Source organism: Telopea speciosissima, chromosome 8, assembly GCF_018873765.1.
Source record: "Telopea speciosissima isolate NSW1024214 ecotype Mountain lineage chromosome 8, Tspe_v1, whole genome shotgun sequence".
NCBI classification, from domain to species: domain Eukaryota; kingdom Viridiplantae; phylum Streptophyta; class Magnoliopsida; order Proteales; family Proteaceae; genus Telopea; species Telopea speciosissima.
In genome coordinates this window covers 53,865,768-54,009,946 of record NC_057923.1, presented here as the reverse complement: position 1 = coordinate 54,009,946, position 144,179 = coordinate 53,865,768, and the positions used below count along the sequence as shown (strand labels likewise).

The 144,179-nt window shown below is 39.1% G+C and overlaps 10 protein-coding genes and 1 pseudogene across 12 annotated transcripts in view; 6 read left to right on the top strand and 5 right to left on the bottom strand.

Moving 5' to 3' along the window:
• LOC122671984 (DEAD-box ATP-dependent RNA helicase 20-like) overlaps positions 1-17,550 on the top strand; it is a 40,403-nt gene extending 22,853 nt beyond the window's left edge. Inside the window, exons 7-15 of one of the 3 annotated variants that reach the window (XR_006334425.1) lie at positions 2,578-2,658; positions 6,838-6,936; positions 15,541-15,636; positions 15,712-15,843; positions 15,939-16,013; positions 16,333-16,422; positions 16,536-16,610; positions 16,852-17,115; positions 17,331-17,550. Coding sequence is in view for 1 of the 3 variants with exons in the window: in XM_043869487.1 (XP_043725422.1) it covers positions 2,578-2,658; positions 6,838-6,936; positions 15,541-15,636; positions 15,712-15,843; positions 15,939-16,013; positions 16,333-16,422; positions 16,536-16,610; positions 16,852-17,028 (825 nt within the window). In the remaining 2 variants the exon portion in view is untranslated. Of the gene's footprint in view, positions 1-2,577; positions 2,659-6,837; positions 6,937-15,540; positions 15,637-15,711; positions 15,844-15,938; positions 16,014-16,332; positions 16,423-16,535; positions 16,611-16,851 lie in introns of all 3 variants that reach the window. The other 2 variants (XR_006334426.1, XM_043869487.1) reach the window with 2 other exon arrangements.
• Positions 17,551-22,584: 5,034 nt separating this feature from the next.
• LOC122672452 (WRKY transcription factor 55) lies at positions 22,585-26,325 on the top strand. Its single transcript, XM_043869923.1, has 3 exons — positions 22,585-23,039; positions 23,724-23,855; positions 25,824-26,325. The coding sequence occupies exons 1-3, from the start codon at positions 22,585-22,587 to the stop codon at positions 26,323-26,325; spliced, it is 1,089 nt and encodes a 362-aa protein (XP_043725858.1).
• A 13,495-nt stretch (positions 26,326-39,820) lies between these two features.
• Positions 39,821-42,306, bottom strand: LOC122672451 (probable WRKY transcription factor 70). Its single transcript, XM_043869922.1, has 4 exons — positions 42,296-42,306; positions 41,151-41,500; positions 40,829-40,933; positions 39,821-40,391 (listed from the first exon to the last, which is right to left on the bottom strand). The coding sequence occupies exons 2-4, from the start codon at positions 41,489-41,491 to the stop codon at positions 39,821-39,823; spliced, it is 1,017 nt and encodes a 338-aa protein (XP_043725857.1). The 5' UTR covers positions 41,492-41,500; positions 42,296-42,306.
• A 16,903-nt stretch (positions 42,307-59,209) lies between these two features.
• Positions 59,210-61,133, bottom strand: LOC122672450 (WRKY DNA-binding transcription factor 70-like). The gene is made up of 3 exons (XM_043869921.1): positions 60,853-61,133; positions 60,480-60,584; positions 59,210-59,714 (listed from the first exon to the last, which is right to left on the bottom strand). Exons 1-3 carry the CDS (start codon positions 61,131-61,133, stop codon positions 59,210-59,212), a joined length of 891 nt encoding a protein of 296 aa, XP_043725856.1.
• A 10,357-nt stretch (positions 61,134-71,490) lies between these two features.
• On the bottom strand, positions 71,491-73,069 carry LOC122672449 (WRKY DNA-binding transcription factor 70-like; the record flags this gene model as incomplete). The annotated part of the gene is made up of 3 exons (XM_043869920.1): positions 71,491-72,019; positions 72,651-72,755; positions 72,999-73,069. Coding segments are annotated over 3 exons (705 nt in total), but the record flags the coding sequence as incomplete, so codon positions are not given.
• Positions 73,070-79,569: 6,500 nt separating this feature from the next.
• On the top strand, positions 79,570-88,402 carry LOC122672448. Its single transcript, XM_043869919.1, has 2 exons — positions 79,570-79,602; positions 87,365-88,402. Exons 1-2 carry the CDS (start codon positions 79,570-79,572, stop codon positions 88,400-88,402), a joined length of 1,071 nt encoding a protein of 356 aa, XP_043725854.1.
• Positions 88,403-100,251: 11,849 nt separating this feature from the next.
• LOC122670636 lies at positions 100,252-101,962 on the top strand. Its single transcript, XM_043867583.1, has 2 exons — positions 100,252-100,811; positions 101,862-101,962. Exon 1 carries the CDS (start codon positions 100,322-100,324, stop codon positions 100,799-100,801), a length of 480 nt encoding a protein of 159 aa, XP_043723518.1. The 5' UTR covers positions 100,252-100,321; the 3' UTR covers positions 100,802-100,811; positions 101,862-101,962.
• Positions 101,963-106,117: 4,155 nt separating this feature from the next.
• Positions 106,118-114,429, top strand: LOC122670326. Its single transcript, XM_043867159.1, has 2 exons — positions 106,118-107,348; positions 114,265-114,429. The coding sequence occupies exons 1-2, from the start codon at positions 106,214-106,216 to the stop codon at positions 114,402-114,404; spliced, it is 1,275 nt and encodes a 424-aa protein (XP_043723094.1). The 5' UTR covers positions 106,118-106,213; the 3' UTR covers positions 114,405-114,429.
• A 6,805-nt stretch (positions 114,430-121,234) lies between these two features.
• LOC122671931 (chalcone synthase 2-like) lies at positions 121,235-122,468 on the bottom strand. The gene has a single exon (XM_043869420.1). It carries the CDS (start codon positions 122,405-122,407, stop codon positions 121,376-121,378), a length of 1,032 nt encoding a protein of 343 aa, XP_043725355.1. The 5' UTR covers positions 122,408-122,468; the 3' UTR covers positions 121,235-121,375.
• A 484-nt stretch (positions 122,469-122,952) lies between these two features.
• LOC122672447 lies at positions 122,953-125,337 on the bottom strand (annotated as a pseudogene).
• Positions 125,338-126,296: 959 nt separating this feature from the next.
• LOC122671933 (chalcone synthase 2-like) lies at positions 126,297-127,490 on the top strand. The gene has a single exon (XM_043869422.1). The coding sequence runs from the start codon at positions 126,312-126,314 to the stop codon at positions 127,488-127,490; it is 1,179 nt and encodes a 392-aa protein (XP_043725357.1). The 5' UTR covers positions 126,297-126,311.
• The last annotated feature ends 16,689 nt before the right edge of the window (positions 127,491-144,179 follow it).

Genomic DNA, 144,179 nt, shown 5'->3' with positions numbered 1-144,179 from the left:
TATTACTTTTGAAGTTTGTGGACATCTGTTATAAAGTTCGGTATCAGTTGCTTTGGAAATGTTGTTTTGTGTTCTTACTTGTTGGTGGCTGTCCGGTTGCTACTATGTTTTCTTCTGAATCTCTGATAGCCTAACACATGAATTATGGGAGAAAATAATGCACATGCCATCTTTGGACAAGGTTTCTTTGAAGCTTATGGGTGAGATCGTTGGTAGCTTGCTCCTCATTTAATTGAACTTAAGGAGAGGAGATGTGAGTGTGTCCTTGTTAGGGGTTGTTGACTCACCCGAAGGCCTAGATTGTTATGCTTCATAGTCAGGGTGTGGTTTTTGGAGTGATTCCTGAGGTAGAATAGAAATGCCTTCTGTCTTTGTGCTTTGAAGCATTGACATGTTGGGACTTGGGTTTGTTTGAGAGAAGCGTTTCGATATCGTGATGGTTGATGTAGAATATTGATTTTATTATATATTAGATGAAGGTGTGTTGGGAGGGTCCTCTGCATTTACAAGACAAGGTTATTGAGAAAAGCCAGTAGAAGCACATAGAGTTGGTATGGTTTGATGGTCATGAAAGATCCTTCTATTTCATTTTTTCATAAACTACAGCAACTGGAAAAGAGGTATATTCTACACCATCTATTCTGACCCAAACCACCTAATTCTAGTCTGAAATTTGCATGAGTTTGTACAAATATTTAGCTTAGGCTTAACGCAATGCAATGTTTGAAATTTTAATTGAAATGGTTGAACTTGGGCGAAATATTTTGGTTTCATGGGACCTTGAAATGAGATCCATGGGAAATACAAAAAAAAAATATAATATTTTGGCGAAGTTGGAGAAACGAAATCTCGAAATTTTGGTTGCAATGATCGAAATGTTACATTCTTAATATAAATGCTAAATTTTGAGTCGAAATGGTTGAAGTTGGAGAAATGAGTTGAAATTAGGGAAATTAGTTTAAATTGCAAGAACCATAGTTATCAAGGCATTGCCAAGGCGTCCTGGTTCCTTAGTCGCCTTGATTTTAGACTCTCTCCAACACTATGGTCACCTTGCCACCTTGATAACTATGGCTAGAACGTTTCAAATTTGTTTAAGAACTTACTAATCTTTGGAAATTCAAACATTTCAATCTCATCGAAGCTCCCATGAAGAAACTTCGAGAAGATGGTTAGTTCCTGAAACTTATTTTCTTTGGTTCAATTTTTTTGCTAGATTCGAGCAATGTTTTAATGTTTACTTTATATTCATATAATACTATGAAAGTTTGTTGGAGTTTTGCAAGATTGAATCATATTTCTACAATCTTATAATTCTGACATTCTTGAAAACCATTTTCCCCCAAAAATTAGGATGAATTGGCTTTGTTAGGCCTGTATAATTAAATGTTAACCACATTAGGCTATGTTTGCTCATGAAAATGCATGGACATTAGTAATTTCAATATTTTAATTGTGTGTACAATAACTTGTATAGGTGAAGGACACAATACTTATGGTATACACTAGCAAAATAGATTGTGAAACCAAACCACCACTCAGAGTGTTCTTTCTTTCTTTTAATCTAATCATTCATAAATGTGTATGTATGCTTAAATAAGCATTCTCGAAAGTTTCATTGCAAAACTCTTAGGCTCAGTTTGGTTGCAAGGGGAATCAAAGGGAAGGGAAGGGAAAATTTTCAAACCTAAAAAAGAAACTTTTGTAATCATTACCCCATGTGATTGTATAAACTACTTAAATTTCTTACCATATTTAGTAATGATACATATTACATGTAATATTTAGTTTACATTTTAAACCAACGGGAATTGGATGCAAAGTAAAGTGGAATTTAATAACCAAATATGGAATGATTTGGAGTAAGTGATATTGTCACATGGGGTAATGATTACAAAAGTTTCTTTTTTAAGTATGAAAATTTCACTTCCCTTCCTTTAATTCCCCTTGCAATCAAATGGAACCTTAGTGTTTCCCCTATTTCCCCTCATTTTCCTTACTTTCCCGAAACTTTACCAAATTTTGATTATTTTGATGAGATTTTGATTGTTTTGACGAAATATATCAATTTAGACAGGGGTTGAAGTGACCCATCCTGTTGAAATCCCAAATCCTGGTGCCTTAGCTTGGATAAACTCAAACATGAATTATCCCAGCATAACCAACCTCCCCAATTGTACCTTAATAATTATTGTTGCTGCAGATCTTTGGATTATTAAACACTCAAGTTTTTTAGGTTACTTTTGGCATGAATGTAATTTGTTTCTGTTCTTGTAAAATGTCGCTGTAGAGACTGTCTGCAGAAGTTAAATATCTTCTCACATTTCTTTTAAAAATAGTATCTATATGATTATACTTGTGACATGAAACTATCATTTTTGTTTTTCTATATGTTTTCCCCTAAATGGAGCTAAACCCCCTGAGTGCTGAATATGTTTTTGTGTCAAGGAAGATAATTCCTTCCCTTTAGTCTTTTAGTGTCTTTCTCTGTTTTCTCTTCCTCCCACCTGATGGTCTTTTTTTTTTTTTTTGGGTATCTAGAACTCGTTACATACTTATTAATTGATTTTGCATTAGGTGATGTGTAACCTTCCAAAAGCGCATCAAACTTTGTTGTTTAGTGCAACCATGCCTGTGGAGATTGAAGCACTTGCACAGGTAATGCTACATCCTAGTCTTCATTTTTCTTATTTGAGGCAATTTTTAGTACACAGTTGTTGAAAGATGGAGAGGATACGAGTTGGGAAGAGAAACAATATTAAGGAAAGTCTATAGTGGGCGAGCTTTGGGGCAACGGTTAAGTTGCATTATTGCAACCTATTGATTGCGTGTTGAAAACTTGGAAACCACCTCTCCTGCGAAACAGGGGATAAGGCTGCGTACATTTTCCCCTCACAGACCCTGCAGTAGAGGGAGCATCGTGCACTGGGACGCTCTCCTTTTTTAGATGGAGAAATTATATGTACCATGCTCTTACCCCCATGAACTGGCTTTTGTTAATATCGTAGGAGCTGGTGCTGTCAGATTACGAAGACCCCTTTACTTTTAGTGTCCTCACAATTTTAATGGACCTTGTAATAAATCCCAAATTAACACTTGCCAGTGTCACCAAATTAACACATATTTTCTTTGGTATCTGCCAAATTAAAGCTTACTAGAGACCGAATTATGATCATTTTTTTTTTTTTGGGTGAATAAATTTTGATCTTATGTCTCAATAAGTTGATTTGTCTCTTTGTTTTATCTTTATTGTATATCATTTTAGTTATAATTCTAAAATAATTGTGGGCTTAACAAGGTTATGGAAGAGGTTCTATTGCGCTCAAGCTTGTGGACATGTTATGACAATTTCAATCTGTTAGGCTTTCCTTCTCAGGCATTTCAAATTTTTAGGATTGCTTTGATGTATTACCTGTGCTCCAAGCATTTTTTTTCATTTATGAAGCTGTGTTGGATGTGGTACAACTATGCATTCCAAAATCCTAATTTTGGCCGCCATAGGCCCACTAGAAGTGATAAATACTCCAATAGAGTGAGCGGGGGCAATTTCATATCAGAACAGTTCAGGACCCTTTTGGTAGAGCCGTAGAGGTAAACAGAAACTGGGACCAAACGGTAACTAAATTTTAAAGGGAAGGACCTCTTTGGATTTTAAAAGTAGAATGGGGATAAAACAGAAGCAAACTTAGAAAGTAAGGGCTTTTGTGTAATTTATAAAGAAACAGTCCTTGTAAGCTCTCGACAGAACAGAAATCTGCGGTAAACCAATTTGATTGCAAGAGAGAAATCTCACCCATATGGAATCCAGTCAAGCTGAGAATTCAGAATGAGGTTCCCAACTCCTAGATGCCTTACGAATGACAAACAACAGGCCTAAAGATCATGTGATTAAATAATATTATTTTCTGGGAACTGGTTCTGGTGGTAGAACAGAACCAGATCTGTACTTGACCAGGGAGCTCTTTACCAGCAGGCTTCCGAACGGAAACTTTGCAGGAAGGGTTGCCTTAAGGTAGTGATTCAAACCCTGGAGTTTGAGGCTGAAAGAGGAGGTTTGGTGAGAGATTGAGTTCTCTTTTGCTGAACTCAAATCGACGCCAGAACACAGATCTGGTTCAAACCGTTCAATAACTATTGAAAATTCAAATTGAAAGAAGAAAGGAAAGAAGATGGAAGAAGAAACAGGAATGAACACACCTGGGAAAGGCATTTCAAACTGAATGAAGTTAGTAGAGTGAGAGAGAGGAGATGGAAAGCAATCGGCCAGCAGAACATGCACAATAACAGTAGCACTTAACAGCATATGAACTTAGAAGTTTCATTCAATCAACTCAACTCAACTCAACTCTATCATGGGCTACACATACATGCATATATAGACTTGTGAAATGGAGGGGGGTGGGATCCTCCTATTTAGACTCTGTGACTGAACAGAGTTTGATTTGCAGGGGTACCAACAAATATGCTATCAGTTTTGTTGTTTTCTTCCCTTCCCTTTTGAGGTAAATTCCCTAGCGACCTCCACTGAAAGTCTGAAACTGAAGTCAAGTTTAGGCCCGGCTCTCTTGGGTCTGGGTTTAAAATTGGGTCATGTTGGTCCAACCAGGTTATTGTTACTGCATCAGGATGCTGTCAATTTTCTAACACAAGTCACTGAAACACATTCATCTCCTTGTTATGTGGAAATGGAGCATAGATGCCTTGGAACGAGTGGCGAGAACATAAAAAGGAAAAATCACAAAATGAGAGGTTCACTGCTCAAGCCACTATCACAACACTTGAAATGAATACACTGGTCCTGAGCTAAGCATTCATACGGAAAACAAATGAACCTTTGGCAAGATTTTCAACCCCAAACAAAATGCCTACCTTTTTCATAACATCTTTGTCATTTAGAAGGTAAGTAGAGAAATTCTGGTCACAGAAGTAGTGGTAGCATGGTTTCTCTAGGTTGGCACCTGATGCATTCTACTAACCTGTTAGGACAGATTTAGGAAACTAGCCCATAGGACAGAATTGTAGTGACCCAGATTTAGAGAATAATAGGGCAGAAATAGAGGATCAATAACTAAAGGACCAGACAACTGATGAGGCTGAAAAGCTGGTGTAAGGCTTGCATATACCTGCTATATTCGTGGCTAAAATATGGTAGAAAATCAATGGTTGGATTGAGAGTAATAAGGTGGACAGAAAATAGAAACTTTTCAAAACAAGAACAATTTCCAAGTTTGAGTTTTCACTTTTCACCCACACAAACACTATGTAAGCTGCTGAAACCAAGGTAAAGATGAAGAGAAGAAAGACGGAAGAAGGGATATGACCTGGCTTCACCACCAAGGCCTACGGGAGGCTACACCACCACCCAACCTAGGATTTACCACCTCTGGCTTGCTGCTGAATCACCACAATAGCATGCACCTCACAAATGAGAACTCAATAGAGAAATAGCCAAAACCGTGGAGCTTGTACTCCCTTGCTTGTATTTATAATATGTCATTGCTTGCTACAAAAATTAGTAACTCTCCATGTGTAGAAGAGTGCTTGGCTCCCAAGTAAATTAAAAAATGGTAACCCTTCTAGAAGGGAGATCTGACGACTATTATACAAAAAGGAAAGAACCAAAATAGCATCTACTAGTGGCTATTGACTACCAACTAATTAGCTTGCAAAACAGAAGCTAATCTCCAAAATAGAAACTAAAGAAGTAAATTGCCTATAGAGTATTCCAGCAACTTGTCTTCACACCAGGGTCCACATATGACTTCTAGAACAAGAACCAAAACTGTGGACCACTTTATGGCCCGGTCCTCAAGTCGTGGGCTCACTGTTGGGCCTGAACTGCATCAGCACCCCTTGAGAGGAGGCTCTGAAGAGGTATTTTTTGAGTTCCTTTATCTGCTACTTGGAAGCTCAGCTGGTGTGGAAACTTTGGGTACTTGCATCTTTCTCTCATGCGGTAAGTTTTATTTCAAAGCATTACAGCATGTGGCACAACCCACAGGTTAGTTTTGGTTAAGAATTAGATGGATGATTGAGAATAGGGGAATAAAAGATGGAGTTCCAATATGAAATTTGATGCATGGTCAATTGACTGGATCCTTTATCTATCCAATGGCTTGAGTAGCAGTATTAGACCTTTGCTGGTTTGGTGGCCGAAAATAAAAGGGGGAAGGATTCACTAATGGTGGGCCATATGGTTGTGACACATTATGAAATTTTACATATAGATAATCCTAGGGGTGCGAGGAGTGTATTTATCCCTGATGGTCAGCTTGGTCAAATCAGCCCTTCATGTGGCAGAAATAACCGCCATTAGCTGCTTATATGGGAGATGCCTTTCTAGGGTGCCTGTGTAAAAATCTTTTGGCTCCTTCAAAATAAGCTTCTCCATGCATCATTCTTAAAAGTACAATTCTATAACTGGACGAACCCATTACTGTCTCTCCCTTTCAACTTCAACCCAAAAGCGAAAACCCATAATAGTATTTAAATCTATGATTGTCTCACAGATGGGTCCTGGCCAAAGACGATTGGGTCAAAGATGCCTTTCTCCTCTGACCTGTGTCCTTGCCTTTCAACATGGGTATAACTCCTTTTTAGGCTCTCAACTCTGTTAACTTCTAACTTGTTATTAGTATGTGACTCTAAGTTTTTTGATGTTTCGGTCTAATTTCGTAGTATTTGAAGTTGAATCTAATATTTGCACACTTGATTTTGGATTTAGCTCCCTCCTCGACAAACATCTAAACATTTTTCTTGCCAATTGAACCTGTTGTGAGTAATTTTTTGCCCAATTTCTTTCTATTGACAACCCGTTGTTTTTTGGTGTAATTTTAGGAGTATCTAACTAACCCTGTCCAAGTAAAAGTGGGCAAAGTAAGTAGTCCTACAGCAAATGTATCTCAAATATTGGAGAAAGTCTCTGAAAGTGAAAAGGTTAGCTCATCTCAACAACTCTAAAAGTATTACAAATTTAAAGTTTTCTGCACTTTTTTTTAAGCATTTAATCTATTTTGTTGTCATTTATTTTTTCTATCTACCATCTAATGCCCCTCGGTATGTTGCAAGAATATTTGTGATTGATAATTAAATAATTTATTGTAATTTTCATTCTCAAATCCGTTTATTGCCAACGTTTATCCTTCAGGAATTGTCATTGAGTTTTCTTAAATCTTTAATGGAAACAAAATATTTTCTTTTTCTGTGGATCTCTTGCCTCCTGGTTATAATCATCTTTTGTGATATGTGAATTCCTGTTTATATACTAAAAAAAAAAAGATTTCAAGGCTCTTGTCCTGTCTCCTGTGTTCTGTATGAGTGATGTAGTATTCTGACCCATGGAAATGTAATTTATTATAATTTCTATTTTGGTGTTGGAGATATTGTATGGAGCAGGTACTAAGTTACTTGGCTTGTGAACAAGTGCCTAGCGCACTTGGTAGCTTGAGGTGCGTAAAAGCCCATTGCTACCAGGAGGTCTTGGGTTCAAGCCACCTGGTTCACATCTTCCCTCCCCCTTTACCTATTACAAAAAAATAAAAAAAAATAAAAAGTTACTTGGCTTATTTTCTGACTGTTTGAAGGATTGGTAAAATCTTTCATTGACTTCTTGTCTTTATATCAGTTTCCTTTTGTTTTTCTGCTTTTGTTGATATCAGATGAGATAGTTAAAATCTAGTTTCCCCGAACCAAAAATCAGATGAATCAATCATGCTGGTGGTTCATAAAAACAAGTATTTAATCCTTTTGCCTCACAATATTTGCATGTGTTGGTTGAACCATGTTGTCTACAGTGTTAACACGAGCAAATTATTATACTGGAACCGAAGCCTTGTTCCCTTTTTAGAGAAGCTGGTGTTGGGACATTATTGTGAACTTAAATCACGGCGGATGCTTTAGATGGCAGGAAATTTGAAGAGAAAGTAGGCAGTAGTTGGCTCAAAATGCTTGTTGGTTTGAAGTGTTACAAAGTAAACTGGATTCAGTTGGGCTTTTTAGGAGCTTTATGGATAATGATTTGGCCCAGAAGTATCTTTATCATATTTTGTATATTATTGCTGAAATTCATTAGAGGGCGGGCCTTGACGCAACGGTAAGGTTGCTCCATTGTGACCATGACCAAGTGGTCACTGGTTCGAGTCTGGAAACAGCTTCTTTGCAAAAGCAGGGGTAAGGCTGCGTACATTATGACCCTTCCCAGATCCCAGTGTCGGGAACCTCGTGCACTGGGTACGCCTTTTTTTTATTGATGAAATTCATTGATCATCATCTGTAGGAATGAAAGATTATCTGGATTCGAAATACAACACATTGAATGATATATTAATAAGCATCAAGGTAGTGTTCTTTAGACTTTATGTAGACCGCTGGACTGCTCATTAAATGATATAGGAATTATAATCTAGTTGAAAGTTAATATTTTTAACCTGAATGTTCTAGCTTTTTTTTTAAGGAAAAAAAAGACTACACATCACCAACTTGTGAACTTTGTCATTGTCACAAGGTTCTGCTCTCTTGCTATGTGGTAGACATGGCTGGACGGTGGTGGGTCCATGTAATGTAGGACCTCACACCCATCTTGTTGATCAAATTTCATCAAAAAACTAGTGCCGGAAGTAGCTAAAACAGAGTTTAAATTTCCATAAAATTACAGGAATATCACACATGATTATGGAATCTAGTGCCATTCTTGTTATTTTATGTCAAATTTGGATTCACTTTTAAGCTTACTCAAATTGATTTGTGCTGAAACTTGACCACTAAGATGGGTGTGGGGTCCTTTATTGTATGGACCAACCCTTGTTTGCCACTTTGCAAGTTGTGACAGACAGTTCACAAGCCCTTGTGATTTTAGACATCTTTCCTTTTTGATCTATGAATGAAAAACATTGTAGTTTCTGTTGAATAATGTAAACCAGAATACCGTGGGGGGTATTCTGGTCTTTTGGGTGTTTTATTTTATGTTTTAAGTTGTTTTGAGCACTGCCTAGCTATGTCGGCTATGGCAGGGCTATTTTGGTCATGTAATTTCATCATTAAGAGTTATAAATAAAGAGCTCGACTGATCACAATCGATCATTCAAGCATTCTCCAATTTCTGGTTTTGATAACATGGTATCAGAGCTATCTTCTCTGATCTAGGGTTTTCAAGACCTATCCCCTCCATCGACTTCTTCTCTTTCATCCCCTTCATCGACTTCTTTCCTCTCTCTTCTTTCTCTTCCTTTGGTTCTCTCAATTCTTCAAGGGCAGCACTAATGAGGTGATCCTGTTATGGTTCGAGTGCTGCCCTCCATTCCACCTCAGTTTTAATGCCACAAGTACAAGATCGATAGCTGCTGTTTTTGCCTCTGCGATTTTTTGCTGCTCCTATTTTTTGGAAGATTGACCCTATCGACATGGAAGGTTAATTGTTCACTTTTGGAGCACCATCGGCAGACCTTTGGACATCATACATCACATCTGAATTCTCCCAATTTGAGGCCCTCAAGTTCCAGCCCTTCTCTCCTATTATCGATCTCAATTGTTAGGGTTATTTCAAAACCCTAACACCTTATCGATTTGGGTTTTTTGGGCTACTATTTGGGAAGATTTTTTTTAGGGATAATTCCCTGATTATTCTGCTGCAATCGACCTTGGTTTTCAACCCCACTTGCTGCAGTTTGTTGAAGATCAGATTTTTTTCATAATTCAAGAATCGATATTTGCCTGGCTGAATTATGGGTGACTCAGAGATAACCTCTGCTGCTTCTGGAGGAGATCAGACCAGGAATGATTTCCTTCCCTATGCTGCTGCCATCAAGCTTGATGGTACCAACTATCTTATTTGGGCCAGATCATTATCCCTGACTGTGGCTGGTAGGGGACTCACTGGCCACCTTACTGGTACCACCAAACAGCCCATTGAAGAAGGTGCTGCTCGTACTAAATGGGCAGCCACTGATGCAATGGTGATGTTCTTTGTTCTGAACTCCATGACCACTGACCTCTCTAGTCAGTATCTTCTCCTTGACACTGCTACTCAGATATGGACTGCTGTAAAGGTTACTTATGGTCGTTCAGGGAGTGGTGCTCAAGTTTATGAGATAAGGAAAACTCTTCAAAACACTACTCAGAAGGAGATGACAGTCACTAAGTACTATGCTGCCCTCAAATGTTAATGGCAGCAATTGGATCACTATGCTCGATTTCAGCCTACCACTGCTGCTGATATCACTGGAGAAGGTTGCATGGCGACCTACGCCATGGCGTCCCTCTTTGATTTCTTCTTCCTGTCTCTCTTTCCCTCTTCGATTTCTTCTTCCCTCTTCAATTTCTTCTTTCCCTCTTCGATTTCTTCTTTCCCTCTTCGATTTCTTCTTCGATTTCTTCTTTCGCTGTTCGATTTCTTCTTTCCCTCTTCGATTTCTTCTTCGATTTCTGAATTTTCTTCTTAAAACTTGAGAAATAATAGAGAAAAAATAAAACATGGCTTGAGTATACATCTATTAAAACATTAAAAATAGAGAAAATAAAAAATAAAACATGGTCGGGTTGCCATGGCGGGCGACATGTCGATATATCGACGTGACACCCCTCCACCGACTTGGATCGCCGTGACGTCGTGACAACTATGATCTGCTGCCCCTACTACATCTGTTGCCAATTTAGGTTCCTTCTTTGCCCGTACAGGTATTTCCTTTGCTGGTCGTTGTGCATCAGTAGTTTCCACTCCTTGGATCATAGACTCCGGAGCTACTGATCACATGACAGGTTCCTCCAGTCTTTTTAACACCTACTTTCCTGCTTCTGGTAAGGACAAAGTTAAAATTGTCGATGGGTCCCTCTCCGCCATATCTGGGAAAGGATCTGTTGGCTGTTCCCCCTCTTTAACATTATCTTCTGTGTTGCATATTCCCAAGTTTACCACTAACCTTCTTTCCATTAGCAGTATTACCAAATCTTTAAACTGTAAAGTGACCTTCTTTCCTACTCATTGTGTTTTTCAGGAATTGGACTCGGGGAAGACGATTGGATCGGGTAAAGTGCATGGCGGATTGTACCTGCTTGATGGAGATCCTGCATCTACTTAGGCTTTACCTTTTAGGCTTTGTTCCCCAGCATCATTTTCCTCTGAATTACACATATAGCACTCTAGACTAGGACACCCCCCTTTAGGTACTTTATCTACTTTATTTCCAGCATTAAGTAATACTTGTAATAAAGAAGATTTCTTTTGTGTGTCTTGTGTCTTGGCCAAACAGACACGTTCCAACTATCCAACTTCTAATAAAAGATCATCTTCTTTATTTCATGTTGTTCATTCTGATGTGTGGGGTCCTAGTAGAAAAGTTTCTCTTTCGGGTCATCGGTGGTATGTCACCTTTATTGATTGCCATTCTAGGTTCACTTGGGTCTATGCACACTAAAAGTGAAGTTTTTTCATGTTTTCAGCACTTTCACCAACTGGTTAAAACTCTATTTAATGCCACTCTTCAGATTTTAAGGAGTGATAATGGGAGAGAGTATATGGAAGGTCAGTTCCAACAATACTTGGCTGCCCATGGCATCCTTCATCAGACTAGCTGTGTTGATACTCTAGCCCAAAATGGTGTGGCTGAGAGGAAGAATCGCCACATCTTGGAGGTAGTTCGTGCCCTTCGGTTTGCCCGTAATGTCCCTTCCATTTATTGGGGGGATGCTGTCCTTACTGCAGCCTATTTAATTAATAGGCTGCCTAGTCGGGTCCTTCACTCTAGACCCCTTATTGAGCTCTTACTTGGCTCATCCTCCTTTGTTGTTCCCCCTAAGGTTTTTGGTTGCGTTTGCTATGCCAGGGATATAAGGTCCCCGGGCAAACTTGACCCACGTAGTCTTCGGTGCATTTTCTTAGGGTACTCTGCTACACAAAAGGGGTACAAGTGCTATCACCCTCCCTCCCGCCGGACCTTTGTCAGCATGGATGTTGTGTTTCATGAGAGTATCTCCTACTATGTGTCCTCACCTCTTCAGGGGGAGAGTGGTAGTGAAGATGTGTTGACTATAGACTCTCCACCTCCACTCCAGTCTGTTTATAATGAGTCTGAATCTGTTCCTGTTCAGCCTACTTCTGGTCCTACTTCTAGTCCTCCACCCGAGTCAGGGGGAGAGGTTCCTGTACAGAGGGAGATAACCTCCATTCAGGGGGAGCAAACCACTCCAGCTCAGACTCCTGTCTAGAGGACCATTAGTGAATTTCAGAGGATGATTGATGCTAGCAATATGAAGACCTATGCAAGGAAACATAAGCAGGTTCAATCAACTGTTGCTCCCGTACCCATTCCATTGCCAAACCTGGATCCAAAACCTGCCTCTCCACCTGGTAATGCTCCTTCTCCTGAGTTACCTATTGCCCTTCGCAAAGGTGTCAGGTCTTGCACTCAGCATCCCATATCTCATGTTGTTTCATATGATTTCCTTTCCCCATCATTTCGTGCTTTTATTTCTTCTCTTTCTTCTGTTCGTGTTCCTAACAATTGGCAGGAAGCTCTATCAGATGGAAAGTGGAAGGCGGCCATGATGGAAGAAATGGAGGCTTTGAAGAAAAATAACACATGGGAGCTTGTGGTTCTTCCACCTGGGAAGAAAACCGTTGGATGTAAATAGGTGTTTGTGGTGAAACAGAAGGTGGATGGCACTGTGGATAGGTATAAGGCACGACTCGTGGCCAAGGGTTTTACTCAGACATATGGCATTGATTACCAGGAGACCTTTGCACCGGTTGCAAAGTTGAATACAGTTCGTGTGTTGTTATCATGTGCAGTTAACCTTGGTTGGGATTTGCAGCAGTTAGATGTTAAAAATGCCTTGCTGAATGGAGCATTGGAGGAGGAGGTATATATGGACATCCCACCAGGGTTCTCCTGTGACAGATAAAGGGAAAGTGTGCTGACTAAAGCGTGCACTATATGGGCTGAAACAGTCACCCAGAGCTTGGTTTGGTCGATTCCACAAGGTCATGATTTCTGTGGGCTATAAGCAGAGTAATGTTGATCACACACTCTTTATTAAGAGGGTTGGTGAAAAACTCACTGTTCTTATAGTCTACGTTGATGACATAGTGGTTACCGGCAATGATGGTGATGAGATCAGACAGTTGAAAACCTTCCTTGACCAAGAATTCGAGATCAAGGATCTAGGGAAATTGAGATACTTTCTTGGGATTGAAGTGGCCAGATCTTCAAAAGGCATATTTCTCTCCCAAAGAAAGTATGTCCTAGACTTGTTGGCTGAAACAGGTTTGCTAGGCTGCCATTCTTCGGATACTCCTATGGATCCTACTGTTCGGCTTAAGGAAAATGAGGGTGAGCCTGTTGATAAAGGCCGGTACCAAAGGCTTGTAGGGAAGCTGATTTACCTTTCACACACTCGTCCAGACATTGCTGTTGCTGTAAGTGTTGTGAGTCAGTTTATGCATAATCCTACACTTCTCATATGGAAGCTGTTTTTCGTATTCTACACTATTTGAAGTTAGCTCCTGGGAAAGGCATTGTTTTGTCTTCACATGGTCACCTACGGATAGAAGCATACACCAATGCTGATTGGGCAGGTTCTGCAGATCGGAAGTCTATTTCTGGGTATTGCTCCTTTGTAGGTGGAAATCTGGTCACCTGGCGTAGCAAGAAGCAAAATGTAGTTGCCCGTTCTAGTGCCGAAGCTGAATTTTGAGCTATGGCACAAGGCATTTGTGAGTTATTCTGGCTTAAAGGTTCGCTACAAGATCTGGGTATTCCTATTCGTCTTCCTATGATGTTGTACTGTGACAACAAGGCTGCAATCAGTATAGCACACAACCCGGTACAGCATGACCGTACCAAGCATGTTGAAGTGGATAGACATTTCATCAAGGAGAAATTAGAAGATGGGCAGATTTGTATTCCCTTTGTGACTTCTTCTGATCAGCTTGCTGATGTCTTCACCAAGGGACTGCCTGGAAAGTTATTTCATCCTAATCTAGTCAAGTTGGGCATGGTCGACATCTTTGCTCCAACTTGAGGGGGAGTGTTGAATAATGTAAACCAGAATACCGTGGGGGGGGGTATTCTGGTCTTTTGGGTGTTTTATTTTATGTTTTAAGTTGTTTTGAGCACTGCCTAGCTATGTCGGCTATGGTAGGGTTATTTTGGTCATGTAATTTCATCATTAAGAGTTATAAATAAAGGGCTTGACTGATCACAATCGATCATTCAAGCATTCTCCAGTTTCTGGTTTTGATAACAGTTTCGATATTGAAAGAGACATCCATTTGGTGCAGGCTGATTAGATCAGTCTGTGGGTAATGGGCCGAGAAGAAAATAGGGATGGAAAAGGGAAGGTCCTAATCTACGGCTGCAATTTTGTTGAGAAAGATGGACAAATAGACCTGTCAGATTATGTTGGACAGATCTGATGGTCAGATGAGGATAAAAAAAAATCTCGAATCGAACAGTCTGATTTTAAATAAACAACTACCATAATTTAGCATATTACTTTCCAGAATAAACTAAGGAACAAAAATAGCGTTAACTGTTGAAAACTTTAAATCGATGAGGAGGTTGTTGGGTTGAGGGAAGTTACCAACCAGAAAATTAGGCTAGCTCAATAGGAGAGAGAAACAGAGCTCGCAAGCAACAAACTTACCAAAATATTCAATGGTGTCCTTTGAACTCAAATCCATCAGACGGGGGTGGTTACGTATTTATAGATTTAAAATTCCTGACTCTCATACAGACTCCTAATCACTCTTTTTACTCTAAATAAAAAATAATCAAACTCAGATTATAACTCTCATTAACCTGATATGTAACATTAGAACTCTTGGACAACTAAGACTAATTTTCTAAACTTGGAATCTTGACATACGACCCACAACTATAACTAATAACTTAATAAAATACTAGTTTTCGTGTACCTCCTCTAGACCTATGCTTTGGGCTTATTATTTCAGTCCATTGCAATTAGAAATTTCAAAAACTAAATCTGGGCCCTTTTTTTTGAATCAGAACCTCATTAGACCGTTAGCAACTTTTTATTAAAGTGTAGTAGCTTAAAATTGAGTCCAAAGGAAGCCATTTATTCTGTGCCTGTATTTTGCATCTAGAATGATTTCGAAAGAAAGCCTGTCTTTTGTTAGCAAACATTAAGTCAAACAAACAAACGCCAAAAATAAAATAAAATAAAATAGAATAATTAAAAAAAAAAAGAAAAGAAGAAGAAAGAAAGTGTAATAGCTATGATGCAAGCAGGCCTGTCTTTTGTTCCTTGCTTGAGTTGCTATGTGTTGCTTAAACAGTTTTTTTTACTTGTCCATTATTGATGAAATTTTTAGTTATCTCCTACTCTATTTAATTGTTTTGTGTTTATGGGGCACTCCTTGTTGATTGATCTGCATCTTATCAAACAACCCAGTTTATCTACCCAATATTTAAATTGAATTAAATCTATTTATGCTTTAGAAGTATCTAGAAAGACTTCCTTGTTGATCATGAGGATGGTTTACTTGCTTTAGTGGGCTGAGCTATAAAAGTTTGTTATTTTGTGCAGATTGATCGGCTTCTAGCTTTGCTTGTAGATGAGGCTTCTCAGGCAGAAAGATCTGGCCATCCACAACCCCTGACCATTGTTTTTGTTGAGAGAAAGGTATTGCGGCTAAATATTCCACTTTCATTATTTAATAATATAAATCCAAGATTATGATTGTATTTACCCTTTCAGACTAGGTGTGATGAAGTCACAGAAGCTTTGGTAGCCCAAGGTTTGCATGCTGTTGCTCTTCATGGTGGCCGTAGCCAGAGTGAAAGGGAGGCAGCTCTTCGTGATTTTAGATCTGGTGCTACCAATGTTTTGGTATGTTCCATTGTGCAGCAGAGATTCGGTCAAGAACTCTTAATTTAGTGACTAATTGCATCCTTATTATAGCTTATGTTGTGCGCTTTGTGCAGGTTGCTACTGATGTTGCTTCTCGTGGTTTGGATGTAACAGGAGTTGCTCATGTTGTTAATCTAGATCTTCCAAAGGTATGTTTACTGCAAGCAAAAATCTTTCGTTGTTGCTGATATGAATCTAAATTCCAACTGGTAGGACTCTGCAAGGTTACTAGAGAAACATTCGAAGTTCTTCTCAATCTTGGATTCTCCTTCCTGGAACCTGTGCTTTCATTTGCATAGTAGAAAGATATTTTTTTCATACTCTTGTCAATTCATCTCCTTGTGTAGAAATATTTAATGTAGTATTTCTCCCACTTTAGACAACCATCTAAGCATTGTCTTCCACTGTATTGAGTTCTATATTTTTCCTGTGGAATATTGCCTCGAACATGCAATGTGGTTATGATAGGCAATGGAGGATTATGTTCATCGAATTGGAAGGACGGGTCGTGCTGGATCTACAGGACAAGCTACATCATTTTATACTGATCGTGACATGGTGTGTTCTTTGTCTTTTGATTTTATTTTTCCATTCCGTGATTCCTTTTTTTCATGCACTTGGGAATATTGACATCCTTTTAATACCAGTTTTGTGGTGTTCGAATCTTGTAGTTCCTTGTGGCACATATAAGGAAAGCAATTGCAGATGTGGAATCTGGAAATGCTGTGGCATTTGCAACAGGGAAGGTATGTCCTTTCTCTACTATGCTTTCTTTCTTCTTCTTTCCCTGTACTACGTTTCTTCTGCACTTGACCATCTCCTTTTGCTTTCCTGCAGTAGTGCATTTTTTTGTTTACATTTTCATTCCTTTTGTTTACTTTCCTATTTGTTCTGCAGCTCTCATCCTGAAAGAATAAAATTACTTTTATCTGCATACTTATATTCCTTATCAATGGTTTTGTAAAACTCTGACTGGTATTATTTTAGGTTGCAAGAAGGAAAGAGAGAGAAGCTGCTGCTGCACAAAGAGAAGCAAAGCTTTCACTATCGAAGCTCTCTGTGCTGGGTCCAGCATCAATAAACATTGAGGACAAGTACAGGTATATGTTAACCCCAACGATCATGAAGAAGGAGGGCGCTGCTGATGATGCTTGGGACGACTGAGATAAAATTCTGTCTACCACGTCGTGCTTCAAAGATGTTTCATGTACTTCATGCTTGAGGCTCCAACCATCATTAACAATAGTTAAGGTTCGTCTCTCCCCTCCTGTCTTTTGTGTTTCTGTTATTTTTATATGGTTTTGGGGTTTCTCCTTTCTGTGACCAACTTATTAGTCATGGATGCAATGAGCTTCATGAAAGCCATCTTTCTATCATAGCTCTGACCTGTTTAGCGTGTACTCTGCATGTCTCTGGCTGTGTATTATAAACCGTCTGGTTGGTGAGAAGAAATTGTGTTTTCACAGGTGTATGACTTGTGGCTTGGGGGACTTGCAAAATATTTTGATTAGAAAGCAAATGTAATGTAAGTCCATTTACGTTTATATTTTCGTCTGAATTTTTTAACCAATTTTTGTTAGCATGTATCAAGGATTAATCTTTTGATATTATCTAGGTGTTAGTAATAGTGGCTTATATTCAGAGCATGTTGTGGTTGGATCTTAGTAAAGAAACTTGTCAGTTTGGAAGAAATGTCTCACTGATGAATAAACTAAATGTTTACGAGGGAGACGTGGATTTCACAGGGTATGGATTATTGACATCAAATTTAAGATTCAATCAAATATCATCCTATATACTGGCATGCATCCCTATATTAGCTTGCATTCTATTGAATGTTCCTTTAACTTAAAAGCTTTATTTTGCTTTGGTGTGATATGTGTTTGAGTTGAAATTTGACATGAGTAAGGGACCTTGGTGTTTTAACTGCCTTACAAAATTTGGGTCCGAGCCAAGATGACATGTGTGTCGAATATTTGGGCTGTGCAGGAAGCCCTTCTTGGGTGGCTTGTGCAGCAAACGAATGCTCAAATATTTAAATAGGAATGTTTTTTTGGGATGGCCTGTCCACAGTGGAAACGATGGATGGGTGCTTAATGTTGGCGAGTTAGATGAAACTGTGCGCATATATAGACCTCAAGGCCCCTTCACATGTCAAGTTTTAGCTTAAATGGAGATGGCGAAGTGTCAAAGTATTGGGGAATCAAAAGCTGTCAAAAGGTGGAAGCCAATGCTTGGATTTATTACAGGTTTGCATGCCAAGTCATGGGAGGTTATATTATTGAATTGATTATGAAAATATAAAGTACGATACTTGGTGCATGAGGCTCCTGCCACTGTGGGTCTGGGAAAGGTCATAATGGAGCAACCTTATCGTTGCGCGGAGGCCGTCCTCTTGAGTACAAAAATATAAGTGCCCAAAAAAAAAATGGCCTATAGGGGTGCATTTCCTAAAGGCGAAAGTGTTCCTTCACTTGAAGGAAGAATAATCCCTACACCATTAGTGATGTCACCATGTGGGGAAAAAGAGTTGTCATAAACTCCCACTAATTGCTTGATATAGATCCGCTACTTCCGAGCTGTCTTTACTGTCATTTGCCCAGATACGGCAAGGTGGTGAAGACTGTTTTACGCCGGTTCAAGCAAGGCACTTGGGCAGGGGTAGGGTGATCTTTTTGTCGTCTTACTGTGTCTGGGGCGCATGGAGCAGTACAGGTAGCTCAGCAGTAGAGGGATCGGATCCAATAATGAGGTTGTCTTTTCAAATGGGGAGGAGACAGAGACTCATGGGGGGCATAAGTCACACTCCTGAGAACTTTCTCCCCAAATTTTAAGTCTAATTAAACACATAATGGTTATAAGTTCATACAATTGCCTTTGGGGTGAGGGGGAGTCTGCATCCGCTACAATCATTGAAAAGGACCGGTGGCACAAAGCGATGGGGTTGTGGAGCGTGGGACCTGCAGGAGGGCTTTGGTTCGTTGGTTTTTTTGTTTTTTGGTCGCTAGAGATGAGCCGCGTCTAGGGGAATAGCCACTCATTCAAGATGTTCCCTAATGAAAAAATAAGATTAAAAAATTGAAAAGAAAAAGGTTCTTCGAGCAGACTGTGGAGGGTATACTAGCCCCCATTCATTTTCTCTCATCATGACATGACCTCTCTGCCTCCTATGTCTAAAGCCATTTCGTGGCTTTTCTCTATTCCATTTGCTCGATGAGCCCTCTCTCACATTGTAATTATTGGTCTTTTAGGAAATTTTTTTACCAAAAAAAGTCTTTTAGGAAATATTTTAAAACAAATGAAACCTTAGAGAATTATTCTTAAAGTAAATTTAGTTGGATGCAAACGTAATTTTAATGACTTTATAAAATTGGGGGGAATGATGAAAGGTGATAATGACCGCCGTGTGCATAGTGGTGACGCTCCCCACAAAGAACTCTTGCTTATAAAAATTGGAATTGAGTTCCCTGTCTGGATGCATAGTGTACTTTAGCGTCACCTGTGTCTATCTCTTTCTCACACAATAAATGATAGATATATAATTTCATAGGAGGGAGGAGAGATATAGACATACAGAGGCGCTAATGTACACTACACAGCCTGATAGCATTCAGATTTTATAGGAAAAAAGTTCTCTATGGTGGAATGTGGCCCTTGTGCTTGCGCGGGGCTAATGGGAGAGCGTGCGAAAGCATCTATAGGATGGCCATTTCCATGTTTTATGGGGGTGGGGTGGTTGTTTTGCTCCCTCTGTGTGGGCTACACACATGGGCCAATGGGAGAGTGTGGAAGCATCAACAGGGCGGGTATTTCAAAGTGTCACGGTAGTGGGGCGGTCATTTAACTCCCCTGTTTGGGCGTAGGAGCCATGCACAAGGGCCAATGGGAGAGCATGTGAAAGCATCAATAGGGCGGGTATTTCAAAGTTTCAAGGTAGTGGGGCGGTCTTTTAACCCCCCTGTTTGGGCGTAGGAGCCATGCACAAGGGCCAATGGGAGAGGGTGCAAAAGCATCAACAGGGTGGACAGTTCTACTTTTCATGGAGACGTCACAGTCATTTTGCCCTCCTTCTCTTGACGTAGGGGCACGGTCCCCCACATAAATGATTCTTCCAATTTTATATATATATATATATTTTTTTTTTTGGAAAGGGAGCTTATATTACTTTTATTTTAACTGTGAAATATTTTTCCATCATTCTATGGGGACATTTGGATCCAGTTCTAACTTTCATTTCTTCCATTTTAGACAATTAAATTTTCCCACATTTGCTTCTGTTTCTTATGACGAGAATGCTTCCGTAATTCTCACCTCTTCAAAATTGCTCGTACCTTATAATTGGAGAATTGAGCTAACAACCAATTCTTAATTCAAATCTCAGAATTGGAGACCAATTTTAATTCTTGGTCAGAATTCATGGTTAGAATTGAAACTTGCAGTACGTCTGGATTATTTTAAGGTTTGAAAATTGGTCGTCGACTCAACTGTGGTAAAACTCCTAAAATGGCAGCCTTTTATAGTAGAGATGGGATTGACATTTTGACACGTGATTAATTCAATAGGAAACCTTCTCATCCAATTACCAATTTGACCAAAAAGGAGTATTCTAGTTTTAAAAGGCTCAACATAGGACACCTGCTAGCGCATCTGGTTTGAGACTAGTGTAGTAGAACCTAGCCTCCATTTAGATGCCCCATCACCAAGATTTTAAAACTTGGAATCGAACCGAATTGGTTAGAGAGCATTCCAATTTAAATTGGGAATCTAAGCTATTTTATTGTGAAAATTGAATCGATTCAGAAATTGAGAATCAGCCCATGACTTGGTCCGATTCAAGTTGGATTATAAAAAAAATGACAAGGAATTAGCCGATTCAGATCCTATTCTGATTTAGAAAGCAACGATTAGGAACAGTGAAAATTGGGATCGGTTTTAGTCGATTTCAATCCAAATCAGTTGATTCACCGATCCGATTCCCAATTTTTAAAATCATGCTCATCACCACCCCACTAATAAAATAAAATAAAGGGAGAAAGTTCTCTGTCCGGGAGTGTGGCTTATGCCAGTACCCCCATGAGTCTATCTCTCTCTTTTCCATTGGAAAAGACACCTCTGCCCCCTTGTTTTAAGGAGGAGAGAGATTGATTCATGAGAGTGTTGGCGTAGGACTTAACTCCTCTCAGGTTCCCTACCCGGTCAGGTTCATAGGTTCCTCTCATAGGGGACCGGAAATGACGACCTCACCCCCTGCCCGAACACACTACCCGGGTGGGGTGAGGTCGTCATTTCCGCCCTCCCTATGAGAGTAACCTACGAACCTGATCGGGCAGGGAACCTGAGAGGAGAAAAATTCGTTGACGTAGGCCACACTCCCAGACAAAAAACTATTTCCCTAAAATAAAATAAACAAAAGGTTCAACTATGTTGAGAAGTCTCTCTACAATGAACATGCAGAAAATTTTTCCACTTGCATTAATAAATAAATTTGGATATTATCATATTCATATTCCAATATAGATACTAGAATGTTCTATTAAAAATATATATATATATATATATATATATATATATGGTGACCATAATTTTTGGCTAATTTAATTACTCAAATGAATTTTTTATTAGACATCAAATTGAATTCTTATGGTTTTACCCAAAAAAAAAATTTTTTTGGAATTCTTATGGCAACTAGCAAGTTTGGATGGAGAAGTAGCAAGTGAGAACAAGTTCAGTGGGAACAAGTTTAGAAGGAGATCACATAAACCTATATAGTTTAATTAATGGTGAATCTTATATTAAAAAAAAAAGAAAATACTGAAAGAATCATGGGTAGGCCCCAGGAATCCAAAATTTTCTAAGCTGACAATAATTGCATGAATATATATATAGTGTTTTGATTGGTCTTGAGTCAAGACTCAAGGGGGTCAAGGCTTCGACCGTACCCTTTAAGTTTTCTTTTTATGTAAATGTAAGAGAAACCCTTTCACCAAAAATAAAATTTTTTTTTTAAGGAAAAACCCTTAATGTGAATCCAAGCTTAAACACGTGAAATCTATTTAAAAAACTAAGGTAAACGTGAACCTATTAAGAAACCAAAATTAGTCGTCATTGATTAGTTAGGACTTGATGTGCAAGAAAATGTCTCTTTCTTATATTCAAAACCTTCCCAAGAAATCTTCACCTACTTCAAAATCCTCTATGTTTTTTGTTTCAAGTTTCAAATTGTGTGGAGCCAAAGATTTTCTCATGGACTGTAGAATTAAAAAAAGAAAAAAACAGAACGCTAATCAATGTTGTGTCTCGGTGTGTACACGTAGACCCCTGAACCTTTCTACTTTTTCAGAGGATGCATCAGTCTTTTCACACGCCGCGCCCAATGACAGGTTTAGCATTTCTTTTCCCTGAAAAAAATAAAAAAAAACCCACATAAGAAGTAGTAATAGTAAAAGTAAGAGGAATTGAAAGAAATACCCTGGTAAGTGCCTGAAGTGTGACCAGGTGACCATGACCAAGTCCTTATAATCTCTTTAGCTTCTTCTAAGTAATCTTTCTTCTTCTTCTTCTTCACGCCGTGTCAAAAGAACACAATTACTTTGAATCAATGTCATCTCGTAGTGAACCCAACATTAATATAAGACCAAAATTCTCTTTTTCCCGTTTAAGGTTTTAAGACAAGTTTTTAGCTTATTCTTAGCTACCTCAACCAATATCTCTACCAAAACCATGGAGGAAATTTTATCTTTGATCTTCCATGGTTGCAATTTAACTAGAGATTTGGAATCAAAACTTCCAACCTTGTCAAACAATCCCAATTCACTTGCTAGTTCTTGCGAAGAAATCGTGAGGGTTTTTAGTAGAGTTTCTGATTTATTGAAAGCTCAACAAGTAGTGCCTTCACCTCCACCACCATCACAACCACAGATTGAAGCTGGAGGAGTTCAGGAATGGTTGGCTTCTAATCAAGCACAGGCCATGGCCATGGCTATGTTGGCCTTGGAACCTTTTCAGGCTCAACTCTTCTCAGATAAGAACCCATTTGATGTCAGGGTATTGACCACAAGAGATGCAGAGGGTTCTTCTTCTTCTGCAAAGTTGAGAGCTGGAGGAGATTTGCTGCAAGCAGGGGAGGGGTCTGATGCAGGGAAGAGCCATGTGACAACACAACGGTCACGAAAGAGGTAGGGTATTATAATACCGTGTAGAGAGGGTATAACTATAACTTCACCTTTAATAATAATAGGGTGCTGTTCTCTGCTCGGGAGCGGATCTGGGCGCAAGCTACGCCCAAACACATGGGGTGGGATAGGGGCGGAATTACCGTCATTCATGGGGGCAGATCAGTCCTTTCACCCACCTTTCATGTGTCTGGGCACATCCTACGCCCCCAGTGCAGAGAAGTTTCGGCTATTCACATCTGATGTAGAATTATTATTTGTGCCTTCCACATACAACCCCAATAATGTGTTGTTAGATTTTGATACCTTAGGAGAGATAGTGTAGATGGAAGGAACTAAAAGAGTCCGAGGCAGACCTAAAATGATCTTAGGAGAAGTGGTGAGGAACGACATACATAACTTAGGATTTGTTTCAAATATGACATCGAATAAAATTGATTGGAGGACAAAGATCCATAGAACTGACCCCATTTAGTTGGGATGATTTAAGAATCCAAGATAGGGACTATGGTATGTGGGGCCTACTTTAGTTAATGGTACACCTGGGAACTATAACATTGAAGAACTGAAGTGGGTTAATATGAAGGGTTTGGCCCCGATACTATAGGTTTTTTTTTTTTTGGTGGGTAAAGTGATGAGAACCAATACAAATGTAAGTAATTGGATTTTTTGATGATACTGTTTCAGGAAGGATGGTGAAGAGAAGCATACGATCAAGGCAGCAGCTCCTCGTACAGGGAATACAGAGATTCCACCGGACGATGGGTTTACTTGGAGAAAGTATGGTCAGAAAGAGATCCTCGGGTCAAGGTTCCCTAGGTATTGTTTCTAACTTCTCAATGTATTGTAGGGCAATGCTTTGGCCATTGAAAAAACCCAAAAAAAAATTGTTGGGTAGATAGAATTTATAGTGAGTTCATAAGGATCGAGTTTTCTTCCACCCACGGTGAGGAGAGGGAGAAGGCGGGAATGGATACTAGGAGGGTATTTTGGAAAATATCAAAACCCTAGGATGGCATGTGAACCGTCTTGTATGGGTGAAGAAAAACTTTGTCCAATTCATAAAGTGTCAAAAAATTTAGCCAATTTTTACAGTGTAGATAAAATCCGATCGATTTCCACATTTCCAGTAGAATCAGTATCAAAATCAAAATCAAAATCTAAGAATCTTGATCCTATAGGAATTTTATTAGGAATCCTAAGTATTCTTATTGAGAATTTGCAAGTAAGTTGCCATGTGACCTATTTGTTCATAAAATTTAGGTCTATCTGACTTTCCATGGCCATGCAATGATATTAGGGCAATCTAAGATAACCTCACTTTAAAAAATAAATGAATAAAGGTTGGAGAGTTGTGTTGTACCCCAAATGTTGGGGAACTGACCTTTGTACACAAATCATATCTTTTTTGGAGTGCTGAGATCCTTGGGACACTTTCCATTTTTTACATAGATAGCTTGTGTTGGAGTACTTAGACTCTTGGGCCACTGTTCCTTTTCAGACAGACACTTGTCTTGGAGTGTTTTCTTAGTCAAAAGTCAACAAAAAATCAATGCACTCCAATATTTGTCAAAAGTCTATGATCGTCTATGGTGGGCATGACTTGGTCCATCATCTACCCAGTTTTTTGACTTAGTCAACATTCAAGCCAATTGGCACAACCCAATAGTCACTAAGGCCCGTTTGGTTGCACTGCTCAAGAACGTTTTTAGTGTTCTTGTATTTTGCAAAAAACAATTTGGGAACAGAAATGCATTTGGGGATTCATTCCAGCGACCAATCCTGATCCCAATTCTAATTTATTCCTACAACATTCATGATTCTTTTTTGGAAAGAGGGTTCCCCGAAAAGTAGTGTGGCCTCTATCCCAATGCAGGGCCAATGGGAACGTGCAAAAAACATCAATAGGGATAGGATTTCGATCTTTCATGATGGGTGGGGTGGTCGTTTTGCACTCCTCAAGTCTGGACATAGGGGTCACGCCATGGTTTGAGGAATTAGTTTCTGATCAGCTGTATTGGTTGATTCATATCTGTATCAGTGGAGAGTGATACTGATATCGATTCTTGACCAATTCTGTATCAATGGATCGGTATGGATATATAAGGGTAAAATGTTCCAAAAAAAAAAATCAACTTTCCAAGGAAAAACAAGGGTAAATCTGTCTAATCTGAATCGATACAGATAGATTCAAATTGGTATCAACCGACATCAATACGGATAACGATTACTAAAACCCTGGGCCACGCTACCTTAGGGTTCTTTTTCCCATCTTTTTTTTTTTATCAGTAAAACAACCAAAAAAAATCAATAAAACATACTTCTTATAGCAAAATCTCAAACTTAATTAAATTAAAAACTCCAAAAAATCTCAGGTTGTGAATTATGAAAGATCTTTGTTCCATTCATTCTTTCTGATTTCAATTTTTAGGGTTTTAGCAGATTCCTTTCGGATCAGAATCACTGAATCAGTGGAGTTAGATCCCGTATTTAATTATTCCAGATTCTTAAATCTTGATTGCCCTCCAATCTCTTCTCCATCACTCCATAAAAAAAATGAATCCTTTTTCTCTCTCAAATATTATAATAACATAAAAGGGTGTTGTTCTCTGTGTCGCAGCACAGTTTGTGCCCAGGCACATGGGGGTGGGCGCAATGACCACCCTACCCCCTTCACAGGTTGCCCATATGTCTGAATGGATGCAGACTGCGCTGAACATTCTCCCTAACATAAATGCTTCAACTCCTCTTAGACTTTTTATTGACCTCCCCCACCATTCTCTACAGGAGCTACTACAGATGCACCCACAAGAGCTTCTACGGTTGCAATGCAAGGAAGCAAGTCCAGAGACTTGACGATGATCCAAACACCTTTGAAGTCACTTACTGTGGCCACCACACCTGTCTCATGTCCTCATCATCTATGCCGCCGCCGCCGCCGCCGGCTGCTACTACCACCACCACTGGGCCGGAGCCACCGGAATTGGAAGCAACACAACACCCACTTCCCTCTTCCTTTCCTCTAAGAAGATGGCGTTCGATGGAAATAGAAACAGACACCCCAACTGACCTGGGTTTGGGAATTTCCAGCGGCAGCTTCAACGTGGCCGCCGGCGGTGCAAGCCTCAGTACTACTGCAGCTGCCAGTCAAGCTCCGGGCCCTTCACAGTCACAGTCACAAGCACATGATGGTAAAGAAGTTGAGTGGCCAGTGGCAGAATTGGCTGATGCCATGTTTAATTCTGGGAGTAGTAGCAGTGAAATGGATCTCTTCTTTGGTCCCATGTGAGAAGATAGCAGGAAAGATGAAGCATTTAATTAGGTTCATATAGATATGGTTCATTCTTTAAGAGAGAGAGAGAGAGAGAGAGAGAGGTTCTTTAGTTATCTTCTAATTTAGTTTTGATTGGTTTAAGGAATTATTAATTGAGTTGCTTATTAATTTTTCCAACAATAGAGGAGAGGTTCTTAATTACTTTTTGCAATTATTTCTTTCTAATTAGGTTAAGTAGTTGCAGCACTTGAAGTGCTTGGAAATTTTGAGAAAATTAGTTTTGTATTTTTTTTTTTCTTCTTTAATTTTGAAAAGATCTAATTAGAGCTTGGAAAGCACTTGTTTTGGCCTCATTCTAAGTCACTTTATTTATCAGTTTGAATCAGCAACTCAATGTCCATAAAGTAAGGAAGGTACTGAGATTGTTATTGATAAAGTCAAAACTGGCCAACTGAAACCAAACCAAAAAAAAAAATCTCATTACTGCTTCAAGATTTAGTTTTTCTCCATCGATGAAGAAGAGAGAATCTCTTCACCTATGATGGGACTATGGGGGAGAGTGAATGTCATAATTAACTCTCACCCGTTGCTTTGAAAATCCTTCTGTAGTCTAATTAGGGGGTCAGATACTGTGGATGAAGAGATTCTCTCATCACCATGGCTTAAGAGAAACCGGATCCCTTTACTTTATATCCTATGCTGTTGTCCCTTGAGTTCTCTTTTTAAAACCTCGGAACCCTTCCTTCTACATTAAGGAAGCATCGACGGGTTTGAAGTGCTGAACTGCTATGATAAAAGAATACGATGCTCTTGTCTATAATAATACTTGGAAATTGATGCCTCAGTCACCTAATAATAAAAAAGGAAAAAGATCTCTATTTGGTGGTGTTTTCTATGCCCCCTCACAAGGCATCGTGAAATGATACCTCTACCCCCTGGGTAGATACCCAGGCGTTCTACCCCATTGGCCTAGACGTTTGTGTAGAGACCACGCAATGACCAAGTAGAGATCTCTTGCTCTAATAAAAATATTGATGGAGTTGTCAGGTCTATCAAGTCAAGTGTCTTTCAAACGATTCTATCTAGTGCTAGAGGGAAGGCTCGTTGCTAAAGGTTACAATCAAGAATATGAAATTTCGCATATAATAATGTATCGTGTAGCTGTTCTCTTCTACATTGATTGTTCGAAATGGTACGGTATTCTCTTGATGGTTTGGTTTATGATATGCCTGTTCACTTTGATATGAAGAACTTCGATTGAATATCTCAGTTTGTTTTTTTCCATTGAAGTGCATCATTCATGTATAAGTTTAAATAATTTTAAAATTAATGATTCAAAATATTATTTTATATTTTAAAAGCATGTGTTTGAGAGGTCTTTCTTCCAAATAAACATGCAAAATGGCCAATTCGAAAACATGTGTGAATGATCAATAGATGTCTTATGAAAAAGACATGACAGTCATGTCTTCTAGAGACAACTTTTGGTGGTGTCTCTTTTTCTTCTATAAACGGAGAGGATGATCAAACGATTTCACTATCTGTTAAAAAAAAATATCTATTTTTTTCATCTCTTAGTTTTCTTTGACTTTTCCTATTGAACATAATTTTGAAGTACTCAAAGGAAAACAGTAGACGAGTGCACGATTGTTGACAGATGCCATCGGTTTGTTTTTATCTTAGAGTCAGATTAGCAATATTCCCAATTACACCATAAGGAGTGTTTACATTCTTAAGGATAGATAGTGTCAAGTGAGTGTGTATCGGCTAGGGGTTTTATACTTTTATCCTGTATAAATATAAGACATCCATGCTTGTAAACATGGTTTTAGCGCACTTGGTTCAAAACCGGTACGGATTGGCCCATATTAGACAAGTTTGCCCCTGGTTTTCCTTAAAAAAAAAAAAGATTTTTTGACTGTTCTACCCTTGGTCTGTACCATTTCACAGATATTATCGGGATTGGAGGCTAGAGATACCAATATTGATCACCCGATACGATACCGATACCTCAAACCTTGCTAGTACATACTTAGAATCAACAATTTTCATATGTAGTTGCCATCTCCATAATTAAGCTGCTTCAAAAGTTTGCTTTCCCTTGTTGTTCATGTTTCTCACAACTTATTTGTTGCAGGTTTTAGTGGGAACTACACCAACTCCAGTTCCTAATCGATTCGAGACTCTTGAAGGCCAGGGCCAGAACTAACCAATTAACTAATCAGTCCTATATATGGAAACCAGGACCAATTAGTAATAAGTCCGGCCGGCCAATTTCGGTTTTTAACTGGTCCAAATGCTGACAAACCGGTCAATTAATCCTGAGGAGATTGATTTCTGAGCCCAGATATTGGGCCTGTACGTTCTCAATTTATGATAAACTGTACAACAATCTATTAAAATAGAAAGTCATGAGAGTCCATGGCCCATTATAAGATGGGTATGAGATTGAATAGTGAAGTGAAAAATCTTAAACCCCATATATATAGAATTTTTTTCTTGTCCGGTTCCCTACCCGGTACGGTTGTCCAGTTCCTCTCATAGGGAGGCTGAAATGATGACTTAACCTCACTCGGGCAGTGTGTTCGGACAGAGGGTTAGGTCGTTATTTTTCGGCCCCCTATGAGAGGAACCAGACAATTGTACCGAACAAGGAACCGGAGACGATAATGATCCATATATATATTAGAAAAAAAACGCCTAGAAATGGGGATTTTGTAGAAGAAAACGGAAGTAAAGAGAAAAACAACCACAACACCAAGGAATTTACATGATTCACACCCAAGTAGGTAGGCTACATCAACGGCCGACGATAGAAAATGGTCTCACTACTTTTGAAGCAAAAGTTACAAACCCTCATATCTCTCTCACACCCTCTCACAAAGATATAAGAACACTTTATAAGAGAATCTTAATCCAGAAAAGTACAGAAATGCCCCTAAAAGCCCAGAAGACCCACCCAGTTTGGTTCAGACTAGAACTCAACATATGTCGATATACATATCATTTTGAAGGTCTTGACGAGCTCTTACTGTGCATTTCGAAGGCGAAAAGACCACTGTAGGGTCTAGGGAGGATCTTAATGTACACAACATTATGAGCTTATCCCTCGCAAAGAGACTATTCCAGACTCGAACAACTTTACCGTTGCGCTAAGGCCCGTCCTCTAAAAATTAGTACCTTTTCAAGTTACCCTTGTGGGGTAAAGAAAGTTATTCTTTTTTTTTTTTCTCTTTCACTTTGACTAGCATGGATGTATCCAATAAAATGGTATCTACTTCTTGTTTTGTTTGCTTAAGAAGAAACAATCATGCTCACATAGCATCTTAGCCTCAAACCCCATTCACAAACTCACCTTAAAGGGGGAGTATTGATTAAGATCCTAATTATAGTGAATCCACTTGAGACTTGAGATTCCACGTTGTTGTATATATATATATAAATAGTGTGTGTGTGTGTGTGTGAACCATTCTCAGCTCAAACCGTGGGAACCCTACAATATGGTTGGCGATCCATTGTTTACTTTGTGTTCGACGAAATGTCAAAAAGAAAACAGTGGCCGAGTAGAAGAAGATGCGGAAGCCACCCTCGTGTTGGTTGCTCATGTTTCTCACGCACTCATTCATTATTACTCCATTGTTGCGTGTTTAGGTGGCATTACCCCCAGAATGCTACTATTGTTTCCAACATAATTATACTTTTATAGTTTCCCTTTCTGGGTGAGAAAGTTATTCTATTTTTGATGACCACAGGTGAGAGTCATATGCTGACGATTTTTGGTAATCATTTGTTTGGTAAAGGCGAAATTTTCCAAGCAGCCCACTTGCCATTTTAAGTATTGCAAGTTGCAATCCCTGTTCACATACCCATTTGAGAAATTTCAAATATTCTCAAAATAATCAAACAGGTAGGAGGGAGGAGGGTAGTTTCCTGGTTGAGATTTCCAATGATTTCATTAGATCTTCAGACTCAAAAACTTTTTTTTAATGGGAAAATGTTCTCTGGGGTGCAGGCTATGCCCAGACACATGGGGGTGAGCAAAATGACCACCCTACCCCCTGAATGACAGACCCATGTGTGTGGGCACAGGGTGCACCCCCGGCACAGAGAACATCAACCCTTTTTTATTTTTGAAGATTTGGGGGACGATTTTTCTCAATGTTTTTTTTTTTTTCGGTGAGAAGCAAACTAAAATTAATTGATAAGATATAGATTAGGGTTCATAGTACAAAACGATTGCTTTCCAAGGAGAGTATAAAAAGCTAAGTGCTGCATAATTAGGACCAACGGGGATTTTTCTCAATGTTGAATTCCAATAAATTAACCTGTTAATAGAGAGGGGTAGATATGTACCCGCCTTAATCCCCGTTTTGTAGAGAGACTTTTATAAATTTAAATTAACCACAGTAGGGTCGTAATGGAGCAAGCTTACCATTGCACCGAGACCCGCCCTCTCTCAATAATCCACATGAAAATATATAAGAGAGAGAGAGAGAGAGAGAGAGAGAGAATATTCGACATAAATTATTAGGAAAGTATACAAATAATTTTAAGGGAAAAAGAATGGTTATCAGACGTTGGCCCCTAGACACAGGAACACACTAAAAGACCGTTTAACTCCCAATGAAATTCAAAATCTCATCCAAATCGATACCTCCGTGCACACTATTATTGGCCCCCATGCTGATATAAGGTCTACACAACCACCATAGACATGCACTCTATTGACAAACCACCAACCAATGGAACAAGCAACTTTTCACGTTAAAATTAGTTGATACTACAATACAAAAAATATGCTAACAAGAAATTTTACTTTACTTTCCCATTACTATCTAAAATGTAGTTATTTTCGGTTATACCATTGCTTTTCATTTATTATAATATTTTACACTACTTTTCATCATTTTACATCCATTTATTGCATCAAGGCTGTAAGTTTTCTTTCAATCAACCTTTCTAGAATGTTTAGTTTGTGTTCCCAAGCTAGATAGGTAACTTTATAACAACAAAAAAATAAGGGGAGTCAGATGATAGTTAGCAAAAAAGAAAACAAAATAGGGAACGTAAAAAAATCGGAGTATTACAGTACAAGATTTAAACGGTAGAAATTTACAAATGAACAGTCAAATAAAATGGACAAAAAATAGAGAATGGTAAAAAACAGAAAACAGACGGTATGAATTTTAAACGTTTATATTTAAAAAAAAAGAAATAAAAAAAATGGCACTATTCTCATAAAAATAGAGGAATTTATATTTGAAATACATACTTCTAATTTCGGTATTCATGTATTGATCTTGAGTTGAAAGTGATATCATGAAAAATATAGCCCTTTGAATCATCTTTACGTTGGTGAAAGAATCAAGCCGATCAGAGTTTGGGAGAGAGAGATATGGTTACTTAAGTCCAAGGTCTTAAAAAACGTAAAAAAAACACGAAAATATGTTTTAAACGGGAATGCTTGCCATTTGCCTTTTTTTTTTTTCTTCGTATGTTTGGAAAGCATATGGCAAAACGTGTTTAAAACGGTAAAAATCAAGAACGCGTTTTTGCTAACAAAGAGCCAGATATCAATTGCCACTAATTGGATTGGGCTATTCTACGACGCAGGGGTACGCCACACATCTTGTGGCGCGGCACCATAGTTCGTCATGTGAACGAGCTCCCCTTTAGACAACTTTGATTGAGTTGGAAATCCATATTTCAAAATCCAAAATCCTCCTTTACATCGCAAGTTCAGCTTTCCTAGCTTGATCCAAGCCATCCAAAGGGAAGATCGTCTACATGGCAAGATGTGTTGCCTTGCCATAAGATGTGCGACGCACCCCTATGCCGTAGAGGAGCCCGATCCCCACTCATTGAGTACCAATTAGAAAGATAATAGTAAAACTGAATTTATTTATACCATCAATTAAGGGAGGAAAAAATCTCATCTAAAGTTCTAAACAAGATTATGAAGGCAAAATACCATACAATAATGTTAAGAATGAGAATAAAAATGGAATATCTTATGTTGTTCTTCACGAGTTTCATGCTCCTCCACTCATGTCGAGAAAAGAAAAGCCATTCAATTACTCAGATTCTTGTTTAAAAGATAAGGACACGTCATTTAGATTCAACGTGAGACCAGAGGTTTCAGAAATTAGAAAAGGAGAGAATCAACGGTAGATCAAAAGTGTTTTCCTCCTTTTTCCTTCTCTTTTCCTTAAAATAGAAAATTTTCCTTATCTTTTTAATCTAAATTATGATCAAAGGCAATTTCCAGGAAATCATTTGGATATTTCCTACTCGTCCTCTCTAATTCAATGATGTAGTACTTGTGTCCTTTTTCTTTTCTGGGTTACCAATCAATGTATATCTGAGGCCGTTTTCCCATGTGTTCTCATCTTTAAAGATAAGAACATGTTTTCCCACTAATAATCAAAGATTCCTTCATTTTAATTGTTTTATGCTTTCATACTTTAATGAAAGATAGAAAATATAGATAAGAGGTTCACATCAACATGTCATCTACTCAGCTAACTGGGGAAGGTTCTTAGAAACAAACAATAAATAATAGGGTCCATTAAATTGTTTAGAATTTATTGAGAATAATTTTATGTCATCTAGTTGGCTCTGGGATCTTGGATGACTTCATATACCAATTGGGTCTATTCACTTAATAGTGTTTTATTTATGACGCAGAAGCCCCACGGAGAGGGAGACGATTTAATCTTCCTCAATGGGAGAAAAAATTTGGTTACGATAGACACGAGAGACCCGGGATATGTTTTCTCTCACCAACCATACTTAAGAAAACAAACAGCCCATTAAGCAATATTATGAGCATACAAATTACGCTTTCTTGGAATAAATAAAAAATAAAAAAAATCACAATTGTGGAAGCCTTGTTTGACAGTCAATCAGAGCGAATAATATCCTAAATTAATAACCAGTAGTTTGAGAACAATGCGATCTTATGATAACCCTTTGACTTAGTCAATTCAAAACTAAGTCTCAAGGCAAGGGCCTCACCCACCAAAACATGAGCGGGTGCATTCACTTAATAGTTTAAGCTTTTAGATTAGATATCAAATAATAATTGCGCTTCTTAATTTCTATTTTTGATGGTGTTTTCTTGGAAGAAAACTAACTCATTATTTTGGTTGATGAATGTTTGTGTTCTAACCTTCTTCTTTTAATGAATTAAATATCTTTTCTAATTTGGCCTATTTATGAGAATCTATATATGGATTTGATTCATATTTTCTTGGAACATGAAATTATAAGTTTCTATTTTAGCAATGAGGCGATAGAAAATGCTATCATTCCTATGGGGCCCACATGATTAGAATATGATAAAGAAATGTCAACGTGGCCCTTACGTTTTATTATGTTAGGAGTGTATAAAGGAATCTGTACAAGGACAGTGAACCAATTAACTCTTTTGTATAAGATGGATTTTATTAAAAAGGAAAAACCCTCTTGACCCATGGACATAGCCTATGTATACGGGATGTGAAGAGATATTCTCTTCTTATTTTATCACTTATTACTATTTATACTTTTTTTTTTTTATATCATGTGGTAGCTTCTATGTTATGTTTTTTTTGTACTTGATTTCTTCCTTAAAGACATCCTTAATTATTTTTTTTAGTATTAGTTAAAAGAAAATTAATTTATGCTCAAACTTAAACTATTTCCTGACAATATTTTAGTATATTATTAAGTCATATGGATCATAAACTAGGTCAAACATAAATTCTCTGTCATCATGTCTAAAGATTAAAAAATATATATACATACATTAGTCATATATCATCACATGGATTTAGATTCAACCATTTAAGTTAGGGTGCAACTTCCTGTCATCAAAGTAGCGAATTAAGAAATTGTAATTTTTTTATGTTGTGCCTCGGCATGTACTTGTGCCAAGACACAACCCAGCGCATCCCTGGTCCTTTCGGCCTTTCCAAGGGTGCACTGATCTTTTCACGATGTGTTGTGTTTGGGCACAAGTGCATAGCGTGTCAAACGAATGATTAGTGTTCCTTTTCCCAATTTTTTTTTTTAAAATTTAAAAAATTATTTAATGCAATATTTATATGAAACAACATGATTTATCTTTATTGAAAAAAAAAATGTTATCTTACAAGAAAATTTAATTGTGTAAAAGAATCTTTGAATTGTATAAAGAACCTTTTGCCTTTCCTTTCTTAATCGAAATGAAAAGGAAAGGCAACCACATCAAGAAGCAAAATTCAAATTTAAAAAAAAAAAATTGAAATAGAAAAAAAATAAACTTGAAGCCAGTACCAGACTTTTAATTCTTTAATTCACTAAACTTATTTAATTGCACTTTGGAAACGTCCTCCACCACTTCCAATGCATCAGAAAACACCTTCACTCTAAATAATATTGCAAAGATATCCATTCTCAGATCGCCGGGCATATTGGAAGGATTTGGGTCTTCTGTAGTGCACCATCCGACGGTCTGTAGCGCATGGGCATGCAGCCCAACACATAGGTGGGTTGTTGGGCTGTGAGCCTATGCGCTGTAAACCGTTGGATGTGCGCTACACACTGTGTTGCATTATAGAGGAAATTTTTATCCGCTACTGTGCCATCGTGCAGTGCAGCAGCGGACATGTGTGCACAACAGGCCTCACTGTGCACACATGGCCCTTGCTACACCTTACAATGAGCACAGCAGCACCTCCAGAGCAAATAAAGGTCCCTACAAAGGAGCCTACGGATATTGGAATGCATGCTACCCGTTGTCTCTTTGAACCAATTCCCCACCTCTCCTCCCTGTACGGATAGTTTTAATTAGAATCCAACATATAGTCTCACCTAAAGATTTAAATCTTAGGAGATGAATGGTCCAGAAATAGGGGAAAACTTTGGCCAATGGAAATCTTATTGAAAAAGTGAAAAATCATGTCAAAGGACAGTCTTGTAGGTCAAGAAATGAACCTAGATAGATTTTAGACTCCTAAAGATTGCCTTTTAACTCGTCTGATGGCTGAATCTGCAAAAAATAGAGTCCAAAATTTTGGAAAATTTTTAGAATTCAATGTCTGAATGGGCTCTGTTCGACACCAAAAACATGAATCTCGACATTGAAAGTGTGTCGAAGGTAAAACACTCAAATTCGACTCATGATCATTTGATGTCAAATACGGTCCAATGCATGTCGATACCTGACCCTGTTACACTCGATATAGGATGAGTTTTGTTCAACAGAATGGTGATTTGTAGAAGAAAAACGAAAATAGAGAGAACACATACAACGCACAACACAGAGATTTACGTGGTTTACCTTCAAAATGGAAGCTACATCCACGGTCGAGCAGTAGAACAGGTTTCACTATTTTCTCTGAAAATGTTACAAACCCTCATAACCCTATCTCAAAGAGATAAGAACATTATATAGGGAAACCCTAACCCCAGAAAGTACACAAATGCCCCTAGTCCAAAAATTGCCAAAAAACCTGAGTCGGACCAAAATATAACACATGGCTCAAAAGTACTCATTTCGAAGATCTCGATTAGCCTAACAGAACTCCAGTCTTAGGCTTGGAGTCCCTCCATTTTTCGACATTCTGAGGTCGTTTCGAGGCCAAAACGACCCTCCAAAGGTTTCAACCGCACTTTCTGGACCAAATCAAACTTCACCAACAATACTATGCACTTATGCAGGGCCTAACCCCACCTAAGTTTATCCAAAACTTCAAACATTGTATCTTGGGCTTTGATTGTCCAAATTGGATGATTCAAAAGACATTTTTTCAAATATTCTTCATACTTTTATTTGGTATTAAAATCAAGGACTGTTTTTGTGAACAAGAACTGTCTCTAGTATAAGTCTCACTCAATTGAAATGGAATATTCACTCGATTAAGTGGTAAAACCCATTTTCATACCAAACTTTAGCGATGAAACAGTATATTATTTGGACATTTGGGCTGACTCAAAAGTCAAACAACCACATTTACCATGGTCTACCCTCTAGAGGAATTGTAATCATTTTACATAAATGATCTCTAACGGCTTTAAGATGGCTTGGAAGACACCTGAGCCTAAAAATAGAACAGTCTTTAAGCCTTGAGAAAGGTACTCATTATCAGCAGGACACCCTCAGGGGTGACATTATCAGACTTTACTAAATTTTTTTTTTGAAATTGTAGCACACCAATCCCAAAAGGTTAACCAACTTTTAGGACCGTGGAATGATGGATATACACAATACACACCACACTCACATACCCGATGTGGCACTAAACACACACACCTTTTTTTTGTTGAAAGTGTAATCACACAAATTACACACCAATCCCAAAAGGTTAACCGACTTTTAGGATTGTGGAATGGCGGATATACACAAATTACCATCTCAAATTCAAGATCACATTAGTTTAGGTAGTCAAAATGCCATCTCAAATCCAAGATCATATCAATTTGTTAGAAACATAATTTTCTTTACATGAATGGCTTTGAGTATCCGTAGTTTTGTTTGTTTGTTTGTTTTTTTTTTTTTTTTTTTTTTTGGGGGGGGGGGGTGGAGGAGGTACCTTAGTGTTGTATTTTAAATGGTTCTTAAAATTAAAGATTCAAAATTTTATTTTGTTTTATAAATGGTGTGTTAGAAGTTTGAGTCATTTCCTAATGGACACCTAAATAGCCAATGGGTGTGTCTATTCGAAGACTTGTTTGAATGATTAACAAATAAGCCTTGTGGGAAAAGACATGGTTTGAGACATATCTTTTGGATAGTGTCTCTTTCTCTCCTATATAAAGAGAGGAGATCTTGCCCATTTCTCTAACATTATTTTAAAAATAATCTTAAATAATATTTTTTTCTCTAAAGTAATCTGTCAGTGTCTATGAGTTAGTGATTATAGCTTTTGGATTCCCTACGTAATCACGTTTGGAACTGTAACTTATGTGATTTTGAGAGTTGTTTTATCTTGAAGGTATAGAACTATAAATGCATGATCAACCCGGATTACATAATTAAGGCATTTAAAAACCTTAAGGAGAGCATTGTTTGATGCGACTAAACTCTATAGTTTATTGTTCGAATATCACAAGATGACGTGGATTGTTAACATTTCGGTGTCATATTATTTATCATACTAATTAATCAGATAAGTTTTGTATTTGCTGTTCGTATATTATATTTCTAGTCTTATATTGTCTATTTCCTGCCCATTTTAATATTCCAATACTTAGTTCCTCATCCATATAGTCAATCATTATAGTTAAGAACTTTTTTTGAAAAAAAAATATTAAAGGAAGATCAGAAGCAAAGATTAAAAAAACACCTATGGAAAAGGATTCCATTAAAAAAAACCAGTTAAAAAGAAGCTAACAGAAATAGAAAAGACAAGACAAGCCCTTGAGACAACAAAAGCTAGTCTCCTGGGAGAACCCCATTGAAAAGATTTTAAGTTAGGATTAGACACACTATAAACAGTTTTTCTCATTCAAACTCTAGAGAGAATCCAAATTTTAACCCAAACACATATGTTGTTACCATTTCCCACTCAACAACTTAGGAACTTTCCAGTAATATCTAAAGCTTTCACGAAACTATTCCAAATCCAAGATGAATTCGCACAATCTTTACCCATTGCTAAGGTAATCAAAAACATAATTTGGTTTGGTGGCTTCAAAGTTTTTTTTTCTCGTCTCTAATAAATGGGAAAAAGAACTATGTTCGGAAGTGCGGGTGTAGATTTCTCTCCTCCAAATATGAAAAGACACTTAATGATACCATGTTTTAAGGAGGAGAGAAAACTGCTTCCCTATATTTGTGGATCATGTTTCTTTGAACCAATGGTGAAAAGAGAATATCTTCATCCACCCTATTTGACCCTCTTTGATTGGAACTTGAGAGGGTATTTCTGACGTTTAATGATAGGAGATGAGAATTAATGATGACATCTACTCTTCTTAGAGTCCAATCATATTATCAAATCATTATCGGTAAAATAAAACTAGAACTTATATTTCTTTCCATCTTATTCTTTTGCGGAAAAAAAATTAGTGAAATACATGATAGATTGAATTAGGCTCTTACATTCAAAATGTCACAGGTGCATACGGTTTCATAAATTGGAATCAGAATAGCTGAAAGGGCCGATTTGGATTTGCATAGGCCGGAGCCAATTGTGACCATGGTTTGAGGAATTGGTATTGGATTGGCCGATTCATATCGGTATTGGTAGAGACCGATACTGATTCCTAACCGGTCCCATATCAATGGATTAGTATAGATCATGGGTGGTAAACATATTAAAAAAATCATTTCTTTTTAAGAAAACAGAGATAAATATTTCTAATCCAAACCGATACAGACCAATCTAGATCAATATTGGATCAGTATCAGGAGATAGATTCCAATCCTGATATCGATTACTAAATCCTTGATCGTGACTCAGACCGAGCTGGAACAGCCAATACACATCTAAAAATAGAATTAGGACAGAATCTGACAGATTCCAACTGATCCGGACCCACATTCAAAGTTTTGCATCCTTGCTCATGCATGATATGTTCTTTGTCTCTCCCCACACAATTGACAAGCCACTTGCCAAAAAACAAATCGAAGTAGGACATGGATTCCCCAGATTATCAAAATAGATCTTCTACGGCGTGCTGCCCTGTCCCATTCGAACAGGGGTAAGACGATCAATACCTGCCACTTTGTGTTTGCACAGCACGACAGGACGGGCAACCCACGCCGTAGAAGATCTGAATCCCCATATTATACATTGAATTGGGCCTTTCCCTTCCTTTCCCTTTCAATAAAATTTCCTTCCTCTTTCCTCATTCTAATGCCTCCCCCTTTGATGATAGCCACAAGTATGCTCAAGCCACATCCAAACCCTTATGTACGGAACGTTACACACCTACCTCTCCTTTGTACAATGGAGACAGACACATACAGTCCATATTAATCCATTTACGGATTCAGTAATAAGTGTTGGATCTCAAACCCACCTGAGGATCTCATTCACCCAAACACATGAGAGTGTCTACTCCTTTTTTGGACTTTTTCATGACTTTTCAAAGTGCGTTTATGACTCCATCAAAAGATGGTGGATCCCAACATAGTACTATAACCCCTTTGATGGGGTAGAAAAGGACTAAAGGATAACCATTAACCAACCCCACACATGTATCAGAGCAAAACAAGATAAGGAAAAATAATGTACTCTGTCCTTCTCACATGGACCCATTTTTTTATTATTCCTTCTCACATGGACCCATTTTTTTATTATTGTGTACTATCTCATTGTATAGTATTGTATGGCACCACCATTTTACTCTTGATAAAACTACTTTCAAATCATTTCCATTAAAAATGAAATCAGAAACAATACAAGTTGAAGGATTAATGTAATTTTTACAAGGAAATCTCTTCTCTAAAAGGGATACTCATGGGTTTGAACTTTCCCATGATTTCCTAAGTAACCAAACATTAAGAACATAAGCTAAAAGGGTTTAAAAAAAAAAAAGGCTAAACCTCAAGCAAAACTCCATCATTATCAAAGTTGAATACATCATCAAAATCAACACAACCCAAAATAGAGTTGATATCCATGTCAAAACTACTGTGAGAACTGGTGGTACAAGAATAAACACCAGAAACATCTCCATAATCAGATCCAGGAGTAGAAGGCAAGATTGATGAATCCAATGGCTTTAGATCAGGCAATAGGAAATACTCATCAGATGAGGATTGATTGTCATGAGCCGTTGGATAATGATGATCAATAGTAGTAGTAGTAGTAGCAGTGAGAGGGGTTGTTGCTTCCTCTGGATTGTATTCAGCTTTGATGGAAGGGAGAGGTGAGAAACCATGAGTAAGGTCTTGTTTGGTTGTAGTTATGTTTGAAGAATCAAAGCTGAATAGAAAAGCGTCTCTGGGAATACCATCCATGACAAATTGAGGAGCCTTGAGCACATCTCTACATGTGTGTTGGCCTATATAAGTGGTGCGATACATGGGTGTCTCTTCTTCTGTTTTTTGAACTTGTTTTGTTGCTAGACATCCTTGATCATGCCTGTGTGTGCACCTGAAGTAGCTCCTGTTTACATCAAGAACATAAAAAAAATAATTCTTTAGCTTCTTCTTCTTCTTCTTCTTGGACATAAAATCAAACACTTCTAACCAAAATTCTAAGACAATGTGGAAATCAAAATCTCTCTCTCTCTCTCTCTCTCTCTCTTTTGCCCATTATTGTGACCTTTTAAGGCTCTGGGCTCTCACCCATTTCTTCCTCTTTTCTCAGACCCCAGATTGAACGTTCAATTCTCTGTTCTGTTCTGTTTAAGGCTATGGATTTAAAATTTGAATTAGAACTGATAATGATAAGAATAGACCCAAAACAACAGATTTAAGAGAGACCAAAAAAGGGGATTTTTTCAAATTTGGAAAACATTTAAGGTAACCCAAGATAAAAACTCAGTTTTTCTTTTTGATAGATTTTGATTTTGGTATGAATGAGAAAACTTAGATACAAACCTTGGATATTTGGCATTGAGGATCTCTTTCTGACCATACTTTCTCCAGGAATAACCATCTTCTATGGGTGTGGAAGTAGTTCTGATCGATGTCTCTAACATCTTTCTGCAAATACCAAGAAAATTTATTAATCTTCAATTACAACAATACCCATTAAATTAAACTACATTAACAAGTCAAATAAACATAACCAAAACCCCCAAATCTCCTTTCAAATCACTTCTTTCTACTGAGCAGAGAAGTCCAAACTCTCTCTATCACTCAAATTATTGACTAAGAATCTAATTAAAATTAAAAATTTGTTTGAATTCTCAATTCTCACCTTCTCTTATATCCTCCTCTCCGATGATCAATGGAAGCCGGTTTTTTCCTTTTCTCGCCGGAATCTTCACTCCTCTGTCTATCATAACAAGGCAAATCAGATTCCAAAGTTGCCGGATCTCCAGAAACCTCACCTAACTCGCCGGAACTCAGTGCCGCAATAGCCTGGTTGAACGATTTCATGATTCTTGGAACCAAATCCTCTGCAGTAACCGACCCATGATCTCCGGTAGAGTCACGGAGGAGAAATTGAAGTTGAGCTGCCAATTCACGGCCTTGAACAAGTTCATCGAATACCTTTTTCTGACCACCTGAGAAATTTTCCGGTCCCGGAGACTCCATTTCCACTCTCTTTCTCTTTTCCCTCTCTTTACTTATCGATCTATGGATGAGTTTTTGCGTTTGGGTTTGGAGAGTTTGAGTGAGCAACTGAGGTGAAGAGAAAGACAACAAAGAGAGGCCTTTTTATTAAGTGGGAAGAGAGAGAGAGAAAGAGATTAAAGGAAGGTGGAGACGAAGATCCATCCGTTCATAATGGTCAGATGATGTCAGCATCATGACGAAATTTTTATACGTCACCATCGTTGTTTGCCCTCCTCTCACGCTTAAGGGTAGGATCCACAAATAGTTTATTTTTATTTTTATTTTTTATTTATAAAATTAATATTTTGGGTACCCTTTAATAAATAGTTTTCCAGAAGATGATGGATTGATGGATGAACTTATCGCTTAAAAGGACAAAATTTGAGAGGAATTGGTTATAGCATAGAAGATTCCTAGTTTTTAACGACCGTGAAATTCTCCGTTTTCTTGCTTTTCTACGAACCACCTATAATCATAAATATGGACAAACAGCAATTTCTTGTTTCTATCCTTCCCAAGAAAGCCATTTCTATCACAAAACATAGTTGAAATTTATGAAGGTATATTATTTAGGATAAAGTTTTCCTCTACCTACAGAGGACGGTTAATCCATCATTCTAAGGTTCATAAATCCCAATAGGGTTTTAGTCAAGATTTGAGGTATTAGTATTGTATTGCTCGTATTAGGGGATATGTACCAGTTTTGCTAGTCATCGATATCGATACCATGCTGATACTATATCGGTATTACAATACGGAGAAAGAGTAAAAGTGTTTAAAAACTCATTTTTAAAGAAGAATCAGAGGCAAAAGTTGTTCGATACAACTGATCCAAGCCAATACTGTATCAGTATCGTATCGATTTTGTTGGTTACCGATACCCATTTTCGATACTGTGCACTAAAACCATGGTTTTAGTATTTTTCCCAAAAAGCCCTCGTGATGCTTTCTCCCACCCTCTCCTTCTCCACGGTGAAAAGGATCCCATTCACCGTGGGTGGAGAGAAATTCAGTCCAATTATTCGTACTTGGATATTTAACATTTGGAGAAACTACATCTGGAGTAGTTCACATTGGCTATATTGTTTTGGGACCATAAAATTGTTTTAATAGTGTCAAATTTACCAATTTTCCGAAGAAATGGACATAATCCTTCAATTGGAGAGAGTCAAATGCAATTACCGCTATCGTAAATTTTGAGGAGTGGAGCATCATCGGATTGGGATCCTCATGCAACGCACATCGTGTGACTAGGGAGACCTCGATCCACATGCCAACACGTCGGGATGTGTGTTGGCGTGTAGCGCAAAAGTGCGCTGGAGAGGAGCCAGATCCAACACCCTCTTCAGTATCTCAGCTCATTTTGTCGAATTATAAGATCGATAAATTTGCCCAATTTGTCTTGTAATTATCTAGAGCTCTAGTGATCGACAAATCAATCTGGGATTTCAAGAGTATAGTTATAATTTGTTGAGAAGGAGAGAGGTTTGAAGAGGAGAGTGAGAAAATGTCATGATAGAAGGATGCAATTGAGAGATGAAAAAAAATCCCTTGATCAACCGATCTAGTTCAGTCGACTGGATCCAAAAATATAATCCCTAGGCTTATTGGGGGTGAAATTATGTTGAGAGGTCCTAAAGCCTCCTTATTTATAATGTACAGTTTAAGCTCGGTTGGAGTTGGTTAAGTGAGAAAATAAAGCTTTAAAAAATCCAGGATCAATAAAGAGAGTGCATGAAAAGTTTTAAAAAAAAAAAAAAAAAATTGTATAAAAAAATGAAAATGGTTCAGTGGGGAGCGTGGCTCCTGCACCCAAATACGGGGTGAAATAATTGCCCCAACCCCATGAAAAGCGAAAATATCCGTCCAGTTGATGCTTTAGTGCTACCTCCAATAACCCGTACCGCCCTCTGATCCTCCCCCGCAAACCTCCAACCTTTGCTCCTTTCGGCAATCTCTCTCTCTCTCTCTCTCTCTACCATGCAATAAGAGTTCAGGTCCTCCAAAGATGATCCACAATGCACTCTATAGGGTAAATGGACCTGCATTTTTTGTGTCCTTCTAATAACACAACTCGAGATCCACTTTCTTGGGTGTATACTGAACCTACACTAAGGTCCTCTAACACAGTCGTAGATGCGGTTTGGTAGATGTTGTTTTACACTGATAAATCCTCGAATCCACAAGGTAAATGAAACCCTAGTTCTAGTGTAGAAGAAGAGCAAATACAAAACTATTTACTTGAAAATGGAATTTAAATTCACAGAAGTCCCAAAACGACCTCATATAGATAGATCAACTTACAAGGGCTGGCAAAAATGTAAAAATAAAAAACTAGGAAAAAGGCTCTGAATTGTGCTCCAAACTTTGTAGGTCTAGAGATCCCTTAAAACGAATGATTTGGGCGAATCCATGACTGGACCCAAAACAATAGTTTTTAGGTCCAAAAATGCTTGTAGAGCACTGACTGTCATTTCTGAAATGGGATTACGGTTTTCGTAACTCCATCTGAATCAAAAGTTATGATTGTGACAGTAACATTGGCAAATTAGTATTTTCGACTAGACCACGTGGCCTTCTACTGGTCCAAACAAACCAGGAACTCGTCCGAGATCTCCTCTACATTATCCTCTTATATAGAGAGAAGGGACATGCACTAAAACTGTTGATCCTCTTAATTATACAAATAGAGACCAGTGCATGAAAACAAATCTATGGAAAAATGCTTAATCTCTTCTAATGGAATATCTGAAATCAATTAATGACCTGTGAACTTCATTATCTGGCGAAACAAGAGATCGGAAACATCTGAAGGTGTGAACAACGCATCATAGAGGTGGCTTTGATACCTCATATTAGTTTCTCCATCATAGCAGCATAAATAAATAAAGGAGAATGACCAACCTCGGGTCCTAACGCCGTATCTCCAAACGCTGTTGTCCAACTCTGATGACATCTTCTTTCGATGATGCTCTTATTGATCCGACAATGTTCATTTAAGAGAGTTGTCTTCTAATCTCTATCAGTCTCTCAATATTCACACAATAAATGGTTTTTCATATGTTTTCACCTAATGAGATTAGAACCCCCTTTCTTTGTATTATTAGTAATCTCCCCTACCATCAAAGGGAGTTATTCTGAAATTGGATTACTACCAACAATAATCACCACAAAAGCAAACTCTTCAATGATATGACATATTTTATTTTATTTTTTTTTAATTTTTAAAATTTTTTTTTATTTAGGCCCCAAGGAGAATTGAACTCATGAATGATATGACATATTAGGCCACATCAGCCAACAAAAGGAACATGCACTAAAACTAGGAATGTAAATGAATAGCCTAAATCTGTTTCCGTATTCGTGTTTGTATCCGTTTAGCACTATTTGAATCCGTCCGAAAGCTAAACGGATACGGATACGGATAGGCTATAGCTATTTGAAAAGCTATATTTACATGTAAATGGATAAAATATCCGATCCGTATCAGTGTCCGTATCCGTTTAGCACTATCTGAATCCACCCAAAAGCTAATCGGATGCGAATGCGGATATAACACTATCCGAATCAAATCCAATCCGTTTACATCCCTAACTAAAACTATTGATCCTCTTAGTTAAACAAATAGAGACCAGTAAAGCATGAAAACAAATCTATTGAAAAATGCTTAATCTCTTCTACTACACCAAAGTTTTCTTCTTCTTCACCAAGGGTGAAGAGTTCCATCACTTTAGGGGTAATCATGACAGTCGGTGAAGAGGAATTTTCTCCATCTCTTTTTGCTTCTCAGTTCGACCTCTTTTTCTAAAGGTTTCTATTTTATTTCTTCATTGGTTCCCTTTTTGTGTTAGTTGCTCTTGCCATTGCCTCCATGGATGGGGGGAGTTCTAAATCTCAATATTTACCCCCACCAACTTGTACCACCTCAGTCTCAAAAGAAATCTCCATATCTAAATATCCCAAAAGAAATATTCCTATCTTCTTTAACTTCCTATCCAAGTACCAGTGTTTGGATCTTTAATCAAAACAGATTCAAAGGGTCTTTTCAAAAAAAAACTCCCCTCTAATCATTTGGTTGTGTCAGTGGCAGATAGAGAATATGTGAGGTGAAAGATAATGGAAAAGGGCTTAATGCTGTTAATGCCATTGGAAGATAGGCCTGGAATTAATGGGTTTCTAGAAGGGTAGATTGGGTTTAGAAAATTTCATTTGAGAAGAGTTTGTAAAAGAGTTTAGGGAGAATGTTTTCTGTGCCGGCGGCGCAGGCTGCGGCCTAAACACATGGGGTGAGAAAAATGACCACCCTGCCCCCCTAAATAACAGACCCATGTGTCTGGGTGCAAGCTGCGCTGCAGCATAGAGAACATCAACCCAAGAGTTTAATAGTTCTATTGTAGTTTAGGGGAGAATTAAGGAATTTCACTATGGCCGGCCTGGCTATGATCTTTCCACTAACCCTAAAATATTTTAAGAAATTGTTTGTTTGAAAGCAGAGACATAAGAATTGTTAGGTTTAAACAATAGAAGAAATTTTAGCTGAATGTTACTATTTATATAATTATTTATTTATTTGCAAAATCTAAAGGGATCTATCATAGTTGTTAATTGTTAACCTAAGCTTCAAAAGTCAATTAAGGGCGGTGATAGGGTTAGATTTTGACATATGAGAGGCTACATCAAATAAAACTAAGTTCTCAGGATAACAAAGGTAGAGCCGAAATAAAAGTTTCTAGAAATTTGATTTGTTTTGTGTTTTTGCAAAATTGTTATTAAATAGTCAGTTGTGGACAAACTTATGTTCATGATTGGCCTTAGTTTTGCCACGTGGCATGATATGGAAATTTTGATTGTTGGATGGATAGAGAAAGCTACTCACGTGGCATGTGTTGGGTACGATGTCTTGTATTCTGTCACTTGGTTTGTGGGTTGATTCTCAAGGACCGTTAAGAAGAAAAAAATTTTGCTACTATACTTGTAGCAGGAATGTTCCTGCTACCCTGCTGGCAGCCAAAGAAAAAGAATAATTCACTTACTCTTTGGGTTCATAAATACCCTCCTAGGTCTTAGTATTGTGTAAAATACCATTTAAAATCCCATTTCATTGGCTGCCAGCAGGGTAGCATGAACATTCCTGCTACAACCCCTACAAGGGTTGTAGCAAAATTTTGTCCTGTTAAGAAGCCAAAGGCTTTGAGGCTCGAAGGAAAATTTTTTAAGGACTATATGGGTATTTTGATAAATTTTATTATCATTATTATTATTATTATGGGGGAGGGTTCTCTGCACGGGACGTAGGGGTCACGCCATGCACAGCAGCCAATGAGAGCCCACGCACTGCCATATTGGGGGATTTCTGCCATTCATGGGGGGTGCGTCAGTCATTTCCACCCCACATATCTCTGGGCGTGACCCCTGCGTCCCATGCAGAGATTGTTTCTCCTATTATTATTATTATTGTGGTTGCTTGAGTATCATACGAGCTTTAAGACTAATTTTTTCCTTTTCTTCTCTACAATGCTTACTATTTACCACTTGGTCCACCATTATCTTTTTATTAAATTCTACTTACTGCTTGGGAGATTTCATCACCATGGGCTAAGACATTTGTTTTAGGTTTTGTACTTACTTTTTTAAAAGTTTCTTCCATTCTTCACGGTTTTTTCACAATTAAGGCAGGTTTCTTACAATTAGTAGGCTTTGTTGTAAGGCAAATACTATGATGACACATATTACTATAATGAGAATATGTGATTGTCTTACCAAAATTTTGAATAATAATTATATTGTCGTTTGCAATCCCAGCCTTAGCAAATTTATTAAGTACTTTTACCACATGTTTGTATTGAATATCTATGAACTCAAATTTTTTATAACTGTATTCTAATATATTATTCGAGGAATCAAATCTAATCAATTTTTCATCACTCTACTTTTTTTTTGCAATAACTTTATATCACACCTCAATATGTCACAATCACAAGAAACTCTCCGTTATATTCCTCTTCTAACATGGCAAGCATTTTCTTCATGTTTTTAGTGGTTGCCTCCTTTAACATTGCCATATCACCATAATATAGTGAAAGTTTGATTAGATATAAAATCTTCATTGAACTCATTTAATTATCATCATTTCATTGCTCTCTCATGTTGACTAAGAAATCAGCAAAGATTGTATTGTCTATTCAACTATTTCTCAAGAAAATTATTGGTGCTCTCACTTCGTTGAGTTGTTATTATGTCTCCTTTAAAAAATTCTCTTCCTTAGACAATAGTCAATTTCTCTCAGATTTCAAATAAATCTTCTAATCATTTGTTTCTTTCAAAATTGAACTCCTAAATAATATCACAATTACAAGAAACTCTTCTTTTATATTCTTCTTCAAACATGACATGCAAGCTCCTCGTGTATTCTTTGGTTGCTTCCTTAATATCATCATATTGCCATAATAGGGAAAGCTTGTTTGGAGATAAAGTGTCATAATCACAAGCAACTCACCTTTTATATTCTTCTTCAAACATAGTATACATGTTCATTATTTATAGGAAAATTTTGATTAGAGATAAAATTTTCAGTTAATTCATCTAAGTATCGCCATTCCATTGTTTCTCATATCACTTAAGAAATCGACAAAGACTATATCTTTTTTTTCAAGTATCTCTTAAGAAAATTGTTGATTTTTTCAATTTGTTTAGCTGTAATCATTTCTGTACAAAAGGATTCCTTCCATATACAATAGCCCATTTTTTTAAATTTCAAATAAATCTTCTATCTATTTGCTTCATTCAAGATTGAACTTTATTAGTAATCCATCCAAAGCTAAAAAATTTCATCTTCAGTTTTAGGACCATACATAATTTCTCGAGTCTTTTCTTGTAGCGACCGATATAAGTAATGATGAAGTTTTTTACACCGTTTAGATATATATTCCAAAACTTAAAACATTGACATGTTTCTAGCATTAGAATATTAATAGCAATAGCTTTTGCCGTAACAACATGTTGATCTGTAAGATTTCTTCAGTGTTCATCTAAATATAACTTTTAAAATGTTTAAAACAATTAAAGAAAATATTATGCTGTTTCATTCAAATGTAATGCAACACAACAAAAATTCAACAAATGATGCAAATGATAGTCCATACTTGTTTATCTTATATGTTGTATCAAACCGAACAACATCATCGAAGCAAAAGTAGCTTGGACTAACCATGCATCCACACACACACACAAAATGACATTTTATCTTTTGGTCAACTTGCACACTACGAAAAAACAATATATCTATTAAATGCTTATTTTTCAAATACTCTAGTATAACTTGAATATCTCAATCTTTATGTTGTCTCAAACGTTTGATGCACATATGATTTTCGCAGTCTACTTTTCTAAAGCCAAGATTTTTAGCCCTCTAATTTTATTACTTAAATGGTCATGTCATTCTATAGGGGAGATTCTTGAGTTATTCAGTGTTGCAATTTTAGCAATATGTTTAAGTTCTATAATCCTATGTGAACTAGTCATACGTACTTTAATTTAATTTTGTTTCAAGATGATGATTGTGCTCACATTCAATTTTAGTAATCAACCATTTCCCATCCTATATTAGTTTTGCCATTATTCGTGCTTTACAATAAATTCTTGTATTTGGATGACTCTTCTCACATTACATGTTCGAATATTCACTTTTTGGTAACTTTCTTTTGAGCATTCGATTGTACTTTGCAATATGATACATTTTCATGTTTTTCTTTACTAGCCTTTTTTAATGCTAAAATCAATTTTTCATACATACAAATTATTAAAATCATATGCTTGTTTGGTAGAGTCAAACTCTTTGCCAATTGAAGAAATCTTTTCTTCTGACTCCTGAGCTTTTACTGAAACAAATATAGCATTGATATCCTCCATTATCTCTTTAATTTCCTTTTGCATTTGTTCAATGTTTTCTTGGATGCTTCTTCAAGACTTACCTCAAGAAGTAGTAGCTGTTAACTTGTTGCCAATTAGAGATGTAGAAATCATGTTTATTGCATTCTTCATTCGATCTCTACAATGTCTATTTTAGGTAGAACATTCTCTACAATATCCATAACTACCAAATGGTACCATAAAACATGCAAAGTACATATTACTATGTTAGAGTGGATAAAATTAAAAGAACATATGGTGCACTAACAATTAAAATAATATGTTCTTAAAAATATCGTATTAAATTTTTTGAAAATATTAATGCCAACCCCATTACTCTTTTTTTTTTTATTTTTATGGAGGGGGGGGTGTAGTAAGCAAACCATACTTGAAACCCATAAATTGGATACTTTTAGTTGACAAGGAAACACATCCTCTGCCAATATTGCTAACAGCATGGTATTATGGACTTCTTAGTTAAAGGAAAAATCTTGTTGTAACCAACGTTAGTGGAAAAAAAATCGCAACCTTACCTTTTTCTGTCTTTTTAATATAACACACATTTTTTCCCAATCAAGGAAAATTCTATCATTTAGATTAATACTACATCAAATATTACATCAAATAACTTTAACTTTTTGAAAATCCTTTTTATCCTTGCATTCATTAAATATTATATTAATTGTATTAAATAACTATTGTGAATCAGACAAATTAAGGGTAATTAAGAAAAGGTTACAACTTCTTAGTTCACCACTTTAATAACAATAATTTGCACCCTTAATTAAATGAAAAAAAAAATAAACAGTTGTAGATGTTGTTGGTCACAACACATGCAAGGGACTCGGCTCCTGTCCAGCACCCTGCCCAGACTGCACGTGCAGCGCCGAACATAGTGAGGCATGAAAAGACCGCCTCACCCCTGCTACACGCAAGGGGTGGGGGGAACTGGAGCTCTAGAATTGATTCCTAAATAAGAAAACATTTTAGCCCATAGATTTTAATCTCATGATGAACGATGATCTCTTGCCTTCATCTCTGTCTTTTTATCTAATTTGATTGTCCAAAAGGACCCAATTATTGCCTTATCTAAATTCCATTATTAGATTTTTGGTAGACATATGGTATCCATATATTGGCCCTTATAGTTCATGAGATCTTTTAGACATAGGGAATCCACAAATTGAGCCTTATAGTCCATTTTAGAGAGAGAGAGAGACAGAGACCTCACTTTGTCACTTTTATCCACAATAGATGGACAATAGATGGACAGCTATATATGAATTAGTCACATTTATCCACAATAGATGAACAACTATATATCTTTGCAAGATCGATAGACAGATTCTGGTACAAAGGTAATGGATGAAACAATAATTAGGAGTCGTCCCTGACAAGAAGTGCTTTTCCAAGACATCGGTGTCATAAAAAGAAAATAAGATAAGGTGGAGCATTGAGAAGCCGGAAAAATAGAATTTAGCTTGTCTCCAGGGAGCCTAGCACATGGTGTTGCTAGTCATTGGGCTGTGTCGCACACATCCTTAGGCATACATCGAGATGTGTGCAACACAGCTCAGCCGCTGGATACCCCAAAACAATAGCCTAGGCGCTGGGTTCCCTGGAGATGATCTTGATCCAGAAAAATGAGCTCTTCTGGACTCTAGACTCTGAAGGTACACACCATCATCAGCTCATACAAATTATTCTCTACTTAAGATTTCATCCATGGCCAGCTTCCTAACAGCTTTTGTTATCTCATCCATAGATTGTACATAGGGGCGCCTGACCCTTTCTATCAAAATCCCTTTAAGAGTGTCCCTCTAAGTTTCCTTGTTCACCCATCATCTTAGGGTTCACAAACCCTTCCTAAGGTTTTAGTATGTTCCAAAATACCCTCCTAACTCTCTCTCTCTCTCTCTCTCTCTCATATCACATACATATCTTTTATTGGACTTCTTTTAGATGTCACTATGCCTAGTGAAGTATACATTTCACTATTTGCACTTAGGTATGTAAAAAACCTAACACAATGCAGAGAAGAATAGAAATCGCAAACACAATCATACAATGCGCACAAAGATTTACGTGGTTCGGCAAGGTTGCCTACATCCACTGTGAGATGAGATCTGTTTCACTATCAATGGAGAATAGGATTACAGTCGCTCGTTCCTCACACCTCTCTCAGAATTTTTCAATACTGGGAAAGAACTCTCGCTATAGATTTATAATGAAAATCCTATATAAGAAATTTACCGAAATACCCATATAATCCTTAACAAGGTAGTACATAACCCACGGAAGCTCCACATAGCAGTCCATCATCAGAAGTCAAGACACCAAAACCTCAACAAGGTAGTACATAAGTTAGACTATGTGATAAAAAGCCACATACATCTCGGTGGCCAAATTAATTTCAAAGTTAGCAAAGAAAGTTGCTCAAACTCTGATTCAAAGTTTTAGTAAAATTACCAAAATGACAATAAATGAAGATGAATATAAAATATAAAATGACATTTCTTGTAACTTTAGTACTTCTTCTAATCATTTTAAGCTGAGATTGTACCAATGAGATGCTTGCCTGGTCTGTTAGATTATTTATCCCAAATAAGGATAGAAACCAAATAAACAGGATCTCCATAGGCCGTTCAAGAATACAAATAAACAAATAATAAAAGGTTAAATGTAGAACCACAAACCGTGTTTCGAATCCATAGTGATATTCTCCTCTATTCCCAAAGATCACTGGTTTGATGAAAATACCGTATGCAATAGGGATGATGAACACTTAATATCTCTCTCTCTTTCCAAAATGCATTCCTTTAATTCAGATTGAGAATAATAATTCTGATGGGCTAGAGGGGGGACCTACCTCTCTTTATATAGTATTTCTTATAGGGCTTCTCTCATCATAGTCCCAGTAGGAATCTAAATGCCCACATCAAAGCCAGTCCACATAGGACTCCTAAAACCACTTAATGACCCTCTTTATTAGACCACAATTCTAATTAGCTTGTTTTAGGGATTTAATTAGGTCCACATAGAATTCTATTAGAATTAAAATTCTAACATGATCTTCTATCATATGGACTAACCTATGTCTTCTTCACTAGGCATTGTGACAGGAAAAAATTCTCACACTCACTCCTATTTGGGTTTTTATTTATTTATTTATTTTTATTTTTTCTTTCTTTTCTTGATCATATAAGTCCTATGTGAATGATATCAATCTGTACACCATCATTGCTATGGCATGGGAGATTCCGCCGCATTAGCATCATGGGAAACCCACTCCTGAAATTGTATTCTCTCTTGTAATCCAAAGAATTTTTTTTATGATAAAATATATATTTCACATGTGACACATGTGTCAACAACATGTAATAATTTAAAGGGTCCATTTCTAAACCCCCCAAAAAATAAAGATTTAACAACTTTTCAAATCAGAACCCAATATGTGCAATCTCTCCTTAGAAAATCTCCCTATAAAATGTTAATTACAAGAAGCACTAATATATTGCTTAAGGTTATCATATTGTACCATATTTTCATTTTTATATAAGCATCTGTCATAGCAGTTATGTCAATAAAGCTTATTCAATCAATAAAAGACAAAAAAAACTGATCAAAGCCTTTTGACCTTCATTGAACCACCATTAATATATATAATCAAATGTTTAGTGAGTAAAAATTATAATTTTAATTTAAGAATACTAGGGTTCCAACTTGAAGGGTTTTTAAAAGAGTGGGAGGATTAAAGAACTATGGATTGGTATCAAATTCCTCTACTTATATTTAGGTGTGGAAGCACGAAAAGTGTTGAGGTTCAAAAACAGTTGTCTTCCTAAATTATTTAGAGGCTAAGACGTCAGGGCTCACCTTTTCTTTGTTTAAGAAAAAATTCCTTCAAAGGATTTTGAAGGTCCAATGAAACAATGGAGTTAGATACAACCCAACTACTTGGGATACCTTTCTTTGTCTCATCTTATATATCACTAATTAATTGAGGGGAGTGTGTTGGATTTAGAAATTGATATTTTTATTTAATTGTCCCATGTCTTTTTCTTAAAAATATTTAATATAGTTTTTTCAATGAGGGTAAATTTATTATTTCATAATTTTTATAACCATTTTTTACCCCGCATTAAAAAAACTTTTGAGAATAAAACAATAGGCGAAAAAAAACAAAAAATTACCAATCTATTGATACTTCAAAGTGATTCAATAAGAAATTTCTGACTTGCCTTACATATGAGAACCTCATTCCAATTATTAATATTCATTTACACACAAAAAACCATAGTTAAAAAACTAGGTTTTCTAACTCGACCCGTCTTTCAGAAAAACCTGGTGACTTGGTCTTGTCAAACCCAGCCATGGCAAGTCATTTTTTTATTTTTATTTTTTAATACAATAAATATGTATAAATTAGTAAAAAATTGGAAGAATACATAAAAAAAAATATGAGAAAAAAATAAATAAAATAATGAATCACATATCAATACATTTTGAGTTTATACCATTGAACAAGAGAAGGGAGTCAAAGATTTGAGGGTTTCTTACTGTTTTAGAATACTAATTTACTATTTTACTCAACTCAAATTCAAGTGAAATGGCTTTATGGTTTTTTAAAAAATGACTAAACTCATCGAGTTTGTCATGACTCGGATAAAAATACTGAGTCTTATTTGACTCAGACAACTTATGATCCAGTCTCGTCATTTTTTACCTTGATTTAGTCTACATGACTCTTGACCAAATTTTCAAAAACTTTAACTCAACTCAAGAGACGAGAAACACTACATAAGCCTTTGACTGTACTGTATTAACACAAGTGGGATACCCTTAAATATCTTATATTAAACCCCATTTTCAATGGGGTGTTTGGATGGAAAATTCAAATCAATGTCAACACAAATTAAAATATTATCTTTACTTTACTCTTTGATTACTTTCATTTACTTCACTTATAACCAAACAAAACCTAACAACAAAAACTAAGAAAGGGACACTATTGACTGAATTCCGTCCCAGTTTCTTATGAAGTTAATGGTTTATTATCATAAGCACCAACAACCTTAATATTTCGTTTGTTTCCTCTTTGTGCTGATCTAATGTATTATTAATATTATAATGATAAGATAAGTTTTATGGACTAATTAAGAGTATTAAATTAGAAGTTGTATTAATTATGTGATATATAATAAGGTTTGGTAGTTTAAGAAGGGGAAAAAAAAGGTTTAATTTTTTGGGTGTGTCAACATTGCACATGAAAGTGACATGTGAACGAAAAATTAACCAATCAGCCAGTCTTGATCAAGTTCAAACCGAATCTAATATTGCCCACCTCATCATAGTTTCCTTTGTTAATTAAAAATATTTTTAATTTTGTAATAAACATCAAAGGATGCTTAGGATATATTTATAAAAAAAAAAGGGTAAATTACACGTCACCCCTTGATTTTCAAACGAAACTCAGATCACCCCTTGGTTTTTGAAAAAAACTCAAATCACCCCCTGATTTAAAAAACAATATGATAAATTAGTCCTTACCGTTGGTTTTATGCTGTTAAGTGATGATGTCAGCCAGTTAAATAAATTTAAATTTCTAAACTACCCTTTAATAGTAGTGTTGATTTAATTTAATTCTAATATTTTAATATAAGGGTAAAATAGTTCTTTCACACCAATAATTAATAGCAGACTAACAGAGGGAGTGATTTGAGTTTTTTCAAAAATCAAGGGATAATTTGAGTTTCGTTTGAAAACCAGGAGTGATGTGTAATTTAAATACAAATTTGAAGTATTCTAACAATTTCAACTCATTTCCTCAAATTCAAAAAACACATCTGTTATATGAAACTATGCGAAAGGGGCAACTCTCACTCTCACTCTCACTCTCGCTCTCACTCTCACGACGTTACATGCGAAGATGATTCGCTTCTGTGGGGCCCACCACAACATAGAAATGACGAAGAAAAGATGATGACATTTCATGATTAATTAGTAAAGTAAATACACAGAGAGGGAGAGAGAGAGAGAGAGAGAGAGAGAGAGACTTTGGAATCACACAAGCACGTGCTTTTATGTTCAGACTTGGAATTGGGAAAAGCCAAATTCTCCCGTTCACACATCTACTTCTCACCGTGTCTGCCATTGGAACCTTCTTGTAGGTTACCGTTTTATCCATTATAATTTTTCTCTAGTTTACTATTTTATTTTTCGTTTAAAACAAAATAATAATAATAATAATAATTTTTTTGTTCACATGGAATATTCAAGGTCTTAAAAACTGGAATGGAGATCCGGATTGGACCAGATAGATTTTGATTTAGGTTTAGGTTAGGTTAGGTTAGGTTAGAATCTGTCAGGTAAAATCGGGATCAATCTCAGCTGATTCAGTTGATCTATCTCAATTCTTGAACTCATTTCATAGAATATTACTTCAGTAAATTCAAATCATTGAATGAGATGTAACAAATTATTTATATAGGTCATGAGTCAAATTTGGGACCGTAATTCAACTGTATCGTCTCTTGCATTACGATAATTTATAAGTATTTAAAAGAAAAAGGTTTTATGCACAATCATGCATGTATGTATGTACACGATCATGCCTTCAATTGTGGGATGGAGAGAGAGAGAGAGGATGTGTCGTTACACTTTTGTTCCCCACCTCATCCAATGGTTGAAAGGCACGACCGTATGTTTTTTTTTTTTAAATTAAAGAGAGGATTCTTTGAGACAACAACATAAGGGACCACACCAATTCTGGAACATTTAAAGGATTCGTCGTTAAGAGAAAAAAGGAGGAGAAAGGAGAGAGAAGCTTCTGGTGTAGTCCCACACAGACAACTATAGATTTTTCCTTTAAAATTATTTTGAAAAACATAATTTGCTAATTATAAACAAAATCGTTTGAAAAAAGGTTTTTTTTTTTTTTTCCAAGAAATGAAAATATTCCTCAAATTTTTGATTCAGATCAATTTAGCCAATTGGCTATTGGATCGCCAGGAATATTACCTTTAAATGTCAGTTGCTTAGAATTTTTTCTATTTTCATGATATATTTAATAGAAAAAGATCCCTACCAACTTGCGTGCAGTCAGCCCCAATATACAAAACTGCACGAAATGACCGCCATAATCCCCTGAAATAAAAATATCTCACCCCTATTGATTCATTGAACCTCACGCTTGTGTAGGAGCCATGAAGCCTAGCATCAATTTGTTGCCCATATTTAATTTGGGTCATTTTACAAGATTCAGAGAGAGAACTTCATATTTCGGGACAAAGACACTTAAGAAATTTTTTTAATTTATACAAAGTACCTAGGAAGCCTTTGGATTGTAGAGGTTTGGAATCTTTTCTTATTTAAGAAAGGGTAAAGCTGTTTGTAACAATCCCGGTTACCTTACAACAACATGTTGTAACCGAACTTATTTGCCCACCCCATTTTACTTACTAACTTTTTAATATGAGGGACTTTTTTGTAATTTCATTCTTCACCCTCTCCACTTATCCGTGTCCATCTCCAAGTCCTTCTCCCTCTCCCTTGCCGGCTCTGATTTCCTCTTCTTCCCTCTCTCCTCCCCTACGCCCCTGCCCTCCCACCCCCTCGTCGTGTAGAAAATCTTTTCCGAGAATAGCTTGCACAGCGGAGCCCCTGTTCCTGGAGTGCGACTGTATGAATAAGAGAGAGAGAGAGAGAGAGAGAGAGTGGTGTCGGGTCTATTAGCGGAATGCAAGGTAGAGAAGGGGTTTTCCTGTTCGTATGGTAGTGATGATCGGGAAGCTCCCAGAACCGACGGACCAGCCGGAGGCAATGTTGTCGATTCAAACTCCACCTCCCTATCTCCCCTCTCTCTCTCTCTCTCTCCCTCACCCCACAGGCAGTCCTTGCATCTCCCTACCCCTCACTGCACATAGAGTTCTCTCTCATGATGTGAAATCACATAATTAGACTTTCTATTCTATAAGAACCCAAGTCATGATATGGGGGTAAAAAAGTCTGGTTACAAACAGACGCACCCTTTAAAAAATTCCTTTACAAAATCTAGGAATTAATAATATGAAGAAAAAACATCATTAAATTTATACTCATTTAGAAATCTTATGTTAAAATGTTGGTTTAATAAACAAAATGCTTGGTTTGAACATCTTTTGATTTTTTAGCTCACAATTAGATGAGATTAACACCATTTAAAAGGTTATTCCGGTTAGAATCCAATGGTTTAAGATTTTGTGAAAATTTTACTGTTTAAAGAAATGAATGGTATAATTATCACATTTTAGCTGTGTTTGGTATGCATTCTTGGAAGACATTCTTGGTCTATTTTTACATTCTCGAAAAATGAAAATTAAAAATTGTTGGTTTTATTGTCCGAGAATGAGAAATAGACCTAGAAAACATACCAAACACAGATAATTTAATTCTCAAGAAATCCATCATTTCATTTAAAATACTAATATAGGTTTTTTTTTTTTAATTTTTAAAAAAAGAAATTAAAAAAGGGCTAAATTAAGAATGGATATTTAAATGGGCTTTGGCTAGGATCTGAATATTGGATGGGCTTTTCTTCTTACGCATATGTTATTGATGGCTTGACAGTTTATCTTGACCCATTTAGCCATAAAAAAAAAAAAAACAGCTTTTAACAGAAATTTTTTAGTCAAAATTTTCCAAAATTTTATAACATATATATTGAACTTTTTGGTTCTTTTTAATTAATTTATATATAATAAAATGTTGGGAGAAAAATATCATAAAAGCACAAAATTATAAGCCCAAGTCCATTCCACCTAATTCTTACCAGCTGCCTTGGGTTGGGCCTAAGTTGATTCATGGTGGTGTTCTAATGAACTGATCATCACTCCATGTCACTCAAAAATGGTGGGGGAAAGTGCAAATATTTTTTCTTATATAATCAAATTTTAAAAATATGAAATTCAAGAAATTAATTAGGCTGTTAATTTCCCATGTAAAGATTGCCAATCTTCTCATATTTCATTGGTGCAAGCATGAAAAAAGAGACATTACACCATTAATAGGTTAACAGATGCTTAATTTTGTTTTTGCATCTGATTAGAAAAAAATGCAAAAAAAATTTAGATTCCTTATGAATCCTTGGCACTCAAAAGAAGTGTGGGATTGGTGAATCTATCCTATCAAGTCCCTTATGGTCTTTCCAAATGATTGGACTAGCTAGTTTCTTGGAATGCATTCTACCCCGAATTTGCATTCTTGGATCATAAAAATATTTGTTTTCATCGTCTGAGAATGCAAAATCAACCTAGAATGCATACCAAACACAGCCTAAGGTTATCATACAACATTGCAGGCTTTTTTGAATTTATATTAAGGGAAATTACCATTCTAGGACTTGGATCTTAAAAGTCTGGATGGCTCAACATTGGATAGTTTTGGCATTAACTTGGTAATGAATGCTAGTCCATCTTGTATAACATCTCAACAGAAATCAATCTCCACAACTTTGGATGGTGTTCTTGATTCCTATGAGATATGGGAACTGAAAACCCACTATGGTAATAGGCCATGAACTCGATCAGAATCATTCTCAACAAATCCATAAGAAGTGATCCATTTTTTTTCATCGGGTCTGGGTAAAGACCAAAGATCTTGAACGACCGATTGACAAAACAACTCAAAAGATAAAGAAGTATCGTTAATTTCTTCATGCTCGTTCCAAGTTCGAAGTACCATACCATAAGTTCTCAATAGAAATTCAGACAGATGGATTAAAAGAAAATGAGAAGAGAGAGAGGTTGGAAGCTAAAACAACTCTTCATCATAGAATACATCATTAAGACAAACAGAATCCATCAACTCCATATCCATGTCCAAGCTGCTGGAAGAGCTACTGCTGGTAGTACCCCCTGAAACAAATTCCCCATGGCCCGACGACTTCGAAGTCGATGGTAACGCCGATGTAGGATCCTGTGGTACTGGAAGATAATATTCTGATGATGAGGAAGGTTTGTATTCTTGTTGTTCTATTGAGGGAATAATGGGTTTCTTGTGTTCTTCCTTGCTTGAAGGGAAGGATGAGAAGAAATGAGCAGGTTCTTGTTTGGTTGTGGTGTTTGAATTAAAACTGAGTAGAACACCTTCTTCAGCTGTAGAATCCATTCCCAATAATGACGCTTTAAGGATATCTTGACAAGTGTGGTGGCCTGTGTATTTGGTCCAGAATGTTGGTGGCTCATCTTCTGTTCTTTGAACTTGTTTTGTTGCTTGACAACCTTGATCAAATCTATAGCTGCACCTAAAGTAGCACCTGTGCATCAAGAGACTAATTCATTAGCTTATAGCTTTACTTATTAACTTCTTTGCAATCAAATCAAGTGTATGACCAAAAATTCCAAAATAGGGTCTTCCCAGGTTGTAGGAACAAAAGAAATGGAATCTCAAAAGGTACTTCGAAAAAATACAAAAACTTAAGAGGGTATTTGTGAACCCAAAGAAAAGTGAATTATTTCACTTCTTAGCCAGTTAGCAGGAAAGGGGTAAAGGGTGGATCTCACCTAGGCCCCACATGTGAAATGACCATCCAACCTTTGTTTTTGCTGTCGTTTAGTAGGGTTAGATTGTCTAGTTCCCGCCACGGCTGGACAGGAGCCAGGTCCAAGGATAGGAGGCTGGCTCAAATTCACATACGAGAACCATCTTACACGCCCTTGAGTCGCACAGATGGATTCCACTTCAAAGTTGGATTCCTTTGCACCTCAAGAGCGAGATGGTTCTTGTACATGAACCTGAGATGGTACTAGAATTTTTTTTCCACAAAGGCGCACACACACACACAATCAACTCTCTCTCTCTCTCTTGGGCCGTACCTAGTGCACAAGGCTCCCACTTTTCACAGGGTCAGAGAGAGGTAGATGGTAGGCAGTCTTACCCCTTTTTCACAGAGAGGCTGATTCCTAGGACCCAAACCCACGCCACTACACAGGCAGTAACGAGACCTTGCCATCGCACCAAGTGCGAACCCCTCTCTCTCTCTCACACACAAACACACACAATAATGAGGAAAATGGAAGACCTTAGATGTTTGGCATTCAGGATCTCTTTCTGTCCATATTTTCGCCAAGCATAACCATCTTCAATAGGCACAGCCGTAATCCTCGTCCATGTCTCTTGTACGTATCTATAAATCAGGAAATATCATCAGTAACCAAACCTATTTTTACATATTAAAAATCAAAACACCCATAGCTGAAATCATGAAATCCTAATTAGGCTTCCAACACAAAAAGTAACCAATAAGAACACAAATCAGAAAAGACCAAAAAGAAAAATCTGTTTCTGGTCCCCCCTCTAAGATTAATTTCCCTTAATAAATTAATTAATAATAGTCACTAATCACTAGATTCTGTAAATTAAAGATTGAGTAATACTGGATACAAGATGATCACCTTCTCTTAGATCGCTTTCGATTTTGATCCCGACAAGGCGGCGGCGGCGGCGGCGGCGAAGTCGCAGGGACCTTGCCGGACTCACTATAACTCAGTATTGAAAGAGCCTCTGTAAAGGATCTCAATATCTTGGTTACCAAATCCTCTGCCGTGGCTGACACATGACCAGATGATCCAGTGAGTTGTTGATGGAGGACAAGTTGAAGCTGAGCAGCAAATCCACGACCCTTAACAAGTTCTTCAATCACCTTTTCCCTAACAAAGGGAGGAGAATAATCCATTAATGACTTTCTCAAGTCTTTCTCTGTTTCTCTGTTTCTCTGTTTCTTGTAAGAGAGAGTCAAGTGGGAAGGAGGAAGAACCGAAGGAGTGGAGATCTATTTGCCCAGGGAATTAATAACTCTTTAATTATCTTCACCAATAAAATAAAATAAAAAAACTCTTTAATTAACAATATAAACAAATTGCATTAATTAATGTATAAGTTGGAGAGTTCGTCATGCTTGGGAAGCTCACATGACGTTATTCCCTATTACGTACGTACCACTTCATTGTCACGTTTACAGGTGGTAACCTACGGTTCAGATATTCTTTTTTAAAAAAACGTACGGTTCAGATGCTGCTTGGTCTCTGGGTCCTATGATACCATATTGAAATATGCACGTTTTAATTAAAACTTACTGGGATTAAGTAGAGTAGGAAATTACCTTAATATAATGATAATAATTAAGGGTTCCATTACCATCCATTGCAACTTGCAAATATTAATGTCACACTCTTACCCCCAAAAAAAATTTACGGGATAAAGTTCTCTACACTTGGAGTGCAGGATGCACCCAAACAAACACATGGAGGGTGAGTGAAATAACGGGTCCACACCTAGATGTGGGGCAAGATGTGGGGCAAAGTTGGGCGCACGGAAGTGCAACCCGCCTTGGAAGCAGAGAAGTCTCTTCCCAATGTTAACACTAAAACTTTTTTAAGAAAAAATGCATATCTCACAAACATGTAAAAAGTTCCCATGGCCAAGTTGACAAGTCCTTTGTAAGCCATCAAACCATGTCCTCAATCTATCCAGATCTCCATTTCCTAGTTAGTCAAATTTTTGGTGAGCTTCAGTCCTGAGAGAATTCCTTTTACCTCTGCTTCCTGAGCTGTCCGACTTGTCCTTGTAAAACCAAAATCCATGGACTTAACTCCTCTCAGGTTCCTTGCCGGGTCAGGTTCGTAAGTTCCTCTCATAGGGGACCAAAAATGACGACCTCACCCCCTGCCCAAACACACCACCAAGGGGGATGAGGTCGTCATTTCTGCCCTCCTTATGAGAGGAACCTACGAACCTGACCGGGCAAGAACCTGAGAAGAGAAAAATTCTACATGCAAAAATAAATGATTGATTTAAAATTGCAGGCCCATTCCGCTTTTCCAGAGTCAGCCAAGAAGCTATCATCACATATTAAAGTCAAAACTCTATGTCGTGTTTCATCCATGTAGTTCTGCATAGATAATTCTGGGGTGGATGGTAAAGGGGCAGGATTCAGATGGGTGGATGGTAACAACTTTAGATCAATAATCCAACGGTTAATGTTTTTCATGATTTGGTTAGGATTGTGTTTGGAATTGTGGAAATGAGAATGATTTCTAGTAACCCAGATAAAATAGAATGTTATGGAGAACACTAAAAGAAAAAATCGTTTTTCTGAGAAGGGAAAATTGACTGAGTTAGAGGTGTTCAGTTCTCAACCCTACGAGTCATGTTGCCCAAATGTGCTTTGAAAAAAGACACGATAAGAAAAAGTGTCATGATGATTCTTATATAGCATTACAAAGAATATGCATGTTATCAACATTAAGAAATCTGTTAAGAATGTCCATTGTTGGTAAGCATTTGTTTAAAATTTTCCAAATGAATAATTTCAAATTTAGATGACATGGCAGATTCCAAAGTAATTTCCAAAGAATTGGTAGTTAGGAATTTGACTACAATTTTTGTAGTGAGGATACTATTTTTTGTATATGGACAAAATAGAAAATCAAGATGGTGGTTTAAAAAAATAGGGATATGGGTAGGGATGTAAACGGCTCGGATAGTGCTATATCCGCATCCACATCCAATTAGTTTTTGGATGGATTTGAATAGAGCGAAAAGGATACGGACACGGATACGAATTAGATATTTTATCCGTTACATGTAAATATAGTTTTTTTGATATATCCGTTATCCGTATCCAGTAGTGGGTGGTTGGTTGATGTATGATACGGACGCAAATAGGGGAAGGCGATTTTTTCTTTTTAAAGGGGGGGGGGGGGGTGGGTTGGGGGGGGGGGGGGGGAAAATCCTTGGGGGGGGGGGGTCACTGCCAAGTGCGGTAATATGTGTCGTTGATTAATTAATCTATAAGCTTATCCGTATCCGCATCCATGTAGTTTTCGGACGGATTCAGATAGTGTTAAATGAATACGGACACAAATACGAAAAATAGATTTCAACTATTCATTTAATTAAAGGCAGGAAAATTGCTGAGATGAGAGGTACACTCCAAGTACGGTAATACCATGTTCCCGTTGATTAATTAATCTATAAGTTGGAGATTCGTCATGCTTGTGGAGCCCACATGACCCTGGCGTTTTGTAATGTACGGTTCAGATATTCATTGAAGGAAGAAAAAAAACGTACGATTGAGATACTGTTTGGTCTCTGGGTCCTACTATATACTATATCAAATTGAAATGCGCAAGTTTTATAAAACTCGTGGGATTTAAGGAAAGGGTTAGGAAATTGGCCTTAATATAATGATTACATAACAATTAACGATGTGATCCAGCCTATTGCCAATTTGCAAATATTAATTATCATACAAACGACAAGATTTGAATTTGTTTCATATTTTGGTTGACCTTTTCTTACCCTCCATCTTCCACACCCAAACAACAAAGTGACGTTCTCTAAAGAACCGTTTGTTTGACAGGAATGATGAGATGGGAATGTTGTAGAACTGGGTTTCAAAGTGTAGTATGCTGAGAAAAAGGAATGGGATTTTAAAGTGTTACATCAAGACTTTCTCACCCCCATTCTTTCACTTCATCTAGATCATCGTCAAACAAATGGGACCTAAAAGTTAATCGTAAAAAGAGTCGCATCGTGAGTTGATTCAAACATGATCATTAATTCGAGAATCGAGACTTCTGTTTTTATAATTTTATTGTGAGGAAAGAGATTCATCAAAGATCTAGTAAAACAAGAGAAAAGATTGAGATTCCTGAAATATTTACCATTACAAATGGATAAGGAAAATGAGAGATCACCTGAAAGCCTGAAAAGATTGAAGTTTGTGTTTTACTTTTCAGAGTAGGCGAAAACTGCAAAACACAATTCCGACCAAAGTATGAAGATCTAAGCTGTTTTGCAGTAGTGGGAGTAAAAAAATAATAGAAAAAACAAACGCTCTGAATTCGATAGAACCTAAGCATTACTCTTTGCTACCGTTTTGAATTTTAGATTTAGGAAAGAAGATGGAAGAAGGGAGAATCTCTTCACCCACTGCTTAGGTTGGTGAGTAATCTCACTACTATGGAAGTTAAGAGTAAAACAGTCATTTCATGTCCAGTTTAAAGCCCATGTCATCACTTAACGTTTCCAATTGTATCTAGAAACATTTTCAAAAATGCTACAAAGACTGTTTCTCAGTACAAAAACGAGAATTGAAAAAATTGTTTTTACTATTTCTCAGCACAAAAACAGCAAAAAGATTATCAATCGGAATAACAGTTTTTTCTTATTATATGGGAAAGAGGAAGATGCATTTAGAGAGCTAACAATCCAAGTCTTTCATCAACAACAACTTTGACGTATAACTCATTTCGTAGGCTTCATAGTACAATTCGGCGTCAGCTTTGCTGTTTCACATTGCTTAGTAATGGATGATAATAACAAAGTAGTATTGAAAGAGACTAGAAATAACAATATATATACTTGCATTATTGATGAAGCTTCTTCTAACGATACTTGTCTAGTTTCCTATGAAGATTCAAATGTTTGGCATAGAAAACTTGGACATATAAATATCAAATTGATTTAATCAATAGCCTCTAAAGAACTTGTCTGAAATTTACCCAAACTAAAATTTAACAAGAATCATCTTTGTGATGTATGCTAAAAAAGGAAACAAGTTAAAGTTTCTCACAAATCAAATAACATAGTTTCAACTACTAGACCTCTTGAACTTCTCCATTTGGACATTTTTGGTCATATCCCTACTCCAAGCTAAAGTGAAAAAGTATACATTTTTGTTTTTGCTGATGATTACTGTAGATATACTTGGACCTCTTTTCTTAGAAATAAAAATGAGGCATTTAATGAATTTTCAAAACTTTGTAAGAAAATTCAAATTCAAAAGGGTTATTTGGTCACTACAATAAGAAGTGATCATGGTGGTGAGTTTGACAACTCAAACCAATTTAGAAAATATTGTGATGATGAAGGCATCACTCACAATTTCTCTGCTCCTAGAATCCCTCAATCCAATGGGATTGTTGAAAAAAAAAATAGATCTCTTCAAGAGACTGCCCGAACTATGCTTAATGTATATTCTCTTCCTAAATATTTTTGGGCTGAAACTGTAACTACTGCATGTTATGTGTTAAATCGTGTTTTGATTAAAAAAATCTTATCTAAGACACCTTATGAGTTATATTTTGGAAAAAAATCTAGGTTGACTACTTTCAAATTTTTGGATGTAAATGCTTCATTTTGAATACTAAAGACTCCAAAGAAAAATTTGATGAAAAATTAGCTGAATGTATTTTTCTTGGGTACTCTAGTAATAGCTGTGCTTATAGAGTATTCAATAAAAAGACCTTAGTAGTAGAAGAGTCTATGAACATCAGATTTGGTGTTTCTCCTTTAAAAGAAAAATACAGACCATTAGTTATGATGTTGAGGATGTTATATTCGAAATCACAAAAAGAGTTGAGACCATTTCTTTAGAAGAAAATGATAATTCTCCTCTAGAAACATCAATAAAAACTCATTAGAGCTACCTAAGGAAATTAGCCCTATAAAAAATCATCTATTAGAACAAATTATTGGTGACTTAGAATCAAATGTTCAAACTAGGTCTAAACTTCAAAACACTTGTAATTTTGTTGCCTTCCTATTCATGATAGAACCTAAAAACATAAAAGAAGCTATGTTGGATAATGATTTGATTTTGGCCATGCAAGAAGAATTCCATCAGTTTGAAAAAAATAATGTATGAGAACTTGTGTCAAAACCTAAAAATAAATCCATCATTGGAAATAAATGGATTTTCAGAAATAAACTTGATGAAAATAGAATTGTTGTTAGAAATAAGGCAAGACTAGTGGCACAAGGATATAATCAGCAAAAGAGAATCAATTTTGATGAAACTTATGCACTTGTTGCTAGATTAGAAGCTATTAGAATGCTCCTGGCATTTGTTTGCCATAAAAATTTCAAACTTAATCAAATGGATGTGAAAAGTGCTTTCTTAAATGATTTTAATGAAGAAGTGTATGTCTCTCCACCACCAAGGTTTGAAAATTCTTCTTACCTTGATCATGTTTTTAAACTAAAGAAAACATTATATGGACTTAAACAAATACCAAGAACTTGGTATGACAGGTTAAAGATATTTCTGATTGAAAATGCATATACTATTGGTAAGGTAGACATTACATTGTTTGTTAAACGTAAATGTTCAAATTTAATCATAGTACAAATATCTGTAGATGATATCATTTTTTGTGCTACTGATGAATCCTTATGCGTTGAATTTAGTAACTGCATGAAAAATGAGTTTGAAGTGAGTTTAATGGGGGAACTAAACTTCTTTTTAGGACTACAAATTAAACAAACTAAAAATGAGATTTTTATAAATCAATCAAAATATATCAAAGAACTATTAAAGAAATTTGCTATTAATTCTAAAAAATCCTCTAACACTCCCATGAGTACCTCACTAAGTCTCTCAAAAGATAAGAATGGAACTCCTATTGATCCTACTCGTTATCGAGGTATGATTGGAAGTTTGTATGATTGGAAGCTTGTTATATTTAACTGCAAGCAGACCTGACATCATGTTTAGTGTCTGTGCATGTGCTAAATTTCAAGGTAGTCCTATGCAATCACACTTAAGTACAGTTAAACAAATTTTTAAGTACTTAAAAGGAACTATCAATATAGGATTGTGGTACCCAATGCAAAATGATTTTGAATTACTTAATTTTTCTGACGCTGACTTTGATGGTTGTCATATTGATCGCAAGAGCACAAGTGGTACTTGCCATTTTCTTGGATCTTGCCTCGTTTTTTGGTTCAGCAAGAAACAAAACTGTGTGGCACTCTTAACTACCGAAGCTGAATGTATTGCAGCTGGCAGGTGTTGTGCCCAAATCCTTTGGATGTGTCAGATTCTTCAAGATTATGGAATTTCATTCAAACTTTCAAAAATTCTTTGTGATAGTAACAGCGCCAACAATTTCTTCGAGACACTGTCCAGAAGGGTGAAATAGTCCTCGAATACATTGAGACAGAAAAGCAAGTCGCTGACATCTTTTAAGTTATACTATAAAATATATATACATATATATATATATATATATTGATATAATATATATATTATAAACTTTAAACATCAGCCACATTTTTTTATATAATATATTATATAATAAGACAATAAGTTACAATACATTTTATTATAATATTATTTTACGTAAAATTGATAATGTATTCTCCGGCCCGTTCCAGCTCATGCATTTCCTTCTCCCTTCCCATGATCAGGATCAATCAAGCTCATCCCAACCCGACCTTGAGCGCGGGTTAGGATTAGATTTTTCTAGCCCTAAGTCAAGGTCGGGTCAGGCCTAGGCCCAGCTAAGGGGACTTAGGATTGGGATAGGGTTCTATAAAGCCTGGCCCAATCTGACCCTATTGCAGGCCTAATTCAATCAAGATCAAGGTTAAGATCAGGGTTCATATACAAAAAATTCACATATCATAGAAGAGAGTGTTAGAATGAGGTAGAATGTGAGAGGACTATACACACCTTCATCATTCTCCCTACTTTTATATATAAAAAATGCTAATAAAGACCGATATTATTTAATGGATTAAACTTTCCTCCATCCACCCATTCATCGCAGTACAGGAAAAAAGTTTAGAAGAACATTTTGGGAATTTTCTAAAACCCTAAGAGGGATTTGTAAACCCTAATATGATGGGTGAGGAAAGATCGTGTATATATATATTTGTAAAAGTGAAAAGTGTAAATTAAATAAAAAATTATATGATTACTACTGATATAGGCGGTGGATTAGTCATTGGAAAGGACAAGTCGCATATAAATTTCATAAAGAATCGGAATCCAGATTCGAATCCAGTAGTGACGTCATTATATAAGGGCTTTAATCGAATCTTAGCCAAATCCCAACAAGACAAAAAAAAAAGTGTTATATGAAACTACAAAAAGGGCAACTCGCAAACTCACTCTCACTCAAGCTCAAACTCACTCTCACTCAAGCTGGTATACTATATGAAACTATATGAAGGGCCGAAAGGGGCTACTCGCAAACTCACTCTTAGTCTCACTCAAGCTGTTTTATGAAATTATATGAAAGGAGAAACTCGCAAACTCACTCTCAGTCTCACTCGCACTCTCACCACGCTTCATGCGAAGATGATTCGGTTCTGTGGGGGCCACCACAACAAATAAATGACGAAGAAAAGATGATTAATTATTAAGAGAGAAACTTTATATGAAAGGGGAAACTCGCAAACTCATTCTCAGTTTCACTCGCACTCTCACGACGTATCATGCGAAGATGATTCGGTTCTGTGGGACCCACCACAACAAAGAAATGACGAAGAAAAGATGATTAATTATTAAGAGAGAGAGACTTTCGAATCTCACAAGCACGTGCTTTTTTGTTCAGACTTGGAATTGGGAAAAGCGAAATTCTCCCGTTCACACTTGTCACCGTGTATGCCATAGGAACCTTCTTATAGTTTACCATTTTATCCATTATAATATTTGTCTAGTCTACTATTTTTTTTTTCGTTTAAAACAAACTAATAATAATTTTTTTGTTCAAATGGAATATTCAAGATCTTAAAAAATGGAATCGAGATCTGAATAGGACCAGATAGATTTCATTAAGGTTTAGAGGTTAGGTTAGGTTAGAATCTTATCGGGATCAGTGATTTAGTTGATCTATCTCAATTCTTGAACTCATTTCATGGAATATTATTTCAGTAAATCCAAATCATTAAATGAGATGTTACAAATTATTTATATAAGTCATGAGTCAAATTTGGGACCGTAATTTAATTGTATCGTCTCTTGCATTACAAAATTTTATAAGTATTCAAAAGCCCAAGGTTTTATGCACAATCATGCATGTATATTATGTACACGATCGTGCCTTCAATTGTGGGATGGAGAGAGAGAGAGAGGGGGGATGTGTTGTTATGCTTTTGTTCCCCACCTCATCCAATGGTTGAAAGGCACGATCGAACGTTTTTTTTTTTTTTTTAAATTAAAGAGAGGATTCTTTGAGACAACAGCATAGGGGACCACACCACACCAATTATGGAATGTTTAGAGGATTCATCGATGGGAGAAAAAAGGAGGAGAAAGGAGAGAGAAGCTTCTGGTGTAGTCTCACATGGACAACTATAGACTTTTCCCTTAAAATTATTTTGAAAAACATAATTTGCCAGTTATAAACAAAATCGCTCGAAAAAAGTTTTTTTTTTTTTTCAAGAAATGAAAATATTCCTCAAAATTTTGATTCAGATCAATTTATCCAATTGGCTATTGGATCACCCGGAATATTACCTTTAAATGTCAGTTGCTCAGTTTTTTCTATTTTCATGATATATTTAATAGAAAAAGATCCCTGCCAACTTGCGTGCAGTCAGCCCCAATATACAAAACTGCACGAAATTACCACCATAATCCCCTGAAATAAAAATATCCCACCCCTAGTAATTCATTGAACCTCACGCTTGTGTAGGAGCCATGAAGCCTGACATCAATCTGTTGCCCATATTTAATTTGTGTCATTTTACAAGATTTAGAGAGAGAACTTCATATTTCGGGACAAAGACACTTATGAAAATTTTTTAACTTACACAAGTACCTAGGAAGCCTTTCGATTTTAGAGGTTTGGAATCTTTTCCTATTTTAAAAATAGTTGGTTTTATTATCCGAGAATGAGAAACAGACCTAGAATGCATACCAAACATAGATAATTTAATTCTCAAGAAACCCATCATTTTATTTAAAATACTAATATAGGTTTTTTTTTTTTTTTTTTTAAAAGAAATTAAAAAGGGCTAAATTAAGAATGGATATTTAAATGGGCTTTGGCTAGGATCTGAATATTGGATGGGCTTTTCTTCTTTATTAGATGTTATTCGTGACAGTTTATCTTTACCCATTTAGCTATAAAAAAAAAAAAACAGCTTTTAACAGAATTTTTTTAGTCAAAATTTTCCAAAATTGTATAACATATATATTGAACTTTTTGGTTCTTTTTACTTATTTTATATATAATAAAATGTGGGAGAAAAATATCATAAAAGCACAAAATTATGAGCCCAAGTCCATTCCACCTAATTCTTACCAGCTGCCTTGGGTTGGGCCTAAGTTGATTCATGGTGGTGTTCTAATGAATTGATCATCACTCCATGTCACTCAAAAATGGTGGGGGAAAGTGCAAATATTTTTTTCTTATATAATCAAATTTTAAAAATATGAAATTCAAGAAATTAATTGGTTTGTTAATTTCCCATGTAAAGATTGCCAATCTTCTCATATTTCATTGGTGCAAGCATGAAAAAAGAGACATTACACCATTAATAGGTTAACAGATGCTTTTGCTTTTGCATCAGATTTGAAAAAAATGCAAAAAAAAAATAATTTAGATTCCTTATGAATCCTTGGCACTCAAAAGAAGTGTGGGATTGGTGAATCTATCCTATCAAGTCACTTATGGTCTTTCCAAGTGATTGGACTAGCTAGTTTCTTGGAATGCATTTTACCCCGAATTTGCATTCTTGGATCATAAAAATATTTGTTTTCATCGCCTGAGAATGCAAAATCAACCAAGAATGCATACCAAACACAGCCTAAGGTTATCATACAATATTGAAGATTTTTTAGAATTTATATATATTAAGGGAAATTACCCTTCCATGGCTTGGATCTTAAAAATCTGAATGGCTCAAAATTGGATAGTTTTGGCATTAACTTGGTAATGAATACTAGTCCATCTTGTATAAAACATCTCAATAGAAATCAATCTCTACTACTTTGGATGGTGTTCTTGATTCCTATGAGATATGGGAACTGAAAACCCACTGTGGTAATAGGCCATGAACCCGATCAGAATCATTCTCAACGAATCCATAAGAAGTGATCCAATTTTTTTCATTGGGTCTGGGTAAAGACCAAAGATCTTGAGCGACTGATCTGGCAGAACAACTCAAAAGATAAAGAAGTATCGTTAATTTCTTTATGCTCGTTCCAAGTTCGAAGTACCATACCATAAGTTCTCAATAGAAATTCAAACAGATGGATTAAAAGAAAATGAGAGAGAGAGAGAGGTTGGAAGCTAAAACAACTCTTCATCATAGAATACATCATTAAGACAAACAGAATCCATCAATTCCATATCCATGTCAAAGCTGCTGGAAGAGCTACTGCTGGTAGTACCCCGTGAAACAAAATCCCCATGGCCCGGCGACTTCGAAGTTGACGGTAACGCCGATGTAGGGTTCATGGAGGATTTGAATTTGGTTATTAGATCATGTGGTACTGGAAGATAATATTCTGATGAGGAGGAAGGTTTGTATTCTTGTTGTTCTATTGAGGGAATAATGGGTTTCTTGTGTTCTTCCTTGCTTGAAGGGAAAGATGAGAAGAAATGAGGCTCTTGTTTGATTGTGGTGTTTGAATTAAAACTGAGTAGAACACCTTCTTCAGCTGTAGAATCCATTCCCAATGAGGCTTTAAGGATATCTTGGCAAGTGTGGTGGCCTGTGTATTTGGTCCAGAATGTTAGTAGTTCATCTTCTGTTCTTTGAACTTGTTTTGTTGCTTGACAACCTTGATCAAATCTATAGCTGCACCTAAAGTAGCACCTGTACATCAAGAGAATTCATTAGTGCGTGCGGGTAGGGGTAAGGCGGTCTTTGCATGCGTGGCTCAGTCTGCACCACTCAGGCCACTACGGGCAGTGTGCCATAGAGGATCTGGATCCCTATTTTTACTATCGTTTAGTGGGACTGGACTGTCCAACTCCCGCCACAGCTAGACAGGAGCCAGGTCCAAGGAAAGGAGGCTGGCTCAGGTTCACACACGAGAACCATCTTATACGCCCTTGAGGCGCACAAAAGGATTCCACTTCAAAGTTGGATTCCTTTGCGCCTCAAGAATGAGACGGTTCTTGTACAAGAACCTGAGCCAGATTCAAAGGAAAGTTCCTCCGACCTTGGTACTAAAATTTTTTTTCCACAAAGGCACACACACACACACAATCAACTCTCTCTCTCTCTTTAGGCCGTACCCAGTGCACTAGGCTCCCGCTTTTCACAGGGTCTTACAGAGGTAGATGGTAGGCAGCCTTAACCCCCCCTTACGAAGAGGCTGATTCCCAAGACTCAAACCCACGCCACTGTGCAGGCGGTAACGAGACCTTGCCATCGCACGAAGCGGCAATCCTCTCTCTCTCTCTCTCTCTCTCTCTCTCAATAATGAGGAAAAATGGAAGACCTTAGATGTTTGGCATTGAGGATCTCTTTCTGTCCATATTTTCGCCAAGCATAACCGTCTTCAATAGGCACAGCCGTAATCCTCGTCCATGACTCTTGTACGTTTCTATAAATCAAGAAATATCATCAGTAACCAAACCTATTTACATATTAAAAATCAAAACACCCATAGCTGAAATCAAGAAATCCTAATTAGGCTTCCAACACAAAAAGTAACCAATAGGAACTCACAACAGAAAAAGACCAAAAAAAAACACTCTCTGGTCCCCCTTAATAATCTAATTACTAGTCACTAATCACTGGATTCTGTAAATTAAAGATTGAGTAATACTGGACACAAGGTGATCACCTTCTCTTAGATCGCTTTCGATTTTGATCCCGACAAGGCGGCGCCGGCGAAGTCGCAGGAACCTTGCCGGACTCACTATAACTCAGTATTGAAAGAGCTTCTGTGAAGGATCTCAATATCTTGGTCACCAAATCCTCCTCCGTGGCTGACACATGACCAGATGATCCAGTGAGTTGTTGATGGAGGACAAGTTGAAGCTGAGCAGCAAATCCACGACCCTTAACAAGTTCTTCAATCAGATTTTCCCTAACAAAGGGGGGAGAGTAATCCATTAATGACTTTCTCAAGTCTTTCTCTGTTTCTCTGTTTCTCTGTTTCTCTGTTTCTTATAAGAGAGAGTCAAGTGGGAAAGAGGAAGATCCGAAGAAGTGGAGATCTATCTGCCTAGGGAATTAATTAACTCTTTAATTAACAATATAAACAAATTGCATTAATTAATTAGCATTAATTAATGTATAAGTTGGAGAGTTCGTCATGCTTGGGAAGCTCACATGACGTTATTCCCTATTACGTACCACTTCAGCATCACGTTTACAGGTGGTATAACCTACGGTTCAGATATTCTTTTTAAAAGAACGTACGGTTCAGATGCTGCTTGGTCTCTAGCCGGATCCTACTATACCATATTGAAATACGCATGTTTTAATTAAAACTTACTGCGATTAAGTAGAATAGGAAATTACCTTAATATAATGATAATAATTAAGGATTCCATCACCACCTATTGCAACTTGCAAATATAAATGTCACACTCTTACCCAAAAAAAAAAAATTTACGGGATAAAATTCTCTGCACTTGGAGTGCAGGTGCACCCAAAAGGACACATGGAGGGTGAGTGAAATAACGGGTCCACACTTGGATGACTTATGTCACAAAAATGGATAAGATTTGAGATCGTTCACGCGTTAGTTGACTTTATCTAGTTATCTTAACCTCAAGAAAGAAAAAAATGGTGAAATCAAATTTGATGTAAGGAATCACTCCAATTGGTGGTTAGGAACATGTTTGTCTTCACCATTTTATCTTTTTTTTTTCTCACATGGAGAATTACAAGTAAATCGATGAAAACATTATTTATAGGTCATGAGTCAAATTTGGGACCATAATTCATTGTATGGTACCATGCATGGCATATTTTATGTAAAATGGTAGAAAAATATTCATATAATGAATATTTGACTTTTTGTCCATTTCTTTGCTTTTATATTACTATTCTTAGTAGAATCAAATTGGACTTAAGCTTAACACATAGTTTCTGGCGAAATCCGGATCGGCCTCAGCCAATGCGATTGATTTGTCTCAATTCTTGAATCTCATGTCATGGAATATCATTTAAGTAAATCCGGAGCATTGAATAAGATGAATAGATCATTTATAGGTCATGCGTCAAATTTGAGGACCATAATTCAATTGTATCATCTCTTGCATTTTACATTTTTTGTACAATAATTTAAAATTATTTAAAAATAAAAAAGGTTTCATGCACGACCATGTATGTACAGGATTGTACCCTTATCCATTGAAAGGGGAGAGGGGGATGCGTTATTACACTTCTGTGTGTGTTTTTTTAATATTTAAAAATTAGAGAGAAGATTGTCTAAGAGAGCGGTATAGGAGAAGGAGAACACACTCTTTGAATTTTTTTTATTTTTTTTAATTTGGTCAAATAGATAGGAAGGCTTTGGAGTTCCAAGAGTTGGAATCTTTTCTTATTTAAAAAATTCCTTTTACAAAAGGAAATTTTTGAGAGGAATAAAATATTTGTTTGATAGACAGAAAGCTTGGTTTGACCATCTGGTGACCTTTCTTGGGAATTTTGATGATTTTCATACACCTTTGAACATAATTTTAGTTAAAAATTTCCAAAATTTTGTAACATTTATATTGAATTTTTGGGTTCTTTTTTCGTATTTTATAGAGGGTAATATTTTGTGTCACATTCATGGTTCATAATCTCGGGATCGAAATCAGTCAAGGCCAATATGGATTCGATATCGATCCAAATCGATCATGATTAGTAAAAAGTGGTAAAATTTTGGGTTTTGTTGGATCTGTCTGTATCAATCAGAAAGAAATAATAAGAGATGTGTTATACATTTAATCTAAAGTTAAAATAGACACATAATGTAAGCCAAATCGTAAACATAAATGGAAATTTTTCAAAATGAAAGAGGTAAAAAAACCTTAAAAATTCAAAGAAATTCGACCCTTGCATGCATATCGGATTGGATCGGGCGATCCGACTGGTTCTCCCAACCCAGTGACCGATCTAGCGTTCAAGGATTGTATCTCATGACTGGTTATGGCTAATTCCGATCCCATCCAGGCGAATCAACCAATCCGATCCGGAGATTATGATCCATTGTCACACTACTCAACTATGCCGAATGAAGGTTCCCTTCACTATGACATTTTTACCCTTACAAAAATGTTTTTCCTGAGTTAAAGTGGGGAGATAATTTTTGTAAATTCACTTTTAGATTAATCATTGACTAAGGATGTAAACGGATCGAATTCGGGCGTTGTATCCAATTATATTCGGATGGATTCGAATAATTTCCAGATAGTGATTTTTTGAATACAGATTCTCCTAAATTGATATGAACGCGGATCGAATACAAAATTTCGCTTATCCGATGACATCTTTACCGTTTGTTGATGAGATCGAGTTAGGGTTGAGACTTGAGAGTTCAGCAACTACCCTTTCTTTTACTCTTCTTAGTCTTTGATTTTCTTATGTTTTTTTACTTTTGATTTTATCTTGTATTTATTTTAATAGATATGTGAATTCATGTATTGCATAATATATATAAACCAATAGAAAATCTAGATAAAGAATCACATTATCTTAACTTATAATATTATAAAAATAAGAAAACAAAATCCAATAAGATAACTTAATTGGATAGACGGACACGAAGATATATTTCAAACATTTCAATACCGTTGGAGTGCTAAACAAATTGGATAATAATCGAATGGATAGGGGATATCATATCTTTATCCGATTAGTTTTCGGACAGACTTTTCCCCTTCCTCTCCGTCCTTGCTCTACCCTCCCCCTCTTTCGCGCCATCTACCCTCTACATCGGCTAAAAAATATCTTCATCATAGAATACATCATTGAGATAAACAGAATCCATGAGATCTATATCCATGTCGAAGCTGCTGGAAGAGCTGCTGCTGCCTCTTGAGGATGGGTTGTATTCTTGTTGTTCTATTGAGGGACTGCAGGATTTCTTGTGTTCTTCCTTGGTTGAGGGGAAGGATGAGAAGAAAAGAGGGTCTTGTTTGGTTGTGGGGTTTGATTCAAAGTTGAGTAGAAAACCCTTTTCATCAGCTGTAGAATCCATGCCCAATGAGGCCTTGAGGATATCTTGGCAAGTATGGTGGCCTATGTATTTGTTCCAGAATGTTGGTTTCTCATCTTCTGTTCTTTGAACTTGTTTGGTTGCTTGACAACCTTGATCAAAAATGTTGGTGCATCTGAAGTAGCACCTATAGATCACCACAAGAATTGATTAATTAGCTTATAGATTTACTCATTAACACACTCTCTCTCCTTCTCAAGTAATGAGGAAATTAAGGATCGACATCCTCTACTTTCGCCTGCCCCTACTTTCGTGTGCGCCCTACACACATTGAGACGTGCAAAGATCACCTTACCCCTGCTCGGGCAAGACGCTTGAACAGAGGTAAGGCGGTCTTTGCGTGCCTCGATGTGTGTAGAGCGCACACGAAAGTTGGGGCAGGCGGAAGTAGAGGATGTGAACTCAGAAATCAAATGATCAAGACCTTAGATGTTTGGCATGAGGATCTCTTTCTGCCCATATTTTCGCCAAGCGTAACCGTCTTCAATGGGCACAAACGTAATTCTCATCCATGTTTCTTGCATGTTTCTACAAATCAAGAAATATCATCAGTAAGCATATATAATAGAAATCAATCTGTTACGCGTCTAATGGGGTTGAATCTAATATATGGGCATTAGATTGGGCAACCTAATATGAAAAAAGATTAAAATGTTTGATTTAACGTGTTCCATCAACTTGGGAGCGTTTCCCATATCAATCAAGTACCTAACACAAACACCCATAAATGAAATCAAGAAATCATCAAACATAATAAGTAACCAATGAGATTGAGTCCCCCCCCCCCTTTTCCCTTAAGATTTTCCTTACTAAATTAAGGGAGAATGTTCTCTGTGCCGCAGCGCAGGCTGCACATGGGCAGCCTGTGTAGGAGGCAGGGTGGTTATTGGGCCTACCCCCATGTGCCTGGGCGCAAGCTGTGCTGTGGCACAGAGAACATTCTCCCTAATTACTAGTCACTGATCACTAGATTCTGTAGATTAAAGATGAGTAATGGATACAAGATGATCACCTTCTCCTAGATCGCTTTCGACGTTGATCCCGACAAGGTGGCCGCGAAGTCGCAGGAACCTCGCCGGACTCACTGTAACTCAGTATTGAAAGAGCCTCTGTGAAGGATCTTAATATCTTAGTTACTAGATCCTCCGCCGTGGCTGACACATGACCAGATCCGGTGAGTTGTTCATGGAGGACAAGTTGAAGCTGAGAAGCAAATCCACGACCCTGAACAAGTTCTTCTATCACCTTTTCCCGAACAGAATTTAAGTTTCTAGCAAAGTGAGGAGAATCCATTTAATGACTTTCCGAAGTCTGTCTCTCTTTCTCTGTTTTTTATAAGAGAGTCAAGAGGGCTTGATGGATCTCAGAAGGCAGATGGAAAGGTCAAGACTTTAATAATAATAAAAAAATTAGTAAATGGGGTAGCAGGAAGAAGGGACGAAGGATATAGCGAATTAATAACTCTTTAAAAACATTATACGTAGGGCTGTAAACGGATCGGATTCGGCTTGGATAGTGCTATATCCGCATCCGCATCCGATTAGCTATTGGACGGATTTGGATAGTGCAAAACAGATACGGACACGGATACGGATCAGATATTTTATCCGTTTACATGTAAATATAGCTTTTCGGATAGCTATAGCCTATCCGTATCCGCATCCGCATCCGTTTAGCTTTCGAATGGATTCGGATAGTGCTAAACGGATACGAGCACGGATACGGAAATGGATTTTGGATATTCATTTACACCCCTAATTATACGGTCGTACTTTCAACTACTGGATGTGCTTAATTGTGTATAATACATGGTTCCTCATTCTCATCCAATAGTTGCAGGCATGGTTGTGCAGTATGCATGGTTGTGGACGAAACCTTTTGCCTAAACATATTCCCATTCAAGGTTCATAATTTTGGTATCGAACTTCGGATCACTCATGGCCAATACTGATCCCGATCGGTCAAAAATGACCAAATTCCAGGTTTAACTGGACCAGGCTTGGATCAGTCCAAAGTATTAATAAATACTTCAAATTGATGGATTTGGCTCCTATCTTGCCGTGGCGGGACCTGGAGTGTCCAACACCCATCTAGGATGCTGCCACCTGGATAGGAGACCAGCCAACGGCGAATTTTTGGGTTTCCTTAATTAGTTTAACCCATTTGCTTCCTTTGTCCTCTCTCACCCAGCTTCAATGACGAACCCGACCCGTTTCCTTTTTGAAATTTGAAACCTAACGAAACCCAAATTTGTTTAACCCCTTTCGTCTTCCCCCTTTTCTTTCTTTCCCCTTTCTTTTCTCTCTCCATTTCTTGACCTTGCGACGAACCGTAGCAGTGGCGACACCTCATCTCGTTGCGACAAACTCTATTCCAGAGTGACAAAGGGGAGCTCCACTGGTTGAGCGACGAACGGTGGCGAGCAACGAGTGGCAGCGAAAGGTTCTTCATAGAGGTATTCACGTGCAGTTCTCTTAACCTTCTTCTGCTGCAAACTTTGTATTATTCATAGGAACCAACAACTCCATCTTGCCATTTTGAACGGCGAACGTCGAAATTAAACTCTGCCTATTACATCTAGGGGAGCAAGGTCATTAGTTACACCTATTAAGGGTCTATTCTTCTTAACAATGTTAATACAATAAAACTTTTTTAAGAAAAAATGCATATCTCACAAACATGTAAAAGGTTCCCATGGCCAAGTTGACAAGTCCTTTGTAAGCCATCAAACCGTGTCCTCACAATCTATCCAGATCTCCACTTCCTAGTTAGTCAAATTGTTGGTGAGCTTTAGTCCTGAGAGAATTCCTTTTACCTCTGCTTCCTGAGCTGTCCGACCTGTCCCCGTGAAACCAAAATCCATGGACTTAACTCCTCTCAAGTTCCCTGCCGGGTCAGGTTCGTAAGTTCCTCTCATAGGAGATCAAAAATGATGACCTCACCCCCTATCCGAACACATTACCAGGGGGGTGAGATCGTCATTTCTGCCCTCCCAATGAGAAGAACCTACGAATCTGACCGAACAGGGAGCCTGATAGGAGAAAACTTCTACATGCAAAAATAAATGATTGATTTAAAATTGCAGTGCAGGCCCATTCCGCTTTTCCAGAGTCAGCCAAGAAGCTATCATCACATATTAAAGTCAAAACTCTATGTCGCGTTTCATCCATGTAGTTCTGCATAAATATTTCTGGAGTGGATGGTAAAGGTTCAGGATTCAGATGGGTGGATGGTAACAACTTTAGATCTATAATCCAACGGTTAATGTTTTTCATGATTTGGTTAACATTGTGTTTGGAATTGTGGAAATGGCAGTTATTTCTAGTAACCCAGATAATATAGAAAGTTATGGAAAAAAACTGAAAGAAAAAATCGTTTTTCTGAAAAGGGAAAATTGGCTGAGTTGGAGGTGTTCAATTCTCAACCCTACGGGTCCTGTTGCCCAAATATGTATTGAAAAAGGACACGATAAGAAAAAGTGGCATGATGATTCCAGTACAGTATTACAAAGAATATGCATGTTATCAACATTAAGAAATCTATTAAGAATGTCCATTCTTGGTAAGCATTTGTTTAAAATTTTCCAAATGAATAATTTTAATTTTGGATGACATGGCAGATTCCAAAGAATTGGTAGTTAGGAATTTGACAGACTACAACTTTTGTAGTCAAGATGGTGATAAGTGGAAGAATTGAAGGGAGGAAAATTGCTGAGAAGAGAGGTATATTCCAAGTACGGTAATACGTGTTCCCGTTGATTAATTAATCTATAAGTTGGAGAGTCGTCATGCTTGTGGAGCCCACATGACGCTGGCGTTTTGTAACGTACGGTTCAGATATTCATTGAAGGAAAAAAAATCGTACGATTGAGATACTGTTTGGTCTCTGGGTCCTAGTATATACTCTATCCTATTGAAATGCGCACGTTTTATAAAACTCGTGGGATTTACGGAAATGGTTAGGAAATTGCCGATTACATAACAATTAACGATGTGATCCAGCCTATTGCCAATTTGCAAATATTAATTATGTCACTCAAACGACAAAATTTGAATTTGTTTCATATTTTGGTTGACCCTCATCGTCCACACCCAAACAAAGTGACATTCTCTAAAAATCTGTTTGTGTGACAGGAATGATAAGGTGGGAATGTTATAGTATTGGGTTCCAAAGTATAGTATGTTGAGAAAGAAGGATGCGGTTTTATTTTTTTAGAGTGTTACATTAACACTGTCTGCCTCACCCCAATTTTCCCGCCGCACTTAAATCACCTCAAACAAATGGGGCCTAAAAGTTATCTATAAAAAGAGTCGCATCAATCAAAATACACTTCGACAGTTTAACAATAAGAACAAGGAGGAGAGAGGTAGACGAGGTGAGGAGTTGTTGTAGTAACCCTCCCCCTCCCTCTCCCCCTCCTCCCAAACCAAAAATAAAATGGTGAATTCAACTTTGGGGGAATGTTTGAGGAAGGGAATTAGTGCCAATAACTCATGGTTGGGAACATGTTCGCCGCCCCAATACCACTTTATCTTTTTTGTTTCAAATAATTTTTTTGGGTCAAAATTACGCGTACATCCCTTGTACTTTGCCTAAAGTAACAATAAACTCAAAGTTTCAAAAAACGCACTTGTACATCCCCCCTATTTTTCAAAAGAATACAAAATTAGCAGTACTCCGTTACCAAGTAAATATTAAGTGAAGACGTGTCTTTTAAACTGGACATGAAATGACTATTTTACCCTTATCTTCCATAGTAGTGAGATAATTACCCATTAACCTAAGCAGTGGATGAAGAGATTCCCCCTTCTTCCATCTTCCTGCTCAAATTTAAAACTCAAGCACAGAGATCTTCATGCCACCATAGCAGAAACCTTTGCTACTGATAAAGTAGTAACGCTTTGTCACATTAAGGGGAATCACATCTCTCCCTAATCATGTTGTCTAGTTATGGATTGGATGACTACTCTCTATGTATTGATCGTAACCTGTCTTGTTCACCTCCAACATGCTCATCTGGTTCCTATCATACACAAAAACTCCAACACAAACACATCAGACGCAACTCACAACTAGTTCAGTTCTTTAATCACACATACAATAGCTTCCAAGTCACATTCCAGCTTTCATGAGTGCCTGATCTAAGTTGTTTTGCAATAGTGGAAGAAAAAAACTGATAGAAAAAACCAAACGTTCTAAATTTGATAGAACCTAAGCGTTACCCTCTGCTACTGTTTTGAGTTTTAGATTTGAGAAGGAAGATGGAAGAAGGAGGAATTTCTTCACCCACTGTTTAGGTTAGTGGATTATCTCACTACTATGGAAGATAAGGGTAAAATAGTCATTTCATGTCTAGTTTAAAGTCCATCTCATCATTTAACGTTTTGCAATTGTGTTTAGAAACATTTCTAGAACAGGGTTACCAAATACAGACTATTTCTCAGTACAAAAACAAGTAAAAACTGTTTCTATTATTTCTCAGCATAGAAACAACAAAAAGATTATCAAACGAAATAACAGTTTTTTCTTATTATATGGGGAAGAGAAAGATGCATTTAGAGAGCTAACACTCCATGTCTTTCATCAACAACAACTTTGACGTATAACCCATTTCGTAGGTTTTATGGTACAATTGGGTGTCAGCTTTGCCGGTGGTTGTCCTATGACTGCGCTTGCGTTTCTTATTATGGTTCAGATATACTGCTAGGCATGGATCCCACAGATCATATTAAAATGTAAATTTTTATAAAAACAAATAGCATTAAGGAAATTCCCTTAATATAATAATGATGCTAATGATAACAATCCACGAGTCTACATTACAATTTGCAAATATTAATGTTGCACAAACCGACAAAATTTGAGTTGGTTACACACTCTTGTTGACCCTACCTTGCCCTCTAGAGTCAACAACTACCCTCACCCCCTAAAAAAAATAATGAGATTTAAGACTTATCTTATGAATTCACTAATATAAAAAATGCATAATCTTCGGAGATTATGTGTCAAGTATAACCTCGGATAGAGTTTATTAGAGGTCTAGGGTCCATGTTGACTATCCCATTAAGCTGAGATTTTTCTTTCTTCCCGGACTGTTCCTCTTTCCTCTTACTTTCATTTCTAATTGCTTATTTCTTATTTTTCATCTCTCATTTTTTTTATCCCTCTTACGTTCGGTCAATTTTCTCAACTTTATTTTACAAGGATTTATGTAGTCGATCCCATTTAGTTGGGATAAGACTGAGTTTGTTGTTATTGTTGTATAATCTTCAAAGACTTTACGCTTTTACCTCTAAGATAAAACAATCCTAATTCCAAAATTCAGAACGAAAAACCAATTCGATAAGAGGGGGTGAGAGAGCTACATAGGTGGCATGCATCCTAAAAAGAGATAGACCATGATACAATTTAATGACCCAAATTCAAGCGCATTCAAAACACCACACAATCCCAAACTTTAGCCCAATCAAAATTCTTATCATATTTAATAATTATATTTTGGGCAAAAGATCATTATCTATTCATGCATGACGACAAATTTTTTTTACAAATCAATTTCATCCATTCCCTCTACTAGCAACCACCGAAGCCATGGCAAAATAAGCTGGACCATTTCTTTGGAGTTCGGTTCCTCTGCGTACGTGCAGTGCATGAGTTGAAGCTTCAATCAAGATCAGCCGAGTTAGGGCATAATAGGGTCATACAAAGTCGAGTTGAACCTCCATCTCTAGCTATATCCTTCTATTTTGGATTATCTCATATTTGGATCACTGTAGGACCAAAACTTGAGAGAGACCATTTTAAAATATAGATAAATCAAAGGTAAGAGATCGCTGCCTAATCATGTAACCCCGCACTAGCGTAGGGGGCAATGAGAGAGCGCACACGGGCATCAACATGATGAGATTTTTTCATTTCACGAGGGTGGGATGATAATTTTGCTTGGTTACGTATGCGGTGCGGGATCCACGCGACCAGGAAGCATTCTTTCTCTCATAAATCAATTTATCAATACCTTGATTGTTATCATAGATAGATTCACAAGGTTTGAGAAGATTGTTATAGGAGCATGCTGCTTAGAGTTTCTCATTGTCACTTTCCTCTAATTAAAGATTGCTTAATTAGAGGTGAAATTTTGGCCCAGCTAGCCTAAGCCCGTCATGGGCCCAATAAGGCTTGGGTTGGGCTTCCCAACCCAAACGGAGTATTATTCTTTAGGAGAGAGTCGCTTCTTGACCTTCATTTTCTAGTACTTCTAGAGTTCTAGACATGATTGTAATCTTTGAGTATTTTTTATTTTAAAATTAAATTCATCAATAATTTCCTTTTACCAAGAAACAAATTCTGAATTCTAGAATAGCTAGAATTCAATTTTGGAGAATTTTGCATTGAACATTTGAGTAGAAGATGGGGAAAATGGGTATGAAGAAGTAGTTTTTTCTGGGCTTCGAACTATTTCGATTTGGTTTTGTTTCATGTTTCTAAGAACGGTCTTATCAAATAAGGAATCAAACTGCTCTTGGTGTTCGAACTAATCATTAATGATTGGCTTAATTGGTAAACTTTCGGTTTGCGTTGCTAAACGATAAAATAATCTAATCAGGTTTTTTAATCATTTATTTTAATCTTCAATTATGTGATGGCAGATTAGATAAATGACATTGGATGATCAGATCACAAATCAAATATTACATGATGTTTGTTATGATTTAAAATACTGAAGGAATAATCAATTTAATGTTTAAACTTGTTTGGAAATTTCTAAATGTACCCTCTCATTCATGTCTTAGTGTGTCAATTCCAAGCGGCAAGGCAGTTTATGTGTTTAGGAGTGGGAGTCACGGTAGGCACGTGATCGGTTAACGCTCTCTCACCCATAAATCAATTATCAATACCTTGATTGTTGTTGTTGATTCACAAGATTTACGAACGATTGTTATAGAAGCAAGCACCTTATTAGAGTTTCTCGGACTTGGGTCCTCTGTAGCGCGACACAGTGTGTAGCGCACCACACATCCAACGGCCTGCAATGCTTGGGCACGTAGCCCAACACACCACCGGTGTGTTGGGATGCATGCCCAAGCATTGTAGGCCGTCGGATGATGCACTACACACTGTGTCCAGCTACAAAGGAGCCTCACGCAGAGTTTCTCATTTTCAAAAACCAGGGGGTGATTTGAGTTTCGTTTGAAAACTAGGGGGTGACGTGTAATTTTTACCCTAAAATATATCAATCAATGGAAGAACATATCTCCCTTGGGAGCAACTTTGTTCATATGAAATAAATTAGAACAGAAGACAACATGGATGAGACCAATAAAAGCTTTTTGAAAGATTCTAATTGAAATGATACAATACAACCATTATGATTCTACATTGTATGTCAATTCCAGGCGGCAAGGCAGTTTCTGTGTCTAGGCGTGGGAGCTACGCTAGGCACATGACCGGTTAGCGTTCTCTCACCCATAAATCAATTATCAATACCTTGATTGTTGTTGTTGATTCACAAGATTTAAGAACGATTGTTATAGAAGCAAGCACCTTATTAGAGTTTCTCAGACTTGGGTCCTTTGTAGTGCGACACAGTGTGCAGCGCACATCCAACAGGCTGCAATGCTTGGGCACGCAGTGTGTTGGGCTGCGTGCCCAAGCATTGCAGGTTGTCAGATGATGCGCTACACACTGTGTCACGCTACAGAGGAGCCCCACGTAGAATTTCTCATTCTCATCTCTGGACTTCATAAAGATAGCTCTTAATCAGGGGTGCAATTTTCGCCAAGTGAACCCAAGCCCCTAAGCCCAATAGGTTTTGGGCTGGTTCAGGGTTGAGATTTCTAGGTTTGGGGTAGGGCCAGGACGAGCATGGGCTGAGCCCGACCTTGTATATAAAAATAAATATGTATATATAATATTATATTTATGGTAAAAAAACAGAACTAGCCCGGCCTTTCCGAACCCTAAAATAACAAAAATAGAGGCTGCCTGGGACAATCAGGGCCAACCCGACCCAATAAGGGCTGGAGTAGGCCTGGTATGGGAGGGCTTGAGCTGCGATATCTCATCCTGACCTTGGGCTGGCTGGGCTTGGGTTAAGGTAAGGGGAGCTAGGGATGGGCTAGGGTTTTTAAAAATCTAGCCCGGTCCCACCCAACCCGGTTGCAGCCCTAGCTTGTGATTCTCTATTAAACTAAAGGAGGTAAGAATGTAGGATGAGGCGTTTATTCCACTATACTCTCATCTGCTCCCTTGCGTTCTCATAGACAAAAGAATCTTTACCATCTAAAGATTCTATGTGGTCTGGAGATTGATCCCAATAATAACAAGAAGGGGAAAGTGTTCTCTGAGCAAGCGGCATAGAGAAGCCCACCTATGAGGTGCATTAAAATGGTATCATATATTAGAGGGCAGCAAAGACATTTCATATGAGGGAAAGAGAAATAGACACAGATGCTAATGTACTCTACGCCATTGGCTCAAAGAAATTTTTCCCTAATAAGAAACTATTGTTTCTTAAAATCACTTATGAAATCACCCAAGTGATTATCAGAATCACTTCTCCAGCCCGTTCTCCCAAACACATTTTTCACCCAAAATCATTCCCAGTAATTAAGGGTGTCAATTTGGGATTAGAACCATGAACCGTCTCAGAACCATCCCCCTAAAACCCAGTATCGGACATCCCATTAATAAATGGGATGGTAGTAGGATCTAATTTTGGTACCAAATAATAGATGGGACCGGGACGATTCTGGGACGAGATTCCCAATGGTACTATTATCAAAATTATCAGTTAGGTACTAGAAGCATTAGCACCCTTTCAAAAGGATATATTTCATGCTATTGTGTTGAATTTTTATAGCTATAGTGTGATGTATTTTAGTGGTATTTTCTCTTGGGGAGGTTTCAATTGATGTACCTCTAGTTCTATTTCGATAAACTTGTTTTGTGATGACACTAAAAATTATATATGGGCTTCAAGACTTGTTTATTTCATCCTATTACTTTTTAGACATCATTTTGAGAAGCTTACATGTGATCTTAGTAAAACCATGAAATTTATCTTGGTTTCATATACTTAATAGAAGTTTACATGTGCCCTTAGTAAAACCATGAAATTTATCTTGGTTTCGTATATTAAGTTGCATTCTAACAATGGAAGCATCTCGGAACCAATAAAGTTCTTCTCCCATTTTTGCCGGGCTTAGAATTGTTTAGGAATCGGTACTGTCCCGTCTCATTAATAATTGGGGCTGGGACCTAGGTTTGGTCCCGATACTAAGTGGGACGGTATTGGGATTGACATCTTTAATACCGTTTTGGACCTGCCCCAATTGACAACCTTACCATCGTGCCGTGCTCAGCCCGAAGTGTCAGCCCAACCTCAACCCGTCCAATTGCATGCAACAAGCCTGAAAATCTCGGATTCTGATTCTCTACGGCTGGACAGGTAGCAGCCTTGGTGCGACCCAAACCCAGACTGAGGCAAAATGACCGCCCTACCAACTGCCCGAACATCTGCCCGGGTGGGGTCCATGCCCTTGTCTGGGTGTGGGCCGATATCTGCCCCACCGTAGACGATCCAAATTGGAAAATCTCAGCCTTAGCCTAGCCTGTCATCTAGAAAACCCAACACCAAGCACTATCGAATCCAGGGCGGGCTTGACCGTTCGCCGGGCCAAATTTGCATCTGAAATTACAACTTTCACCCATCTTTGAAATTGTGAATGATTCCTTCTTCCACTTCCAGTTTCTGTATTTTAGGGTTTTCATGTAGGGGGAGCTCTTTGAATCGGAGGTGAAAGAAGAAAGCACAGTTTTGCCCGAGCAATGAGATTATACTTGGGGTCAAGATTCTCGATAATCCAGGCTTCAATTCAGCTGCTTCGTCGGCCAAATACAACAACATTTGGTTTACTCTGTGGAAGAACTTCTCAGTTCAGATGGGCTGGCAATTATTCATCTCGTTTCTGTTTTCTTCAAATATCATCTCTTAGATCAATTCAAGCGCCGCAAACGAACCAGCTCTAACGGTAGATTACCTTATAAACTCATGTGGGTTGTCCCCAGAATCAGCTCTCAGAGCCTCTAAACACATTGCTCTCAAGACCACAGCCAAAGCAGATTCTGTCCTTGATCTCTTCAAGAACTATGCATTCACGCAAGCCCAAATCTCCGATATCATTACCTTCAACCCAAATGTACTCAGAATCGATCCTGACAAAATACTGAAACCCAAAATCGAACTACTGTGTAATATGGGGATATCAGGCCCCAACCTCGCAAAGATCCTTTCCAGATACTCCAACTTCTTGACAGCGAATTTAGAAAGAGAACTCATCCCTTCATTGGAATTCCTCAGGAGTTTCATCCACACGGATGAAAGGGTCGCTATCGCTCTGAGTCGTATGACCTGGACCACCCGGCTTCCTGAAAGAATGACGCCCAATATTGAGATCTTGCGAGATCATGGTGTAACAGAGTCCAACATTTCGAGGTTAATGTTCCTTCATCCTCGACTAATGATTGGGAAAGCTGAATGGTTTCAGGGGGTGGTTTTGAGAGCCAAGGAAATGGGTTTGGATCCTTCGACTACCGTTTTCATAAATGGTTTCCGGGTACTATCTGGGATGAGGGAGCCTGCATGGGAAGGAAAGTTGGCTGTTTTTAGTAGTTTTGGATGGCCGGTAGACGATTATCTTTGGTTGTTCCGGAAGCAACCCACTGTTTTTGGACTTTCAGAGAAGAGAATCAGGGCAGGATTGGATTTCTTCATGAACAAATTGAATTGGACAATTGCTGATATCAGGAAGTATCATAGCATATTACAATATAGCATGGAGAAGAGAATATTTCCAAGGTTTTCTGTTTTTCAAGTTCTGCTCGCGAAGGGTCTAATGGAAAATAATAGTATCGGCCCCGCCATGAGATTGACTGAGGATAAGTTCCTGAATAAGTATGTGTTCAGGTATCTAGATGAACAACCCCATCTGTTGAAATTGTATCAAAGTAAGATGGGTATTCTTGAATCATAACTGTTGATTGTATCAAAATAAGATGGGTATTCTTGAATCATAGGGTGACTTGTAGAATGTTTCACTTTATAATTAACAAATTCTGTATTTTTCATACATGAGTCACTTGCTCATTTAGAATGGTAAAATCTCTCCTTTGAATCATGAATAACCATGAAATGTACTGTAGCTCATTGGGGACTTCTTTTTTTTGGGGGGGGGGGTATGTGCAAGAGAGAGGGTAAGGTTAGTATAAGATATTGTTGGGAAATCTATCATATGACCAATAGTCTGTTTCACTGTCAACAACTATATGATAACTTATGTAAGGAGGAGATTCTTCTGAAGCTGAGCTGACATTCCTTACTTCTGGTGATGACAGTTGGATATATATATATATATATTGTGTGTGTGTGTATATCCTATAATATTAGCTAAGTGATCATTCAGATGACTCGGGGCTTTGAAATCAAGTACAGAGGACACTCTGTGCATTTGTGCTTGTGTTATGACTTCAATTTAGTGTTATATATTCCAGGGAGAAGGGAACCAAATAATTGGAGATGATCTGACGTTTTCTGTTTACCATGTATGTTGATGCCAATTACTGAGAGCTTTGACTGTAATGTAACTATTCTGCATTTTGAGGGAAAGTTTTTGAATGTTTGAAGACTAAGGTGTCCTTATTTGTTAATTAAAGATTGTTGAACTGCATAGGACACCCAAAATTACATTTGGAGAGGAAACAACTGCATGGCTTTGGTTGTTTTATTAGATGAACGTCATTTCTTTGATTTCATATGTATCTCAGTTGACAGCATAATTCTGATGGATGCTAATATATTTACAGGTTTAGGTACTCCCCCCCCCCCCCCCCCACACACACACCCACCCACCCACCCAAAAAACATGATGCTAAATTATTTGGAAGACATGTAGCTAAGATGGACAACATAATATGGACTCCAGATTTGTTGCAGTAGAGCAGATGTTCCGAATAAGTCTGGGTAGTAAAACTAAAATGCTTCTCAATAATTCAAGGACAACAGGTTTGATGATCTACTGGAAGTGGCAATACAAAGCATGAAATGATGAAGTTTCATCCTACTTGTTGATAAATAGAACAAAGTACTGCAATATGTATTTGTTAATACTTTCTTTCTGCTCCAGGGTATAAACATTTTAACAAGATGTGGTCAAAACTTGCTGGAATTTGTAATGGCTTCAATCTTGTGTCTTCCTAGTCTGAATAAAACAGACAAAGGATTAGGTTTAGTTTATTGAGTGTATCAATTCCATATTTTTATCTTATTTCCTCCTGAACTGAAGGAAATTGATTGAAATGCAGTGATTGTGAATGCTTTCAAATCATTATTTGGTATGTAAATTCTTGTGTAATGATTTTTTGATTGGAAACATTCATTACCAACAATTGCATTGATAGTCTAAGTATGAGATGATACAGCTAGAAGCTGAGGTTAAAAACAGAGATCATAGCTAGAAACCTAGAAGTGCAGATTGTAATAGCCAGTTGTCAAAGTTAAACACAATAATTCAGTCCCTCTTTTTGAGGTATTAGATTGCCATGGGTACTGATGATGTTGGAATATGTAATCCAGAATACCATGGGGGTATTCTGGTCTTTTTGGGGTAATTTTATTCTTCTTTTATTATTAAGTTTATGTCGGCTATGTGGGTTTTAGTCCCACATCGCCTAGTTTAGTCACTTTGTAATTTCCCCTCTATTATAAATAGAGGGGCTTACCTATCAATGAATACAACAAGTTATTATTCTCTCATTCTCTCTTTTCTCTCTTTTCTCTATTTTCTCTCTTTTCTCTCTTCTCTCTCTTCTCTTCTCTCTCAAGTTACTGGTTACAGGTCTTAGGTTTTCTACATGGTATCAAAGCTGTTGTAACCAGTGATTGATTCTCTTTTGATTTGCAGTTTTGAGAGTTGTTTCAAAGTTCTCCAATTTATGGAGAAACCCTAGTTCATAGAAAGAAAAGAAGAACTAGGGTTTCCTGCCCATTTAATCTTTATCAATTTTTTTAAATCTTCCATGGTCGTTTGTTGGTCTTTACTAGTTCACGCGGAAGATTTATTCATGAATATTTCGGAATCCTTTCGGTATCGCTATCGCTATCGCTTTCTGGTTTTGAGTCGATTGGATTCCTGGTATGATGGCTTGATCTGGAGGTGTTTACAAATAGGATTTCGGCCTGGTTATCCCCTTGGTTTTCGCTGGATTTCCCTCCAGTTTTTGAAAGTGGGTTGGTATAAACCCTCTTCTCTCATGCTATTTTTCTGCCATTGATCGAGTTTGGGGCAGAAGACGACACTGCCAGGTGGTGTGGAATTATTTTTCTCCTTATGCGATTCAGCGGATTTGTGATATTATTGCCCTGGTGCTGCTGCTGTGCAATCGAACTCGGTTTCTGTTTGTGCAATTTCCGTCTAGTTGCGATCATCACTGCTTCTTCTTCTCGGTTGCGAGGAGGAGAGTTTGGAGTTGTGGTTGGGTTTTGTAAGTTGCGGAACGGGCTCTTGTTCTCTGCTGTTGGCTTTTGTGGTCTGGTGTTTGTTGAGTCCAGAGATTGAAGACAATACTTCCGCCTCTGATTCACGTTGGAGGTTAGAGATGGTGCTGCTAGTTCTTGGTAGAAGTGCGGCTGGTTCTTGGTTCATCGATTTTCTGTTCTTGATGAGGTATTCTTGTTGAGATCATACACCATGGTAAGTTGTCGTTGTCGTTGCCGCTGCCGCTGGTTCCTCTTCTTCCCTGGTTTCCGCTGCCCAGCTTTCCATGGATTCTTTGTCGTAAGGTTGAAGACAGCCTTCATAAATTGGTTTCTTAAAACCTTTTTTTTTTTTAGTTCCGATAATAACCTTCCCTTCTATTTATCTCTTATTATCTTTAATCCATTTTTTACATTCCTTTCCTAGTTTACCCTTTCTACTAGGGAATTAAATTCTTTTCCAAATCTGTCCCCTTGCTTCATTATTTTCCAATAACCCTTTGAAAAGGTAAATAGCCACTCTCCATAGCCATTATTTTACCAATTGCATCCCATTGCTTTTTTGTTTACCAAAACCCCTTGCAAAATTTTGGTTATCTACGGAACTGCCATTACTTTTTAATACATTCCCCTATTTGACTACCCAATTGACCCTTGAAAATTCTGGCTTATTACCAGTTTGCCCTTTGGCTTGGATTGTATTTAAAAGTGGATTTCCACTAAATTACAGCCATGCCATCCTTTTTACCAACACCGTTCCCTTTCAATAATTCTAATTCCCTTCATATCCCATACCTTTGGTATTTACCCATAACCTTTGGAAACTTCTGGTAAATTACAATTTTGTCATTCCTTCCTTTTTAATTACCCATAGAACTTTTAGAAAATTCTGGAATATTATGTTTTTGCCCCATCTTTTACATTATCTCTGTTATGTTCACGTGTACTACACGTGAGGGGGGGATTATGTACAGTACACCTGCAGACATTGTAGAAGCAGAACTTGCAGGAACACTTGGTGCAAAGCATAGAAGATTAGAGTTTTCATCATTGCCAATGGGTATCTACTTTGTTATTGGGTTGAGTTTGCCGTAAGGGGGAGATTGAAGTATTGAAGATATTTGGTTGTTGCCTATTTGAGGACTTTCAGTTGGGTTGGTACAGTTTTTTTCTGCTGCCTGATTCAGTTTGTTTTCCTTGCTAGCTACTCTAGTTATTTCAGTTCAAGATTCTATGTCACTATGACAATCTGAGATTCATCACTGGATAGCAATTGAAGATCGTTGAAAGCTGCCTTTTTGGAAGACATTCCAGTCCTGGTTTGCTGATCATGTCTGTCCAAGTTTTGAAGATCTATTTTTTCAAGTTCTTAAAGGTTTATTTGGGAGCTGCATTCATATGTCAAGTTGGATTCTGCTGCACCTTAGTTTTTTCCCATTTTGTTTAAGTTGGGCATTAGTACCTTGTATGCGCCAACTTGAGGGGGAGTGTTAGCATTATTATGGAGTTCTTTTTTTATTTAGTTCAAGCTGGATTTTCCTTCTTCTCTTATTTGTATAATCCAGCTTGAGGGGGAGTGTTGGAATATGTAATCCAGAATACCATGGGGGTATTCAGCTCTTTTTGGGGTAATTTTATTCTTCTTATATTATTAAGTTTATGTCGGCTACGTGGGTTTTAGTCCCACATCGCCTAGCTTCTAGTATTTGTAACTTCCCTTCTATTATAAATAGAGGGGCCTTTCTATCATTAATACATACCATTCCATTATTTTATTCCCTCTCTCTGACCCACGGTTCAACCAACATGGTATCAGAATGACATCAATTTTTTGAATGAATTTCTTATGGATTTTGCAAAAGTTTAGTTCTTCAAGCACCTTGTGGAAGTCAAGTTACTGGGTATTGTCAGAATTTCAGGTTGTTTCTGATGAGTCAGTAGCTGAAAAATTGTCACAGTTGAAATTCAGCAAAACGATAAAATGTTTTAGATTCAATCAGTAGGCACTTACAAAAAATTGGTGTTTCCACTCAGTGATACTATTTCTCTGTTTTGTTACTCTTCCCCCCCCCCCTCCCCCTTGCTCTTTCTTTGTAGGATAAGTAGAAAACTTTTACTTTTAGAATAGGGGAAAAGCGGGGCTGTACTGATGTAGATCCCACGACTGACCAGAAGAAGAAGAACCAAGGCCCATCGAACCAGCTCCAGATGGACCAGAACTGGACCAGATTGAGCCAGCCCAGCAGGTCTTCTAGAAGGGCCAAGAAAAAAGAGGCCGAAACACTGTTCACATGAACAGTGTCACAGCCCATATTTGCCTTGTGTGGGGATGCTTTTTAGAAGATCTTGTGGGCCCATCAAGTGGAGAAAGCTTCTATCCTAATGCTGCCATAGTTTAGTTTTTATTTTCAGTTTATATTAGGTAGTTTTTAATTTGGTTATCGTTGCATGTTAGAAGGCAGAAGGCTGAGTTATGAAGCCTCAGTACTTTCTATTTTCATTAAGTTTCTAATTTCCATTAGTTGCTAAGTTTATCTAGTTGCTATTTTTGTTAAGTTTCAAATTTTGTAAGCTAGCCTACTTCATTATATAGGCAGCCCCTTATTGTAATAGTAAGACAGGATTAATGAATGAAATTTGGAGGCATTCTTGCACTCGATTGTGGGAGTAAAACCCCTGTTCAACAGTTGGGATAGCTGTTGGTGAGAGACCCAGGCTGAGAGAGCCATTCCCCTACCCCCCTTCTCTTCTATTACAATCGATCCTTATTACTGCTGTTTCTCTGTTGGTCAATACAAGTGCTGTGAAGAATCCTTCGAAGGCTGCAATCAATCCCCAAACGCTCCAAGTCTGTTGCTGCTGCTGCTGTACCTATCGATTGAAGACCTCTGCTACTCCTGCAAGTTGCCTCTCTGCTGCAACATCAGAGTGGGATATCTCCACATTCCTTCATCAAAGCCTGTATAGTTTTGGAGCATCACCTCACTCCATCACCCCCTCCATTCGATCCCCTCTTCTACCCCATTCCATTGGCTAGAATCCTCCATATTCACAAACCTTCTATTTTCACTCCCCCTTCATAACTTCACTTCTGTCCATCAAAATTACACCAAACTTGCTGCGGATCTCCTACTCCACTAGGCCTCCATTCGATCCTCATTGGAGCCCAAACATAGTACTGATTTGTGAGATAACCCTTAACCTTCTATTTTGGTGTTGCTGCCATATCTTCCAATTCAATCATCAGAATCAAGTGAGACTTTCAGCAGTGCTTCTACTCTATACAAGCACCAATTGACCTGAGTTTGATCCCTTTCCAATGGCTGGTTTGGTTCTTATTTACTAAGTTACTAATTCTGATTTTGTTTCTAATTTGATGTTCTGCTGCAACCTATCATCGATCCTACTGTAGAGCTCTATATTATGTACAGTGTTAGAAAATCAGCAAAAAATATGTGCAGAACCAACCTACGCGAGAGTTGGAATTCACTAAATGTGACCTACCCTATACCAGAAAAGGGATCCCATTGAGACTTAAATGTCAGAATTATTAACAAATGAAATTCTGAAGTTTGAGAAGCCCTCGAGAAAGGGGTTTAAATTAATATCAGAAATACTAACAAATGAAATTCTGAAGCTTGAGAAACGCTCCAAATAAGGTTGGGTTTAACCCAATATACTACTACATGAATTGGAGCAGAATTATTGTTGAAGAATTAATCATTCCTTGGTCTCCAAAGACACCAAATGTTAGAACCTGCAACTAGAAGCCTAGTACCCTTCCCCTGAAATGTTGGCTGGATCCATCTTGGAAAGAGAGCTGAAAGGTTGTCTAGAAGGGCCCAACTATTCTCTCTAGAAGCAATAACTTTTATCCAAACTTTAGCTGCAGGAGAGTAGTACTGGAGGAGATGATACTGTTTCAGTGCTCCCAAGATAAAGTAGGCAATCAAATGGTAACACATGTTCTCTGTCATTCTAAGTGCCCCCACTTCACCCCCCCCCCCCACAAAAAAAATATAGATATATATATTTTTTGAAAAATTGATAGGTATCTTCTGTTCTGTATCACTGATTTTGGTTTCTCAGCAAAGCAGCCAGCTGAGATTTACATAATAAGGTACCATTTGTTTCCCATTTCCATACTGAGATTTAAATTAGAAGGTACCATTTGTTTTCCATTCCCATACTCTTTTATCTGTCTCTTCTGGCTTGGGCTGTGACATCTCAGCTCGATCTCAGTCTGAGCCAGGCTTGGATTGAGCATAGGGCACCTAGGGTTAAACTAGGGTTTTACAAAGCCCGGCCCAATTGCACTCCTACGGCATCAAAAGATTATGTGTTCTGCAGAATTGATTCTGTAACCACTCCTGATTCACCCAAGTGATCATAGGAATCACTTCTTCAGCCAAACCTCCCAAACGCATTTTCCACCCAAAATCATTCTCAGTTATTAAAGCTGCGTTCGATATGCATTCTTGGGACGCATTCTAGGTTGATTGCGCATTCTTGGATGATAAAAATAGTTGTTTTCATCATCCAAGAATGCAAAATTGACCTGGAATGTGTTCCAAGAATGCATACCAAACACAACATCAGACTGCTCTTGGTGCTCGAACTAATCATTAATGGTTGGCTTAATTGGTAACCATTCAGTTTGCGTTGCTAAACGATAAAATAATCTAATTGGGTTTTTTAATCATTTATTTTAATCTTCAATAATGTGATGGTAGATTAGATAAATGATGATCAGATCACTAATCAATTATTAGATGATGCTTGCTATGATTTAAAATACTAAAGGAATAATCATTATCCACAAATGCTTAAAAAATGCTAAAGCATAATTATTAAATTATATCCATTCAATTATAATTTTTAGAGGCTGTTGATTGTCTAATCATATATCAGATTAAATTGTGGGTAAGAAATTTCTAGATTGTTTTGTATTACAGTTAGAGAAATTGTCTAAATTTTTTTCCTGTATTACTTTCTGATTTTTTTTTTGCAAAATTTGTATACTTTCTCTTAGATTCATAACTATAGTATATGTAATCCATTGGACATGGAATGAGATTTAGTTTCCATAAAATGGGATAAGACTGTTGAGAATCTACTTTTTGAACAAGAATCTGCTTCACTGATTGGTATGGTTTGATAACCAATTACAATGAAGATTCTGCCAAAGCTGAACCTTGCATTGGTTACATTTGTTAGTGAGATGTGAATTACCAGTTTAAACAATTGAACTTTTTGTATATTAGCAGAAGGTCTAAGTGGGACATAAATAAGGGCTGTAAACGGATCGGATTCGGCTCGGATAGTGCTATATCCGCATCCGCATCCGATTAGCTATCGGACAGATTCGGATAGTGCTAAACGGATACAGACACGGATACGGATCGGATATTTTATCCGTTTACATGTAAATATAGCTTTTCGGATAGCTATAGCCTATCCGTATCCGCATCCGTTTAGCTTTCGGACGGATTTGGATAGTGCTAAACGGATACGGACACGAATACGGAAACGGATTTCGGCTATTCATTTACACCCCTAACATAATATTATGGCGTGTAGGCTATAAGATTGTATTCCATTACTGTAATTAGTCATGCCTATGGAATCAAGTACAGAAGGCAACATATGTCTTTTGATTATGCTTTGGTTAAAAATTATATATTGTAGGTAGAAGGAATGGAACCAGAGGGTATTCTCTGAAATTAAATGTTACCCTGCTTACTGATAGATGGGGAGTTCACTAGGCAATCCAGGTCTTGCAGTTGTTGGTGGTGTGTTTTGGATCATGAAGGATTGAAGCCATGACTTTACTCAGGCTCAATTGGCATTTGCGATTTTATAACTGCTTAGTTGAAAGCTCTGATTTTGGGTTTGCAAATCTAAGCCACTAGGGTTTCGGATCATTGACTCTAGAGTGTGATGCTGCCTTGGTTAGTAAGTGGATTGAAAGAGGTGGCCCTTAAAGATATCATCATCTCATTAGGGCTGGATTTCTCAGTGCTTACAAAATTAATCTCTTTACAATGGAGGACGTGATCTGCTGATGGCCTGGCTGACGAGTTAACTAAACTGGGGGTGGGTAGAAGACTATGTATGTGGGGCCTTACCTCTCCAGAAGTTGTAATGTTTTCCTTTCTCTTTTTGTGGCCTTCTTGTGAGCTTTATCTGTCAAGTAATATCTTGCTTTGATCTTAATAAAAATGTATGTGATTTTACCAATAAAGGGGAAAATCTTTAAAGTCTGGACAGTATATTGTTCTAATTTTGTTACCAAGAGTTTGTTGAACTGCAGAAAACAGAGGTTATCCAAACATTGATTAGATTATGTATTGAGGATGCTAGGCATAGCAGGTGATGGAAATTTTGATAGTTTAGAAGAGGAAGCAAATGTATGTCTTTCGTTATTTGTGCAAAAGCTTGACATCAAGTATAGCTGATGGGTTCCTCAAAACTGTGCATATTATGTGATCTAAGTTTGTATGAGTTTCAAAACTTAATGCAACATTATGGCTATCTTATTTTGCACAAATTTTCTTATAATGTATGTTGTGTGTAGAACTTCAGTGGAAGTATTGAATTAATGTCTGCCAGCACCTTTGCTTAAATTATTATAAAATATTTATTCAATGAATCATTAATGCCATTTCATTGATTTTATATTTATCTTAGGAATCTATGATAAACTATGTTGATGGCACAATAAATGACACAACTATCATCCTCATTTACTGTTTCCAAAGAAAATGGTATGCTAAATTGTTTGGGTGAAGAATGAAGAACTTTTATTTAAGTAATGTAAAGTAAAGTTTGGATTGGAAATTAGTTACAGTATCCAACTGAAAAGTTTGCTCCTGAATAAATCTGGCTGATGCAACAACATTCGATCCACTGAGCTGCATCGAAATGGTTGAAATCAAGGATATATCTTCTGAAGATATACATGCGTGCTACAAATTTTTTGCTTGATTATATATTAATTAATTCTCCTTTTATGTGTCTTCTTTCATATGTGAATAGTTGATTGATATCTCTGTTGAACATTTGTAAGACTAAATTTTATCTGGAAATGATTGAACTAGTTCTAATTAGCTATTACACTTCCAGGCTTCAAGTTCCTAATAATACCCTAATTTGTGTTTGCACTAGTAAATTTGAGGCACAACTTAAGAACAATGTTCATGAAAGCTCATCCTGTTCCTGTCTCTCATGGTCGTGTCTGAAATGACACTTCAATTCTTAAATTCATGAGGAATGGTAACAGCAATATTCTTTCAGCATTAACTGAATTGTCTTACATGGGGTTCTGGTGCAACACTTCATATTTTCATCTCCCAACGAAACATAACCAATGATGTTTTCGAAACAAGGGAGAAAAGCAATATTTCATAACCAAGAAAGAGCCTCAAAGAAAGAATACAAAGAGTTTGATTCATATGAAGTCCCTTGCATCCGAGTTGAATTGCTAGCCAAGGACTGGTAATGGAAATGATGAAGTTCCATCCTACATGTTGATAAATAGAACAAAGTACTGCAATTTGTATTAAGCTCTTGTAAACTTACACTTCCTTGTGGAGTTGTACTTTCTTTCTGCTCCAAAGTACAAAAATGGGAAAGGATTAGGTTGAATTTATTGAGTGCATCAGTTCCATATTTCTTTCTTTTTCTTCCTGAACTGAAGGAAATTTATTGAAATGCAGTGATTTTGAAAACCTTCAAATCATTAATGGTATGCAAAATCTTGTGTTAGTATCTTGTAATTGGAAACAAATTCATTACCAACAATTGCATTGACAGGCCAAGTATGAGATGATATATCTGAGGCTATAAACAGATATCATAGCTAGAAACCTAGAAGTTAAGGTTGTAACATCAAGTTGTCATAGTTATACACAATAAACTAGTCCCACTTTTTGAGGTTGGACCTTGGTGCAATGGTAAGGTTGACCAAATGGTGACAGGTTCAGTCTTTGGAAACAGCCTTTTGGCATAGAGGGGGTGATGTTTTTCTTGAAAATCACAAGAAAAATATGATTTGTTCATTTTTATTATTTATTTTTTTAAATCTGAATCGTCCCTTAGCGCCAAGGGTTGTGAGATTACATAGTAATGCCTAGAATAGTGGTACACATGTATTGACAGACATGGGATGTATGCCAATACAAATGTGGGTATTGCCTAAATTATATACATGTAGTTGGTACACATGTCAAATAGTAATTTTTATCCTCTCAAGTGCGGTGCATTGCCCAGTGCACCTCACTTGTGCATTGGATTGGAGAATAGGCATATTGTTGCCTCCTGGGGTCTCCCTTTCTTCTCCCTCCAAGTCTCTTCTTCTTGAGGCCTTCTTGTATATTTGTGTATTTTTTTTTTCTTTCTCCCTCTTTAGGGGGCTGTTGTAGTCATCTTTCTTTTTGATAATGAATTTCTTATTCACCAAAAAAAACATATTTTTGTGATAATAATAATTTATTTAAAAATTTTTGGAAAGAGATTTTATGCATAACTGTGCATGGTGTAAGGTTATACACCAAACTATTAGATGGGGTGAAGAGCCTTGTACCGTATACGGTCATGTCCATTCAATGGTTTGGTACATGACCGTCCACATAATCTTTTGTCAAAAAATTGTGTATAAATTTTTTTCAGTATTAAAAAAATTGTATATAATTTGCCTTTGAAAGTTAACAAATAGGATTTAGAGAAGCAATTTTCTGTGCGGGAGTGTGGCCTACGCCAGTAATCCCATGTATCTATTTCTCTCCTAGGTAGACTCATGAGAGTGCTGGCCACACTGTCGGACAAAGTTCTTTTTCCCTAGGATTCATTACTTTTCATGATGGGTTATGTGATTGGTTTTTTTTGAATAAAAATTAGGGAAAGAGAATACCACCCCCTAGTCGCACAACACATGCTGCCCTGTGCCTAGACACAGGGGCTCACAAAATGACAGTTGCATCCTATGAAAAGATGGAAATGACTATGTATGTGGTTGGCGATCATTTTGTGCGCCCCTGTGTATGGGTGTAGGGGTAGAGTGCGCTGCACAATCGGATGGTGTTCTTTCTATATGATTATTTGAATCATCTATTTTTGACATGTGATCATCCAGTAGAACTCATGTAGGATCTATCCAACGAACTGCCAACACCATCGCGTTATACCTCTACTGTCTACATAGCTCAAATAATTGACACGTGTATAGAAAGAAGCCAATGGGAACAATGAGAGAGAACCGAGCTATACTCTTTTTTTTTTTTTGTTTTGGTAAAAGAACCGAGCTATACTCAATGGGGGAGAATTGGAGATGCGGAGGAGAAGAAAATTAAAATGGAGAGGTGGTTCTGGTTCATGCCTTTTCCAACTTCCCCAAACCTGAAGAGTACGTGATCGGGAGAAAATGGCAATTAGGGCTGAGAAATGGCGAAAATTCGCTGTTCTCATGGCCGTCAACACCATCAGATGCAACCCTGCAACTCATCGTCAGCTTCTACACAACGGCCCAGACACATTGGAAGAGCTCTTAGAGAGGCACTTGGTGAAGAAAGACAAGAATAGCGTCGATGACGAAGAAGACGTGCTTTTAGCTCGTCGTCGCCTCACCAGCACACGAAGAGAGGCTCTTAGTCTCTACAGAGACGTCTTAAGAGCTACTCGATTCTTTGTCTGGCCTGATTCTCGTGGTGTCTTGTGGCGAGATGTTCTGAGAGAGAACGCTCGGAAGGAATTCGAAGAAGCCCGGTTTGAGAGGGACCCTGAGGTCATCACCAGATTGATTATTGCGGGTAGAGATTCTGTTCAGTCTGCCATTGATAAGCTTGTTGAGAAGCAGAAGCAACAGGTGGAGCGCGAACGTAAAGATAGAGATCGTGGCTGGTAATACATGTAACTAGTTGTTTTTTTGGGAATCGATGTAAGGATTAAAAAATTATTGTTTATGGGAGATGATGCTGTTCTTTGATTGAAGAAACGGATATTTGATTCGATGTGCAGTTATGAATTTCTTTGGCCATTTTGTGGTTCTTAAATGCCCTAAATTTTGATTTTTGAAGAAACCCAAATAAGAAACAATGTCAAAGAGTATGAATTTGGTTTTAACATCAATTATGAACCATTCGATTACTTTTATGGCAGATTTTGTTGTTCCGAATTTGAATCTTTTGAAATGGACAGTATTAGGAGATTCTGATTTAGGAAGAAGGTGGTCCTAAGCAATTAGTATCGATTTCAGGGCTTTACAATCTTCTATATAGGCTGAAAATTCCCAACTGAAATAAGAAAGATGGATGTTGAGGAAACAGAAAAAGAAAATCACTGAAGAATCAGAGGTGGGGAGAACTTCAAGTTTCAATTGTCATGTTTTTGGAGATTCAGCTGCTGTTGAGGTCTATTTTGGTTGCTTTCAATCTCTTTGTGGGAAACAAAATTGATGTTCAGTCAAACCTTGTCTAACCAGCTACTGTACCATACTTGTTGTCTTGTGTATGGTACAGTAAGAGATTTTGGTTGGACTTTGGAGAAAGGCATAGCTTTCTCATTAAAAGCTTCCTCTCTCATTCTTTCTGGCAAGTTTCAAGAGTCCCTGGATATGTTAGCTTGATTTTTAGATCGCTTACATTGACAAGTTTCTTGAGAAATAAAAACAGATGTTTCACAGCACAGTCATGGGGTTTTTGGTGATTAGGCAACTAATTGTTGCTTTAGACCAATGTAAGAGATACTTTATTGTCCTTAGTTCCTTGTCTAAATGAAAAAAAATTGAAATCATAGGGACAGCCTTGAGACATCCTGAAGGAAATTGTGGTGCTTGAGATCATTATAAAATTGTTTTATTCTCACTTATTTAATTCCATAATTGGTTTGTTTTATTGATGCCAGTGTATAGATACAATCAAACAACCATTGTTTAAAAGGTTTTTTTTTGTTTTGGGTTTGTTGGGAGGCTTAAGAATTTGATGGTTGGCAATTTTGGTGAAAGAACCTCTACTATGGTAGCAAATAGAAATGATATCTGGGTTCAATTATTCACACAATATATTTTCAAAGGGTTGTTTTCTATCAGGAGAGCCATGGTGGAAACAATCTCTGAGCTGAAATGATTCATCATTTGGAATAAAAGTGGTGTTGAAGGTGATTTTCCTACATTAATCTTTCCACTGTGTTAGCCTTCTAAACTACTTTCTTTATCTTCACAAAACTTAGTAGCTTGAACCTTGAAACTGGGGAAACATAATTGCTTTCAATATGATATTTAGCACATCGTATATTATGCTGGTTTCATTGTGGGACCTGTGCCCACTGACAAAGCTTCATGTTCTACTCTACTTAACAAAGCTGCAACATAGATCGTAGGTCATGTTGGTTTCATTCTACATCTTCCTGCTTCCCAGCTTCAGAATGTCTCGTTGAACAAAGATGTAGAACCCAAGTCTTCCAAATTGTGCTTGCTGAACATTTCTAATGGATGTTTACATTTTGTCTACTAGAAATCAGTAGAGATCTCCATATCCTCACTGTTAGGACTGGTTGAACAACGATGTAGAACCCAGTCTTCCAAATTGTGCTTAGATGGAAACTCTGCTAGTTCTTTTTCTTCTTTTATTTTTTTTTAACGTTTCTAATGGATGTTTACATTTTGTCTACTAGGAAGTCAGTAGAAATCCCCATATCCTCACTATAAGGGCTTGTGGCATTTCCTCAATAAAATATCTCACTGCTTTAGTATTTCTACCACAACATAATTTTTGCATTTATATTGTTCGAATCCAGGATCAATACTGTGAGAAGTTTATTCTCATGTATAGAAATACTCCCATCCTTATCAACTATGCCAGTGATGTGGCAAGATGATAACATGGAAGTAAAGTTTTTTTTTTGTGTGTGGTAATCACATGGAAGTAAAGTTACCACATTCGGATTGGTGCCGTTTCCCTGCCATTCTGAGAACAATTTTTTTGTGTGTGGTAATCACATGGAAGTAAAGTTACCACATTCGGATTGGTGCCGTTTCCCTGCCATTCTGAGAACAATTTGATTTCAAGTCTACCGCACTCCATGATTTCTATATCTATGCCATGATGATTACGCTCCAGGAAATTACATCCTGCGACGCCAAACTGTCGACAAGACAACTTTCATCCCAGAGCCAGCACATTGTCACATTTTGCTTATTTGTTGTCTAATTTTTTATATACTTACCTTTTCAAGAAGAATTTTAATTTAGTTTTATTCATACCTGACTCTAATTTTCACTGTCCCTCAATGGGGCTAACTCCACATTGGTAGCTAGGATACTTTGTAATCTTAAGATTATCTGGTCTGAGTGGCTGTTTCTGTAGGTTACGGGATAGTTACTGGGTTTCCATTTCAAACCATTGCAATCATGAACCATAGTCATCAGAAAGCAACCAATAGAATTCACTCCTTTTCCCTCTCCCGTATGGATCAATAGATCAATAAGTTATTAATAGCTTCAGCCCTGCCTCAGGGTTTTATTCACTGTTCTTTCTTAGTTCCTTTCAAGACATCTTCCTTCATTGATTACCTCTTTGCATGGCATAGGGAGGGACCTAAAAAAAACTAGACATGTGCTATAGGATGATTCAGCTTTATGAATCCTTCTTCTTTTAGTGTTATTATGTTTATTGCTTCTTGACCATAGAAGAACGTGAGGAGCCATACAGGGACAATCAGAGAAGTTGAGTGGATAATGTTGTCAAATTCCTACCAGTTGAGGTCTGTCCATCTATCCTTCTGTGTATGAGAATGTTTTCACTTGACTGCACATATAGTTCTGCAGGAGGTTCTTTGCTCTCTGTGTGTGTGCTTGGAAGATGTTGAGTCTGCCTTAATGTTGGCATACCCTGACTTTGGACTTCCATTCACCAATAAAACAGAAGCATGTCCAGCATATTTCTTGTTGCTCCCTGTGGATTTAAACCTCAACACATTGGTCAAAGATAATGAAGACCTAACGGTCGGAGTAGTGGGAAGGGGTCATGCGGCCAAAGCAATTTCATCCTTGGCGACCTGGATCAGCTATGGTTCTGTTCAGTCTGGAGAGCTGTGCAACTAGACAGGTAATTCTTATTGCAGAGGCTCTGGGTCTCGCAGAGGAAACAAAGCCATTTCTGAGGAGATGGTTGCATTTATAATATGTTCATTAATGGGTCTGGAATGGAGTGATTTGGAAACAGCTTGAGATTGTTTGAAAGGATGCCTAATGAAGGAATTAGACCAGATCTCATCACATGGTGGGGAAGGACTGATGCTTTTACAATAAGGAACTGAAGTTGATTGACCTTGATCTTGATTTGGATCAAGACTTAAAGAGTTTGTAGGTGTGCGCATATACATGTGGATGCATACCAATACACAGGAGAGTATATGGTTGAGTTTGAATCTGAAATTTGGCTAGTTGCTTATCTTGACCGTTACTGTCTCTAGTGCTTGGAATTGCCAGATCATCTAGTCATATGGCAAAATTGTGTAGATCATTAAGGGATGCTTATCTTGATGGGTGGAGCAAGGGTAATCTCCTTTGCAGGGACTCTTAGTTCTGTCATACAATAGGAGGATGTGGCAATTCTTAACATTAGATAGATGGGTTGATAGGAGAAGTTGTGAGGGAGGACATGCATAGTCTCGGTCTTGTACCAAATATGACCTTGGATAGAACCTATTGGAGGGTAAGGATCCATGTAGCAAACCTCATTTACCTAAGATTATCCTGACTTATTGGGCTGTGCCTCATTCCTCTTACATATTTCATTTTTCCTTTTATGTTACATCTTTCATTTGTCATTTTTCATTTTTGTATTTCTCATTTCATTCCTCATTCCTCTTTTCCCCATCTCTTTATCCCCCCCCCCCTTTTAGACCTCAGTATGCCCGATTTTTTTTGTTTGGATCCATGTAACCTACCCCATTAAGTTGGGATAAGGCTGTGTTTGTTGTTGTTGTAGATATATGGGTCGATGTCTTGGATAGACAAGTCAATGTCCAGAGTGGTCAAGTGTGAAACCGAAATCAATATGCCCTATCATACATACACTTACCTTCCATGTATGTCCATGAACCCCATTGGTAGGCCTATGCATCCTCTCAGCAATCAATTTTGTTTTTTTTTTTTTTTTGGCCACTTGTTTTCTCATTCAACATGCTACATGGCAAATATGCTAGGGCCATTAAGATAAGCTTGCTTTAGTGGATTTTTTATTTTTTGTTGGGTTAAAAACAAGGAGAAAGTTTTCCTTCACTAGGCCATAAGGGTTCACTTGTTTACCCATCCATGATCATTATTTCTCTCCTTCTACTAGTTAAAGTCGAAAACACTCTCTCCACCATTCATGATATTCATTCCATCACACAGACATCTATCGGTCAAGAGGGTGGATAACAAAGAAGCATCTTCGACATTTGATCCATTAGATCATGGTATCAAGCATTTGAATTACATTATATACAAATCGTTTTTTAGAATGTGAATTCAAGGATTGAGAGAGAGAGAGACCTACTTTTGTTAGAAGGATTATAAGTTACTAAGGATATTTAAGTATCCCCCATCCTTTGTATTTTTCCAATAAATTTCGCATTTTAGTGGTACTTGTTTCGCTTTTATAACTTTGGAACATCTTTTCGCTCTTGAAATTGGAGCACATAAAATAAAACATTGAAAAATTCAGAACTACAAAAGATGCATGAACATACTTGAGAAGGTAAGCCATTATGTCACTAAAATTAACCAAGAAATTTGCCTTGTAGTCAAATGTAAAATTGACTACGAGTCCTCTCTAGTCACTTGAAATTATTGGTGAAACAAAAGGAAAAATATGGGATAGCACCAATTCCATATTCTGCGCCATCGCTTTATGAGGATCCATGGCCATGCGACGATATGAAAGGGTAGAAGATTTGCACAAAGTTAACTTAATTTCAAAATTGCATGGTGACACCCCTCATAAGACACAAATTAATATAACACACCCTTGTAAGATGTGTCATATGCCCTCTATTTGGATTCGAACCAGCCAAGTTAACCCTAATTCTGGTTGGTCCGATTTTGATCGGGAATCGATCTAGATCCGGATCGGATTCCGAGATTTTTAAACCCTGACCGTGGTTTTTCCCTGTTGAAGAAATGCAGTATAGGGCAAGGCTCGGACATAACTCAAAATGGTTCTTGAAGATGTTTGTGCCTGAAGATGTTAGACTGATTCGGGAAAACATGATTTGAAAACCGTCCAGGAATCCCTGTAAGTCGTCGATCGCATTCATATCGTTGAAGCCTCAAATGTTTCGTTCATTTTGCAAGAAACTACTGCAGATCATAGTGGGCAGTGATTCATCAACCAAAATCCCTATTCTTCAAGACCCATCTCTAAGATCCATCTCAAATGCCAAAATCCAACCTTCTGGATTGTCCCCAGATTTATCTCTTAAAGCCTTTCAAAAGGCTTTTATCAGAACCAACAGCACCAGCAGATCTGAGACAGTCCTTGCACTCTTTGACACCTATGAATTGCCCAAACCCCAAATCTCAAAGCTCATTACCATGTACCCATCACTGCTCTTTGCTGATCCTGACAATACCTTACAACCCAAATTAGAATTTTTCTCTAAAATGGGGATTTCAGGTCCCAATCTTGCAAATATCCTCTGCAGGGACCCAAGCATTTTGGATTGCAGCTTGGAAGACCATGTTATCCCTTTGGTCAACTTCCTTAAGAATTTCATTCACAGCGATGAAGATATGGCTGTCATTCTGGGTCGCTTGAGATTGCTGAAGGGGGTCCCTGAGTTAATGGGTCCAAATATTGAGATCTTGCGCGAACAGGGCTTACCTGATTCCATCCTTTCAGAGCTAATATTACGACGACCTCAGTTGTTAACTTGGAAAGCTAGCCGGTTTAAGGAGAAGCTACTGCAAACCAAGCAAATGGGTTTTGACACCTCAAGTTCCCTGTTTGTTCAGGGATTCCAAGCATTTGCACAGATGAATAAGCCTACCTGGGAAGCGAAATTGGAGGTTTTCAGGAGTTTTGGATGGTTGGAGAATGAGATTCTCTCTCTGTTCAGAAAGCAACCTGGTTATTTGACTCGTTCTGAGAATATTATCAGGACCCATTTGAATTTCTATATGAACAAATTGGATTGGACAGCTGTGGATATTGTCGAGAATTCAGAACTTTTACACCAAAGTTTGGAGAAGAAAGTTATTCCAAAGTGTCTTGTTCTTGGAGTTCTTTCCTCCAAGGGTCTGTTCGAGAAAGAAAGATTGGGCAAGGTACTGAAGATGACTGAAGTTAAGTTCTTGAAGAAGTTTGTAATGAAGTACGAGAAGGAACTACCTGAACTGTTGAAATCGTACAAAAGTATGACAGAATCTCCCAGACCAGAAACTGGGTCTGAGGAAGGCAGCAGGGATGATAACTTGTAAAATGTTCACTTCACACTTTTGAGAAAGTATCTACATTTTCTTGTTTGATGATGCTCATGTAAATGTTTTTGTTTTATAAGTATACGTTCGCATTCTTCTCAAGTAAAGGTTATTGTTTTAAGTTCTCCCTAATTGGTGGATAATGATCGATAATGGAGCATGACCCAGCAAAGAAATAGTGAAATTCTTAGTTACTGTGCAGAAACATTGGGGAACTTGATATCATATCAAAATAAAGATGGGAACCTCAGAATAAGTTGAAAATTAAAAGTTACGGTGGAGAGGTTTCACTTGAAAATCAACCTAGGTCATTTCACCTTTTGAAGAGAACTCTTCCAAAATTGACAAATGAACTACAGTAGCAGCCTAACAGATAGTATATGATGTCTGTTAAATTGTTTTATGATCTGAAATCATGCCTAAATATGGAGGTAACAAAGGTGCGTTTTCTTGTCATTTTTATTGCAGACTTGAAAATTTTGTCTTCAATTTTTTTTTCCCCCTTTACAACCTAATTTTCTATTTACTGGAGAGATTGTATGGAATAATTTTGAGTTGTATGCTGTTATAGAAAACTTACGAGGACAGGAAAACAGCTTTGTATTTTAAAGAATGGTCTTAAAGACAAGTAGAAAGCCAAAACTTTACTCAGGTTAATAAATGTACTTTTGTTTTCAATATATACTTTTGAAACACAAGAGCTGAAATATGATGACTTCATGACTACATGTACAGTATTGAAAAATGCTTTGAAGGTAGGACGTGGTAGGCTAAATTTGATTATACTATCCAATAAATGTTAATGCTCCAAAAGATGTTTGATCATGTCTAAGCCAATCTCCAATGCAGTTATACTGAAGAGGATTTTCATACGTGAACTGCTAAGCTGTATTCACAATAATCTCATGGAACTCAGATGGGCAGAAGATGTCTGCCTACCTTGTTATGGTTATCTGCCCCAGTGTGCTACTCTAAGATGCTCCTGCTTTTGCTAAACCCTCTAAGCACTTAAACGTTAGTTAACTGATTTGAAGCCAAGGATCTTAAACTCTGTCAGGAAACAATCCCGTACATTTTGCTTTATATCTATGAACTCTTTCTATCAGGGTCTTAGGATCTAAACCTGAAGAAAGTTCTAAATCAAATCTTTACATTTTCCTTTCTTTTCCTGAATGAATGGGAGGACATTAGCGAGCAGGTAACATATTGATTGTTAGCAGTTAAAGACAGGACTTGAACCCAATTCTAGGGTATGAAGCCCTACAGACTTTACAACTAGGCAAGCCAGTATCTTCGAAGTTCAGCTTTTATGAGAAATCATCATTTGTGTTTTGGAAAGCATCCACGGAAGGAGTAATTGCACAAAAGATCTTTCTGGTTTCAATTATTGTGTAACATCCACAGCCAGTCTGCAACCAGGAAAGAGTCCTGATTAGGAAACAATGCACGTGATTGATGACTATCTCCTTAGAAATCTCATTAAAAATGAAACATATACTCTCAAGCACGTTCTGGATTGTCGACTTCAAGATGATACTCTAATTTCTGGATTCCCTTTTTGAACCATAATCTTATATGTGTGAGTTGATCAAATCTTGAGAGTCAAATTTCTTTTTTACTTTGCTAGGGATGTTCATTTGGGCATGGAAACAAAATTCTAAACTAGTTTAAGTCACTTACACCTCCAAAACTTCAAGTTTCTATCATTACCATTTCTCATGTTTCCAACATAACCTCGAGAGATATAACTCAAAACCAGGACTAGAGAGATTGGCCCACCCAAAACTACATTTTTGCTGAGGCCCCATTAGTGTCTTAGTTTAGTTTCCACATCCAACCAGAAAAATCAGCCCTCATTCAGTTTTGTGCATCATCAACTCAGGAGGACCTTATCTTTCAGCTAAAGTATAAAATCAATCATTAGTGGAATGTTGTTGGTAGTATGATTATGGCCAATAGTTCTTGCTTAGCTTCAGAGAAAATACATATTTAATTGCCTAGGCTTCTCTGATCCAGCTAAAAAAAAACAGGGTATCCCAGTGCATGAGGCTCCCACTACTGCAGGGTCTGGGAGGGGCAAATGTACGCAACCTTACCCCCGCTTCACTGAGAGGCTGTTTGCATGTTTCAAACCCGCAACCTGATGGTTGCAGTAGCGCAGCTTAACCGTTGCGCCAAGGCTCGCCCACGCAGATCTTTGACCTAGCTACTCCTTTGAAAATACTCTGATATTTGAATGGAAAAATACTTCTCCAATAAATTGCAACGCAAGTACAGATGCTCATTCTGCAGAAACTATGGTGAAGGCGGTGGAGTCTGGTGTAATGAGTATCATGAGCTTTTTTCATGTTTTGCTTCTTACATTCATTGGCCTTCATAATTGAGTGTGATAACTGCTTACCTGTATGGTTGAAGCTTTGTGAGGAGTTTTGAATCTTTCAGTGATTGATGCGGTTCATGATTATATTATGTTGTTGGTGATGATGTGGATCATGATTATCTTATGTTTTTGGTGAAACTTTTGTGCTCTCAGTGCTGTTCACTGAGAATGCAATAAGGTGCCCTTGCTCAAGAAAGCATAAATAATGGGCTGCGGTTTAGATTCTTTGAGACATCCCTCCAAACTCCTTTTCTAGGTTGCAGTTTCACCCCTCTAATCAATAACATTCTGTAAGCGCGCTTAGTTTGGATATATTATAGTGAGGAGCATGCACAACCCTTGAATAGTGGATTCAGAATGACTTTTTGCTTCTCTACGGAGAAAAATGCATGTGACAAAGAAAACAGGGTAAAACCTTTCATTGACATTCATTTCTGTTGCCTCTTTTCTCTGCTATGATTTCAATCAAAAAGGTTAAACAAAGGTGTCCCAATGCTTAGGGGTCTGTCTCTTGCTCTTCGTCTCCTTTTGCATCTTAGTTTTTCATTTTTCGTATTTTCTTTTTCTTCTCCTTTCTCCCTTTCTTTCTCACTCTGGATCAGACATCACAGTTATCTTGCTAGAAGCTGCTGCTCTGTAGTTTTATTTTCTTCTTCTTTCTTTGTCCTCTCTCTCCCTTCATCCCTTCACCTGCCCCCCCCCCTTTATCTATCTCTGTAAACCCTCTTCTTCTTTCTTTTTTGCATGTGTATTTCTAATGTTGATGCAGGGGGAACCTGTGACTAGAAAAAAACTCAGACGAAACTCAACCAGTTGGGGTGGGTCTGTTCAACAGTCTAGGAGGTCTACTGAACTTCAACAGAGCATATTTTCTGCTGAGAAATAATAAAATTCCATAAGTCTCTTTTCCAGATTCATTCTTATTAGGGAGATTCATTTATGACCTTAAAAACTTAGAAAATTTTCCCAAGAGTAATATACCATTTGAGACAGTCAAAACATAAACCCAAATCCAGATTCAACTAATTAAGTACTGATTTTGATTTCATATTAATAATCCAATTTTTTTCCCTAAGCATATTTAGAATTACAAAAAATTACTGAAAAGACCCTCTAAAGTATCTCAAAGGTCATTTTCTACTCGGACATAATGGCTTGCTGTATTGGCCTATGTGGACTTGGGTTGTTTGTAACTGGCTAGTTCATTCTCAAAGTGCCCATCAAATTAGGCCTTTAGAGGTTGGGTTGAGACACAGTTGGGCCATGCTAGGGCCTACACCACATTTTCTTCCCTTTGATTTGCAGAATGGTAACTCTATATTAGAGTAGTGGCCAAGTTTACTGTTTCAGCCAAGTTTCCATAACGTGGCAACTATGGTTATTTTCTTTAATATTTCATCCGAGTTTGCGTTTCGGGCTAGGCATCAGGAAGTATGCAATTATTTGTTTTTGGTTTTGCTGCCTTGTTAACCAACTGTGCCTACTTGAATTGGAATATTGAATAATGGTTATGTAGAATGAAGATCTATCCAAAGTTGAAAATGTTTCTTCTATGCTGAATGCATATTGTTTTGCTGAGTACAAATTTAGGTAAAATTGGAGCAAAATCATGTAAGAAGCTAGGAGGTTTAGAAGCATTTAACCCAAAATATATGGGTGTAAAAATATTGTTTTTTCCTGACTGGTTATCATGGCTGTATCATCCGCTGGTTGCTGTGAATATGATCTTGGTGCTGTATCATTTGAAAGGGAAAGGAAATCTATATTAATCGTTTATCAGTAAGATGCTTGATCATATTAGAGAAACCTTAATTTGCATTTGTGATGTCTGATCAGACCGGAGAAAACCTTACGGCTCCGTTTGGTTGCAAGGGGAAATAAAGGGAAGCGAAGTGAAATTTTCATACTTAAAAATGGAACTTTTTTCATCATTACCCCATGTGACACCATGTGACAATATATCTAACTTCAAATCATTCTATATTTGGTTATTAAATTTCACTTTACTTTGCACCCATTTCCCTTTGGTTTAAAATGTAAAATAAACATTACATCTAAAATGTATCTTTACTAGATATGGTAAGAAATTTATGTAGGTTATACAATCACATGGGGTAATGATTACAAAAGTTTCTTTTTTAGGTTTGAAAATTTTCCCTTCCCTTCCCTTTAATTCCCCTTGCACCCTAACGAAGCCTACATGGTTATTTTATGGTTTTTAATTTAGGAGAAGTTCTAGTTAAGGAGGGAATTGAATACTATTTACTCATTCCAAGTTTGGTTGCTTTAATGGCCCATTTGAGTGCAGATTGGGCCAAATTGAAGGCAGCAAGTGTAGCCCCAACCTGCATTGATCAGGTTCAGACATGTACTCAGTCATCTGAGACTTCCCTTGGAAAAACCATGACATTCCTCTGTTCCATGGAGGAAAGAAAACACATTTTCCACTGTAATAAAAAAAAAAAAAAAAGAATCATGCACTGAAGACCCATGTCATGGAAGAAAATAATAAATAAAATGATAGATATTCATAAGGGCTTGCAACTCTTATCACATCTGATGAGCATACTCTGATGTGTACTATAAATGTGATCTTGTGTGACCAAGATTGTGTATGATCAAGTTAAATCCAGTATAGTCTTAGTTGACCAGAATTCATGAAAGTGTTGTGGCTAGGAATTCAAACTTTTACTCGATTACTCTGCACAGGGAGCTTTGAGGGCAATCATGTTTCTAGTCATTTCAGATTTTTTTTTGTTCAAAGATTGCAAATGATTTTAGTATAACAAATTAGATTTCTGTCAATATGTGTATACTTTATATTGTCTTTACTCATAAAGCAGGGCCTAGAAAAAAATATATTTGCTGTTTGAAAATAGTATCTTAGTTCAGAGTAGACCCTTTTTATCGGTCATCCAAACAACCCAAGCTCCATAGTTGCTTCTAGCCAATCACATGGTTGGAAATTGGAATAAATCACATGCTTTGCAGTCTCCAACTTTTCATCCTTCTCAGTAACTTGGGTCTGTTAGGCTCTGGTTGAATCAACAGAATATATTTTATAGGAAATTTTATAGGGCTACAAAAATCAGAAATTGTAACTAAAATGCAATTAAAATTTTGGACAATAACTTCCAAGTTATTTCTGTGAATGTTATTTGCTGAAAAAAATGGTGGTATCTTGGTCAAGGATGTAATTGCCATCCATGGAAGACACCAATCCCATTGGATGGATTCTTTTCCTCACTCAATGAAAAACCTAAATATGCTTCATTGTCATAAACAATCCAAAAAATAGACAAATGACAAGAATACCACCATTTTCGTCCCAGATTTTCCCCCCTGTTGAAACAAGCTGGAGCCTTACTGAAATTAGGTTGGAGAATCTTTTTTCTTTTTTTTTAATCTAGTAGGTCTAGGAATTTGTCCCCCCTTTTTTTTTCCCTTTGAGGGAAACTTGCCCTATAATTGCTTTACATACATTGACTGGTACTACTTGGTGATTCTAGTCTTGAGGAACATAATTTGTTGTAATCCAGGTAATGGTTGGGTGGTTGATATATAGACTGACCCCTGGATGGCTGGATTCCTTCCCTCCCATCCTTTAGACTATCTTAGGGGTCTGGTGAATGGGATTTAAAGAAGTTGAAATCTATTTTCTCAAATGATGTAGTTAGAGAAATTCTTAAAAATTCAACCCTCAAGTTGATAATTGCAAGAAGTTCCATTTGCGCCTTTCCTAGGTGTTAGTTTCCAACTTTTTTTGGGTTCTTCCAGGACTAATGGTTGAAATTGGATATGGAAAATTAGGCTCTAATTTTTGGGAGAATTCTGCCAATGATCGAATTTTTCTTTTGGAAATTTCTGAAAGATACACTAGAGCCTAGAGGTTAGAAGACATCCGATAATATTTAAGCTCCCTTTCTGTAGTAACAAGGAAGAAACAGAATGTTTATCTTTTTTATTTTTTTGAGGGGGTGGATCCCCCCCGCTTACTCCAGGAATCTGGATTAATTTCTTTATCAGGGTTGAAGTCAAATCTTAAACCACAAAACTGTGTTGGATCTTACTTCTTGGGTATTAAGCTTTTGGGTTTTCAATATATGAATATTCCTTTGCTGCCTAAATTTGAGGTTTATTTGATTTGTTATCCGGTTTGGATGCTTTGTAGTGGATAACTTTTTGAAAAGTCTAATTTCATCCATTGAAAATAATGTCTAAGTTCAGTTGTTATGCAATGAACTTGGTCTGTTGAGAAGAGTTTTGCCAATAAAACTCCCAACCCTAGGCAATTCATCCTTTGACAGTAGTGTTCAAATTTAGTCATTATGCATTGAACTCTGTCTGTTGAAAAGAGTTTTCTCAACAAACCTCTCAAGTCTCAAGTGACCTTCCCTAGGCAATTTTTGGGGCTTCTCCTCCTGGAGAGTGGATAGCTTAATGTGATGGCTCTTTCTACCCAAAAACAAGACAAGTTGGGTTTGGCTTGATACATTGAAATGATGAAGCTTCAATTTTTTTGCAGAATCTCAATATGAATTCGCTGGAGAATGGTCACCCCAAATAATTGGAAGCTGGGGCTTTCTCAAGCATCTCAAGGAAAAAAGCAATCTGAAAGTTCAGAGTCATATTGTGGAGACAGGTATTGAAGAACTTCTGAATTAATTTCAGCAAGTGGAGTTCCACTGGAGAATGGTCACCCCAAATAATGGAAGCTGGTGCTTTCTCAAGCATCTCAAGGATTAAAACAATCTGAAAATTCATTCATATTGTGGGGAGACAGAGTCTCGAAGGACTAGTGAATTAGCTGCAGCAAGTGGAGTTCCATTGCTGATCATGAGAACTGTTCTCCACATTTTGATGGCAGGACTTGTTTAAAGCACTTCAGTCTGTTATCATATCTTATATTACTAGAACTGTTCATCAATTCTGCCAATTTTCTAGCTACTCTCAGATTATATAATCCATTCTTTATCAACACTAGAGTCTTGGTTCTATGTTCTTTGTTTCACTTTAATCCTCTTGCGCTCTCAAGGTCACCCTCGGCCTTGCTTTGTGCTTTGGGCAATGCATGGTTTCCTTTTTCATGTCATTAAGGCTATGTTTGGAATGCAAGAAATGGATAAAAATAAAGTAATGACTTTATATATATATATATATATTTTTTTTTTTCAAAAATGTTTTTTTCTATTCTTGTATGTATTCGAGACATTAGCCTGAGGCTATGTTTTGTTGGCAAGAAATAGATAGAAAAGGAAAGAAAAGTTCAATTTTATTTTTTTGATTTTGAGGAGAGAGAGATTGATACATAAATCAATCATTGTGTCATATGACAAAAAACTATGATGATACAATGATTGATTATGTGTCTATCTCTCTTCTCAAATAAAAAAAAATAGAAAAATTTTCTTTTCTATCCCAACTCAGATTAAGTTTTCCTTTGCCAACGGAAAAGGATGAATTCCTTTCCTTCATCACTAGTGATGTGTCCTTGTGACTGGACTCCTTGTCTTATCATCAACTCTTTAACTCTACTAGACACGTCAAATTACCCTTTCTCATGCTAATCAAAGGGTTATATCTATATGGGGAGGAGAAATTGAAATATGAAATCTCTATAATTCTCAAATCATAGTGGCTGTAGCATCAGCTGAATTAAACCAAACATCTTAAACGGTTAAAGAGAAAATAGGTTAAGGGAAAATAAAGCATGTGGTGCCCTTGTGCAAATTTCAATATACCTCTCTCACATAATAAATAATAAGGCCCACACTGACACTCTCTTCGATTCTAACAATGTGAATCTCATATAGATTTATACTATTCTCCAAACCTCATTGGTACAACATGCAAGTATCGAGATCAATTACTTGCAAAACTGGTACATATCATCCGAAATGGGCGATACAATTCCGTCATATCAATACCTTAAACCCTGGTTTCAAGAAATCCAAAATGAAACTAGATCGAAAACGGTTCGATTCGATCTAGATTTTTTTTATTCGATTTTAATCAGATGAACTGAAAAAAAAAAACAAAAAATTGACACCCTTAGACCGGCAAGATAAAGTTTTAAAAAATCTGATGGAAATGAAAAGGCATCTATGAGTATGAAATTGAACACATGATTAATCGACATCATTCCCTACATATCACTATAGTTGAAATTGTTCCATGCACTCTTATCTTTAGATCTTCTTGAACCATCCACCTTATTATCTCTCTCAATCCCCCTCCCCTTCCCATCCAATTTTTTTTGTTGGAGCAAAATTGGGTAGAACCAGAAGGAACATTTAGACCGGATTTGATTACGTTTAACTTTGAACAGGTTCCGGTCCAAAATTCAAATCCTTAGGTTTCAGCTTCACGCCTGCTCATGTCACTGAGAAGACGAGAGGAGATTGGGAAGTCCATGCTTGCCTTGATTGGAACCTGTTCGATTAAAAACCCTTGTAAGTCATTCTACTCTTAACACTCCCAGAATGTTTAGCTTCTGTAGCAGAAAACTTAATAATATGAAGTTGTTTGGTAATTTATCAACATTTCTGCTTCCCAATCGAAACTCATCTCTTAGGTTTAGCTCAAATGCCACAGAACAACCGTCTCTCACGGTTGATTATCTCATAAACAGATGTGGGTTAACCGAAGAATCTGCTTTTAAAGTCTCCCAAAGGTTTAACATGAAATCCACCACAAAAGCAGACTCGGTTCTCGCCCTGCTCAACAGTTATGGATTAACCCAACCCTATATCTCAAAGATAATCAGCAAGGACCCAAAAGTACTCTCTGCCGATCCTAAGAAAATTTTGGAACCCAAGATTGAATTTTTTTCTAATATGGGGATTTCAGGCCCCGACCTTGGGAAGATCTTCTGCAATGACTCAAGCTTGCTGGCGAGTGTCAGTTTGGAAAACCAAATTGTTCCTTCCATTGAATTCCTTAAGAGTTTCCTTCACGATAATAAGAATGTTGTTGTGGTCTTGAGTCGGTTAAGGTGGATTAAGGGGATTCAAAGAGTAATGAAACCTAATATTGAGATTTTGCGAAATGAGGGGGTGCCAGAATCTAGAATTTTGAAACTAATTATGTTAGCGCCTCAATTACTTACTTGGAAACAACCTCAGTTTAATGAGGTTGTCTCGCAAGCCAAGGAAATGGGGTTTGACCCCTCGAGTTTGATGTTTATCCATGCCGTCCGCACACTGGCACAGATGAAGAAGACTATTTTGGAAGCGAAATGGGAGATTTTTAGGAGTTTTGGATGGTCGGAGGATGAGATTCTCTGCATGTTTAGAAAACAACCCCAGTGTTTGACTCGCTCAGAGAAAATGCTTAGAATGCGATTGGATTTCTTCATGAACAAACAGAGTTTGACAGCAGCAGAAGTTGCCCGTATGCCAGTCATTTTGCTTCTTAGCATGGAGAAGAGAACTGTTCCAAGGTATTCTGTTATTCAAGTTCTTCTCTGCCGGGGTTTGATGAAGAAACAAAGTATTAGTACTGCACTGATATTGAATGAAGATAAGTTCTTGGAAAAATTTGTTAGGAAGTATCAGCAGGAGCTACACTCTCTCTTCATCTCAATACTGTTAATGGGGACCATATATGTCTTGATTTATGTGGATGACATAATCCTAATTGGGACTAGTGATGCCTTACTCCAACAATTTCTGCACAAAGTAGGCATGGCTTCTGCAATCAAAGACTTGGGGAGACTCAATTACTTCTTGGGCATCAACGTTGAATGGATGAATGATGGGATTGTCTTGTGTCAAGAGCAATACATTTACAACCTTCTCCACTGTACAAAGATGTTAGACTATAAATCGGTTTCTACACCAGCAGCCACTTCATCCACTCTTAGTCAATATGGTGGGGAACCCATGATGGATCCTACACAATATAGAAGTGTAGTGGGAGCACTACAATACGTAACTCTCACAAGACCGGATATATAATATGTTCATCACTGGGGTTTGTCAATACATGCATAACTTGACACAACACATTAGATGGCCGTTAAGCGGATATTGAGATATCTCAAATCAACAATTTCCCATGGCATTAAAATTCACAGCAATGCAAAGATTGAACTATCAGCCTTTTCTGACGCTAATTGGGAAGGGAGTCCAGATGACAGAAAATCAACTGGTGGATATGCAATATTCCTTGGTAACAACATCATCTCTTGGAGCTCCAAGAAATAATCCACCGTTGCAAGGTCCAATACGAGGCGGAGTATAAGGCATTAGCAAATGCCACCTGCGAGTGACTTAGCTCCAATCCTTGCTAAAAGAACGCAAGTGTATTTACCACATGCCCCTACTCTATGGTGTGACAACATCGGGGCAACTTATCTAACTGCCAACCCAGTCTTTCATGCAAGGACGAAGCATGTGGAAAACGATTTCCACTTTGTTCGAGACAAAGTTGCTAAGGGAGATCTCACTGTTCGGTACATATCCACAAAAGATCAATTGGCTGATGTGTTTACCAAGCCTCTATCCTCTCAACGATTTGTGGCCATCATAAGCAATCTCAAAGTGGTCTCCAACCCCATGAGCTTGAGGGGGAGTGTTATGACACATGAAGATTCAAAATTGGTCTATGGTCATCAAGACCATGGAACCGTGGTACAAAGAGGAACCACAATTCAAAATAAGTCAATGCTGACTCATGGCCTATCCTCTCCCAATGCTCAGCTTACACAAAAAACACATGCCAATTTCCTAAATGGAAATAATTCAAAATACCAAGGAAAGAGAGTAGATATGTCTCCTATGTCTCCCCCTAATTATCAGCTCCAAGATCAAGGATTTTATTCTCACCAAAATCAAGGATTTTATTCTAATCCTATCCCTAAAATAAATCCATCAGTTATGGCAAGAATGGATTTAAATAATGTAAGAATAAGTGAAGAAAGGTAAGTGAATACATTCTTCTCTCTCAAGTAGAGAATCCTTGGACATAGGTGATTTACCACCGAACCAAGTAAAACCTTGTGTTCTTCTTCTTATCTCCAAACCTTTCTTCATGTCTTCTCCAAACCTTAACACTAAGGCAACTGAAGTTTGTACTCACTATGGAGGGTGGATTGGGGATTAAAAAAATCAAGGACATGAATGGTGCAGGGATTATTAAATGGATTTGGAGGATTGTTTCCGACAAGGAAAGCCTATGGGTCAAATGGGTGCGTAGAAGATATTTAAAAGTTGATTCTTTATGGACAGTGAGAGTTCCAAAGGACTATTCTTGGGTGTGGAGAAAAATATTGAAGTATAGAGACAAAGTTGAGCATTTGAACCGGCACAAAATTGGTAATGGTGAAGGTACCTGATTGTGGCTTGATCCATGGCATCCAGAGGGGGTTCCCATCAAAATATTTGGAGATAGAATTCGGTATGATGTAGGTTCAGATAGACTTGCTCCTGTGCTGTCGATTTGAACTGATGGGGAATAAGACCCAGGCCCATTGAGATCAATTTCCCTTGAGATAACATGGAGCTGGCTCGAAAGTATTAACAGGCTTAATGCTTCAGAAGATGATATTGCTGTTTGAAATGGAAATCCTTCAAGTCTCTTTTCTTCTAAATCGGCTTGGGAGCTTCTCATGAGGCCGAGTACGAAGCTCATTTGGGCATCTACTGTGTGGTTTCATTTGAGTATCCCCAGACGGTCCTTCACTTCTTGGAGATGCTTAATTGATTCAGTACCTACATTAGACCAGATTCAGAAGAGGAATGTTCATCTTGCATCATTTTGTTGCTTATGCTGGTCAGGCTCAGAATGTAGAAACCACTTATTCTATGAGTGCAGTTTCTTTGGTCAGATTTGGATAGAAATCTATAGCCTTTGCTCTTCTAGATCCCCAACTTTGGATGTGATGGTTGAAGCTGAGTGGGTTGCTAAGGAGTTTGAAGGTGATCAGGTGGAAAGCATTGGCAAAGTGGCATTTTGTGCTACCATTGCTCACTTGTGGATTGAGAGAAATTTCAGGATGTTTCGGAACAAAGCACAGACCAGATCTGTTATTATTGACAATATTTCTTTCATTCCATCACCCTCAGGGGGAAAAGATCCTATCAGAACTATTACCTTATTGATAAATGGGGGGTGAATGCTCTTCTTTTGAGTAGCTAGGTTGTTTGTGGTTTTGTTCGCTTTTGGACCTTTCTATGTAGCCTCATAGGCTGATTTGAGCCCCTTTCTTTGTATATTCCTTCTTTTTCTATAAATTTGATTTACCAATAAAAAAAAAGTTTGTACTCACCACCCATAAGAAGGAATTTGGGTGATCCTCTTGACATGGGCATAAAAAAACTAATCTAATGAGCAATGATCTTTTGGATGCAAGCCATCCTTAATAACATTCAGCCTTGGCCAATGTGTAGTCCCAACATCTGCAATTGTCTTTTCAGTAAATTTAATCAAGGTAGTATTTTATTAAAAGAGGCTTAAACAACGGGCTTAATTCCGATGTTCGTTGTCTGGGAACTATGGAGGGAAAGGAATAACAGGAGAAATGGTGAGAAGGCCCAGTCTGCCGGTACCATTGTGGATGTGGTTAGAGGATGGATCCATGAAATACTACTGGTTCAACGTTATAAACCTCCTTCTCTTCAAGAGTCGTTGGTGCTGCAATTCTTTGGCTTGGCACCTCAACCTCTTACGGTCAAGGCCCCATTCCCAGTCTATTGGTGCCCACTGTTTGTTTCAGTCAAACTTAATATAGATGGGGCGTGTAGGGGTAACCCGGGAATGGGGGGTGGGGGTGCTATTATCAGAGACGGTGAGGGGTGTGTGGTGGCGGCATGTGCCAAGTTTTACGGTGAGTGCACCAACAGCTTATCAGAGATTAGAGCTCTAGTTGATGGGCTCAGTCTTAGTAGGGAGAGGGGCTTCCATAATGTGTATGTCAGCTCAGACTCAACTACCGTGGTCCAATGTGTTTCAGCCAAGCAATGTAATTCATGGAGGGCTTGGTACTGGTTTCAGGAGGTTTTGAGCCTAGTGCAAGAGATACAGGCAGTTGTGACCTTCACGTACAGAGAAGGTAATAGGGTTGCAGACTGGCTTGCGAGCTACGCCTGTAACAGGAAGGAAGACATGTTGTTTGAAGGGGATAGTGAACTCCCGCGTGAGCTTCAAAGGATAATCCGAGAGGATGCGCTAGGTTTCCCTGTAATAAGAAACTAAGTTGGGGGGAGGTTTTGAGTATGTGAGACCTGAGTGCTTTTAGCGATTGTGGCAAGGGTTGGGGTAAGGCGGGAATGTCCCCCCCAGTGTACTCTTTTTTATTATTCCTTGATTTTAATAAAGTTCTAGGGGCTGCCACGGGTCCTAGAGAATATTCGGGTTAAAAAAAAAAAAAAAAAAAAAAAAAGCTTAAACAAGTAAAAATAAATAAACTTAGAAAAGAGGACCTTCGGTCTTTACTGAACAGTAAATGGCAACAAATAAATCATCAATTAATACATAAATGGGTCCATCCCATGAAAAAATCTCAAAGAGAACCAACCAATCAAAGCAAGGAAGGCACATAATATAAAGCTATATAGAAAACCCCAACAAAACCCCATAGAGGAAAGTGTGCCTACAAATATTCAATGCAAATTGATAAGATCAGCAAGCCCGGATTAAATTGTACTGATGCTACGCAAGATAATTGTCTCCACAATTAGACCCGGTCCAAACCCTAATAGCACACCCCAATCAAACCCTTCTCCGGTTGTGGCTTTCCCTACCTTTATAGACTTGTTCCTCATCTCATCCAAAATGAACATCACAGTGGAGCTTGACATATTACCAAATTCGCTCAACACTTTTCTTGATGCCATCAGTTTCTCCTCCTTCAAACCAAGGGTCCCTTCGATCAGATCCAAAATTACCAGCCCACCAGGGTGAGATACCCAAAAAATGGAGTTCCAATCACTAATACCGATCTTGTTGAATGCTTCCTCCAAACATTTTCCAATGTTCCCAGAAATAGTTTTGGCTACATCCTTGGATAAGCTGATTGAAAGACCCGTTTGACGCAAGTGGCCTTCAACCATATCATCTGAGTCTAGGAGAATTCGAGAACCTGCTGAGAAGAGTTGGAATAGTGGGCGCTCAACTGATGTGTCAGGGTCTACACCAACTATTAAAGCTGCAGCGCCATCTGCGAAGATTGCCTGCCCAAGTAGGGTGTGGAAGTCGGTCTCAGAAGGTCCCTTGAAGCCACTAACAGAGTTTAATTCCGAGCAAACAACAAGGACACGAGCACTTTTATTGTTCTCAGCCAGATCTTTGACAACACGAAGGACACTGCCACCACCGTAGCAACCTAGATGATACATCATCACACGTTTGACAGTTGGTGAAAGGCCAAGGAGCTTGATGAGTTGGAAGTTGGCACCAGGAGCATCAACACCAGAAATGGTAGTGAATACAATGTGGGTGATCTTTGATTTGGGCTGCCCCCATTCATTGATGGCTTTTAAAGCTGCTTCTTTAGCCAACTTGGGAACCTCAACAACCATAATATCTTGGCAAGCATCAAGTGTTGGAGCCATGGAGTTGTAGAAGTCGGGGTTCTCCTCGATCATTTCCTCAGTCATGTAGAGATGACGTTTTATAATTGTAGATCTGTCACAGATTCGCTTGAACTTCTCCTTCAATCCAGTCATATGCTCACTCTTTGTGGATCTGGAGTAGAAATCTGGGAAATCAGGCTAATACACACAGTTGGATGGATTTGCCTGGGAAGTCATTAGAAAGAGGAATCCCAAGGTCCCATGGGCTAATGTGATATGGAACAAGGTGTTCTTTCCTCGGCATTCTTGCTTTGCTTGGAGATTGTTGTTTGGTTCTCTTTGAGATTTTTTCACGGTTGGCCCTTTAATATGTTAATACCATGATTTAGCTTTTGTCATTTACTGTTTAGTAAAGGCCTAAGGCCCCTCTTTCCTAAGTTTTGATTTGTGTACTTATTTCAGTTTCTTTTAATAAAATACTACCTTAATTAAATTGCTAAAAAGATAAATGAGGATGTTGGTATTGCACAATGGCCATGGCTAGATGTTATTAAGGATGACTCGCATCCAAAAGAGCTTTGCTCGTTAGGTTGATTTTTTGATGCCCATGTCAAGAGAATCACCCAAATTCATCATATTAACATATTGATGGGCCATCCATGTAAAAATCTCAAAGAGAACCAAACAATCAAAGCAATGAAGGCACATAATATAAAGCTATATAGAAAAACCAAACAAAACCCCATAGGGGAAATTTTGCCTATAAATCAATGGAAATTGATAAGATCAGCAAGCCCTGTTTAAATTGTACCGATGCTACGCAAGACAATTGTCTCCACAGTTAGACCCGGTCCAAACCCTAATAGCACACCCCAATCAAACCATCTCTAGTTGTGGCTTTCCCTTCCTTTGTAGACTTATTCCTCTTTTTGTTTTTGCTAAATATTAGCAGAGGTCTATTATATCATCAAACCAAACAACTAAAATACATAGATGTCAGATAACTAATCCACCTACGGCATGGCCATCAGCAGAAAAGTACCCAACCAATTAGCAAATTACAAGAATCTATATCTTGGTCTTTTTAAGGCTTCCCACGTTATTTCACTCAATATGAAACTCGGGGGACTATCCCATACACAGCTGGATGAAGTAGAAGCTGCATGATTTGCTAGCCTATCCGCCATCGTGTTCACCTCCCTGTAGCAATGTGTAACCTTCCACATGATGCTATCTAGGTATCTCTTGTAGTACCACCATCTTTGTTGAAAGGTCCATGGAATACGCTGATCTGTTATGCACCTCACCACTGCAAGAGTCACCTTCCACCCATAGGTTTTCCACATGCAAGGACATCGCATGGTGGATTCCTTCAAAAAAGGCTTAGAATTCAGCGTAGAAATTCGATCCCACACCTGCATAACTCGCAAAATACCTCATGGGGTTACCCACATGATCACGAAGAATGCCTCCCGCTCTTGTACGCCCTAGATTCCCAAGAGAACACCCATCTATATTTAGTTTGACTTCACCCTGGACAGGGGAAGACCAACTAAGTTCAATAATCCTTTGCTGCTGGAATGGCTTTACCTTCAATTGCACGCTTCTTGATTGGATCAACTCAGAAACCGACTTGACATTATAGGGATTAGCACCGAGACGTCAGCCAAAGACGAAAGCACCTACCTAATTACCATCCCATGTGAAGCAATCCTATTCTCAAATCTCCTTTTGTTCCGTTCCCTCCATAACTGATACGGAATCAGAATCGCTAAGGGTAGCCATGCCTTTCGCAACAATATAGTCCTCGCCTTCCTTTTCCACCACGAGAATAGCTCCTCCAATGAAGGAAAACCCTCCCACCTTACCTCAAAACGCATAAGAAGTTCAGTCCAAATGTTTACACTGAATTCACACTCAAGAAACAAGTGGTGTAATGATTCTTGCTCTTTCCTGCACAAGTCACACCGAGAAACCAATGGCACCTGCCGCTTCCTAACAAGATCGTATGATGGCAGGCAGCTCCACACCAACCGCCAGCCAAAAGTAGAGACTCGAGGCTTGACATATTACCATCTCATCCAAAATGAACATCACAGTGGGGCTTGACATATTACCATATTCGCTTAACACTTTTCTTGATGCTTTCAGTTTCTCCTCCTTCAAACCAAGGGTCCCTTCAATCAGATCCAAAATTGCCAGCCCACCAGGGTGAGACACCCAAAAAATGGAGTTCCAATCACTAATACCGATCTTGTTGAATGCTTCCTCCAAGCATTTTCCAATGTTCCCAGAAATAGTTTTGGCTACATCCTTGGATAAGTTGATTGAAAGACCCGTTTGACGCAAGTGGCCTTCAACCATATCATCTGAGTCTGGGAGAATTCGAGTACCTACTGAGAAGAGTTGAAATAGCGGGCGTTCAACTGACATGTCAGGGTCTGCACCAACTATTAAAGCTGCATCGCCATCTTCAAAGATTGCCTGGCCAAGTAGGGTGTGGAAGTCGGTCTCAGTAGGTCCCCACGTGCACCTTTATTGTTCTCAGCAAGGTCTTTGGCAACACGGAGGACACTGCCACCACCGTAGCAGCCTAGATGATACATCATCACACGTTTGACGGTCGGTGAAAGGCCAAGAAGCTTGATGAGTTGGAAGTCAGCACCAGGCGCATCAACACCAGAAATGGTAGTGAATACAATGTGGGTGATCTTAGATTTGGGCTGCCCCCACTCATTGATGGCTTTTAAAGCTGTGTCTTTAGCCAACTTGGGAACCTCGACAACCATAATATCTTGGTGAGCATCCAGTGTTGGGGCCATGGAGTTGTAGAAGTCGGGGTTCTCCTTGATCATTTCCTCAGTCATGTAGAGATGACGTTTTATAATTGTTGATCTGTCACAGATTCGTTTGAACTTCTCCTTCAATCCAATCATATGCTCACTCTTTGTGGATTTGAAGTAAAAATCTGAGAAATCAGGCTGATAAACACAGTTGGATGGATTTGCTGTGCTGATGGCCAGCACTGTGGCTGGACCTTGAGTGCACTACGCTTCATAGATTTCTCCAACTGATGATCCCATTGCTTGTGTGGATCGCTGGATCGATCGATCTAAAGGGTGGGAAAATCTGACTGTGGGGAGCGTGGCCCTTGCGTGCACGAAGACCAATGAGTGAATGTACTGTAGCATCAATAGGCCGGGTGGTCATTTCACCTCCTCTGTATTTGGGAGCAGGAAGCACATTCCCCCATAGAGAACAGTCTCTCTTTGTATTAACAAAAAAAAAATATTCATAATAACCATAAGGAAAAAAGTTTGATAAAACGGTAGTTCAAAAGTGAAATTCCACACTCCCTCACATATCACTGTTCATGTGAGATGATGATATGTTATAAATGTCGCTCCACTTTTTGTCAGATTCCAAAGAAAATTCCCTTATGGACCTGAAACAGCACTCAACCAGTGGAAAAGGGGAACCTTCTCCCTAACCTTAATTAGTTAAACTACGCACTTGTGGTTCTCCTATTTTTTCTAAACAACCGAAACTCAGATGGATACAAAAAAACACATAAATATTAAATACCGTTCTCTCACAGTTCGTAATTTTTTTGTTTTTATTTTGAGCAGAAGTTTCAAATGAAGAAAAAAGAGACCACACGTTTTCTTTGGAACCCCAACCATTCAGGTCAGTGTGACTGACGGAGTCTCATTCAAACAAAGACGAATATTGATTAAGATGCCCTAAAACTTACTCAATTATGAATTTGTTTTATTACTCTAGGCTTCTCTGACTTATTTTCAAAAAAGGCAACTTCCACCAAGTCTAAGTGATTATAATAAAATTCAAAACATGGTATTGCTTGGGCGCATATGGATCCTTTCAAACTTCCTACTTCTATAAAACCCCATTCATCTGTCTTGCTATTTCATCCAAGAATCATCATTGCTATTGCTTCCTAGTTTCAATACATACCCTTTCCTTCCATCTTAATTCATTTCTCTATTTCAGATTTTCCCACCCTTTAGATCGATCGATCCAGCGATCCACACAAGCAATGGGATCATCAGTTGGAGAAATCTATGAAGCGCAGTGCACTCAGGGTCCAGCCACAGTGCTGGCCATCGGCACAGCAAATCCATCCAACTGTGTTTATCAGCCTGATTTCCCAGATTTTTACTTCAGATCCACAAAGAGTGAGCATATGACTGGATTGAAGGAGAAGTTCAAACGAATATGTGACAGATCTACAATTATAAAGCGTCATCTCTACATGACTGAGGAAATGATCGAGCAGAACCCCGACTTCTACAACCCCATGGCTCCAACACTTGATGCACGCCAAGATATTATGGTTGTTGAGGTTCCCAAGTTGGCTAAAGAAGCAGCTTTAAAAGCCATCAATGAGTGGGGGCAGCCCAAATCAAAGATCACCCACATTGTATTTACTACCATTTCTGGTGTTGATGCACCTGGTGCCGACTTCCAACTCATCAAGCTCCTTGGCCTTTCACCCACCGTCAAACGTGTGATGATGTATCATCTAGGCTGCTACGGTGGTGGCAGTGTCCTCCGTGTTGCCAAAGACCTTGCTGAGAACAATAAAGGTGCTCGTGTCCTTGTTGTTTGCTCGGAGTTAAACTCAGTTAGTGGCTTCAAGGGACCTACCGAGACCGACTTCCACACCTTACTTGGGCAGGCAATCTTCGCTGATGGGGCTGCTGCTTTAATAGTTGGTGCAGACCCTGACACTTCAATTGAGCGTCCACTATTCCAACTCGTCTCAGCGGGTACTCGAATTCTCCCAGACTCAGATGATATGGTTGAAGGCCATTTACGTCAAACAGGTCTTTCAATCAGCTTATCCAAGGATGTAGCCAAAACTATTTCTGGGCACATCGGAAAATGTTTGGAGGAAGCATTCAACAAGATTGGTATTAGTAATTGGAACTCCATTTTTTGGGTGTCTCACCCTGGTGGGCCGGCGATTTTGGACCTAATTGAAGGGACCCTTGGTTTGAAGGAGGAGAAACTCAAGGCATCAAGAAAAGTGTTGAGCGAATATGGTAATATGTCAAGCCCCACTGTGATGTTCATTTTGGATGAGATGAGGAACAAGTCTATGAAGGAAGGGAAAGCCACAACTGGAGAAGGGTTTGATTGGGGTGTGCTATTAGGGTTTGGACCAGGTCTAACTGTGGAGACAATCATCTTGCGTAGCATAACCCAGGCTTGAAGATCATACCAATTTATGTTGATTGTGTTTACACTCTGTTCTATGGGGTATTCTGTATGGATCTATATTTCTTCATTGCTTTGGTTGTTTGGTCCCTTGAGTTCTTTCCATTAACATTTGGGGGAGGGGGGGGGGGACAAGCTCGTTTATGTGATTTTGATTTTTTTGCATTTATTTTTTAGTTAGGGCCGAAGGCCCTCTTACCTAATAAAGTTACTACATTTGTATTTGTTTATGCTTCGTTTGATAAAATAAAAAGTCAAAAGTTTTTGAAAGAACACATAGATGTTGGACTGCATTTTTCAATTACAGTGTCTATGGGGTGAACTCTTTGGATGATAGACGAGCTCTTTGGGTTGTTCTTTCTTTGATGGCCAGTCATATTAATGTCTCATGGGTGATCTTAGGAGACTTTAATTAGAGCCAGTTTCAAAGGGAGAAGTTGGGAGGATCTATGATTTCCCAAGTGGCGGTAGATGAATTTAACAAATGCATCTTTGTTTTGGGATTGATGGATCTTAAATGGAAAGGCCAATTACATACTTGAATAATGATCAAGTGGGGACAGATCGTATATGTTGCAAGCTTGACAAGGCCAGGGTTAACTATAAGTAGTTGGATTCTTATAGTGTTGATTTTCTTCCACAAACGAAATCCCACTTACGAGTAAAGAAAATAATTTGGCCCAAACCTGACTGCCACTGCTTGACTTGCCAAACAAGCTTGCAAAGAAGAGCTTTATCAACATCATGCATACGTCGAATTCCCAAGCCTACTTCAAATTTAGGCTTACAAACCAAATCCCACTTACCAGTAATTTTTTTCATGGAATCAGCATCCCCTGTCCAAATGAAATTCCTAGTCCACCTCTCAAGAGCCTTCACCAAAGAATTAGGCCACCAATAAATGGAGAAATTATGTACTGGAATGCTTGAAATCACTGATTTAACCAGCTCCACTTGCCCAGCCATCGATAATAATTTTCCTTTCCAACCCGAAAGTCGCACCTTGATTTTATCCATTAAGGGAAGAATATGCTCGCGCTTGACCCGCCCTCTGAAAATTTCCACACCCAGGTACCTTGTAGGCAAGGAGCAAATATGACTGCCAAGGTCATTAGAGATCCTATTACGCCTTCGAACTGGGACATTTCCAAAGAATAGCTTGCTTGTGTCCAAGATCACCCTCTGGCCCGAAAAATCCTTGTACTTAACCAAGAAAGACTTCAGATTTAGAATGTACCTATTAGAAGCATTCATAAATATTAAAAAAATCGTCAGCAAATAAAAGGTGGGTAGGGGTGAGAATCCATCGTTGGTGTGTACTTCATGGTTTTAACCATTCAGGTCCATGTTTCCCTCTAAAGAGCCTCCCTTGATGACCGATCCTAAAAGGGTAGTCAGTCTATCAGTACCAGTTAATTAGTAATTTTAGGATGTAAACAATGCCCCTTGCAACTTCTAAGGATGATGCTCGTAAAGTCCTTATGGAGTTGCAACACTGCTTCGTACCGCTGGTTTGGTTTCCATCTCAAACTGTTTATTAAGTTTTATTAGACCGTATAGTCGGCCTTTGGAATCCTTTCCATGCTGTCTATGTATTCCTATTACAGAAAAGAAACGTCTAGTATGACGTTTGAGTTGACAGTTGCAGGTGAAAGGTAACATACACATTAATGCTTCTTTCGTTTTGGAGGCGCTCCCGATTTCCTAGGGATTGAATCATTTTGAAACCCTCAAACACTAGTTTAAATAAATAATGCCAAGGATTATAGAAGATTATCTTCTTCCTTTCTGGGTTTTTCTCAGTGTATTCCTCTTCTGTTTCAATGGTTGAAAGTTCCCAATACCCTTTCACAGCATCAAAGGTGAGAATTGAGATGAACTCTGCCTCTACTTATTTTGACATTCCAATTGTTCCAATGCCTTTGACAACTCCTTCTCTCCTTGGAGAGAGTCAACTCCTTTCTTACTTTAATCAGTTGAAGAAAGAAAGAGGTTCCCTGCCTGGTGACTTCGTCCAATATGAAAGGCTTACTACATCACATTCCCACTTTGTTGTTGGTCCACGCATTTCCTCTTCTACCAATGCACAGTTTGTTACTTCACTACTGGTTTGTGAGACCAAGCTATTCTCTGCAGGCATCCCACATTCCCAAACGAACTGCCTCGACCCTTTTCTCATTTTTGGCCAACATACTTGCAAGCCTGGAATGCCTAGTGTTGCGTCAAGAAATCGTCGAGCGGTCCTGCGAGTGCCGTCACCTGCAAGTGGACCAAGGGGTCAATCAGAGAGAACCGGTGTGGTCCCGGCCTAGGGCTCTCCGATGCCAAAGTTAGATCTCCTGGCGCAAATAGATGAATAGTGATTATTCAAGATGAGTTTTTATGTCCCCTATGGGGTTGTGTACCTTGCCTTTTGTAGTAGCGTATGGCGGTGTGGAGAGTCCCGATTTGATGGCGATTGTGCGTTGAGTGGATAGAGGCCCTAGGTGACGGGGCTCTATCTTGATTGATCATCTCCTGCGGGGAGTGTCCTAGTGGTATCAAGATCCTTGGTGGATAGATACCCGGCGTATGGTGATAACGTCCTTGGTGCTTGAATCCGTCCGGATGACGTGACTTCTAAGCGGTGGCCTAGAGTCCTGGTGGTGACATGAGTCTTGTAGCGATACGATCGGGTCATAGGTGAGTGGCCCCCACCTCACGTTTGTGCCCACGATGCTGTGCCTGGGTGAGGCCGCGCCCGGATGTGTAGCCGCGCCTAGGTGAGGTCGCGCCTGAGTGGTGGCAGCGCTGGGTGAGGCCGCGCTGGGTGTGGCCGTGCTGGGTGAGAGGCCGCTCCTGGATGTGGTCGCGCTGGGTGAGGTGGCGCGCTGGGTGAGCCGCTCCTGGATGTGGCCGCGCTGGGTGGTAGCAGCGCTGGGTGAGGCCACGCCTAGGTGAGAGGCCGCGCCTCGGTGTAGCCACGCCAGGTGAGGTCGCACCTGAGTGGTGGCCGGGCCTGGGTGCAGGCCGCGCCTGGGTGCAGGCCGCGCCTGGGTGAGGCCACCCCTGGGTGAGGCCGCGCCTGGGTGTGGCCGCGCCTGGGTGAGAGGCCGCGCCTGGATGTGGCCGCACCTAGGTGAGGCCGCGCCTGGGGGTGGCCGCGCCTGGGTGTGGCCACGCCTTGGTGAGGCTGCGCCTGAGTGGTGGCCGCGCCTGGGTGCAGGCCGCGCCTGGGTGTGGCCGCGCCTGGGTGAGAGGCCTCCTGGGTGTGGCCACGCCTAGGTGAGGCCGCGCCCGAGTGGAGGCCACGCCTTGGTGCTGGCCGCGCCCGGGTATTGGGACCCTGGTTTGTTTCCCTTGGTTCTGGAGCGGGTCGCCTGTGACACGTGGCGGCCACTGATTGGCCCGATGAATATTGGATGTATCATTTGCCCCCCACTCTCTTGGGATAGGATGTCCAAGAGAGTAGATGCCTTTACATAGTGAGGGGTCCATTGCAAGAGACTTTCCTTGCGGGGCTTGCACGTAACTCTAGTAATGAGGTAGGAGAGGTTGGGGGTTCAAACCTTTCCTCCTGCACTTTTTTCATCTTTTGTTTTTGTAGACATATGTCATTCTCCTTCACTTTCTCTTCTTGCACTTCTCATTCCTCTTTCTTGTTTTTTGTCCTCTTTTTGGTGCCCACCATGTGTTTGTCTTTGGGTCACCTAGCCTAGCATCCATTTTTGCTTGATTTTGGGTCCTTGTGTTTGCTTTGTGCTCACTTGGTGTCTTGTTTGCTGGGAGGGCTTCAGTGGTGCTTGGCTTGAGTGCCTTGCCTCTGGTGGTCTCTGTCACTTGATCGTGCCAGTGGTGTGGCCGCGTCGTCGTGTGCCTGCCTCCCCGTGCGATCGCCTTCCCCTTGAGGTAAGTTCGGACCCCTTATCTTTCTTTTTTTTTTTTTTTTTTTTTGTTTTTTTTTTTTTTTGCAGGGCTGCGCCTAGGTGAGTCCGCGCCTGCGGGAGCGAGGCCGCGCCTGTGGGGCGTGAGGCCGCGCTTGTGGGGCTTGAGGCCGTGCCTGGGGTGGCCGCACCTGCGGGCGTGAGGCCGCTGGGTCGCCGCGCCTGCGTGAGGCAGCGCCTGGGTGGCCGCCGCCTGCGGGTGTGAGGCTGCGCCTGGGATGGCTGTGCCTGTGGGTGTGAGGCCGCGCCTATGGTGGCCACGGCGTGGGTGTGATGGACCCTCATGCTTGTCCACTCCCCTTCTTCTTGTCTGTGATGGATCTGCTGTTTATACTTTGCAGGTGGTCTTCATTTCATTTTTCTTGCTGGCTTCTTGTCTGGGAGATCGTTGCTCTGAGCAAGTAGCTAGTCTGCTTCATTATTTTATCCATGTCATCACCTAATGACTCTGATCTGACTGCGGTCGTGGTTGGATCCCTTGAGGAGTCTTCTTCCCCGCGGATACTTTTTCTTCTTTGCCTTCCCCTGTTGGTAGTGAAGGGGAGGAGGAGGTTTCTGGAGATTCCACCCCTAGTAGGGGTCGTAGGGCCTCCAGAGCTTCTATTTCTGTTGGTGACCTTAGGAGTAAGTTGGCTTTCATTCCTAGCGTCTTGACTTCTTCGGACTTGGCGGTTCGCATCCTGGAGAAGACCCGTGATTATGACTTCTCAAGGTTCCACGAGTCACTCTGTTGCTACACGAGGCTGCTATAGTGGCTCGTGTCTCTCCTGAGGATGATGTTGTGGTGATAGAGGAGGGTGCGGTCTTACCAGAGGAGAGTGTTGCTTGTTCGGCTGAGGCTGATATGATGTCTCCTTCTGGATCAGAGGCTGCTCCTCCACTAGATGCCCCCTGATTTTATAGATGTTCTTTCTGGATGTTGACTTTTTTGATGATAACTTTTGGATTGTGATGCTTGCTTTTGTATGTACTTGACTCTTTCTTTAGATGTTGATATGATTTGATCCTTGTCGCTTTGATATTGATTGCATTGTCTCCTGGTGATCGTTTGCGCGTTGATGCTTTCTGACCCTTGATAGTCATAGGATTTTGGTAGTGGCGTCGTGCCTTGGTGATCCTTGGACCTTGGTGGGTTAACGCCTTAGGCGTAGAGCCTCAGTGTTGGCATGACGCCTTAGGCATACAGCCTCAGTGGTGGCACGTCGCCTTAGGCATGAAGCCTTGGTGTTGGCATGTCGCCTTAGGCATGAAGCCTCAGTGTTGGCATGTTGCCTTAGGCATAAAGCCTCAGTGTTGGCATGTCGCCTTAGGCATGAAGCCTCAGTGTTGGCATATCGCCTTAGGCACGAAGCCTCAGTGTTGGCATGTCGCCTTAGGCATAAAGCCTCAGTGTTGGCATGTTGCCTTAGGCATAAAGCCTCAATGTTGGCATATCGCCTTAGGCACGAAGCCTCAATATTGGCATGTCGCCTTAGGCACGAAGCCTCAGTGTTGGCATATCGCCTTAGGCATGAAGCCTCAGTGTTGGCATATCGCCTTAGGCATAAAGCCTCAGTGTTGGCATATCGCCTTAGGCACGAAGCCTCAGTGTTGGCATATCGCCTTAGGCACGAAGCCTCAATGTTGGCATATCGCCTTAGGCGTGAAGCCTCAGTGTTGGCATATCGCCTTAGGCACGAAGCCTCAGTGTTGGCATATCGCCTTAGGCACGAAGCCTCAATGTTGGCATATCGCCTTAGGCACGAAGCCTCGATGTTGGCATATCGCCTTAGGCACGAAGCCTCAGTGTTGGCATATCGCCTTAGGCATGAAGCCTCGGTGGTGGCATAACGCCTCGAGGCACGAAGCCTCGAGTTGAGTAGTAGAAGAAGCCGAGTATTCCCGAATTTTTTTCAATTCATCTTTGAAAGCGTAATGCCATCTCTGCTCTTGTTGGTGGTGCCAAACTCATTGTTGTTACTTCTTCAAGTATAGTGAGTTCTAGGTACGGTCTACCTTCTTGCCCCACAGGTCTTCAAGCGGTAGGTCCACAGGCGTATCTGCTTGGAGACTATGTAGGGTCCTTCCCGATTGGGTGTGACTTCCACTGCCTTTTGTGGGTTGTGAGCGCTTGCCCTCCGTAGTACTAACTCTCCCTGGTGGAATAGCCTTTCCTTGACCCTGGCATTATAGTACCTGGCGATGCGTTCTTTGGTAGGTGACATTCCTTAGTAGTGCTCTTTCGCGGACCTCATCTATAAAGTCTAGGTTAGCGCATGATCCGTCGACATAGGTGCGTTCATTGAAGTGCGAGAACCCTATGGGACAAAGCGAGACCTCTACAGCGCCAATGCTTGATGCCATATGCTAGGCGGAATGGGCTCTCTCCAGTGGGCGTCCGTCTTTGTAGTTCGGTATGCCCACGGGGCGCTTGTAGCTCTTCTACCCACTTGCCTTTGGCTCCTTCTAGCCTTTTCTTGACTCCTTCCGATGGCGTTACATTGGTGACCTCCACGACCATTGGCACTGGGTATGCTACCGACACGGCCGATAGTCGATGTTGTAGCTGTGACAGAATGCTTGGAATTTAGGGTTGTTGAATTGTTTTCATTATGCGAGACGAGGATCCGTGGCACCCGAACTTGTAGATGGCGTCGTCGCGGACGAACTTCTCCATCTCTCGTCTGTTATCTTGGCCAAGGGTTTAGCTTCAACCCACTTGGTGAAGTAGTCGATCGCGACGACCAGGTACTTTCGTTTCCTGGTGCTGCGGTGAAGTTGCCTAAGATGTCTAGTCCCCACATGGCAAAAGGTATGGGGTTGAGGATTGATGTCGGCTTGGTGGCGGGTAGATGGGAGTCTTGGGGCGAACAAGCCGACATTGCTCGCACTTCTTGGCATATTGGATGGCCTCCTCTTGCATTCGTGGCGAGTATAGTCCCTGGCGGAGGATTTTGTAGGCTAGGGCTCGTCCCCCATGTAGCGTCCATATATCCCCTCATGGACTTGGTTAGGGTGTACTACGCCCCCTTGGGTCCTAGGCACCGGAGTAGTGGTCTTTGTTGCCCCCGCTTGTATGCAGATATCCCGTCTAGGACGGTGTACTTTGCAGCTCTCATCCTGACCTTCCTTGCCTCGGCCTTGTCTTCTGGTAAGACGTCGTCCTGTAGGTAGTTGAGTATAGGGTCCATCTAGCTAGGCCCCTCCTCAATCTCATTAACTTGCTTCTCCTGGCATGTTAGCTCATGTAATATTTCCACGTACACTGCATTGGCCAGGTTTCTGAGTTCATCATTGTGGCTAGCCTGGACAGTGCATCAACAGTTGCATTCTCGATCCTTAGAACTCGAACCATCTCGAACTTCCTGACCTCGGACCTCGAACCTTGAACTTCTACCATGGTTTGTCGATTGTGGTCCTTGGCCATGGCCAAAGACCCCCTTTTTATTTTTCTTTCTTCTCTCTTTTCTTCTTTGCTTTTGGGCAGCGGCCTTTGACGGATGGCACCCAAAAAAAAATTTTTTTTTTTTTTCCTCTTGATAGGTGACGACCATAGCCCTTTGGCCATGGCCTCTTGGTCGTGGTCTTTTGGCCATGGCCTCTTGGCCGTAGCCACTTGGCCTCTCTCTTTTGATAGGTGACGTCCATTGATGACGACCATAGCCCTTTGTTTTTTTTTCTGGCTCTGTCTCTGGTAAGGTGCATTCAACGACGAAGTCTGCCAAGGCTTGGCCTTTGATGGTAGTCCTGGGTTGGAACCTGATGTCATGCTCACTTAACTCCACCGCCCATGCTATCAATCTCCCGGAGGCGTCCGGCTTGTGTGTAGTATCTTCTTCGAGGGTAGGTGCGCGGAGGACTATGATGGTATGGGCTTGGAAGTATGGTCGTAGCTTCCTGGCTGCCATTACCAATGCATAGGCTACCTTCTCGATCCTAGTGTACCTGGTCTCTGCATCGATCGGGGACATGGCGACGTAGTAGATGGGCCTCTGGACTTTGTCCTCTTCCTTTAGCGATCTTTGCGCTGACCGCGACAGGGTGGCGGCCGAGTAGAGCTGCAACTCTTCGTTAGGTTCGGTCGCCCAAGCGGTGGGCTCTCTAGGTACTCCTTCAATTCTCCGAACGCCTTTTGGCACTCTTCCGTCCATGTGAAGTCCTTAGGGCTTCGGAGGTTCTTCAATGTTTTGAAGAATGGTAAGCACTTATCACCTGATCGTGACACGAACCTGGAAAGGGCGGCAACCCTTCCATTCAACCTCTGCACTTCCTTGACCGTTCGAGGAGGTGCCATCTCTTGGATGGCCTTGATCTTGGATGGGTTGGCTTCTATTCCACGGTGAGACCATGAACCCCAGGAGTTTTCTGACGTTACACCGAAGCGCACTTTGTAGGGTTTAGCTTCATCTGGTTCCTCCTCGATCTGTGAATGCTTCCTCTAGGTCGGTCGGGTGTTGGTTGGTGTGGACACTTTTCACGAGCATGTCATCCACATATACCTCCATGTTGCGCCCGATCTGCTCCTCGAACATCTTGTTGACCATTCTCCTGCTAGGTGGCCCCTGCATTCTTTAACCCGACGGCATGACGTTGTAGCGGTAGTTCTCTTTGTCCGTCCGGGAATGCGGTGTAAGACTCATCATCCTCATACATGAGGATCTGGTTGTATCCGGAGTAGGCGTCCATGAAACTCGGCATCTCATGGCCGCGGTGGTGTCGATCGGTGGGTCGATCCGGGGCGATGGGTACTCATCTTTTGGGCATGCCTCGTTCAGGTCGGTGTAGTCGACACACATCCTCCACTTCCCACTTGGCTTTGGTACCATGACCACGTTGGCGAGCCAGGTTAGGGAACTTCTCCTTTCGATGAACCCTGATCGGCTTAACTTCTTCACCTCCTCCTTGATTGCTTTGCTTGTCGATCGAGGCGAGAGTTCTGCCGCATTGAACGGGCTTCTGGTTGGGTCGACATGTAGTCGGTGTTCAGCTATAGAACATGGTATTCTGGCATGTCGGAGGTCGACCATGCGAAGACATCCATGTTCGCTTGGAGGAGGTGTCCAAGCCCTTCTTTCTGTTCCTTGCTTAGCGCGAGCCGACACGAGCGACCTTGGAGGGGTCATCTGGGCGAGGGCCATGGGATGAGGTCTTCCACTTTGGACTTCCCCTTCTCTCTATCAGTTCATCTCTCAGTCACGATCATGCTCTCTAGGCGAGTGCCATTCCACGGGTGTTGCCATTATTCTTTTTCATGAAGGTGGCGTAGCACTCCCTTGCTTTCTTCGATCTCCTCGGACTTCGCCTACCCCATTCTCGGTGGGGAACTTCATCTTCAGTGAAGTGGTGATATGACTCCTCTAAGGGTGTCGGTGATGGTCGCCCTAAGAGGCCGTTGAAGACACCACGAGACTTGACTACCATGAAATTTACCATGATGGTTACTTGTTGAGGTGTACCCGAAGGTGACGAGGTAGCTCTATGGTACCTCGATGGAGCGGTGGCACACGAGAATCCATGGAGATAAGTGGGCTCTGGTTTGAGCTGGTCGTCCCGAACCCGAGCTGTCGATAGGCGTCAAGGAGAGTGCGTCAGACGCCCCTGTGTCTATCGGTACCACGTATGCAATTCGATTGGCTACCTCCACTGTACTACCAGGGCATCTTCATGCGGGAAGTTTAGTCCTTCCAGGTCTTCATCCGAGAAGGAGATCACGCCTCGATCTTGGCTATCTTCTTTGGGCTTCTCTGCCACTCCCACGAACCTGGCATGAGCTTTAGCTTTTACGGTGGACTCTTGCCCTGGTCCTCCAAGTATGGTGAGGATAGGAGGTCCCTTGGTGCCACTAGGTTACGTGGCATCTCTCCGCTCTTACAGGCGGTCTCTCTCTCGATCTGTTATTCTTTCTTCTCATCTCGGCTCCACTCTGTCTCCGTCGCGACCTCTATCTCCTTGGCACGAGCGGTTGTCACGTCTCCCCTTCACATACTTGTTCAAGCTTCCTGCTTTTACTAGTTGTTCTATCTCTCTCTTCAATTGATAGCACTCCTACGTGTCGTGCCCATTCTCTTTGTGGAAGAGACAATATTTGTTAGGGTTTCGCTTCTCTGGCGCTGCTAGCATGGGTCGTGGCCAATGGAGTAGAGTCACGGTCCTGGATCTGCATGAGTATACGGGACCTGGTGGTGTTGATGGTGTGAACTCGGGGTGCTTGCCCTCTCGCTTCTCTCTGGGCGGCGTCTGTCCTCCTAGATGGGCGGTCGCTCTTCTCATGTCGGCGCTCTATCCTCGACCTCTTACTCTCGTTGCGGTCATCGGTGCGACCTCTTGTTGTCTGTGGCTTGGCCTCGATTATCTTTGTTCTAGCTTGTAGTACCTCGGCCATATTTGCAAACTCGTTGCACCGCTCGGGAGCTCTTTCATAGTCCTAGTCTCATGACGTGCCAGGTCCTTGATCAAGTCCGGGTCCCTAATACCTCCTGCTAGGGCTGCGTCTTTGTGTCACGGTCATCCAAGTCTCGAACCTCCAGGGGACTCCTTGGTGAACACTGTAACGTATTCCCGAGAGATTCCCAGGGTTACGTACCACGTTTAGTAGATTGATGGTGGTCTTCTTACGCTGCGCTGCTGGAAGCGGGTGACGAGCGCTCGCATAGCTCTGCGAGCGAGCCTATAGATCTCGGTCGTAGCACGGAGAACCATGATGTGGCTGCTCCCTTGAGGGACGCCGGGAATGCCCGACAGGAGACCACGTCGACCCCCATACGGCGTCATCATGCCATTAAAGTAGTTGATGTGGTCATTAGGGTCGGTGGTACCCTTTGTAGAGTTCAAAGGTGGGTAGTCGAAACACGGAAGGTAGTGTGGCTGACATGATCTCTGCCGAGAAGGGGTGTTGTCCGGTATAGAATGTGTCTCGCCTTTGGTGCTGCTTCTTCAACCCTTCCGACTTCTCATCCCGGTCGCGGAGTCTTTGATCGAGCTCCTCGTCCGTGTCTGCCCCCACGCCTAGCCGGACGTTCGGCTGCGACCCGTTCACGCTCTCTCCTGGATGTCCCCTCCCGCCTTGAGTGTTGACGGGATGGTGAATGGTCACGCCGTGATGAATCCTGCCGTGAAGGTGAGGGGCTTTCCTCTCTGTAGGTCTGCTTCGTCGTGGTAGGTGACTTTCTTCCGGTCGTTCGTCGAACACGGACCTCCGGACCGATCTCTGCGGGCTAGACACCCTCGCCACGGGTGTTGCCGTCCTCCCACGTTCGACCGTGGTGAGAGGTCTCTTGTTCTCCTGGGATCTTTGGGAAGGCTCCCCATGCCGCGAGTGGGGGTTGCACATCGCGCAAGTCTCTCGATCTCGCGCCCACGGGAGATGATCTCCTAGGGTTTGGCTCTTGTTGAGGTATGGACTCCACCCTTCTTGCCGGTGAAGTCCTCCGACGGTGAGATGTCGCACGCTGCGTCGGTATTCTCGAAAGAGTCGTTCTTCATCGAGGATCCGTCGTTGCGGGTCGTTGATCGACCCACGATGGCTGGAGCATTGGGGTCGGTGTCACCTCCACCACCACATCGTTGGCCTCGTCATTGTTGGGCTCGCGATCACGAATCGGTCATTAAGGGGATCTCCTCCTCCCGGAGGACATGGTCCTGGTCGTTGGCTCTGCGGCGAGAGCCCTCGGGGTGGTGATCCATTCCTTGCTCCGTTGTTGGTGGTGGTAGTCTTCCTTCGTGCCATTGAATGAGTATGGAAGCGAGCTAGTAGTCGTAATGGCTAGCGTCGTTCCCACGAGGCGGCGCCAATGCTGTTGCGTCAAGAAATCGTCGGCGGTCTGCGAGTGCCGTCACCGCAAGTGGACCAAAGGGGTCAATCGGAGAGAACCGGTGTGGTCCCGGCCTAGGGCTCTCCGATGCCAAAGTTAGATCTCCTGGCGCAAATAGATGAATAGTGATTATTCAGTATGAGTTTTTATGTCCCCTATGGGGTTGTGTACCTTGCCTTTTATAGTAGCGTATGGCGGTGTGGAGAGTCCCAGTTTGATGGCGATTGTGCCATTGAGTGGATAGAGGCCCTAGGTGACGGGGCTCTATCTTGATTGATCATCTCCCTGCGGGGGGGAGTGTCCTAGTGGTATCAAGATCCTTGGTGGATAGATACCCGCGTATGGTGATAACGTCCTTGGTGCTTGAATCCGTCTGGATGATGTGACTTCTAAGCGGTGGCCTAGAGTCCTGGTGGTGACATGAGTCTTGTAGCGATACGATCGGGTCATAGGTGAGTGGCCCCCACCTCACGTTTGTGCCCACGATGCTGTGCCTGGGTGAGGCCGCGCCCGGATGTGTAGCCGCGCCTAGGTGAGGTCGCGCCTGAGTGGTGGCCGCGCCTGGGTGAGGCCGCGCCTGGGTGTGGCCGTGCCTGGGTGAGAGGCCGCTCCTGGATGTGGTCGTGCCTGGGTGAGGCCGCGCCTGGGTGAGAGGCCGCTCCTGGATGTGGCCGCGCCTGGGTGGTGGCCGCGCCTGGGTGAGGCCGCGCCTAGGTGAGAGGCCGCGCCTCGGTGTAGCCACGCCAGGTGAGGTCGCACCTGAGTGGTGGCCGGGCACTGGGTGCGAGTGCGCGCTGGGTGCGGGCCGCGCCTGGGTGAGGCCACCCACAGGTGAGGCCGCGCTGGGTGTGGCCGCGCCTGGGTGAGAGGCCGCGCCTGGATGTGGCCGCACCTAGGTGAGGCCGCGCCTGAGTGTGGCCGCGCCTGGGTGTGGCCACGCCTTGGTGAGGCTGCGCCTGAGTGGTGGCCGCGCCTGGGTGTGGCCGCGCCTGGGTGCAGGCCGCGCCTGGGTGTGGCCGCGCCTGGGTGAGAGGCCTCCTGGGTGTGGCCACGCCTAGGTGAGGCTGCGCCCGAGTGGAGGCCACGCCTTGGTGCTGGCCGCGCCCGGGTATTGGGACCCTGGTTCGTTTCCCTTGGTTCTGGAGCGGGTCGCCTGTGACACGTGGCGGCCACTGATTGGCCCGATGAATATTGGATGTATCACCTAGGTCGACAGAATGGATGAATACAAGATGGATTCTTGGCGAAGGCTTGGTATAGCTGAAGCCATCAATCTATCCAAGACCCCAATTGATGCTAACAAACCTTTCCTGTGAGTGGCTTTATGCTTTTGGTCTCTATCATCCAACACCTTCTATTTCTGTTTGGTGCAATGAGTCCAACTCTACTGGACATTGGGGCACTACTTGGGCTTCGGTCAGGTGGGGAAGAGTTTCATGGTGAATCCCAAGCATCTTCTGAAGATCATGGGACTAACTTCTCCCAAAAAGTGGGTATGCATGTCATCTCACTCATTACCGACGTACTAGTGGTGAAGTCACAAAAGAAGAGTATGTTGCCTTTCTTCTATATTAGATTTTGCGTTTCTTGATTTGTACTTGGGCTAACAAAAAAAGGAGATCCTGGTACATAGTCATTCCAAGAACTACTTACCACAGAATTAAAATCAGTGTGCTCCAACCAGAAGCATTATAACGGGAATGGACAATTGGAAGGCTTGTGCATGGGGTCAGAAAACACCACTAAAGTGAAGTGTTCCCAAATATGTTTTATTCCAAAAATATATCATGAAATGCTCCCAAATATGGATTATCAAACACATTCATATCATTAAAAATAGAAACCCCCCACCGGAGCCGAATTCTAAAGTGTGTATAATTGGCACTCAAATTTTGTTATTTATGAATGGGATCTTCTTATTGACATCTCGAAAGGTGTCAAATAATTTGTAACATTAATTTTTTTTTAATTTTTATGTCAGATATAATTTTGTTCTAATGAGGGTAATAGTATAACTTAGCATGCATTCTCTAAAATTGGGCAAGAAATTGACACCTTTTAATACTGACATAATGATTTGTCATTATCAAATTATTTTTGAAAAACCTTTTTTACCCCTATCTTAAAGAACATCTGAGAATTAATAAGACAAGTGACAATTAAAAGAAGGTGTCAAGTTCTTAATACACCTATTGTGGTGTCATTCAGGCACTCCCTCTCTAAAAAAATGGACGGTTTGTAGTTTTTTTTTTTTTGATAGGTGATATCAATTTATTAAGAGAGAACAAAAGACAAATACTTACAAACAATGGCCAAAGGCCAACCAAACTAGGCCTCAAAAACAGATCTCAAAGCTTAGAGAAGCAATAAACAACACAGCAGAAAAACAAATCACCAAAACATATTACAAAGACCACCCAACTTATCTATTCTCCCAAATTGGAATGACCCTCCATTTTTCAACTAGAAACAAGTTCCTAGGAGTTCTTCTACCCTTAGGGATAACCACCCTACATCGGTCTTCAACATCTGCCCGGATGTCACTAATAATCATTGGGCTGGTCTTGGTCATGGTCTTGGTCCTAAATATACGGAAGTTACTCTCCATCCATCTATGACCAATAGTAGCATAGAAAGCAATCATGACAATACCACCAATTGAGTCTCCCTTAAAAAACTTAGCAATCCACCTAGCCTCCAAGCTGACATTACTCCCCACCCTTCTAGAAGGAGAACAAAGCTTCAATATACTTATCTATATCTGTTTAGCAAATGGACAGTCAAAAAACAAATGATCTCTACTTTCCAACCGTGCCCAGCAGAAGCAACAGTAGGGAGACACCAACACATTCCTCTTTCAAAGTTGGTCCTTGGTAGGTAGACCATCTACCAAACAATGCCAAGTGGTTGTTGGGTGTCTAGGAATACAACTTTTAGACCAAACGGTAACCGCCCAATCTATCTTAGGAGAGTGGCTCCTCGCTATATCCCAAGCTGATCTAGTAGAAAGGATGTTGGACGAGGACCCCATCCATATGAGAATCTTCCTTTGACCCATTGAGCCAGCGTATGCTGTCTAACTGGCCCCAAACAAGGGCAAGATCTAAAGATGTGGCTGGGCCATGATTCCATCTTCTGTCACTCAAAATGGATCGCACAGAGGCCAGTCTATCAGATCCTGCATCATACCGGATAGGATCCCTAAATCTATTCTAGATGCAAAGGGTCAAGCCAAAGCAAAGTAGAAGCTCCATTACCTAACCTATGTACAACAAGCGAGCTGATCCTATCCCAATACTTAATGACTTTTCTCCAAACCCAAGAATAATTTTGGATCGGTTGGACTGTACAAATAGAGTCTGTTTTCAAGTATCTATGTTGGACCCATTTAACCCATAAGGAATCCTTCTTGGAAGCCACCCACCACACTTGCTTTAGGATCCCAGCTACATTCATATCTTTAATGCGTCTTACTCCTAGCCCCCCTTTTCCTTTAGGTTTACAAATGCCAGTCCAAGAAATAGAGTGAATTCTTCTTTCCGTTGAAGGGCCAAACCATAAGAAATTAGAGAACATGGATTCCAGCTTCTTGATAACATGTTTAGGCAAACCAAACAGACCAGACCAATAAATGTAATCTCCTGGTAGAATAGATAAGATTAACTGAAAACGACCAGCAAAAGATAATAATCTAGATTTCCATCTTTCCAATCTCTTCCTAACCAAATCAAACAAAGGTGCACAATCTGTAGCTTTTAGCTTTCCTGAGATCAGAGGGACTCTAAGATCCTTTATTGGATGTTGAGTACCAGTAAAACCAGTCAACGCCACCAACTGCTCCCCAATCTGAGGATTAACCCCTCCAATGATTATTGAGGACTTCGAGTTATTCACTTTAAGGCCCGAAACTAATGAAAATGAGTTAATGGTTTCCATCACTGTCACAACTGAACCATAATCCGCCCTCACAAATACCATCAGGACATCGCCAAAAACCAAATGAGAAAGCCTCATCGGTTTACACCTTGGAATAAGGTGAATCCTTCTATCCTCAACAATCTGTTTCAACATCATAGACAAGCTTGCCATAGCAAGGGTGAATAGGTAGGGAGATAGAGGATCTCCTTGTCTAATTCCCCTACCACTAGCAAAATATTCTGCGGGGTTTCCACTCACTAAGACTGAGAACATGGGGGTCATTACACATTGCTTCACCCAAGATATAAACTTTGTAAGGAATCTCATGAGGCTCAGCGTTTGGAATAGGAATCTCCATTCCAATGAATCATAGGCCTTATGCAAGTCAATCTTAAGAATGGCTGATGGCGAAGAATTTTTTTGAGCAACCCCCCTCACAACATCATTGCAAACAAGAATGTTATCAGCCATAGACCTTCCCTTGATAAAAGCCGATTGATTTAGGGAGACTAGAGTACCAACAACCATCTGAATTCTATTAGCCAGAATCTTAGAAATAAACTTACATAGTAAGTTGGATATTGAAATAGGCCAAAAGCCACTAAACCCCACGAGATGATCAGATTTTGGAATAAGACAAATGAAAGTAGAGTTTACTGACCGGGGCATGAAAGCATGGGAGAAAGTTACATGGCATCCATTTTTCTGTTTCTTTATTTAAAACTAAAGTCAAGAAAGTTACAAATAGACCACATCTCCATGAATTGATGCATAACTAAGTAAATATTCACGGATTGCAAATTGTTGTAAATGAATTGCATCTCCCATATGAAGAATTAATTAATAAAATGTTTGGTGATTAGAGCAGTGAGATCAACAGTGAGTTGGTTTGATGCATCCTTTCAGCTTTGGCACCTATAGCAGTGAGAAACATGAAAGTAAAAGTTAAAGAGTTAGGAAGTCTATTGAGCTAAGAAGTTTAGTGAAGATGTATATGTGGAATAGATACTTTCACCCACCAGTTGCAAAATGAGGAACCTCTGCAATAAAAGA

Coding starts and splice junctions, on each gene's coding strand:
- LOC122672450 (XM_043869921.1), bottom strand. CDS start 61,133: ATGGATTATTCTCCTCCCTTTGTTAGGGAAAAGGTGATTGAAGAACTT. Junction 60,585..60,852: donor CGAAAGCGATCTAAGAGAAG/GTGATCATCTTG, acceptor CCTGATTTATAG/ATACGTACAAGAGACATGGA. Junction 59,715..60,479: donor CTGAATGCCAAACATCTAAG/GTCTTCCATTTT, acceptor CTTGATGCACAG/GTGCTACTTTAGGTGCAGCT.
- LOC122671933 (XM_043869422.1), top strand. CDS start 126,312: ATGGGATCATCAGTTGGAGAAATCTATGAAGCGCAGTGCACTCAGGGT.
- LOC122672451 (XM_043869922.1), bottom strand. CDS start 41,491: ATGGAGTCTCCGGGACCGGAAAATTTCTCAGGTGGTCAGAAAAAGGTA. Junction 40,934..41,150: donor AGAGGAGGATATAAGAGAAG/GTGAGAATTGAG, acceptor TGGTATTTGCAG/AAAGATGTTAGAGACATCGA. Junction 40,392..40,828: donor CTCAATGCCAAATATCCAAG/GTTTGTATCTAA, acceptor TGATGTAAACAG/GAGCTACTTCAGGTGCACAC.
- LOC122671931 (XM_043869420.1), bottom strand. CDS start 122,407: ATGACTGGATTGAAGGAGAAGTTCAAGCGAATCTGTGACAGATCTACA.
- LOC122672448 (XM_043869919.1), top strand. CDS start 79,570: ATGGTAAAGGTTCAGGATTCAGATGGGTGGATG. Junction 79,603..87,364: donor AGGATTCAGATGGGTGGATG/GTAACAACTTTA, acceptor ATCATCTCTTAG/ATCAATTCAAGCGCCGCAAA.
- LOC122670636 (XM_043867583.1), top strand. CDS start 100,322: ATGGCAATTAGGGCTGAGAAATGGCGAAAATTCGCTGTTCTCATGGCC.
- LOC122670326 (XM_043867159.1), top strand. CDS start 106,214: ATGTTTCGTTCATTTTGCAAGAAACTACTGCAGATCATAGTGGGCAGT. Junction 107,349..114,264: donor TGAGGAAGGCAGCAGGGATG/ATAACTTGTAAA, acceptor ATTTTTTTGCAG/AATCTCAATATGAATTCGCT.
- LOC122672452 (XM_043869923.1), top strand. CDS start 22,585: ATGGAGGAAATTTTATCTTTGATCTTCCATGGTTGCAATTTAACTAGA. Junction 23,040..23,723: donor ACACAACGGTCACGAAAGAG/GTAGGGTATTAT, acceptor ATACTGTTTCAG/GAAGGATGGTGAAGAGAAGC. Junction 23,856..25,823: donor CTCGGGTCAAGGTTCCCTAG/GTATTGTTTCTA, acceptor CATTCTCTACAG/GAGCTACTACAGATGCACCC.